General features: G+C 39.2%; 4 protein-coding genes across 14 annotated transcripts; 2 read left to right on the top strand and 2 right to left on the bottom strand.

Annotated features, from left to right (window-relative positions):
* Positions 1-5,558: 5,558 nt before the first annotated feature.
* On the bottom strand, positions 5,559-44,124 carry TFDP1 (transcription factor Dp-1). 4 transcript variants are annotated; one of them, XM_057363643.1, is made up of 12 exons: positions 44,033-44,124; positions 42,517-42,598; positions 29,962-30,028; positions 17,289-17,395; positions 15,374-15,495; positions 13,814-13,979; positions 13,476-13,622; positions 11,911-11,979; positions 10,450-10,601; positions 9,723-9,889; positions 9,085-9,166; positions 5,560-6,907 (listed from the first exon to the last, which is right to left on the bottom strand). In XM_057363643.1, exons 2-12 carry the CDS (start codon positions 42,526-42,528, stop codon positions 6,760-6,762), a joined length of 1,239 nt encoding a protein of 412 aa, XP_057219626.1. In that variant the 5' UTR covers positions 42,529-42,598; positions 44,033-44,124; the 3' UTR covers positions 5,560-6,759. The 4 variants fall into 4 exon arrangements, with proteins under 4 accessions (XP_057219642.1, XP_057219626.1, XP_057219619.1 ...); XM_057363636.1 differs by lacking the exon at positions 44,033-44,124 and adding an exon at positions 43,388-43,535; XM_057363649.1 differs by lacking the exon at positions 44,033-44,124 and adding an exon at positions 43,388-43,535 and having other exon boundaries at positions 13,476-13,619.
* Positions 44,125-48,563: 4,439 nt separating this feature from the next.
* TMCO3 (transmembrane and coiled-coil domains 3) lies at positions 48,564-82,307 on the bottom strand. 5 transcript variants are annotated; one of them, XM_057363568.1, is made up of 13 exons: positions 81,955-82,303; positions 78,864-79,406; positions 74,623-74,802; positions 72,823-73,014; positions 71,868-71,996; positions 68,878-68,970; positions 67,534-67,720; positions 66,499-66,616; positions 65,706-65,901; positions 59,408-59,558; positions 53,246-53,325; positions 52,563-52,712; positions 48,564-50,831 (listed from the first exon to the last, which is right to left on the bottom strand). In XM_057363568.1, exons 2-13 carry the CDS (start codon positions 79,308-79,310, stop codon positions 50,718-50,720), a joined length of 2,037 nt encoding a protein of 678 aa, XP_057219551.1. In that variant the 5' UTR covers positions 79,311-79,406; positions 81,955-82,303; the 3' UTR covers positions 48,564-50,717. The 5 variants fall into 5 exon arrangements, 3 of the variants coding, with proteins under 3 accessions (XP_057219551.1, XP_057219560.1, XP_057219555.1); XR_008965177.1 differs by lacking the exons at positions 48,564-50,831; positions 59,408-59,558 and having other exon boundaries at positions 52,650-52,712; positions 81,955-82,305; XR_008965176.1 differs by lacking the exons at positions 48,564-50,831; positions 52,563-52,712; positions 53,246-53,325 and adding an exon at positions 59,745-59,920 and having other exon boundaries at positions 59,496-59,558; positions 81,955-82,306.
* Positions 82,272-106,572, top strand: DCUN1D2 (defective in cullin neddylation 1 domain containing 2). 4 transcript variants are annotated; one of them, XM_057363624.1, is made up of 8 exons: positions 82,894-83,561; positions 83,928-83,929; positions 84,827-85,043; positions 88,211-88,379; positions 90,287-90,417; positions 101,264-101,346; positions 102,496-102,592; positions 103,223-106,572. In XM_057363624.1, the coding sequence occupies exons 1-8, from the start codon at positions 83,462-83,464 to the stop codon at positions 103,300-103,302; spliced, it is 879 nt and encodes a 292-aa protein (XP_057219607.1). In that variant the 5' UTR covers positions 82,894-83,461; the 3' UTR covers positions 103,303-106,572. The 4 variants fall into 4 exon arrangements, with proteins under 4 accessions (XP_057219582.1, XP_057219591.1, XP_057219599.1 ...); XM_057363599.1 differs by lacking the exons at positions 82,894-83,561; positions 83,928-83,929 and adding an exon at positions 82,272-82,425 and having other exon boundaries at positions 103,223-106,566; XM_057363608.1 differs by lacking the exons at positions 82,894-83,561; positions 83,928-83,929 and adding an exon at positions 82,276-82,425 and having other exon boundaries at positions 84,472-85,043; positions 103,223-106,566.
* Positions 106,573-110,371: 3,799 nt separating this feature from the next.
* ADPRHL1 (ADP-ribosylhydrolase like 1) lies at positions 110,372-129,476 on the top strand. The gene is made up of 7 exons (XM_057386847.1): positions 110,372-110,661; positions 114,523-114,687; positions 119,622-119,747; positions 121,483-121,623; positions 123,830-123,957; positions 127,406-127,538; positions 128,604-129,476. The coding sequence occupies exons 1-7, from the start codon at positions 110,448-110,450 to the stop codon at positions 128,759-128,761; spliced, it is 1,065 nt and encodes a 354-aa protein (XP_057242830.1). The 5' UTR covers positions 110,372-110,447; the 3' UTR covers positions 128,762-129,476.
* Positions 129,477-144,179: the final 14,703 nt, after the last annotated feature.

Raw genomic sequence — 144,179 nt, 5'->3', positions numbered from 1 at the left:
CTTCAATTTGATTTGAAAACCTCTTCTCACTGGGGATGAAGACTGTTCACCTTTCTTCAATTTTTTTTTTTTTTACCAGAGTGGTAGCATCCAACGCGTTGAACTTCTTACTATTTTAAGAGCAGAAATAGGGCTGAAAATTCCCTTTTTAGGATCCTGCTACACCTCTGAGGAAGAACTGTATTCTGGAGGCACTTGGGATAACACCCTTCATTCGTTAATGTGTGTGYTTACATGTAGCCCTACTATTACCACAGTTATTTCTAATTTACTATTACCATAGAGTTTCATCATTCCAATAAAAAGTATGTCCCAGGGTTCATTGCTATMATCAAGTAGGTAACTCATTTTAATTACTCTGATTTCAAGTTCTAGTTATTAAATCTTTTGTCACTTTTCTCCCAGATACTCATGAGCCTATTGAAATGTTTTGTTTTTTTTTTTGTGGCCTGACACAAATCCACTAGTTACTCATTCAATCTTCCATTTTACTAAGCCAAAATAAAAGTTCTGTAAGTCTCATAGTAATAGATCATTATCTTAGGAAGAAAATAATTCAGGGAAGGGTATTTTCTCTGAGTCCTGATTTTTCCAACATCCTCTGGAATGGTGATGCTAACAAGTATGTGCACTAGTTGTCTCACTGAATGTATCTGGATGTAACACCATTTTCCAATCCATCATCAGTTTTACCTATACATTCAAATTCAGATGAGCTAGTAGGAGATATATATGGTTATAGTCCACCTTGACACCCTGGATCATTTTTAGGATCCTACATTTTCAGCGTAGTCTTTCCTCTCATAAATGTACCTTGAATTCTTTGTTCACGATATGTGGAGTTTAAACATAACATTCTTGGACATRACCTGCTTGCCAAATAATCCACATTAATCTCTTCACTGTTTACTTCTTTTCTAACCACTAGTACTTTAACATAGCTTTTTATTTTCTTCTGGGTTATTGAAGGAATTGTTAAACAGAAGTACAATTTAACTTGAAGAAGCTGTTCAGTCAGTCATAATGCCACAAAAACGATTCAGCAGTAGAAACTTCATAACCCTTTAACATACAATCTGTTGGTATTACAAAACCAACATGGTATTTAAAATCAGAATGCATGACATTAAAAAGGTTTAAAAATGCTGAAGCACAGCCACTGTTTCCTTAATCGACTCAAAATTTACAATCTCCTCCCTTATTCAAAGACYTGTTCTGTACTTTGTTATTAACGACCTTCCAAGCTTCCAGTTTTCTTTCAGCTGTTTCCTTCAACAGTTTTTCTAATACGAGGTTCAGGGCTGATCTCAAGCTGTCTAGACCACATTTRGACAGGACTTCCTCCCATCTTTGACACTTTATTTTTTCACACTTTGAAACTGGCACTCTAGCATTATTTTTAAGGTTCATTAAAAACCAGCATCAGAAGCTGCCCAACATAAATTATTGGGGTTGCCTGTTTTAAGAGTATGTACTGATGTTCTGCTTCATTTTTAATAAATTCTCTGAGGTTTACATCAATAAAGGACAGGAATCTCGTCTGAAGTCTACAACTTTGCTGTCTTTTTAACATGTTAYAATACAGATGCTCTGACCAGGTAGGGCTGACAAAACTGCACTCTTTACAGAGACATGTACGCAGCAACATGATAAAAGATCAGAATTTTCAGACTAAGCTTGCATTTCAACCTGTTCAAAACATGCAAAAAATTAACAAAAAGGTCATGGAACAAACAAAAGCACTTGCAACAGTATTACATGGGTGATTTTTGATTAACACCAGCCTCTCTCCTTTATTCCCTTCCACATCAKAACACTCTGCCTTTACGACAGCTAAGCTGTGCATCAGTAACAATCATGATTTCTTTTAATGATTCACRAAGTGCTGAAGTTCACTGAATGTAAGGACACTCTCAACTGAGTGAGAGGCAGATAATGCTAGGTGACAACCATCATCATGCCAGACAGSAATCTCCAGTGTAACCAAATGCTGGAAGACAGAAACACCCATGAATTGCTGGCTGTTGCCCTTCCTCATTCTGCTCTCAGCATCAGCTGTATTTCTTCTTAGAAATCTCATCTTAAAGGAAGACAYTCTTCACTTCTACCTGCTCTTTTAATCAGCTTTTCCATCACAGGAGTTTGGTACCTTTTGACATCTTCTGAAGATGAGCTTCCATTCGTTTTCTGCCAGTCTGGCAAACCAAATGACCCATGTTAGTCTGTTCCCAACACTGGCATTTTCTTATGTTTTTTTTTCTTTTTTTTTCCCTGTCTCTTATGGGATCCATATGGTAATTCAAGCTGGAAGGCACCTCACATTGTCTCCCACYCAATCCCTGCTCAAAGCTGTGAGGTCATACTTTACACTGCTCAGGGCTTTTCTCCTGTCTGATCCTGAAAACACTAAGGATCAAGTCAGCACACCCTCTCTGAGCAGTCTGTTAGACAGGCTGAGCATTCCAAGTTCTTCCTCATATCCAGCTGGAAACTTTCCCATTTCAGCCTGTGAGTGTTGTCTCCAATCCTCTCATCACACACCCCTGTGGASTGGCTCCACCTTTGCAATAACCTTCTTGCAGCATTGGGTGGCTGYCATTAGGTCCCTCGAGGTTGCCTCTTCTCCACGCTGAATGAGTCCCTCTCCCTCAGCATCTCCTCACCCAGGGACTGACCCAGACCACTGAGCATTTTGGCAATCCTCCAGAATCCGTGAAAACTCAAGGGAAAAACAAAGACCGGGAAAAACACTGGAAAAATCTTAAATCCTAAWTTTAGAAAATAATGACACGAAAAGGCTGCTCTCAATGTGCTGGCTCATCTGCCCTTTTCCTGATAAATAAATKACAATTATGGCTTTAACAATAAAGTGTGTTTGACAGTGGCCTCATCTTTCTGGAAGCACACAGGGCTGAGAAGTGGTGAAATGTTGTTAACTCTATGTTGTAGTAAAGACAAACAGCCTACTACACTTCTATACACAGACAAGAGCAAGAAAATCCCTACAGTAAACAATTCTCTATCTGGGAAAAAACATATATGCTGCTCTTTCTACTAGACAATCTTTCCAGTAGGGTAACACCATGTTGGTTTTGCTTTCTTTTAAACTTTCTATATTAAAGCAGCACTCAGTTTTCAGATTTCACATTAATATGAAGATTTTTACAACCTGTATATTCGGTGATTAAGAAATTAGATTTATCTTGTCACAGCACATCCTTTCATTAAAGATTCATCCTTTCATTTCATTAAATAAATGGGCACCCATCAAGCGCCAGTACCCCATCAGCTACATTTACTTTTCCTTCTCTGCAACAGCTGCCACCTTTCTTTGAAGGAAGCTTTAAAAAAAAAACTTATCTGAAGTCATAACTGCTTCTCTTTGGTTAAGACAAATTCCTAGCGGAAGAGCACAACAGATTGTGAAATAGTTCAAAAAATCCTCAACTTGTTACACGTCAGACAGTCTTTCAAAGCTCAGTAGCACTTTAGAAAGCACAAAASATGCACACTGCTCCCAGGACTTATCTACAGGACCATTTCAGAGGCATAAATACACGCTTTGCAACTTTTTATCTTTTCCTCTTCTTCACATCACAAAGAAGTACAGGCAAAATAAAGGAATTACAAGTACATCCCTTTCCTGCCATGTTTTACCCCAAACTGAGCCCTTATTACAATTCTCATTATCATTTTATCTTTCTTAAACAGAATTCTAGTTTCTATCTCTGTACRGTATTTTCTTTCACAGATTTCCTCAACAATTTCCTGTTATGTTCTGTTCCCGCTTTCAATGTTTGTTTTCCATCTGTACATGTGGAACCACTTTTTTCAAATATCAGAACCATACAGTTTAAAGTTATCTTTCATTTTCTAGTTCCTTTCATGCTAATGCCTGGCATTATTATAAATATATTTCTCTACCTTTCTTTTTATTTTGAAAAAGTTTCTACTCCTGGTCTGTTTTGTAGTCTTTGACTACTCTTGTTTTCTCATTAYTTTCCAATTTACACCTTCTCTTATTATGCCCCTCTGTAAAGATCCTGTTACAATCTGTTCTTTCTCTACTGCTTCCCTCCTCYTCCTACTTCAAGTCTCCTTTCCTCATCTCAACCTGGCCCCCTCACCATTGGTCTTTATCGACTTTTTTTTCCTCCTCTTTCTCCTGAACACTATGTCCGAGTGACTGCCCGAAATAAAGCAACTATTTTAAAAAATCTCTAGAATTTCTCTTGCTATTGATTGTTGCCTTTACTAAAAAGCTCTCCTGAAACAAAGATAATACAGAATCAGGGAATCGTTTAGAAGAAAATCTTTAAGATCATCAAGTGCAACCAGAAATCTAACAAAAATTAATTTCCCCCAAAGCATTCTAATGTTTAAATTAACAAATTCCATTTCACAGATTCATCAGCTAGCAAAAGAAAGAAAATAACATTTTAAAAACATTTGTTTTATCAGATTCTCACTCCCACCACAACCTTATTTTATCTGAGGGCTATTTCACCAGTAAGAACTAAAAGAAAACTCAGATGGCTTTCAGCCTTCCTTCCCTAACATTCCTCTACTCACTCTTCCCAGGTAAACCTTGGATCATACACTGAAGAACGGAAGGGAAAATTGGAGTAATTGCCTTGAACTGTCAGTAGTTGATCTGCAGACTGAACTGCCATTCAACGTCAGAGAATCTGAATCAACCAGCTCAGCCACAAGAAGAACCTTGTGTTTAGCATTAGGACTGCAGAGAATGGCATCTTCAGTGAGAAGCAAAGCATTCAACTAGCCTCCTCTCGCACAGATTTTTTCCCCCAGCCCCTTAAAAGTAATTTCCTTGGTTCACTCATGTTACAAAGTCTGATAGAATTCAAAACCCTTCAGTATGTATCAGCTGCTCTTTGTAATCACCCATATCCGCGCCTTCCCACAGAAGATTTGTCCGTGCATAATCCCTTAGAGGAAAAAACCCACATAACAGACTTGACATTTACCACAGGGTTTAAGTGCATCCAGGAGCCCTTACCACAGTCAGCACAGTTATTAATACTTTGAAGGGACTCCCTGGAGTTTGTGGAAGTATCAAATCCTGACTCCAACAATGGCCTGCAGTGACTGAGCCAGTTCAGTATGCTCCTGCAGGTGAGAGCAGAGGATGTGATCTAACAAAAAGCTTTAAGGAGGCAGCAGATGAAAAGTAGATAAAAACCATAAAAACCTGCTTTGAGGACATAGGAATATAGGACAGAAAGCTAGGACTGAAGAATATGGGATGAAAAGCTAGGACACTAGGCATGGGACTTTAAACAGAAGCTAGACTGGAGTACTAGGATTGACCTGTCACACTGAGGAGMAACGTGGATGAAATAAGGTGGTATGAAGGAAGAGAATATACCAGGGTAAGTTATTGTCTTTTGCACCATTAGTTATCAAGAGCTTTAAGGGCAAATCACTGAATCAAAGCAAAAAATCTGGGCCTTCTGTAGCATAAATGCAGTATCCCAAGACAGCTAATTCTAGGTCTTGTGACGAGAAGTGAAATGTTCTAAAATAACCCTAGAATTAGAAAAACCACAGAGCTTGTTAAAAATGCCCATGCGCGTTTTATTAATAAAAACTAACAGTGCCAAGGTTAAACAAGTCAAACAATTATAGTCTCTTTATATTCCATAAAATATTACAGAAAAGTTTATTTGTGTTTCAATAAAAAGACTACTGTCTTAGAATAGGCAGCTGACAGTATTTGTGCAGTTAATTGTTTGTGAATAAATTTAAAAAGACTACCACCTGCCCTGAAATTCCTTTTATAAAAATGAACTATTAAAAATGATTGACAAATTTTGAGTTAAAAAACTTAAAACATTCTCTATATTTAATTTCAACTTTATAATAGATTACAGGAAGATGCTTATGAAACAAATACAAACATTTGTTTCAGTACATGTCTTTATATGATAGACTTATAAGTATGTAAACAACTATATAATAAAAAGTTTCCAAAGACTGCCTGTAAGAAATCAGGCAAATTTTACCATAAGCAATAAATCATTCCAAACCTTCAAGACATTTCATATAGCTGCACCAACTGGCAGTAAACATTTGCCAAAAACTTTGTATTCATATGTTCCAACAAACAGTGAAAAGTATATAAACTTGATGGAATCATAATGATATAATTTAAGGGAAAATAAGTTCACAACAACATTCTTGGAATTTAACATGTAAAAAAGTAGGACGTATATTTCTTGTTTGGTTCTTTGGACACTGCATGATTAACAAAAAATACTACTACATTAGCTCACTATCCCTCAAAGAGTGGCATAATCAAAATACACTCCAAATAAATTGCCATTCAGTGTATTCATTTTCCACAGAAGGATAGTATTTTATTTCTCAACAATGTGTCTACATTTTCTTTAGCAAACTTTGAAAGAACATTTGGGGCAAAATTCTTTTTCCTTCAAGTAAAAAAGAAAACCCAAACAAAAAACAACCAACAAACCAAAAATCCCTAAAACAAGAGTAAATAAAGGCTCTGCATTAACACACTGGTATCAAAAACACACATCCACACCACATTTAAAAATATCCTACATAAAACAATCCTTGTTTGCTTATCAGAGGTGCAATTTCTAAACTCAGAACTGCTTACCAATATTCTCCTTGGGGGATGGGGCAAAGTAACTTGAGACACTTCTCCCTAGAACAATTTATTCCTGAAGCCTGCTGAATTTTAACAAAAAAATAGTCTACAAGCAAAGGACATCAGTCGTCATCATCATTTTCATTAAAATCATCGTCATCATCATCATCATCCCCAACATAAGAAACTGGTGTTTCAACTCTGGAGCCACTGTACTGAGATCCATTGGAACTTGTAGCCAACATTCCATCTCCACCATTGGAAAAGTCACTAAGAAAAAAAAAAAAGAACAAAAAAAAACAGTTGGCATTGCTTAATGATTTCTCCTACATCTAGTCCATTCCTTTAATCAATCTGCCACTGCCACTTTATAAACCGCCTTTAAATATATACCCAAGTTGTCTCCAAAAAGCTGAAACAGTCTCAAGTAATTTTGAAGTGGTCCTTACTATGTTTCTTCCTTTAGGTTTAATGTAAAGTTTAAACCTTTCCACAGGCACTTTATAAACATGTTTTCCACATTTCTTCTAAAGTACATTTAGTGTTAAGGCTACACAGTTATCTAAACTCTTTAGTATCTTTACGTAGCGCTGGATATTCGCAAGTGAATCATGTCTTTCAGAATCACTAATCTTGATTCAAAGACCTGGGAAATTGAGGAATTCATAGCTTTTCCTTAACTACTTGATATTACATGGCCAACTGTCATGTTCTGTACTTTTAATCTGAAAATTTTTAGTTTACTTCTCATGGTGCAGTATTTTATTCTAATAGAGCCTGAAAATTCCTGTCTCCATTAGTACTTGCTATTTTGCCAATCTAATTACTGACTTTCTAAATAGTTTGCCAAACTTTTAAATTTGGCTACAAATACTTGAAAAAGTATTTAAAAAATCACAAAATAGTATCTCCCTTGAAAGACCTCCATATTAAAAAAGTGCTTTCAAAARTATGTTTGCCAGTAATTTTTAAAATGCTAATCCACTTAGTACACATTTTCAATCATGCACACTTGTTCCTGCATGGAGCCAATTCAATGGTCTATCAACACACAATAAAATTGCAGGGGTATATCCTAGAAGCTCACAAGAAAAACATATCCAGTAAGACACTTTCAAGAGTTTCTGCTGCTCTGCTTATTCAGAAGCAAGACTCTTAAGATATCTCCCTAGCTGTAGTCAGATGACTTACAACAGTTCTGCCACAATTATCTGCAAAAGCCGTTTCAAAAGCAAAGAAAACAAAACAGAAAGAGATTATTCTTGTGTTTCTGTAAACCTTGAAAGTACAAACCCAAAATCTGTTCTCCTCTCTTGTTCATAAAAATATAACTGGCTTTCATAATTGGGTATCCTAATAAGTAAGACAAAGAAACTGGATGAAGGTTATTGGTAGCAGCATCTTCAGTTTTCTGCAGACTTTCTTTAGAGACCTTGTTAAATAGATGTACAGCTTTTATTTGCCTTGACAGCACAACTTATATGACCATGAATGTTCATGGCCACTGCCATGAATATTCATATATATGCTATAATTAAACAGGATTTGTCACTCTCCTTTGCCAAACTCCTAAGAAATAGAAATGGTAGAMGTTCTTGTGCTCTCACCATGATAATGAACCCCAGTCAGCCTCTGGTTTACTACTGGCCTCTGGCTAACAGTGGCCTATTCAAATTTCAAAGTCTTTAAAACACATGGTCTCTTTTTCACTACCCCWTGCTCATTACCACAGAAGGAACCTTAGTGAAAACAGTTGATTTTAGGTRCTATTCAGCATCTCTAAAGATATTCTGGCAGAATTCTCAATCAAGCTTCAGTTCCCGTGCACAAAACATGCAAAACTTAATCCAAGCATTTGTTAAAAATGTCAAACGTTTCAATGATCATAGATTCAATTGGGTTAGAAAAGACCTCAGAGATCACAGAATCCAACTRCTGAATATTTGACTCATTTTACAATCTTGTGGAGCTCACAGAAGGACAACTTTTTGATTAATACAGCAATAAGAAACTAGTGAGTAAAAAAGTTAAATACAAGTTATGGCTTATCACACTACCAGCTTCTGATTGCTGTTTAAAAACCCAAACACCAAAATCTTTTTTTAAGTTAGACACTGATTACCAAGGAGRAATCTTTCCCATATTTTATCTTTAGAGAGTTATCTGTTTTCTTGTCACAAACTCTGAACTAGAAAAAACCCACAAGCAAACAACACATTCAAGATTAACATCAGTCTAACACCTTTCCACTATACAGAACACCTTTCCACTATACAGGAAAAGTTTTCTTTAATGACACTGCTAAGAACCACCATAGAAGTGATGTCTGAGAATACACTTATCCACACCACATTTAATCAAATCAGAACTTGTTTCATGGAGCATTCAATATCCAAGTTTCTTTGATGACCACTGATTTTAAAAACTAATAGAAAACTTCATTTCACCTGGCTGAAAATCTTGTGCCGTTTGATGCAGAACCTGATGAAGATGTGACATATACACTGCTGATTGATCCCTGAGCCATTTCTGTAAAACAACAACACACATTTCAGGAGTACTTCCAAACAAACCCATCTAATTCCATGGAAATGYTTAATCCTYTTAAGTCCARAAAAGGAGTCTTGCAGCCCAGACAWCAAAACATAYTGMCATACTATATCCAAAAGAGCATAATTTTAAAATAGGCTGGTGCAACAAKATTTCAAAATACACTTTAAAAATCCATTTATTTTGAAGTAAGCAAGATATCCCTTCGGTATTCATGATATGCTTGCACTTACTACCTTTTGCCTTTGCAAGTGAATCAAGCATAAATACTGTCCTCTTAAAAGAACTACACACTGCAAAGACCTACTTGWGTGGCACAATGTAAAATGTTTTGCAAAGACCAATAGTCCATTCTTTATCAGTCACTGTGTTTTTTGCTCCCTAAAGCACACTAAGAAGCAGATAAATTTGAGAACTTGACAGAAATCTTTACCACAAACCAGTGGAAATTAACAGATCTAAGGTATTTTCATGGTTTTTCTTAGAGTCCTGTATTAAGGAGGAAAACAAAACAACGMTTTTTGGAGTAACCAACCTGTCACATATGGTTCCAGAGCTTTAGGAACCAAACTCCTTGCAATTTTTAGGTCCTCTGCTGAACAGCTTCCAGATTCTAGCCCACAAGCCATTCCCATTCGTTTTAGTACTTCTATATCGTCGTGAATTTCRAAAGTATTGTCAAAATTAAATAGATATTCAAATCTGGAGAGGAAAAAAATGTCTCAATTAGCTTCAATKACTTTAATTACCTTTCCATTTTCAGGAACTGCAGTATTTGAAAAGCTTTGCACCATGTTAAGTGCGTTAGTGACACATCACTTWATGCAATCAAATTTTTCAAGATCTATGTATTTGTTCATGACTGCTTACATTCAGCTTTTATTTAGCTGATAAAAAATACAGCTTTTTGAACCAAAAGTGAAGAACAGCAGTCCTGAAAGTGAAATCCATTTYCAATTCTGCTGATTGCATTTCACAGTGTTAAAGCCAAAGGAGAACACTACTTGACTGAGTGTAACATAAAACACCATCAGAGTTGCCTGATGATCTTTAGCTAGCAAATCTTACATAAGTTATTACATGTGAACCAGTTAGTCTATTTATTAAAAAGGTATGTGAAACAGCTGACTGAAATGAATGTTCTCAATATACAAAAGCCACAAGTATGTTAAGTTTCTATTTAATTTTTAACAAATCCACATGAACACTTATATAAACTCAGAGCTCCACCAAAAGTCAGACAGGAAACTTTTTTAGCTTACTTGTCATTGGAAATACTACAGTCAATCACTGTCTTCTTGCTGGTGTTCACAATGATAAATGGCAAATGGATGACAGAATTGGAAGGTGGAGGTCGGTTTGCCTGCTGTTCTGCTTGACGGTTTCGCTGGACGAGGTTCTTAAAGGCAATTTGCTAGAAAAAGCAACAGCAAWATCAAAATATGAATGAAGCTTTTAGGGTGACATGAACAAAAAATCCCTCAGATGAAGAATTCCAGCAATGGTTGCAGCAAGTATGTGCAGAAAAGGAAAGAGCGTTTACCATATTCCTGCATGTTGAGATGCAAGAAGAGTCACAGATCAGAGTATTGAAAAAGATGAGACAAAAAGATCAGAAAAAAAATGCACATTCTACTAACTACATCAGGACAATTCCTGGACAGATCCTTGACAAAATGGAGAGATACCAATGATTGGAAAAACAAATTTTCATATAGCATCCTATTTACTCTCCATTTACTCTTCCCTACTAAGTACTGCACTCCAAAAAATACACCTGAATGTTAATACTGAAATGAATTACATGCTAAAAAAGTTAATGTTTGGGATTTGAATATCTGGCATTAGGCTTATGAATTACCCCTTTAAGATTAGTGACTTTAACATCTTACTAAAATTGCTTTTTACAATGGAATGTTACCATTTCAAAAATTAGTAATTTAATTAATTAAAAACCAGTAAAACTCAAGTTATAAATAGTACAATAAGCTACTGAACAAAGTATTTTTCTGGTCATGAAATCAAATGAAACAAAYAAGAATTAAGACCAAAATTTAAAGCCAGCTGAGAGACTGATAAAAATCAGGCAGCTGTCCCACAGCTATCTGTATTTTCTTTCTGCATCCCCAAGATTCTCATTCCTACTGTGTAGGTAACACAAGTACCAAGGAATACATGTCAGTGAACCAGCAGCACAGTGACTTGGGAAATAAGACTACTGATTCCCCCAGTGCAGTAGGGAAAACGTGGGAAAGAGTTCAGTCACTGCTTCACAGTGGTTAAGCCACTTACACACCAGTGGCAGTGAGTCTTTAGAGGGGCACAAGGCAGACCTGTATGACAGACAACCTCTACAATCACATAATTTTAGCTATCAATGTTAACACACGAGAAAAATCTAGATACAAGAACTGAATTGGAAAATTCAGAGGATACAGTATGAAATAATGCTCCTAACAGCATAAATCTTGTTCAAACATACTTGAAACTCCAAACAAATTAATCATMATTCATGGAAGGCTGATGGCTTCCCCAACAGTAATGGCCAACAGCATAATCTGAACTACAGATAAACTACAGTGTTAAACAAAAACTGCATACACCTTATCCTGAAATTCACCTCTAGTCTTCCTAGAAGTTTCCCATCCCTTACAGTGGGATAAAAAAAGAAGAATATAGATATAAGTTACCTTGCCCTATAGACAAGAGTACCTTGACTGTACCTGTAGAATGAGTTCTTGTAGTTGAGACTGTTTTTGCTTTATTCTTTCAATTCTTCTCTGTTTCTCCACCTTAAGATAGAAAAAAGGCACTGGTCAGTTTTTTGGTTTTAACTAGCATTTTATGCCAACATTTTCTCCCCCTAAAATCATTTCAATACCAGAGAATTGGAAGGAGGAGATATCATATAAATCAATCATTAATGTTCTACACATAATTTAGACACTTAACTATTAAGGAACATCAGTACTAACAAAAATGCTAGATGGAAACTAACAAAAAGCAGAATTGGAACCCTGGGGAATAAAACACAACAGTCTGTAAGAAGATAAAAACATCTTTGCAAACAGAAGTTATGTCTCAAAGGGTTACTGGAATTCTCTCAAAGGGGCAAAGATAGACAAGAAGGATCCACTTGATGCAGAGTCTATTGATACTGGAGTTATCAGGAAAGATCCATCAAAGATGCTTAAAGACTGTTAAGGAGATGAAGCTGTTAAGGAGACCAAGGTTAAGGCCTCACAGTATTTAATATGTACTAAATAATAACAAAAAAGGTAAGAAACAGAAAGCTAGGAAATACACAGCTTTCCCAGTGGAAGAAGAAGATTCCCACAAGGACTTAACTGACAGACTGTTACTCAAAGTATAGACAGTCAGATTAAAATGACAAGGTGACAGAACCTACTGGCAATGCTGGGTCACSTGGCATAGTTAAAACAGAGTTTGTCATAAAACAAACTGGAAGTGWTTTGTAGCCCTTAGTAATTACATCATCTACTCTGTTTCTGGTATATAGTATGTGTGAAAAACTGGTATACAGAATGTGTGAATATAGTGTGTGTGAAAACAACTTAATCCATACATATTTAAGAAATAAATTACATTCAGCAGAGATCCTAAATTATGGTATCTGCAAAATCCATCACTCAATATACCATGACAGCCAAAGATTTGAATTATTAGGCAAGAAACAGAGGACCACAGACATTATCACTACATCACTCTATGAAGCAGAATGTTTACACCTTGAATTCTGATGGTCCTATTTCAAGACAAGCATACAAAGGAGCAATCAGGATCACAAATAACACAGAACAGACTCCATGCAAGAGAAAATTAATAAATTAGGACTCTACTGAAAGGAGAATGAAATAATGGAGGAGAACATGAGAGACCCCTATAAATACAATGAATAGGATGGGGAAAGTGAAAAACGAATGATTAGGTCACCAAGACTTCCAATTAAAAAATATTCAGAGAATATAAACTAAATACAGTATGTTAAAAACCAAACAAAAGATTTTTCATAAGAAGCTTCTCATGTACCTGAAACTCACTGCCACAAATGAGTCAATATTAAAAGTAAACTTTGAAAAATGAATAAAAACTCCTGTAAGAGTGTGTGTTCAGAACACACAAATTAAAAAAGAGTCAAAGAGAACCATACTMTTTTATGTTGCTATCTCAGAAGATTATGGACAAGATTATTATATTGTTTCAGAACATATTAAAGCTGTAAACATTTACTCAGACAAAACTATTGTGAATTTTCAAATGCAYATACCTCCAAATTCTGACATTCCTGAGCCGAGTTAGTAGGTAGACCAATCCATTTGATTTCCTTCTTCTCCTTAGAGATAATGTTCATGGCCATAAGGACATTTAAGGCATCATAGACACGTCGTCTAATATTCTTCTGGTCATAAGCCTGCTGTAGACATAGTGCATTAATCAAAAATACACCTGTGTCAAAAATATTTGAAAATAAACATATTACAGCAAATGGGTAAACTCAGTTAACATCTGAACTGTTTCATTTAGCTGCAGAAACATAGAAAAATCTCAAAAGAAATTTCTCTTCCCCCATTCAGTTCACATGTAATTGACTTCCCATATACTTACTGATTCATTTGGTGAAATGTGATTATCAGTGGTAGTGAATTCTGCAACCAACTCGTCTGCCACCTCATTGTATGAGGTGGTTCCTTTTCTTTGTACCTTCTCACAAACCTTCATAGAGAAATGACGTAAACCCTTGCCATTCTTCTCGCCTTTTTTGTTCCGCTTCCTAAATATACGTATAATATATATTTTAAGAAGATTTCAACTTTGGAATATTTGATGTCTCTTTTTCAAATACAGGCACACTGCTGTAAAAAACCCAAGCCTTCCCTTTTCTCCTGSTTCTTACCCCTTCCCAACATTCTCTCCTATATTTTTTCCCTATCATTTACAATATTTATAAACAATTCTAGTATCTTGATGCTGAAACACAATACAAATTCATTCTTTTGCCAACTTTGCTAGCTCCAGTAGAATCACAAAATCATGGAATAGTTTGGGCTGGAAGGGATCTTTAAAGGTCATCTAGCCTCCTGCACTGAGCCAGGGTATCTTCAACTCAGTTAGGYTGCCTAAAGCCCTATCCAATCTGGCCTGAAATGTTCCCAGTAGCCGACAATAAATTAACGAAAGGGATATTCCTTAAAGAAGTCAATAAAGAAAACCTTCCAAACTTCAAGACAAGAAGAGATAAGGGGATAAATACTAAAACATGAAAACTGAATCAGAGGAGAGAACTTTTTTGTCCTTTTAAAAAACTTTTATTTTTAATTTTAAGTAGCACATGTAGTATGACCACAAAAAAAATTAGATTGATTGAGCATTTTCTATGCAATTGATACTGGTATTGGTTGAACTCACTAATKACACTATTACTATAACACAGATTTGAAGTTATACAGTATATGAAATTGCTATTGGAACTTCAAAGTTACAAGATACAAGCAGTATTACAAAGTTWTCTGCTTTGCAAAGTTTTTTAAATAAAAAGTTCCTTGTAACTAGAGGAAAAATACAAGTATCAACAAAATTAGTGTCAGCAAGGAGCAATCTCAATTCTTACATCTCATTTCACTGTATAATTCCAAAGCAGCAATCTAATAATGTGTAACAGGCCACTGATAATAAATTTAATCTTACTACATTTAACAAGACACCCTAAAAGCAAGTCTTCATGAAAAAACACATCTAAAGAATGTGTTCCTTTTATTTAATACTTTTTCCCAAAAAGGACTAGGTTCWTCTTTCAAATGATACTTGGGGATACCCTTGTTCCATCACAAATACATTATTTTTCTGAAATACACCAGCATAAGAGAAACCATAGAATCAAGTCCCGTCTCCTTTTAGGAGCTAAAATGTCTAGATCTTAGTAATGTCAGAATATCCACCAGAGTTTACAGAAAATATTCTGCATTCTTTTACAAGAAATGAAGAGGCACTCATTGTTGTGTGACTACTCCTTACTTCAGAACAACAGACTTCAGTGGTGAAGTGCTCTTGATGGAAARGTAAACAGACTTCCCCACACAGCTAGCCTGAGGAGTACATACACTATCACACATTTAAAATCAAAGTTCCAATAGTTTATTAATCCTTTCTAGCTTTCATTTTGCTCACCCAGCAGACCATGGTGAAGAATCTCCAGTCTGGTTCTGTGATGCAAAATGTGTGTTCGGTGTATGCGGACTTCCTACCAGGATAGTATTTTGCGCTGAAGGTCTCTGAGGTGTACCGATAACCTACAGTAAAGACAAAATAATTCAGAAAATGGTAAGAATTCCAAGATMTTCATAAGTGACACAACTGAAGTGATGCATTATACAAACAGTAGTACTATTCTCTACATACTTCTCTTAGATGCATCTAATTTATATACACTAGCATAAAAAACTTCAGACTACGGTTAATATAGTTAGACCACTCCCTAAGTTACCAGCATTTTTATTTTAATCTCCKTAAATAAAGTTTTCATGCTTGCTGGATTTCTTAACACCATTCAACACTAATTTAGACAAGATCAAAACACACRCACACACTCCATCCCTTCAAGGAAAATGGGGGAAAAAAGGAGAAGAAAACCCCCAACCTTATCAAATTATGTATAAGGATGCTGCAGTAAATTACAGTTAAAATATGAACGTAAGAAAATCTGAAAATTAATAAAGCCAGGGAGAAAATGCAGGGTTTTTGTAAGAAACCTCTCTCCTGGTTCTACCTTTGAAACTAGCTGAAAYACCCACTTTTGCAGGGTATGTTTTTTATCTCTGAGTTATTATAACTTTCTAGAAAATAGGGATTTAGGGGAAAAACGGATGCCATACAGACTACTTTTTTGTAGAAAGACATGCCTACTCTTTTGGGGTATGTTTACCCCTCAGTGGAAACAGAAGGTTGCATCCCTGACATCAGGTAAATGAAAAAAATATCCCATACACCACATGCTTTGTAATTATGCCATTGTTATCTCTTGGTTTTGATATTTTTAGGAAAAGATTTTGTAAGCTACCTCAAAGAACAATTCAATTTCAGCATTTAATTCACATATGTACACAGTCACCTAATAATGCCCATTGTGCCAGTATGGCCTATGATCTATTATGAAAACACTTACTCTAATGCTCATTGCTGATTTGAAATGAAAAAGAATGCCTAACTACTCTGAGTTTATTTTTTGGGGAATTTATTGTCACCACACCTCCTACTCAAAGAGCAATTTCATTCATTTAAACTCACTTCCAAGTGGCCACAAGAAGTAGTTRAGTCACCACCACTGCCAGAAATACAGCAGAGTGAACTATCTGCACATCTGTACACGTGAAGGGGTACAGTTTACAGATTCAGGCAACCTTACTTATAAAACACTCCTTAGAGCCAGCTTAAGAGATGGGAAAGGCAGCTAGGAAACTCCTTTCCCATAAAGCAGAAACTCAAGACTCCTGTTCAGATGTTTACACGATACAGCTGCTTTCCAGAAGACTGAGACCAATTCTATTCAGATTAYTAAATTTTAATTGTGATCACTGCAAGAATTACTATGACCTATGTATTAGCTATTGCATTATRAGGTTCTTTGAAACATCTAATTTCACATTATCTCACACAAAGCTCAAAATACATATTTCAGCAAATGAATATCTAAATTAAGCACTAAAACACAGTTCTGTTTTGAATTTCATTCGATCTAACTCTGGTCTCCCAAAAAATGTGTTTATGGACTTCATTTACATTTCCTTAYGCCAGATTTCAAAGCAGAATCTGAAAGAGCCACTGATTTTAAATGGAAAGACTAACAAAAGATAAAGCCACCTGAACAGTGAGGCAACTTCATGTTAATTTGAGAGTCATCTTTGAATTTCTTTAAGCAATGCACATTTTTTAAACATAAATGTATTAAAATTAGAAACAAACYTGGATTATCTGCCCATGGCGAATGATACAAACTACCAGGCTATGTCAGATTTACAGCACATGTACACAATAGTACAAGCAATAAAAAAATAAAAATAAAAAAYAAACCACCAACTCTCCTTACCACTTGTTGTGCAATGTTGACATTAGACTGTCCGAATGTTTTTGGCAGGAGCTGTTTTCCAATCGTATTTACTGTAGAAGGATGAACAGCCAACAGAGAAACAACCCCTAAAACAAATATAAATAGAAAGTTTCAGGTGAGCACACTGATTTATTTTAGCAAATAGTCTCAGCTATACTACTGATGCTTATTAATGGAAACTAGCCCTGAAACACATGGTCTCAATATAAGTGCAGCAGTTGCACATTCGAGGCAAAAAAAAAAAATCAAGATTCACAGTACATTCTCTTAAAACTTTCTTCTATGTAAGCTTACAGGTCAGTGAACCAATATGAAGATACCTTAATTCCTTGTATTTCAATTTTTCTCTTAAAACAGAGTAATAAAGTAATAGAGGCAACCAGCATCTGACAAAAAGCATATCCTCTCTTCTACCCTTGCTTTGTGGCTACTGAAACCTTCTCCAGCACCTCCTGACAACCATGCCTAATGCCACAGTGTACAGCACAGCCTTCTGAAGCACGYTGATCTACAGGAGATAACATTTGGCTGGAACAGGTCTTAACAAGAGAATATTCCCAACTTTCCTCTAAGTATTCCCTCCTAGCTGAAGGCAGGGAATTAAAGAACAAACATCTTCAAGAATCCACTATTTCAGAAAAAATATATGCAACACAGTGGACTGACCCTGMAGGGAAGGTTGTGCTCTTCCTGTTYATAACCCATACACAGTCAGCACTGGTAGGTAAAGCAAATCTTAAGCCATGTAAAAAATAAAYGAACTACAAAAATAACAACTCAGATAGCCACTAGCAGTTTGATGCTCCATGTTATAGTTTAGAGGAAAAAACCCAAACCCACAAATTCAAAACAAACACTCCCCCACAACCAACAACAAAACAGAGCAAAGAAGCAACAAAGGCTGACCACAGAACGAAAATAATAAGAAACCAGTCTTAAAATACTGGAGACATTTATTCTGCCAAAACAACTGACAAGTGGTTGTCAGGTTTAGCAGCTGTTTCTCTAAGATCACTTTTAAAGGGGCCAATGGGGTCAGAAGGATTTGGTACAACTCTCATCCCTCTCTCTTTTTCCCATCATCCAGTACAGATGCAATAAATAAGCATTTTTACARGGGTTGTATCAGAAGGGTCCTAACTGGTCCTTGAAGCCTATTATCCCTCTTTACACTTTCAGGAAGCTTGCAGGAAATTGRGGATAACTCAAATCCTGTTTAAGCCCTTGCTTTCCAGAAGGCTTGTRTTCTTCAGTTGCTATTACTACACCATGTCAAAGTGACACGATGTCACTTTGACATGGTGCAGTAATGGCAGTTGGGGAATTCTTAGCTTTCTCTAAGAATCTACTCTCAGTGATCAATCTATTTCCAAACAGGATGCAGCAGCATGTCCTATTATTAACCAGCTTCCCAGYGCTCTTCCAGAAAGTCAGCAGCTATCCAGTCTGTAACGTAAGTCTGTTATGCCTTCCTGTCCCTTCAAGTACACTCATCACTACCATGACCTGAATTGTGTTTGTTCTTCCTCTCKGCAGAATACAATTAATCAATATAAACTATCCTGGCTAGTAGTGCTTGTATAGGCTCTTCTCAGCTTCCTGGAGATCAATGGGTCTTTTTTTTAACTTCTCATTGCTTTAAAAACAATGCAATCTGAAGACTGCTGTATAAAACAATAGCTGTAACTGCTTTCCAAGGTTAAGACACCTCACCTATTTGATCATCTTCTCAGAATCAGTTGGAAAGGACCCACAATGATCATCAATTCCAGCTCTTGAGTGAATGGCCCTTACAGGGATCAAACCTGCAAYCTTGGCATTATGAGCACCMTGCTTTGCCCAACCTTCCCTTACCTTTGAAGGTCCTTGTTGCCTATTCTTCCTAGTTCTGCCCTTTCTTTTGCAGAGGACGGGCATGAATACAGCATTCATGACCAAGGAATGCCATGTTATTTATAATTCTGTAGCCCATTTTCTATTTTATTACCTGTTTCTTTCCAAGCAGTTTTCAAAATTCAATGTACCCCACTGATACCACATTGTAACTAATATAACCTACGATGACTTCAAGATCTTTCTTGGGTGCTAATAACTCCCTTGGGGTACTCACAGTACCAAGTTCAGTTTTCACAAATTATTAATCCATGGGAGAACYGTCCCATTCTATCACACCTTAGTTGAACAGGCTGATTAAGGATCTTAATTTTTTTTTATTATTTTTAAGAAATCCAAGGACATCGCTCTGATTAGATAATCCTTATCCACATGGCTGTTGACTCTTTCAAAGCATGACTTTGAAAAGACGTAACTGCAGACCCTCCCTTTTCCCTTCCCTCTAGAAAAGCCCTGTTGAAGGTCCATTACCACATCTGTCCACACATGTACTGCTTCTTTAAGTGCTCTACCAAGGTGYCAACAGAAGTCTCACTTCCTCATCTGCATTTACCTGAGCCCTGCAGAAACTGGTGCAGGCTGTGTCCTCTCTTTCCTTCTGGTATTGTATCAATTATAGACATACTGAATTACAAGGACAGAAGTACCATTACTAGCTCCTTTAAGAATTCAAAGGTAGGTAATTTTCTGACAATTACTGSTACACATTCACATTATGAATTTTTTCCTAAGACAACTCCCAAGTATTACTTCAGTAGGACAACTTCATAAAGAACAATACTGCCATGAGATGCCTCTAGTCTTCAGATGAACTCAAGAGACTTCATTATTCTCCTATGTTTAAAAATAAAGCAATTCTTTATGCTATCATGTTTATTAGAAAATTTTATGCAGTCAACAAAGACTAAAATGTTATGACGATGTAACTCGACACAAGTGCAGAGGCCAGGGTYAGTGGTTAGGAAGCAGATCAGGAAGACACCAGTGGGTCTGGGCAGACAATAAGCTCTGTGTGACTCAGAGGTGCTCCCCACTATGCTAACAAAGACTTAACCACATCCTGGGCTGCACTTGGAGGAGTACAGCAGTAAATGATTTTTCCCTTTTCCTTCAGCACTCCTTAWGCTGTCCCTGGATGACTCTTCAGTTTTGGGGCCCATGGTTCAAGAGAGGCATTTGCAAACAGGAGAGAGTGCAGCAGCTGGACACCAGCGTGGCTCAGGTACGGGAAAATATCCTGCACAAGGAGAGGCTYGGCGAGCTGGGTGCCTGCAGCCTGGGGAAGGGAAGGTTAAGGTGTAGCAAGGGGTGTTATTTGCAGGAATCTAATCACTGCCTTCAGCTATTAAATGGAAGTTATAGAGATGGCAGAGGACACAAAAGGAAAAGAGGGAATGGTCACAATTTGTTGCACTGCAAATTCCAACCAGTGAAAAATGACAAAGACAGTGCACAGCAACAATCTGCACAGGAGGTTCCTTGGCAATAAACAGCAAAATTCAAGAACTGAAGGCTCTGTGYGTCAAAGCTGACCCTGGTTTGAAGGTAAGGTTAGATTAGATGGCCTCCTGTTATTATTAATTTAATTTTCTGAACAGAAATAGCTATCTTGCAACTGAAATATTCATGTGAAGAGAACACACACTGTTTCTTTAAATTTTTTAATTATATTAACATTTCCTGTGGTGCTCTGCCAGAGTTAATTCATGCAACTGAATCAACCTGGCTCCATGAAGAAACTACAGGGTTCATCTTCCTGTACAGCACAAACTGATTGGCAAGGAAATAATAAATGTAAGTGACAGAACAGTAACATGAGACTCACAGTTCAAAGCAAAGTCAACTTATAAAAGCTGTCATACAAAATATGAAAGAGTATAACTGCTCAATTATACAGAAAAAAAGTATTTCTTTAACAATTATATTTTCAGTATCGCTGTCCAAGTGCATTTTATTTTCTCATTTGCCTCACATGCAAATATTTTTCTCATATTCATCTGCATTTTCAAAGGCTCATAATATGTGGGGGGTTTTGTTTGTTAAGTACAAGTAGAAGCAGTTTTATCAATTTATATTTGCAAGTGACTGACAGCTCAGTTTCTCAAACAAATTTTACTACTAATTACTTAATTACTTTTACTCTTAATTGCAGTCACTGTGATCTAAATAATCCTTTACTTTGTGGACAACATACAGTGTACATAACAGCATGTAAAAATTAAAACTACAARGCTGCAAACAGTTTTGCTAGCACCMACTCTTCTTCCTTTTCAAAATAAATTATTAATACTGCTAGTTCTGACACATTTTTCCCCCATAAAGACTTTGAGAACCACAGGAAAATGCCACGTACAGCACAAAAAAAATATATACAGAAAGATGTAACTACCACTACTACTTACATCCTAAGTGCCCCAAATGTTTGGAAAACTACTTTCAGTAACTTATAAGCAATTATTATATGTAAAGGAACTTCATCAATATGATGTTCCAGAATACCTGCAATTACAAGGTAACGATGTAGGTGGAAACAAGGAGTAATGGCATAAAAAACTTGCATATCAAAAGCAGCACTTTTTAACAAAACCTGTTATTTATCTGTCTACAAACAAAGAAGTGCTSTCTTTGGTTACTGATTAACTGGATCATTGCCTGCATACAAAAACAAACCAAAGAATGTTACCAAATAGAAAGAATCCCTTGCAGAATTTTGGCAGTTTTAAGGACTGGTGACACATTTAACCAAGAACATTCTAAATAACTGAAGATGACACAGAAAAAAGGACATGGCACATCTAAAATCAGAGAAAGGAGTGCCCTCTGCAGACAATGAGATAAATCTCCTGAAAAGCTGACTGCTCCAGTTCTTGAAATAATAGTGACTTTAAATTTGGTGTTTAGGTTAGAGGATGGCCTGAAGTTACTCCTTGCTTCAGGAGCAGAAATACCATTCATTCTAGATGCTGTACCATTTTCTGAAGTAATCTCCCTTTATGCTTTCTTTACTTATGAAAGAGAGAACAGTTAACAGGAAAGCAACTCAGTACCCTCATAATGCAGTCTCTAACAAACTTCTGTCAGTCTGTTTCTCTAGCAGAGAAGTAACGTTCACATCAGAACTTRACTGGGCAAGAAGGTTACTTCACAAGCATTTTCTGAATTAGTACAACCTCTCMAAAAGAGAACATGCAGAGTWAAAGTGGCTCATCAGAATGCAAAGGAATTCCTACCTCTCCTGCAACAGTCTCAACCAAAATCTGTCCAGCAGACCAATTTGGAAATAAATGCATGATCAGTTAGGAGTTAAACAAAGGGCCATTTTAGGAAAAGTCTAAAGAAAATTAACCTTTCATGTGGCATTTAGGAGTTCAACTGTTTATAACCACTCTAAGAAACTCGATAAGCTTTTGTCTTAAATACATAATGAGCTTTGAAATTGATGGGTTTTAACAGAGCAATTGAAATSCAGCTTAACCACAGCTATACAATTCAAAGGCAGAAACATGATGCCAACCTCAATACAGGTCAAATACAACTTATGATCTCAAAMAGATAATATTACTATCAATAACCTAAAAAACCTAAAAATATCAGTTGAAGAGCCCTACAGGTCTCTTTTAAAAGATAAAAAACCCCTCCAAAACCAGTAAGACTTTTCATGAACAAAACAGAAGGAAATGACAGAGACATGAGATTCCACTGCAATTKTCATGTCTCAGAAGGCCAAGTGCCACCTGAAGCATTACATTCCTTATTTTGGGAATTTGAGAAAAGTTCACAGGAACAGAATTTATATAAAGCCAGTATATCTGTATGATTGATATAAGAGTACTGAAAACCATGACAGTATTTTTGAAAACATTAATAAATTCACTTTTGGTAGTTTTATCTATGTGGATTTTTTTCTTCTTTTCCAGAAGAAGAGGAAGAGAAGAGGGCATTTGAAGTCAACATCACTTAACAAAATTCCCCACTGGAATAATTTTTTTAACCTACCACAGACAAAGCCAATTCCAGCTCCAAACCTGTGCATCAAAACAACCGCTCACAAAAACAGAACCCTACACAACAAACAGCAAACCAACCTTAAGTTCACATTCTGCCCTTCTTCCACTATGCCAATCCCAACGTGGTGTCCAGAAAACTGTGGGAAAAACTTATCAAGCTTGCAAAAAAAAGTGAGCAGTCTCTTTCAGAAGTGCAAAGCAGCTTAAGTAAGGTTCAGTTGCTTTTACTTGCAGTGACAGAAACTTCCACAGCTAACTCAAACTCCAGACCTCCTGCAAAAGACTGCCCAGTGACTAAGCTGTAGGGCATTCAACAAGCAACAGAGCTCAACAAAAATCCCAAGTTTGTTTTGTGGCTTTTGAAGTACAGGAAGCCTCATGAAAACTCRTCATGGAGACTGCAAGACAAGGAAGGCAAATCTTAGGAGAAACTTAAGTTTGTTGCTCAGAGGTAACACCCTAGCATACAGAAATAATAGTAAAGATGTGCTCTGAAGACTCCAAATAATGAAATCCAAAAAGTTAACTAGTGAATGGCAGAATCTCTACAAGGCTCCAAATCTTCACACAGTTCAAACACAGCTTCAGYATCTGTGAAGCTGAGACAGGGATGAAACCTGTTTGGCCTACAATGAAGCAGAGCTCAGAATGCTCAAGATGGAAAAAAAGCACAAGAAAGTGAGAATTTCAGAGTCATGGAAATTTGGTACAGCAGYCAGGTCACAACCTAATAGATTGAGGGAATTCCTCAATTTATCTACACAATTATCACTGAACAAGAGACACAGAAACACCTAACSTGGAACAACAAGGTAACAGGGGGTTTTGTGTGAATTAGTGGTGCAGGCTCGGATCTTTTCTCTACCTCAAAACATGGTGCACTGAACTCGCAGATTCATTAACCTGTCTCAACACACTGACCAACATAACGCTTGACAACAATCTCACTCAACCCCAACACCAGGTCTAGGTGAAATGGAAATCAAATAYTAAGCAGCTCCCTCAAGAACTGTTCACAGTATTTTCTACGCATTTTGCTCTACAAAACCTACCCTAAAAATGCAGCTTTCTTCCAAGTACAAGAGGAGTGTTGAAGACAGAGATAGGCCATAAACGTAAGCGTAATGGTGTCATCTAATGTGCTTTCTATCCAGCCTGGATGWTCTTCAAAGAAAATCATTCCTTAACCAATAAAGTACCAAATTGACTAGTTTTAGATTATTTGATTAATATTTGATTCTAAGATCTGGGAAAGATGAGAGAGGGGATGATTWTATCCTGGGAGCTGATTCCTCAGATGTCATTCCTGTGAAGTCACAGTTCTTAATGTCTCTCTTGTGAACGCTGTAGATATTTTATGTTATTTTATTAGTTAGTTATATGGTAATTTTCAGAAAACACTGAATTCATTTTGAGGGTYATCTGTGTGACAACACAGATGATGATCTCTAGGTGTGTGCCAAGTCAAGTAAAGGCACCCCTACTTACTGAACAAGAAACACCATCACATTAAGACAACGAGCATGATTATACAGCAATTCTGAGCTTTTGTTTAGACATCCATCTCCCTCRGTCTGTAGTACTCCTAAATTGCTTACATCCAGTCAGACTTCTTTGTGATTTTTACCATCCTTAGATATGACTAGCAATAGCTCAGCTACTGCAAACCAGTTTTTCCAAGTCTGGTAAAATAAACTGGGGCCAGCTTTTAGACTTTCCAAAGCAACATTTTTACTTCCAGTAATAGTTTTATTTCCTTAGCTTGACCTTAGACAATAATAATTGGATTTGYCTCAGCTGTAGCAATACATATGCATTTTATAAACAATTTCAAGCATGTGTCTGTTTGCTAAAGTGTAATTCATGGGCTCTAAAATCTCTAGTTCTATCCCAGAGGAGCAATTCCAGTCACTATTAAAAATCAGGGAGTGTGAATTTGCAAGGTACAATTACACTGCAAGTTTCTTGTCATATAAATAAAAGAACAAAACAATCTTACAGTTAGGCAGTCTTGAAATACAAGTCTAAACACATCTTAAAATGTTACATATTTGACTTTGATATTTTCAATCACTGAATCAGAAACGTAAACATAATTAGCCTATAAAATGTTAAACCTTGTTTTAAAGTGTAAGCACTGAAAGGAGCTTGAGACATACTTTACAAAGATTTTCCAGYTACATGCCAATAATGCCACCTACTGGCATAAGTGAAGATCCAAATTTTCTGAGTAGTTTTGAAACTAAGAGCTTTAATTTCAATACAATATCAATACCACTGGTTACCTTTTACCTCGCACCCATCTGAAGAAAATTTCTTTYGCCCAAATTTCTCCACAAGTGAGGGGAAGGATTAGAATTGAATAGTGTTCTATTTAACAATTTAATTAATCAACACTAAACTGAATATAGCAAGGACTAGAATGTGGCAGTTGTTCTTCAAAACRTAACCACCAGGAACAGCAAAATTTCTCAGTTTCTAAAATTCATTGCCAAATATCAATGGAAAACACAAACTCCTGAGTAAGTTACACTAGTTCAGCCCCTATTAAAAATTCTTTCTGTCTTTCCAAACCATATGTATTTGCTAACCCTCAAAATGAATTAGCGAGGTGGAAACCACCTTCCTGGTTACCAAACAAAACAAATTTTTCAGTCATACTGTTTTCTCAGGGCTATATGGGATGTTACACTTCAGTAATGGAAATATACAGGGGTGYATCAGAAAACATGGGCAAAATTTACAGACTACCTCTTCCAGAGGTTGCACAAACAGTGGAGGAAACACAAGCTGCCATCTCATTTCTACCACATATAAATTTATACCTCTTATTTCACACTAAAAATGGTTTTGAAGAGATAAAATTTTCAAGCATTTTCTAGAACAGAATTTTACGTGCATGAGTAATTTAATCAGAATTGCATGCATCATTCATTATAAACAAAACTTTGTCAGGTTATTTGTTTGGATTTTTGAGGTTTGATGTGGGATTTTTTTACATACTATTTTCTCCTCTCAAAACTCAGTCTCTGCTTTAGAACAAAAATCCTGATGTGGAGTTCACGGCTGAGACCAGTCTCTCCAAAATGAGCTACTGAAAGCATGTCTGTATTTGCTGAAGTAAAAAAGTGCCCACACTTGTAACCTGCTTCTGACAGTGGATATTAACAGTCAGGGAATGAATGTATGGATAGGACTTGCACACAGAGTTCTCTAACATACCCTCTGTCTCTGATTCTAAAATTTCAAGACTTTTTATTGAAAAGGTTGTTCAGCATAACTGCTCAGCAAGATGCTCATGTCCCCTCTTTATAATTCATAAAAAAACAATAGCAAAAAATGCTACCACCAAAATTCAAGTCTAAAAMCAGCCTATTATGTTACCGTATTTCTGCCAGTGCAGATTAAAAGTTTACAGAAGTCCATTCACAGCCTATTCTGAAAGCATTGCAACAAAGCTGTGCAGGCTGTGAGATTTTGCATCATAACCTGTTTTGGCCAGAAAAGTCAACCCTTGCTTATCTTTCATAGTTGACTCATTTACCTACCACTTAGTCACATACCTTAYAGACAATGATGTTACAGAACCATTTCATTAACTATATTGTGCTCTTTCTCTTTAACCCTGTTTTTGCAAACATGTCCTTATGACCCAGCATACAAATCATTTTTTGTCCTCTAACACCCCCCTGAAACCTTTATTCCTCTGACAGCTGAACTCCTCCTTTCACATCTGGCTAGCAACAAGTAAAAACTGAATCAAGTAATAGATTTCTTGCTGAATTTTCATTCTTAATTCATTCAGTCTCAAAGTTGGACTYTTCAAAATCTATGATGGAATGCACCCTCTGGTATTACTAATCCAATGACCTTCAGAGCTGTAAGAGCATAAGAAGAATGAACTTCAAAAAGCAGCCAGGCTCCTGCATTCTCCATTAAGAGCCTGCCCAATTACTGTTGTCAAGGGCAGCAGATAGGGCTAAGCAAACCACTCATCTGACASTAGAGAGATCTGATCCCATAATCAATATCAATCATACAATCTACTCTCAATCTCTTCTTGTGATTGACTTGCAACTTCCAGAAAAGACTCCTTTATTTTGAGAAATGCAAATCCAAAGGGGAAGGGGGAGACAAAACAGAACAAAACCCCAACAAACAAAACCACCAAAAAACCYCTTTAATGATGACCACCAGAGAAGWATGCAAAGATACTTTTCTTGACCCCCTTCAATTTCTCCTAAAAAGTACACCAGACACACCTCTGCTACCYTACAGAAAGTTTTCTCGATTATTGCTCTGGACTGAATTCTCTTACTGTGAAATTAGGAGAAATTTTGCACAGATTTAAAAAAAAAAATAGCAGAGAATAGCACTTTGCTGATATAAAGGCAGGCAATGCAGACAGCTACTTTTAGAAGGTGCATAATACTCTCGTGTATAACTGTCAATGTCTACATTTAAAGACTGCACAAAACCCACTAAAAATTATAAGAAGTAGCAAAGGAAAAAGGTACTACTTTAGCCAATAAATTCTGATACATATCTGAGTACTTTAGTGACAAAATATTTGCAACTTTAGGCTCTGATTAAGACTACAAAGCCTGCACATAAAACCCAGACWACCTAAAGAAAACACCCATAAACTGACTGAGCCAAGACAAAGTTGTTTCTTCTCAATATTAAGAACTGCTGCCTACTATTAACTTCACAAAACTCCCTAAACTAATGAGATGCAAAAAATTGACTGAAGATAGTTTAGTTTGCTGTGTTACACATTGAGAGAACAGTTCGACTCTCAAACTGGACAAGCTGCAGGCCTATAATAAACTATTTAATAACTTGAATTTATTTATAAAACTCTCTAAGCAATAAAATGCCCTCCAATTTGACCAATTCTACTTAAAGATCTACGTAATAATGGAAGAGTCATACTTCCAATTCTTTCTGTCTAGCCTGCACTGTTTTGACTAGCTCTCCACTGACTGGAACAGGGTGTAGACAGTCATGATGCTGATGTGGGTGTAAAATGTTCCCTCCTAAAGTATCTGCCCTGACAAAAACATCAGTTTTGCTGCCCACAGGGTTAAGACATATGGTATAGCTGTTAACTATCAAGTACCTACTTGCCCACTTCTTTAGCTCAGGGCTGTGTGACTGTTCACAGATACACACCTGCGCCAGTTAATATGTCTTTACTCAATGCTTAGTGCCCTCTCCACCAAATGCAGAACAGGACAGATTAGTTGGACACCCCCCCCCCTTTTGTAAAGTAATGTATATTTCAGACAAGGAAATGTCCAAGACAGAGTCTAGTAAGATGCCAATAAAATCCTTGCCGTATCTAGTGGTGGGTGACAGAAATTAAAAGGGGGTTCCTGAAATGGCACATAAAATACTAGAGCAGTAATACTAAAGGAGCTCACCTAGACTGGACCACAGGTTAATCTGAGAGTACTAGAGTATTCCAACAATGCTCAAAGTCAGTAGATTAGTCAACAGTAAGGTTTACAGACAGTAAGTAGATGACTGTCCAAATATAAATTTCACCCTACTTCATACAGCCTACCAAAGGACACCATCTGTCACACATAAGAATAAAGCAGACTGTCATTATGTRGAAGCAACAAAAGAGGAAAATGGCCATTTAGCCAAAATTGTGATATGCCTATGAACCAAACATGATGTTGTATAGAAAAATTACAGATCTCTCCACACCAAAATGACTGCCACTTCACTTGGGAGTCACACATATTGTTTTGGTCACTTGTATTCAAGAAAGTTGAAGAAAGCAATCGAACAAGCTCAAAGAATGACAATAAGGAAAACATGAGGAGAAAGAACTCATCTGATGAGCAACCTAGGAAACAGTGGCTASCTGGCCTGCTAAACTAGTAAAGACTCTTAAGATATACAATTGTTATTTATGAAGAGTAGGTAAACATACTCGAGAAAATTATTAACCTGATAAACCACTGTCACCAACAGAATGCATAAACTAACAAGAATATACTTTACTGAAATTAGAGAAGAGTTCTACAGTCTCACTATGGAAACAACCTTCCTGTAAGAATACACAAAATGTAGTGTTCAAATGTAGCATAATCAGTTTACAGAAGAGGTTATATGACACAGCTGTCCAGCACTGCAGGCAGCTGGAACTCAGGACTGCTTTTTTTTTTTCCCCCAATTATGCTAATTGTGAAAGTACAGCTCCTAATTCCCCAGATGTTTAGGTGCCCTCAGTTTTTGAGCTCACGCATCAAATTCAAGTTCAGATTCATATCCTGTGTTTTATTAAACTGCTTCATGACATTACATTATCATACATGCACAGGCATTATCTGCAAGTCCAAAACAGTTCTGTTCACAATGTATTTTGAGATAAACTTGAACTAGCGTGGATGTACTATCACAAAAACTCTCATAACCCATTTTAAACTTCTAGCCTCCTGCATTTTTTCCATTTGCTAAAACATAGTGCCCCAAAGATGTTTCAAAACATCCTGGTCTTTATACTCAAGCACAAGCTACACTAATGAGATCATATATGGGATGACAAACCACCACTGAACTGCACCTGTAGTTTTAAAACAATTATAAACCACAGCAAATTTACAGTTCCCTTACTGATCATATAACTTATGAAAAACTTTACAAAAACTATGCTAAGAAAGCAGTTTAAAGCCAGTAGTACGCTTAACAACTAAAAACCAAGAAATGAAGAACCTTACTAACAATTGTGTTCTTACCTTTTCCAGGACTTAGGTTTTGGTCTATAAACACCTTAAGCTCTCCATTGGCTTCAATTAGTCCAGCCTGTTAAAGAAAGCAATTAAATTGTATTAAATTTACAAACACAGACATCCTTTTATTGTTAAAGGTGAAAGGCATTTTTTAGCATTAGCCTCTACTGCTATCACTCTCATTTTGTCACAAATCTGCAAGGATGTACTGTTTGGGGTATAGTACTTGTCAAATTTTAAAGTCTTGATGTTATAAATACCATATTCTTAAAACGCAAGCAGAAAGAAAATCAGTTTACACCTACTTTGCTATTTGGGCCCTAAGCTCTTACAGTGTGCATGCACCATTTTAACAGACAGCTGAACACCCTTCTAATCTGCACCACTAACACCTGTAACTACACCTTTCTCTCTGTAGCTACTACTTACCTACTACCTAAGGTAAGAATACTACAGGGGTTGGAGAGTGCCTTGGGCCATTTTAACCAGGAAAAATATCATTAATAAGAAATACCTTGAGCTTTTCAATTATTATTTTTTAAAAGATCAGAATATAAACCCCCTAAGGGAAAAAGCTGTATGGTGAYATACAGACTTATAAACTTATATCCATCCTTCCAGAAAGCTCACAGAAGTGGTTACTTTGTAAAACACAACTAATTTTGGATAAAGAACAGGATGCAGCAATTTCTTTGTATCTGCAGACAAAATAGTTCTGAAAACAATTAATGAACACAGGACACGCTATTTCCATTGAGAACAGTAAGAAAGTCAACATCTGTATTCACACAGTGTAGCGTGCGGTGTTCCAGATCCTGCAAAGTCCTCAGCTKCATTTTGATACCAGGTAATGCAGCCTACTGACAACCCTGAACGAGAATCAAGTGCTTTGCTGTCAGTCAGCAGCAAAGCTTCTCCCTYAGAAGTCTACCTGAAGAACCCKATTTGCAATCCGCCAGAAGAACGGGAAAACACGGCAGCCACTAGAGGATGCTGTGGAGCCATYATTATCCAGGTGTATCACACCAAGGATTTCTTGCGCAAGRCAGAGAACTTTTRAGAAAGAGGAAACTTTCTCTGCTCAGTGAAGAGAGGAGAGAGTGGGGAGAGAAGATGATGGAGCAGAAGACAAATTTTGCTACGGGAAGCAGAAAGAGCAGTTGGCCTGCAAYGGCATGGCAGCAATGAGGACCTGGTCACGCAAACAGCACATAAGTGAGCAGATGGTAGAAGTGATGGGTAGAATGAAAAGCCCGTGGCAGCCCCCTAAAAAGCAGCACAATAGCATAGTTGTAGGGAGCTGCCACAACTTTTCAGTTGTTTCAGAACACTGTACTCCTTGCCCACCGCACGGATTTCAAAGGTCCACTTAGCAGTTTTACCACCCTAATGCCAGGCACCAGAACCAGTTTATAAGCCTAACTCTTATCTTTATCACGCTTAACTACATCATTTAGAAGGCCAACAGACTACATCAGGCACTTCCAAAGAATAGAGTCTACTCGCCAATATGAAGCCAGTATATGCAGAAAAATGTTAGAGCTACACTACAGCTCTACAGAACACTGGAACCCCATGGAAAATACCAAGAATTTTGGGGTGWTACCTTATATTCCCATTCTACCTAACTTCCACAACAGACGTGTTCAACCCGGCAGGAAATGRAGTCTCATTGTCCTAATTTATTTAAATGCAGTACTTAAGTTTGTATTCAATGGCAGAAAGAAGAGGCTCATACYCAGGACACCTGCAAACTCTCTTTTCGATGAGAAAACAAAAGGTTAMAAATAAGACTGGAAAAGCATTTCATATATTGTGGTTTTGATCAGAAAACCACCAAGAAAATGGCTGTTTTGATCTGTAATGTCTTTCAAGCACATTAATGAAATAAYTTTGATTTATTAAATCCATTCACTTTTTTTAATATGCAAAAGCAAACCTGCACCAAGTGCTGTCAGTTACAGCGATATTCCAAAACCAAATACTGAAGCTGTCATAYCCAGCAAATTCAAGTATTAATGCAAATCACTATTTCAGTATTAGAAAATCAGGCAATTCAATGCTCTATTACTTTTTAGTCACTTCCGTTTTCTATTTTTTTTTAACTAGAACACCTCCAGTAGAATCTTTCCTATGCAATCATTTGAAGTACTCAACCAACCACGATCATAGTATCAAATAATCTCGTAAGCTTCAAGTTTTCTTCTGCATAATTAAAACATACAGTGAACAAATATGACACGAAACAATATCCAAGTCTATCAAGCATAATCTAATTTAACATTACAAAGGGTCAGGTTAATGCTACATACACTGGACCATGCTTTTGGGTGACTGAAATTATACAAGTCACTAAAAAACTAGAGAACATTTGGGGAAAACATTGCATTTAACCAATAAAACAAACAATTTGGGAAAAATCAGGGAATAGCAATCACCGAATAACAAGAAGAATCCCCTCACACCACAATACTAATGAACAGTAKAGAAGGTACAGTTCCACCACCTTTCTACCAGTGTTTTACTAAAGGTTTAAAATGGCATACAAACATTTGTAAACATATGCCCCAAAATACTCTAAAAAAGGTATTTGGAAAGAATACTGTGAATCCCATAGCAAAATAGGATTCCCAGCTTCTTTTATTCACAGCAAAAACTGACTTCTAGTGAACGTTCCGTTATTCCAGCCCCTGAATACTCTTCACGCTTCTGAATACACTTTTAATTCTAAGGTTAGCAAAACTTATCACTGGTTGAAGAGAGAAGTTTTGATGAGGGAAAACTGAAARGCACGACTTTCACCCCATACAAAATTCTGGTGTCCCTATCCTGAAAGAATGGAAACATTAGAAAAAACATCTCTCAGAGTGYATTTTGAGGATATTATCACTATTTTTCAGGCCACATTATTTTGGAGGAGGCACCAGGATTACTCCTCTAMGACCTATGTAACACAGCACCCAAAAGAAAGAAAATAAAGGAAAACAGTACTACAGCTCTTATTCAGTATATTACAGCAGTAGATTCACAATGAAAAAAAACCCAAACCAAACCTAACTAAACTAAACCAAACCAAACCAAACCAAAAAGACCCCAAAATACCACCCAGGAAAAAGTACTGGATTTTCCCCAATGGAAGATTAACCTTCTATCAGGAAGGGTTTAGACATCAATGAAATTCTATTTTCTGATGAGAACATACACTTAGTTTTTAGGCTTATCAAGCTGCTTAGAACAAGGTATTTGTTTTTTACTAATTTCCTTTGTATTTTTTTTTATTCCACACTTTCTTCTGGTCTTCTCATGATTCTTAATCTCAAGATGTGTTACTTTCTTCCTGGGGCTGCTTGAAATAATGATGCTCCTAATACCTGATTTTGAAAGCGTATTAAGTGTGTGCAACTTCACAATTCAGCAAAGTTTTTCTCTTTGAAGACATATGTTGGCTATGTCTACTTCTCTATGGCTACAGAAGCCCCTGAAATCCTGAACCAGCAGCAGATACARATAGTGTGTACCATTTACACACTACAACAAAGCTAACCATGATTTTAAAAAACAGCTTTTGACAACCAACATAGCATCTAAATGGTAATAACTTATAATCTTCCCACAGATCACAGGAAAGGAAGGTAAACCCCACTGGACAAATTATTAAATCTGGTAATTTGAACTGCAGAAGCTGTGGTGGAGATCACAAGGTTTGGTCTCAGCTCATTGTTCAGAGCTCCTAAGCAAAATAAATTAACTGAAGGGCTAAACATATAAAAAAATCAACTAAAGTTAGCTTTGGCCTGCTATGAGATCATCAGCAGTCCTAGGACTGGGAAGTCTATTTTTGTTCTGTTTACAAGTAAAAACAAAAAAGTACTACAAGTGCCCTCAGCCTGAAAAATCAGTAAATGAGGAATCACCTTTTTGTAACGACTAAAGTTAATCTGAAACAAAATTTTCTGAAGATGCAGAGAATTTCAATTATTAAAAAATTCCTAGAGACAATGAAAGAGTAATTAGCACGTTACTAACAAGCTACTACTTGCAGTCTCTAAAGTTATGCACTAGAAAATCAACATWCTTACAACAAAATTCTAATTTCTTTCACAATTTCCAGCCTTACAATTCAATTTGTTAAAAAAATGGCATTAAATTATTCACTAATAGTTTAATCAGGAAAATACGCAAAGTGAATTTGGACTAAAGGACAAGGAACCTATAAAAGCAAGAAGTTTATCTGACAAAAACAAGACTGAATGAGTACACATGTTATAAGTACCAGATTCAACCCAAGAGAAAGGTTACTCCACACTACTTTAAGTATTGGGAAGAGAAGGGTGCCACAGAAATACCTCTTCTACCTTGCTTCTAAGTAATGAGCCCATTTTAAGAACACTACCTGAAACAGAGCTGAAAGAAGAGCAAAATGGGTAGGGACACCTGGTAACAGAGGTACCTGCTAAAAGGTTCTTTCTCAGAACAGAAATTTTCAGTTGTTAACAGCAKATTAAGCCCACAGAACATGACAAGAGATTCAGGTGCCAAAGATACAAGAATAGTTAAAAAACTGGAGTCTGAAAAAGAGACAATTTTGGGACTRACAGGGAGAGACACAAAAAATRAGSTAGAAAATCATATGGAGGATGGTAGAATTAGGAGCTGAGGTACAGAGAAACTGAGTCACCGAAAAAGTATAGGCAATACAACCGATGAGAACTAAAGAGAGGACTTTAATGGAACAATGAGATCAAATCCTGTGAGAAGGGATGAACACAGGAAGTGGGAAAATGAATACAATCTAAACTACAACTGAAAGGGGAAATAAGCTGGGACTCAGACCAAGAAGTTCAAAATAAATTGAGGAAAGAAGTAGCGACAACRGAATCAGAAAATGGAGAAACTGGGAAAGAAAAGCATTTCCATCCAGAGCTTGTCAGAGGCATTTGGTGGTGATGAATTGACACTGGACTTCATAATGATCTTGGAAATCTTTTCCAACCGTAACAATTCCACAGTRGCATGATCAGGATGATGCCAAAGTCTACCAGCAAACAACAACCCATCTTGCGCAAAACCGTACCTAACTCCATCCATGATGACCCCTGTCATTTTTAAGGCAATGTGTGTAAAGGCCCTATGCCATGCAATTTTACTAAGGGCCACTTTACTGACAATGTAGGGCTCTCTTTTTGTTTGMTTTATTTCAATATCAAGAAGCCACAGAAAATTAGCAGTTACAAAGTGGAACTGGAATAAAGCTTATAATCAGAAATAAACAACCTTATTTTAAAACTGCTTAAACAACCTTTATTCTTTCACCTCTATCCACATGCCCATATTATTTATAACAAGATGACAATGAACAACTTTTCCCATTGGTTTTTCATYTCATGTAGGGACCCGAGCAAGCATGCACTGAGAATGCATTATTATGCAACTGCAAAAGAACAATTTTTATGGGACATTCATTTCATTTTTTTTGCAAAAATTAAAAGGCAATCAAGATTAACTAGAAGAATATTGTAGAAAAGGGAAGAAGTTCTTAAATTTAAAACATTTGGATGTCACTTTAAAATTAAGCCAGTGAGAACTATTCTTTGCTGTATAAAAAACAAAAACCTCTGAAGTTGGGCTACAGGAGTCTGATCCTTCTAAATTCTCAGATGTGTTATTTTACTGTGTTTCAGTAGCCTYTTTCTGAAACAGAGACAATCATATCACATCCTCAGTTCATGGCAGTAGCTACAAGATTAACATGTCTGTCAGCCACACAGCAATGGGCTACACCATAGAAATGAGCTTTCCACCATTTTCCATTTTTAGCACCTTAACTAACAAGGCAGAGTCAAAGCACTGTAGTAAAGATCTGGATACCCCAGAATTGTGAAAGCAAAAAGCTAAATACAYGTGAGTAGTTCACTTAAGCACTGTCAATCTTTGAATACAGGCTCTGATGATACTGCAGGTGAGTMGTACACAAAATGACACCCGAGGTCKCCTCTATTGCAAAATAYGTCAAGACCATTAGCTTCTTGGCTGTTCTTTCTGACAAGAGCAACATACCCAGAATTCAGCAAAATTAAGAACTCACTTTGAAGACAAGTCAAATGGTGGTCCTGTCTAAGCAGTCAACAGATACAAAACCCCTGTAAAGTTAAAAGCCATTCCACGGTGTTGCTTCTTGCAGTAGCTCCATTGCTCAAGTGTTACAGTCTTTGCAAAATTTAAAGYTAACATCCCCAAAACTAACTGTGAAGCTGTAAGAACAAAACAGAATTGAATATGAGACTCCTAGAGAATGYGACATCAAAGCACCCGTTTTCCACTTTTACCACATGAACTAATCAGAAAATAAAATTATCACTTGAGTCCTCCTGGCCTAAATACCCACATGCAGAGCTACCAGCAGCAGCCACTTCCACAACTACCTCCTGCAACCATTCTTGGTTTGATCATAACAGACTGTTGTTTTTGCAGCCAAACCAAGACTTCAGAGCAGCTTGTTCGCCAGCATTTGAACCACAGCCAAAATCAATAATTAACACTGAACAGGACCCCATCCCAACATTTGCCTCACCAACCTTCTTATCAGCGTATTACAAGGCTGGAGTGGCTCACAGTGTAATTTTCAAGCAAGTCTGTGCGACCTATAATGCAATACTGGAACACTTAGTCAATGTATTGTAACACAAGACAAGTAGCCAGAAGCATTTTTAGGGAATATGGACCACTGTCCATCTTTAAAATCAAGTTGTCTGCTATCTGAGAACCATTTCAATATAGACAACATTTAGCAAAGATTGTTCCATTATTCTTCCCACTCCTAATTAGCCATAATAAATCTCCATTAAYAGATACCCAGGCAAACAAATACAAGCACCAAAACAACTGATCCCTAGTATAAATTAATTTCTAAAATCTGCATTTTTGGTAAGCCTGTTGTCATCACAGCATAGTTACTCAGTAAAAYAATACAGTGTACTTACATAAAGCCACTACCATAAACTGCCACACAGAAATAACAAAGTTTAACACTTAAAGGCTACAAGAAAATGCTTTATTTATGCAAATAAATTGGCAAGGTGACAGGCAATTTYTGAGTTGCTATTTCCTGACTTCGTAACACAAACCAACATGGGAAAGAAACAGACTTGGAATGTATAAAAGTTTAAAGATAGATTTCCTTCTGCCTTCTTTGAAAAAGCACATTAAAAAAATTAGCAACATTTAAAACCCCATGCCTTCTTAGATGACCTAATTTCATAATACTATTTGATCATTAGTTTGCAAACTTCTGGACATGTTAGAACTCACTAAAAGCAAACAGAAGCAGATCAAGCTACTGAGAAGCCACTGAAGTAAAATGGTATCAAAAAAGGTGCATGACCACTTGAGATTCCTCAAAGACTTAACTTCTCTAGTCTGCCTCACTGAAATTCCAAGTACATCACCAAAAATAAACATTAAAGGAAAAATGCATGCTGGTATTTTAAGAAAAATCTGAAAAACATTTTGAAGATTTTTCAATACTTTCTAGGGATTGAAAGTAAATCATATAAATAAGGTCCAAAATATGTTATTTTTTCCTACTTCCACTGGGTTCTTGTTTTTAATCCATCCCAAACTTAACCTTKTTAGACTTGCTCAAGATTGATGTAGAAGCACCATCTGAAAGTTGTTAATAAGTACAACTTTTGTGGTGTTCTGGCAAAAATTAATAACACAGAAACTCTAATCTACTACTTTCCACAAACTTACTACTTAGCCCTATTAACCTATCCAGCTGTGTGAAAAAAAAAACAGTTTGCTGGGTTTTTTTAAAAAATATTCTTTCRCAAAGTATTTGCTAATATTGTGAAATAAATCCACTGGATTAAGCTACATACCTGAATGTATCCTGAATACTCAACTAAAATAAACCATCAACATTAATTCCTGCATCTGTACATCTCTTAAACAGTAATGTTAGATCAGGCAATGAACTTTTTACAGGCACAATTTCTCATATGATGTGTCCTCATACTTCATATGTTCATGGGGCTTCCTTTGCAAAATTGAATATATGTGCCATATCTAATACTCAGTAAGATTCATGAAAGTACCATGAAAAGCAAAAGAGATACAGTAATTTTTATGCAAACTAGGGATCAAGAGAAAAATCCCTCATAAAATAACTCAAGTAAAAGAAGACAGTAGAATATAATTTTTAAAAATGAATTTTAAAATCCAATTTCAGAACAAGCAGTTCCAAAGCCAGCACCATCATCAGTTACCTATGAAACAGTAACTCAAGAACAGCTCTCAAGAAAGGTATTTTAATGTGAGAAATTCTGAAGGCTAACACTGATGTGTCAGTTTAAAAAGTTTTTGAAATTATTTTTCAACTTCAAGTTCTCTGCGCACAATTTATTTTTTAAATTACTTGAAGCTGTCTATTCACTAATGATGAACATCTGAAATAATCATAAACAACAGGACTAGATAATAATATTTCATTTCTGTGACTCATCTAGTCTGATAGGTGTAATTTTGGAGATCAGGAGGAGTCTAGCTCCTTTCTCTTCAGCATTCCCTGTAACACCACGCATTAGACTATCCTCAGCAATAGACACAGTTCCTGCAAGTTGTTGCATTARGAGCATAGAAATTCAGCAGAAAATAAACCACTTGCTCCTGCTTCTTCTGTCCTATGTAACACTGAGTCTTGGAGAAAAAATCCWCAAGTTCTCCTTCCTTATGGCTGCTTGAGAGGCCTCAACAATTCCACAGTGACAGAAGCAACTGAGGGGAGAAACATGGTCACCACAAGTTGGATCTTCAGCCATGCTACAGAAGATGCCAATTCAGGACTGGGAGATACATTAACCAATGCTACTAGGAAAAGTATTTATTGTCCCAATATATACAACCGAATATAAAAGTGGCCAGGAAGTAGTGCTCAGTCTTACTCTGAAAGCTAGAAAAAAAATTAATCTATCAAATTTGCTCTCTTGCTACAGTAATTCCTGCTACTTCACTTGATGTTGCATCCTACCCAATTTTAGGCATGCCAAGGGTGGACAGTGACCATTTCACACAGGGAACTGCTCTCCCCCTAAGCTATTATTCCCATGAATCCAGGGAGCAGCACAAGTCAACTGAGGACTTCGGTGTATACGTTTGGCTCGTCCARCTCCTGCCTGGAAGGTGCCACATTTGCAAGCAGTGGAAGAGTTTGCAGTAGACGAAGCAAACTGAGAGCAACACTGATTAACCAGAAAGGGGAATTCTRACTAAGATGAAGTTTCTGGAGACAGCCCCTAGGCAGTGACCAAGAAATTTCCCACGAAGTGCAAATGCAGGTGTTAAACTACCAAAAACTACTGACGCCAGCTTGTCATCCAGACTGACAAGCAATGCAATGATCCCTTCCCCAAGGTAYGCAAGTCCTTGAGATATGGCAATTGGTGTTCTCCCGTTCACGTTGCTTCATTGTTTCTTCAAACTGCACAAAAGGTAAAGGCTTTCTAGGAACTAAGGTGTCCTGAATTGAACATGATATGCCACATCTCCCTGATTCTGTTAGAATTGCTTCTCAGCTTCACACAGTGCTCACCAACTCAAAAATGGCTGTGCTTATTGCTGTTCCCAGATCACACTGGAAAATGAGTGCTCCTTTCTTTCACCCTTTATCCTCACTGCATTCCAGATCCCCTATCCAAAATATAAATTGGTATACCCATTCGTACTTTAATTTTCAGCTAGTATTTCTTTCTACATTACTGTTTTACAAGTTGTCCTGCTGTAGCATTTTGATTATKCTCTTAAACTCCACCTGTAGGCTCTTAACATATGAAGTATCTTTTTCCCCCACCTCACAGCTAGGAAGAAAATCAAAGTATTCTGTTGAGGAAATCAAAGTATTTTGTAAAAACCACCAAAATATAAATTAAAAAYTAATCTAAAAATCAATGCTTTGCTGCTTATTTTCTCTTAATTGTACACTCTGAAAAGCATTAGATGTATACTTTTTAAAGCAATACATAGTATTTAAATTTAGACTTGGGTCAGATGTTCATAAGCATTATTTTGCCAGCTTACCTGATCAGTACTTTTGTACCTCTTTAATACTTAATAAAAACTTTTCACCGTGTTTGCCAGTACTCTCCATCACACTCCCCATTTATTCCATTATCCAGTGAACTCACTCTGCAAACTCTTTGGTAGTATTTGACTTTTCTAACATGTCTTATCAAACCATAGCTTTTATATAAAGAGGCATCAGAAGAACTGGAAGGGAGCAACAGAAGGAAAAGTGCTGTCTTGCAGCAGGCAGGAAGAAGTATAAAGTAGGTGCATGTTCTGCTGTGGTGSACTGTCTCCAAACTTTCCCCTTCTRCGGYGCTCCCTGCTCCACTGTCACCACGGCAGCACAGGACAGCAGAGGGATGCACACCACGCCTGCAGTCCCAGGCTGGAGCACTCTGAACATGCCTGGCCATGGAAATGCCACCTGAAGCCAGACTTAGGATTGTAGAAGCATAGCCCTTCCCAGGGTTTAGCCATCTCAGCTCTGCTGAGAAAAAGGGAAGGAAGAGGCGGGAGCAATCGGCAACTATGCCATCTTCTTCACCAGTACATCTCAGAGACAGTACGAGTACTTGATAGGTGACATGGCAGAACCACAAGCCACTCATTACAGCAACATYTTCACATCAGAATGTTTAAGTTTACAGCAACACAGGTCTTCATAGACTCAGTGCCCAGAAATTTAGTGATACTCTCTCTATTATGCTTAATTCCATTACTGTGCTTGGGAAAGAACTTGTACTACAAACTAAAATACGGAAATAATTCTCTTCCCTTCAAAAAATTAAAAGTGTTATAACAATTAGCATCTCTATTTTATAGCATTAAACCACAATTCATAGGGTCCATATTCTTATCTGGAAATTTAAAATTTCCCAGCATTCACTACACATTTTAGATGTCATGTAATGGTGGGTATAATCTGCAAAAAGGTAAGCAGTTCATATTTCTTCCCTGAGGCAGGTTTGAAGTATATGTAGATGTTCTTAAGAACAGGTTAGACAATATTTAGCTAAGATTTCATACCCTCTCTAGCTACCCTATTCCAGTGCTCAAGTACAGTTAAAATTTTACCTAAAACCTGACCTAGATTTTAATTTTTCCAAATTCAGTTTATTACTTCTTTAATGGAGATACTGAAAGCAATTTCTTTTCCTACCAGTAGCACCTTCTTCCATTTCTTAAGTTTACTATGAAGTAGGTCATTCCTTCCTTTCTTCCTTAACTACTTTTCCTACAATAAATTARATGTTTCAAAAATAAGTTTTGTTCTTAAATGTCTTATTCTCACTTAGATCTAGCAGGATATTCATCTGCATTTCCAGGTGCTACCAACTCTTCTCTTAGCTGGATCTCTCTCCCAAAAGCTAATATTAAACAAATGTACTTTGGTATCTCAATCAYTTTGAACTGTTTCAATTTCATCTCCTAGTCTAACACTCCACTTTCGTTTTCTTCCCGCTTATATGCCATATCATTCCCTGAACTCTGCTATCTGTAACGTACTTGGCCACCCTTATCTCTTCCAGGCAAGCTTTAAGTGACTACGTATGTCTGGCTGCTTCGCCGCACATTAAGATGTTTTTCAGTTGAACTACTAAAATTTCCTACAAGAATAGTTTTTTAAACCAATCACTCTTTCATGAAAATTCTTGCTATTTGAAAGCTGCARCAGTCCACATTAGATTGCAACCTGCTGTTTAACAGTGAGTTGTATCACTTTTTCTTAGCTTGCATGCTGCTGTTTTGGGGGAGTTTTGGGCTTTTTTGAAGGGGAAATATATTCAAATTTGAATACGGACTAGTATATTGTCTTTTCTTCTCAATAAGGAAACATGAAGTGCAATTATATTGAGTATTAACAATGACGGACATCTTAAAGGCAGAATAAATTGAAATTTTTTGTAACTACTCAAAGGGGTAAAGAGCAAACATGCTCCACTAGGCAGGTCACAGAATCAAAGCAGCAGGCCTTAATGCCAGCGGYAATGGGAAGTTGGGATGAAAGTTCCCAAAGCCTGTTTCTACAGACATTAACGAGCATCTTTTGGTAGACAGAGATAAACAATGAACACACAGGGAGAATGAACCATCTTCCTTCAAATGTCTGATGCCTTCTTGAACTCAAGGCAATGTTAGGTGACAGCAGGAGTCAACAACAGCCCCGCCATCTGAACAACACTTGGTGGGTTTCTTTAAATCCAATCCAAACCCAAGCTGTTTTAGTGTTCAATATGAATACACATAATGACAACAACCCAAGTGCTGTTATAAGCATGAGGAATTTGCAAGATTAATCACTCTGAAAAAATGGCGGCAGATCCGAAACTGGTTTATGCCATCTACAGGAAAACAGCCTAGGCTTGATGCAGAGTATAGATGAAGTTCCATATATTCATTAATACCAGCTATTATAAAGCATGACCCCATTTGCTTTTGTTAATAAAAACAATTCCACCAGCTATGATTTCACATTTTATGTGCCACAAATATACTTACATCTTTTGCCATGTTACCAAAGACTAGAAACCAGTCCTCTTAAAATCTTGATGGCTGCAGCACACAGGGACAATGCTATTTTCTAGAAAGCAAGCAAAGACAGCACCAGCTATAAAAAATGAAAGGAGGGAAAGTTTTTGCAATTGATATTGACTACTACCAAGCACAATTTAGGTTTCTTTGAGACAAAAAAGCGTTTTTATAAAGGGAAAAGTTTCCTACAACCACCTTTTCGTCCCTTGAACCCCAYGCTCACGTGTGGGGGGCACTCCTTTCCCGACGGCGGGGGTGAGCTGTGCCCTGGCAGAGCCCTTCCCCCAGCCCGTGCCCGATCCCACGCGGGGCCGGTCCCTGTCCATCTGCGCCCCTTCCAACACCGAGCCCTGGGCGCGGGCAGCGCTCACGGCCTCCTCCTCCCCACCCCCATTTCCAGCAGCAGGCACAAGTAGGCCCCAGGGGCAGCTCCCCCCAGGGCCTTCCAGCCCCGCTTTTCTCCTCCTCCTCGCAGGCGGACGGGCCGCGGCCGCACCGGGCGGCACAGACCGGCGGCCGCCCCCGCGCTTCGGGCACCCCGCGCCCGCCCGCGCCCCCCACCCGGGGCCTCACCGCCCGGGCAGAGCCCTGAGCCCCGCGCCGCCTCCCCCCGGCAGCGAGGGGCCGCGCTAATCGCCTCGGCGGCGGCGGGGGCGCGGGCAAGGGGGGACGCGCCCGGCGGCACCGCCGGCGGACGCGGGGGGAAGGGGCGGCGGGCGGAGTGCGGGTCCGCGTCGTCCCCATCCCCATCGTGCCCGACCCGCCGCTGGCGGCGCCCCCCGCCGCCGTCCCACGCACCCCCCCGGTGCTCCCATCCTCGGGCGCGGGCTGCCCGCACCTGAGCGGCCGAAGGCAGAGAGAGCCGGCTCCATCCCCCGCCGCCGCCCCGAGACAGGGACCCGGAGCGCGGAGCGGGAGCACCCCCCGCCCGCCGCCGCCGCGCTGCTGCCGCCGCTTCTGCTGCTGCCGCTGCGGAGGCGCCCGACTGCACATGTGCGGCGGCTGCGCGGGCCTGGCGGGAGGGGGCAGGGGCGGGGGGAGGCGGCGGGACACCGACATCGGCAGCCCGGGAACAGGGGAGGGAAGCAAAGAGGGAGGAGAGGGCACCGACAGGGACCGCCTCCCCCCCTCACGCTCCGGGGGAAGGGGTGCAGGGGGAAGAGGCGGCGGGGGAMGAGGGTCTTCCCCGGCGGGCTGTCACTTCCCAGCGCGCCTCTGCCCGCGCYGGCCGCCAGCCCGCCGGGCTCCCGGCCGGCCGCCCCCGCACGCCGCGGCCCCGCACACCTGCCCAGCGTCGCTGCCGCCGAGGAGCTGCCGCGGGAGTGGGGGGATGCGGGTAAACGAGCGGGGGCGAGCGAGCGCAGAGATCCCCGCCTTCCACGGACCCCGCGCGCGCGACCCCACCACTCTTCCCCTTGTCTCTTCTTTTTTTTTTATTTTTTTTTTAATAAAATTAAAAAAAAAAAAAAAAATTGAAACTTACACTTTTGTGCGTCCCCCTGACGCTGCGCGCTGACGTCACGGGCGCGGCGCGCCTCGCACGGGCACACGCGGAGCGGCCAAGCCAACCCGCCCGCCCGCCGCTCCAAGGCGCGGAGGGAGCCGCCGACGGAGCATGCGCGGGATTTTCGCGCCTTCTTCCGACTCCCCGCCCGCCCCGCGGTGCCGAGCGGTGCCCGCGGGTGCGGCCGCGCTGCCGGCGCGGAGCGGGAGCTGGCGGGGCAGGGCCGTGCGGTTTCGTTGCCACAACATCCTGCTGCCGGTGCTTCCTCATCGYGTTTTGTCCGGCCGTTACTCGAGCAAAGTTTCGCTTGCAGCGATCGTTGCTAAAATTAGGGATTTTGTGGTAATCCAAGCGAAAGTTTTCCTCTGGGCGGTTGCAGCGCTCAACCTTGCGCCCATAACTAAAGCACCTCGGGGCTGTGCAGCCTCTGTGCGCACTGACAACCGCGGGAACAGAGCRCATTAGCGAGGGTTGTGTGGTGTAATTACATCATTGTCCTGTAAATTTTGTCAAAAAAACCCGAAACAGCAAACATGCAGCGTATCTAGTGTGGGGCTACAAAGGCAGAGGGGTAGTGGTGGAAACGGCAGGAAAGCAAGGAAAGCTCAAGAGCTGAAAAGCTCAAGTTGCTCACAGGGGTGGATGCAAGGCTGTTTGATGGGGAGGAAGCTATACACACTTCTGCACGCAAGAACAAGCCTGTGTGGTACAAGGTTGCTCATAACGCAATGAAGAGGGGAACAGGAAGTAAAAGGCTCCTTATTTCGCTAAAATCATGCTGTTTCCTGGGAAAGAAGACTAGTATGGAATAGCACGACCAGTAGAGCCATTACATTGCAACAGCAGACAAATCCAGCACAGAGAATGCTGGAGAAGATGCATTTCACGAGTCAATGAGATTTGCATTCACTTAGTTTTACACCTTACTCCCTTTTTTTTTTTCTAGACATTGAATAGTTTGCTTTACAATAATAATGAAACACTGCGTTCAYTTTCTTGATAAACAGCAATCTTTGGAGCTTTTAGTTAACAGTATYCCCCCACTTGCTGCTCTAGGATTATGACTCCATTTCTTCATTCCTCTTGATTAGGCTTGACTGCAGTGGACATGGAAAAAAGAACTTGATAACGAAAATGTGTTTATAAGTTTATAACTTTTCAGAAAGCAGCAGAAAYTTTCACAAACAAAACCTATGAAGCAGGACTAGCCAACTGCAGAAAAAAATGCTTCCTGAAAGACATCTCCAGTTGATGGTGCTGCTCTCCCCCCTCCAGGTCATATATACTGTGCCTGAGGGTTCAACTGTCTATGTATCTCACGTACCTACCCACCCACCTCCCGCTCTTTTGTTTCATATTAATTCTTGCAGGAAAAAAAAACTTGCGAGTCAACTGAACAAGCACAAACAAGGAGTGTCTTAGTTTGCTAGAACTTATTTTGATACTTACTGCCCAAGCACGCCTAACTCCTAGGTAGTGTTTTTTTTCTTTAGCCGAGGGTTGTTCACAAACTAATTTGAAGTGTTTGTACCAGTGGAAAAAAACTTTCAGCACTTCTCTAATCTCTGAACACACCTGTTTCAGGTATTTTGGAGCTTTAGGATTTCGTTTGTTTGTAGTGGTGGAAGGCTATTCCACTTCACAACTGTTTTCTGGGGACTCCCTGCCCTTTCTAAGGGCCCTCACAGAGAGAACAGATCATCACTTTAAACAGCATCAGTGTGGCAAGACTATGTGAGAGACGTAAATTGTCTCAAGAGGTCATCTAGGCTATGACAACAGATGCCACAGGACATGCACATGAACTGGGAGCCATGCCATCTGAACACTGTGACCTGTGCAAGCTCATGACTTTATCAAAGACCTAATACCAGCTGACCAGCTTGTCAGCATCTCTCCTCAATGGGACATAGCATCTCCCAATTCTCAAATTTCTGCCCTCTTTGAGGAAATAAAAAAGTACAGCTTGGTACCATAACTGAAAGTTTTGCCACTCCCTGATCTAGGGAGTCCCATATGGCAGGATCAGCTATACCTAAGTCACTCTTGTCACACCATTGTCCACATTTGTTGTCTCCAGCAAGCAGGAGGTTTTCCTAGTCCCACTGTCCTTGAAGTGYCAGTAAATCCAACCTGGCAATGGTAATTACTCAACAGAGGCGGTGTGAGAACCCAAGGAGCAAAACTCCCGGGCTACTGAGTGAAGTTTGTAGAGGCATGCCTTTCCCTTCTGCCTGCAGGGGTTGAGTGGGCTTCACATCTCTGCTGCATCTTCTCCCTTCACTAGTTGTGTTGGCTCCCTCGTTGTCAGGTCATCAACAGTGGATGTCTGGCACTTTGCTGCTCCTTACAAGTTATGGCGTTTCCCACAAAATAGTAATGTTTCCCACAAAATAGTAACGCTGTTAGTGTGGCTTGCTTCTTGTCATTCRGGGATCCCGTTTCCTCCACCTTTGGCACTGCCCACATACTGGAACACTGCCAGGATTGGTTACAGAGCAGAACTATGGATTCCTTGCCTAGACAAACCCCAGGAGTGCTTTTGTGGTTAGATTGTTCCTGGGTTTGTTCCAACAGGCAAGACCACACTAGATTTCTCACCCCTTCCATCAAGCAGCACCATACAGCACTACTGTCATACGAGGCGTCCCCCACCTCTCTGCCTGCAAGGTTGGGGATGTCCAGCCGTAAAACAAGTGAAGTACAAGGCATTGTGAGGATGCTTTTCCTCATATTTGAGAATTATAGGAAATAAGAATTCTTACAACTTTTAAAAGGCTACATAGCCCCATAGACCAGTCCACCACTACCAAATTCTTGAGCCATCCTGGACCTACACCAGTCACAGTGGCAAGAAACCACCTCTGAGTTCCCAGGAGATACCTTCCTAATGACCACCTGAAGACACCTGCTCTATATGGGATAAACCACAAATAGGTGTTTGAAGCTGGTTGTGGGTCCATATATACAAGTCTGAACCCAGGGTCAGGGAAATGGCTCACAAAGGACAAGCACAAGCCCACACTACCAGCTTTTAAACTGCTTTGGTTCCTTTATCTTCACAGAATGATCAAGGGTAGCAATTAAGGGGTAATGTGCAAGCACTCAATTTTTCACAAAGCTATGCAAAACAAGCATTTACACCCACCTACAAAATAAATCAACAACCCCCCCAAAAAAACCAACCAAAAAAAAAAAAACCCACAACCCAAAAAACCTAATCTCAACCCCAAAATAGGTTAGCTGAATGAGTTGCAAGTCAAGCACAGAGYAGACCATCCTTTTCACTCCCCTAAGCTCAGCTTAATCACGGAAATATCTTCTCATCCCTTCGTGAGGTTTCTACTCTGTATCAGCTTTTCTATATTCAAACAAAGTTGGTTATTAATTCATGAATAAGATAGAACCACTGTCCAACAAGCTGAAACAAGAATTTCCAGGAAAGACCTTTTGTTCTTTGAGAAACGYTCAACAAATCAGTAGTTTTTCCTTTCAGGGCTTCTGGAACTCTGCTTTAACTTTATCTGCTTGACACAGAAAGAGAATATTCCATAGTACAAGCATAAGGTTTGCAAAAAGCTGCAATTATATCTAAGTGGGCTGGTTATGCAATATTCTTTCTATTTTTCRTACTCATAGGAATGAGTGATCATTCAGGAATAAGGTCTGTTGTTTCTATCCTAAGATTGTATCATGAGACTACCCTATTCGGACATGGAAGTATGCACGGAGCCATTACTTGCATTTCAGAAAACATTTACAGTATCTCAGTATAAGTCCAGATTTCTGAGACAATTTCAAGTATTTCGTTTGAGTTAAGTGGTCCTGGTTTTGACCAAGACAAATAATTTTTTCAGAATAGCTGTGAGAAGGTAGAGCCTAGAGTGGTGTAGGCAAGTCTGCCTTTGTTACTCCCTATCTTCTTACATTATTGCCAGAGGCAGGGAAAAGGGACTCTCTCCCTCTCTTGCAGGAAGAAAGGTGGCCCCTTCCCCTGGAAAAATAAGTGTGGTGGGGTAGGGAACTGTTCATTGTCTGGGGGTTTGACATGAGCATTTTGCATGTAAATCACCCTCTCTTTGCACACTTTTGTTATTAATATTGTTGCTGTTAGTGTTTGTTTTTTTATCTCATTGCTGTTACCAGTAAATGGTGCTTATCTCAATCCACAATCTTTGCTTTTTGGGCTTTCAACTGGGGGGAGAAGGGAACGACTGACGACTGACAACTGACATCGACTGACAACTGACTTTGTGATTTTGGTGAGAGCACTGAATTGGGGAATACCATACCATGAAGCAAGTTTATTTGGGAAAGAACTAAGAGAGATGAGAAAAGGCACCTAGATGCTTGCTTTCCTTTTTGAACATGGTATCAAAAGGACTTTTCACCCAACTCTTTTAAAAGATAATCAGGAAAATATTTTCTTTCTTTTAAGAGACACAAGTCATCAGTTATTTCCTAGTCTCCTAACTGGAGTTTTCTAGAGAACTTAAACTACCCACAGCAATTTATTTAGATAAAAGGTTTACTCATCACAGGTGTAACATGTCATATAATTGCTTCAAGGGCTAAGTGACAAAATGGAAACCATACAAGGTTTCTACCACGACCTATCATACCTTTTCCTCCCCTGAAACAGGTGGCAAACTACATGCGAAATAAGCATCTTTTGAAGCCCAAATGAAGCATTCAGGAGAGATGCTTGTATTTCACGCAGAACTGTGAACTATGTCAGTGCATAGARTAAGACTTCTCTCCTTAAAAGTGTTAAGAAACATATTATTTCACTGAGGCACCTGGAAAAGAGTAAAAGGTCTGAGCTAGCAGATTGTTAAATGAAACCATACAACTTGAATTGCTCCTCTATTTTCAATAAAAATATTGAAATACACCAACAAATCAGTTTCCGCTTACTTTTCTGTTAAGGTRCATTGTATAAAAATGTTTTATTTATAGGACAGCTTTTTCCTCTGCATGTCTGTTTTGCAACAACTTTTGAAACCATTTGAGGGGAGGTGGAGCTACCATACAATTCTGCAATCTTTACGAAGCATCAGTGCCTGGGAAGGAAGCCCTRAATCCAGTGAGGAAGAACTCAAATATGATGATTTCTACCCTGTCCCACCAGTACATACACACTCCAAGCTGCATTTGGACAAGCTCAGCAGATGTCAGAGAAAATACAGAAGAAACTGAGGCTACTAKGGGGTAGAGGAAAGAGGTATAGAGCACAAAAATCCATCCAAAACTTTGTTTTGCTACTTGGAGGACAATTTCAATTTTAATTGGCAATTTAAACCTATATAACATGCATTTTTCTAACCATTTTGTGGGTATCAAAGTTATTTCAAATGACACTACAACACTGACCTGAAGTGTTAAAGTATCTTAAATAGTTTTGGTTTTAAAAGATAAACCTCAAGAAGATTCTTAAATGCTTTGTCACAGAGCAGACTATAGCATATGAGTAAGCTCTCTCTATGACACTTCAAGAATGGACTTTTACGAGACCTATCTCACTACATATGTTCTAAAGAAAAAACACATTTAACATCACATTCAAAACACTGTTTTCTAAAATACCAGAGTATTTTAAAAAGACTAACARTTTATTCAATGTAAATGTAACTTAAAAGGTCATGGAGTTGCAAATACACATCCAGTCTGCCATTTCTAGTTTTCTGCAAGTTAATTTACTTAAAATAATTTCAAATCTAGAATAGTGTCCATTAAGATCCAACCTCCAAGATTACAGAAGTGCTATTTTTCACATCTAATTGAAATTGGACTTCCCAGTTTTTATTACATTTCTTTTTGATTTAAAACAAAAGAAACACCCCCCTGTAAACCACTACTGTAGCAGCAGTTAGCAACAAGAATGAGTAACAACTGTCAGTCTGCAAACATAAGTTATGCCTTTTCTTACTGTCAATTTTTAGTCAAGTATGTAAATAAATACAAAGAGCTAACACAAAACTTACCACTCTAAGAAAATACATTATATGCTGCAATTTGGAATAAAATACCATGCAGTACTGGCTGCACGATTTGGAGTATGTACTTAACTGCTTGGAATTGATTCTAAACAGTTAAACAACTTCTTTRTGTAGAAGATCACTATTTTATTTAGCATTAGAAATTTGTTTTGCAATTAATTTTGTACTGCTATATTAAAATCCTAAACGYGAAAATGACTCAAGTCATTTAGTGAAAGAAGATACCATAGGCACCATAATATATATATATATATCTTTTTTTCCCTTTTTGAACAAAATCTGGTGATGAACCAGCATTAACAGGATGAAAATTAAAAGGCACATTCAGGCAAAAAAGAAATCAACATAGTTTGCATGACGCTAAATTTTAAAAAAATAATTTATGCTCTGAAAAACAAATTGGATCAGAAACAAATATTCTAGCAGATTCCAATCTGTCAGAGTTAAAGTAAATTTTGTAAAAGCTGTGCAATTCATATGACGCCATTTTTTTTTAGTATTGAATTTTGTTTTGTTTTAAGGTCAGTATAAGGCTTATAACCAAGTGCTTGTTAAGAGGACTGACTACTGAACAGGTCTTGTTTTCTGAGTGCATAGAAATACAATGAGCAATGAAGATGTTTTCCTTGCAAGAGGACATATTCTTCTATTTGTGCAAATCTTGATCAAGTACTTGAGCGTCTTTCAGGTCTTGGAACACATTTCATAATCGCAGCTCTCCACAGGGCAGGGGCAAGTAAAAGGCTTAGAGTTGTCACACTCAGAATAAGAAGATAGACCTGCAAAAGGCAAATAAAAGCCATTACTTCTCTTGGTTACACGGTAGCACAAAGAAGTAACTAGAAGTTTGAGGAGACTAGACACTTCTAGAGTATTTTCAAGRAACTTAATCCATCTTCCTAAGCAAYGCTGCATATTGCTACAAAAGCAAAGAAGTTTTTGCTCAAATCACCTGAATACCTKTTTACCTGGTGTGAAGATACAATTGCAAAAACACCATTATGAGCTTATAGAAGAACAACTGTTTATATGTAAAGTTAAGAGATCGCTTTTGAAAATTCAGTATTTGTTAAAAAGCCAAAGGTCAATCATCGCTTTATTTAAAACAAAACAAAAAACCCCAAACCAACAAACCAAACCAGAAAGACCCCCAACCAATCAAACAAATCTAAAAAATCCCACCGCCACCCTAAATGATTCTAGTTTAGTGATATAATGGCAAAGTTCACTGCTAGTTCACTTATCAACAAAAATAARCAAATARAAATCCCCTTGAGCCATAATGTASATCTTCTGCAAAAAAGGATTCTGYACATCTTCTRCAAAAAAGGATTCTAAACACATRGTCTGAATGAGTCTTAGCAAACAGCAGCAGAAAGTAGTTTTKAGGTTTCAAGCAAAAGAACAAGTTKATGACATTTCAGARCTATATAAACCTATACAGTAGATAATCCAGTGAGAGCAGATGAAAATTAAAGCCTAAAAGCCTCCAAGCTCAGTGGGTGGGCCCCTAAACTGGCTCTGTGATCAAACGTGGATATCTTGAAACTCTATGSAAAGAGTTACAATATTTGTAACTCTTAATTACATGAAGGAGTGARCATGAAAATTAATCACCTTTACCGATAAGTGAACAGCATTGTGTACGTTTTTTGTACAAGTGCTTTTATTTGGAATTGGTTCCAACACTATATAGTCCACTTGCTCATATAATGRAAAGCTCAGAGCACAAGAGAGCATTTCTTGTGAGCAGAAGAACAGAGGACAAAACAGCTAGACAAAGCTTTCTAGTACTAGAAAGTGACTCTAGTTGTATCTCTATAACTATAATTTACTTAATTTCATAAATCAAACTCGTCTTCAAAAACAAGGTAACATTCCCACAGCTTCAATATAAAACTAAGTTTAAGGCTTCTTTCCTGGGGACTTTTTTCGTGACCACCAAAACCCCTGGTTGTTTGTCCTGTGGAGGATTAAAAATGAACAAGCTTTACCTGTTAAAGTGATTACAAATTTATTTGCTTGTTTAAATATTAAGGMAATTTTCACAATATCTGCTCTCTAGTATATTCTAGTACTGGTATTTTCTTCTTCAAATCCTAASTGTCTTTATATTGGTACACTCCTATAATTCTTTCAACAGCTTTATCAAGATTTTAAAGGCAAAGGCTTCTCAGGGTTTGTGACTTGGGTGCTACCTACAACTCAGATAATAAAGAAGTTGCGAGAGAAGTTAAGGTAAAGCATTTATAACTAAGCTAGTTAAACTAGTTAACTATAACTAAGCTAGTTAAAATATTAAAGCATAATATGAAACAGGTCAAAACCAGCACTAAGAACCCTGTCAAGGACACACAAGTATCCATTTGTATGGGTTGATTCTACTTTTTTTACAGTTTAGAGGTGACACAAAACTGGAGTGTATGGGTATTTCAAATACTGGGATTTTGTATTACAGTGTAAGTTWTTCAGGTGCAAAAAATGAAGTTAATAACCACAGAACAGCTTACCTCCCGAGATATGATCCCTGCTCTGCGTGCTCTACTTCCCAGAACAAAAGAGAATTCACTGACTTGTGCCAGTCCTGCTGAGACAATCCACTTGATATACTGGCTGGTCTTTGGAAGAATCAAAGAAAGGACAAGCACTGCCAAGACAAACTTTAAAAMCAAGTTTTTTTGAGTTATTGCAGGTTTGTTTTTTTGTTTAAATAAAATAAGTACAATAAATAAAATATGTAAGATGTATAGCATCAAATAATGATGTAAGATATATAGCATCAAATACAATAATTTTGGACATAACACTAAACAATGGACTTCCAAGTGTGTCTTCTATGTTAATGTCAAAAGAGACAAATGTATGTTGCACAGTAAAAAGTAGTATCTTCTTTACTACAATAAAAACACTTGATAACTGTCACAACTTCCAAGCAAGAGAAATAGATGCTTTGCCTTGTGTAACTTACTTTTAATATGAAATAATATTTTTTTATTTTTTTAAAAATACCTGAAGAATACTGAATCAAGCTGTATTCTAATCAGTAAGAGCCCTCCAAACACAGATTTACAGCAATATTCTCTGTTAAATCAGATGTTCAGTACTTGCACAGAATTTTCTTTAGGGCATGCAGCACAAAGACTACTTAATTATTGAAGATTAAAATATTTTTTWAAAGCATAGAAGAAAATACCTTCATTATGACGACAGACAAGGTAAGGAATAGCAAGACTGTGAGTTCATATATTACAAATGTGGGAAAAACATGAAGTCCTAGAAGGAAAGAAAACAATATTGCAAAGTTTGAGGCCAATATCTTACTATGGTAATTTTCTGGGTTAATAATACATTTAATTGCAAGACTATTCTCAAAACCAATCAAACAAAAAGCCTTAATTTACCTAACAACCATTTGATCACTAAAGCCCTAATTTCCTACTGGATCACAAAAATATTTCCTGCATTAGCCAGCCCTTTTTCCCTTTGGGGAAATTTAACACAAGCAGTATTTGCAAATGAATTAAGTTGGATATGACTGATACACGAGCACTTTAATTTCTAAGCCTTTCAGTCTTATACAACAGTCAACAATCTTAACTGAAACACACCGCTAATGAAAGCTATAAAATCCTGCAGGAAAATAATTCCATTGTTCTGCACAGTAATTGTACTATTTTGCTAGTCATTTAACTTTTTTGTTTGATATGGTAATGAACTATCACAGTGGGAAGAACATGATACTCAGTATTTGCATGAACCATAGCTATAACAGAAATCTAAACTATTTTCMTTCTATGACCCTTACTTCCAAAAACTGAAAGTCACTTAAACTTGAAAAGTCACTTAGACTAGAATCAGGCAAAGTAATGAACCCCTGTGCATGGTCTAACAATTAAGGAATTACAGAAAAACCCAATACTATGATGTTGGTGGAGTTTCTTTTGTTGGAATGGATTGTCTTTTTTTGTTTTTTTGCAATATTCAATCAGTTTAATTTAGTAATTATATGAAGCAAGGTAACAAGAACCACAAAGAATGCAGAAATGTAAAACTAAATCCTGATAATATTAAACATAAGAAAAGAAGTATCTGTTGGAGAAGTCCGAGAGTCACTGAGGAATAATCTTACAACTAAGTCCATTTTWATCTCCTGAAGTATGAGGAACTTGTGCAGGGAAACACAACTGTGTATCTTTGGAAACTCATTCCTTTTTCATAAAAGCTTTTAAAGAAGTAAAACCAAAATAGCGGTGGTGTTCACAACAAATTAGCATTTCTCCAACTCAATTATTTCTGGTGAAGGACAAGAATTTAACTTTCTTAAGCATAAAGCATGTAAAGCAATGATTTAAATTATTTTAATGAGGGACAAGTTTTGCTAATTTTCCCTGCCTTATAGTGCTGCAGAGCCAGACAAACTCCAGAGAACCAAGAGTTGTCATCTCTTCCAGATTTACAGTAGCTTCACAATGTTTTGTTGGTATGCACATTCAATTGTCAATGGAAATGTTCTTCAAATACATCAGAGATCTTTATACAAGTACCACCCAGTCAGCACACACACACCCTGTTTTATTTCTTAATTTCCTTCCAACTATTGAAGCACAGATGGAAAAGTATTGAAATATGAGGAGAGATGGCAGAGTAAGAGATGAACACCACACCAAAAAAAGAAATCCACATATATGGACAGATGCATGTGGAAGGGCAAGTAGCTTCTCTGTTTTCACTGTGTATCACATGCACAGTGCTCCTTCACCTTTAGGCTGACCTCAAAAAACACATGAAAAGCAATTAGAGAAATACAGCCCGTAGCAATGGCATGTTTGATAAGAGGGCCAACTCTGCCACATCCAGAACTGAAGGTTTCCGAGGGAGGCTATAAATAAAGCCTAGTGTTCTCTTCACTACTGGTGGAACTACGTGTTCAGTTCTGGAGCACACAGGCAGTCTGAAGTCCATTTGAACCGCTGCCCAATGTGGATATTATTGCCATATTCCAAAGAGCTGAAGCACAAACTATGGAAGATTTCTATCCCAATCCTTTMTGGGCAAGTGTCTGCAAGGTGAAAACAAGCCTAGAGCTATTACRTACACTATTTTGAGCAGACAAATCAACATCCCAGAAACCAGACWTTTTTTTTGAGGAAATAAATTCTGTCATAAGGGGATTTTTATGGTCACTACAGACCTTTGCCCCAGTCCTATATGAAAACCCAGGATAAGGCCAGAAGTCATATCAGACTGCTATACAAGCACATGAAGCTTCCCTTATGACACAAACAGCATTTCACAGGCAGAAGGTCCACAAATATAGCTAAATATTGCAATAGTTTTGATCAGATTTTGATTAAACTCGGGAGTAATTTTAAATCATTCTCTGGAAGAAACACTTCAAATAACTCAAAAACTTCAGCAGTGTCATCAGGTAGCACATGTCACTATTGGCCAGCAGTCAATAGCTAGGATAACACTCAGGTACACTTTTACAGAGCTRACCATAAGCTACCAGACTTCAGCTCTAAGCAGTGCTCAGACAGAGCTGGAACAGAGACCTTGGGGTGTACCAATGTCAAGTCAAAATGCACAGTTCACTCATGTAAGTTGGTCTGTATTCTGTGGATAGTCCCAGGTAGGATTTCCTTCATAAGTACTTTTCTCATAACAAGTAAACTCCCTCTTTCCTCAATTAGACAGATGGCCTCTAAACAGCATGTGAAGATCCAAACGTCTTGACCACATCCTGGTTAGAGTCAACATCAAGAAAAGCAATCTTGGAGATCCTTGAAGGCAACCAAGATTACAAAAACCAGAACTCTGTAGGTCAAATTCTACTTGAGCCAATAGAATTAATTCTGACATCTTCAAGACAGGACATCACACAGAAAAATCACATCAGCTATGCATTGYGATGATGTAACTATTGAAAGTCTTAATGAACCCACAATCACAGCCAGCAAATGCAATAAATGCTGGCAGTAGAGCTAGAYGGATAAAGAGATGGTGATGCATGCTATCTAATGAATTCTAGTTGGGATCTTCCTTGGATTTTTCTTAGATTCAGCAGAAATGTTAAGAGGCTCATTGTGTGGCAATCCTTGTGGGCATGTTTGTTCAGACAGTGGTGGTGCTGGTAGGGTTAGCATCATCCATCTTATGAAGAGAAAGACCAAGCTGTTAAAGGGTTTTCAGCATCTTGTATTTAAGGTCCAACACTGACCACAGGATTTACCCAGAAGGGAAACATGGAACCTGGCAGGTGGGYACCTCTGTACAGCACACTGAGAACACACAGCTTGTCAATCAGTGGAAATAATCTGTCACCTCACCAGTGGCAGAGAGGGTCATGATGCCTGATTTCAAACTCCATACTCCACATGTAGACTAAAAAAAAATTGGATCTTTTTTAAAACAGTCAAACAGWCTACACATGCCACCCATCTTTCCAAAGAGCAATCAAAACAAAATCAAATTATGTCTGGGTAAAGATCTGTGTACTAGGTACAAAAACAGAAACGAGAAAGGAAGTTCCCAAAATGTGGCTCTAAGGGATTGGTCAAGATGCTCTCTCAAAACTACTAGTGAGGACACAGACTAACAGGAACATTCAAACCTCAGCAGGCAGCAAAAGAGCACCAGGAACCTTGAAGAACACCCAGAAGCCTGAATGAATGTACAGATAGAGTGTCAAAGTGTAGCTGTTAATGCCTAACTGCAAAGGTGCATTATTCCCACGAATGCACCCAAGCGCAAATTTGAAAGCAGTACCATTACACAGGTCAAGCTAAGGGCAGGGCCACTGCTATGGATATTACATGAACAAGTACTATTCAGCTCAACTTTTAGGCACTAGAAGGATTTCTGTATAGTAAGAACAGAAAAGCAGCCATTCAAGACAAGCAAAATAGGAATGAACTTTTCCAAATGACATATTTACAGTCACTCTGCAATTAAGATAAATTATTCTATTTGTGCTTTTATTCTAAAAGGACTAGAAATGTTACTACTGCAGGGGTGTTCCACCCCACTTCAGGATCTTAAGTGTTCCTGCTCTCTATAATAAGGTGCTTGCTGCACATAGTAACAACTTCTCTTTAGGCAGTGGGAAAGAATCTTTCCCTGTGGCTTTTAAATGATTTCACATAGTAAATTTCTTATATTTATACATACATAGGATTTCCATGTGCACATATGTAAGTAGAGAGCAAGCAACAAGTCTTTAAAAAGAAATCACTCTAGTAAGAAGAAAAATTAAAAAATACTTTTTATTCTACTCAGTTTTTTTTGCAACATCACATCTCTCCTTTTAAAACCTATCTCCTTGCCATCCCACAGAACTTACTGTTATGCACAAAATTTAAAAGTAACTGAAAGTAAAGGAGGGTGGGCTAATATTTATCTGGGAGGAAGGGGATTCTGTTTGAGGGTGGGATTTTCTTACGGTTTTGGGTTTCCTTTATTTGTTAGGTTTGGAGGGTTTTTTTTTTTGTTTTGTTTTGGGATTTTTTTTTTAATATGCAAGCATTGTCACATTTTATCAGAGCCCTATAACAGCTCTTCTGTTTTTCTGGCTAATTTTCTTCTGAGGCAGGAATAACACCTTTTTTTCTGTAAAATCATACCAACTTGTTAGGCATTTTTTTCTTWCCCTTCTTGCAATTATAATAGCAACAACCGTTAAAAAGACTTTTTTTAATTCTGTAACAGTGACTAAAATAATTTCCTTAGAGTACAACGTASGCTGTATGGAGTGCTGCTAGCATGCTAACTGAGGTCTTGCTGTTTTCCTGTACTGTAGCAAAGTCTTATCTCTAGTCTTAATTTATGCAGCCACAAGACTGTATGACAGTATTTTTGTTCAGTCCCTTGTAAAATTAACTTTGGGCTTATAATCACTTGTCACACTTCGTATCCCTGATAACACTATCTACTCCATCACCATCTTCAGTGAAACACATAAACAACTTACATCTGTGAGCACTTAGCAATTACTCATCCAAGCTTGTCAGTTATATGGGCACCAGTTACACCAGAGCTCACCACTTTCCTACTGTTATTAAAAGATAAGTTATTCAAATAAACATATCTATTACTAAGTAATCTGACTCATCACCAGAAGCTATTATCATGGGCTGGATAAAAAAAATTAAAATGAAATTAAGACTGGCAAGTATAGCTATTTCCTCTTTATTTGGACAGCCACCAGTTTTCATTTCTGTTATGAAACAATGAAGATCAAACAGGTATATAAGGAACAACATTAAAATTATGCTGATAATGGGACTTACTGTTATCTGAATAAAAAGATTAATAAAAAACTTAAATAAAACCAGAAGGAAACGAAGGGTAGTGTTGAAAAAACCCAAGCCCTAAGACTTTCTGAATAAATGTGGGTTGAAGGAGGTTGTGTGCACTGGGCCACATCCAAAATCCCTCTTAGACACTGCAATGTCCCCAACATAGGGACGAGCATCTCCTATACAATCCACAGGGAGAGGCAAGTGCTTTCCCAGGGCHTGTCTCCTCATCCACTGTACCAGAACACTTCAGTAACGTGTTCCAGTTTCCTTTACACAAAGCATATTGGGGCATGAACAGACACGTAGAGGATGTAGCAGTTCAAAAGGAAGCTACTGATTTACTGTAAATATTCTGAGTTTACTCCTTTTGGATATCAAGCATAATCAATTACTCCCTTGTCCTATACACCAACGCTGCATTTCAGTTGGCATTCAAGTAGTGTCTGAGATACATCCTGTTCAATTACTTTTTCGCTGCGTTAAAAACACACAGATCACATCCTCCCAACTAACTTTCTAAAGAAACAAGTTACAAAAAATTATGACATTACGTTTCTAGCAAACACCAAGGCACAAGAACCTGAAATCTGCCAATTGACTCAAAATAGTAATACAGTTTTGGTATAAATTACAAATACAGCTGCTGGGAAGAGAGAAGGCCATTCAAAAACACCCAAGAAATCAACACCCCAGCCAGCCCTTTTTCCCTTAAAATTTTTAGTTATATGTTTTAAATAGGATGTTTTCAGAATTAACACTGAAAAACTGACATTAAAACAAGACTTGAGAGCACAATATGGAAATTGCTTCTGAAACTGAATGTTACATTTAAAAGTAGTAGCAAAAGCAAATCAATATTGTGGTCAGTTAGGAGAACAGTATTTTAACAAAATAAAATCTATTTCCTCCCCTCACATTATAGACACCATATTTTTCTCCTCACCCACGTTGTAAGAAATGTTTTTATACATATGTTTTATATAGTATAGATATAACATTATTTAGTATTACATCTAAATACCAAATATTTTAAAGTAAGTTTTCTTGGAAGTTACCTATAGATGCAAAGAAAATGATGGCAAGAAAGTCACGTATTGGTTCAATACAGCACATAATCTCCTCAGTAACCATGTGACCCTGAGAAGAGATCAGAGCTCCAGCTAAGAAGCATCCCAGCTCCATTGAAACATCCAACAGCTCTGTGATCTGTTAAGGAACAAGAAATATCTYTTGCTGAATGACTCTATGTACCATTTCAGTCAAAGTATAAAGAGATTACTATGTCTTCATGCAAGTTCAACAACAAACAGAATTCACTGTATTTATTGCACTGTTCTGCAGTATTGTATTTATACAGAAGACTCACAAAACTAGCTTCTCCCTTTATGTTACCTCCTTTTCCACGAAAATGAAAATAAATTTCTTCATCTACACTGTAACGCTTAGTGTKGCTCTTAAGGACAGCATCTGATTTCGGAGTCGGAGAGAGACTATAACAGCTTAGGAGTCAGGATTATGTAATACATTGAGGCTGTGAAATAAAGCAGTAAGAACAGGATATCTTCCAGCTGTCAAACAGGGAAAAAATGAAAATCAAAGCTTGTATTTGGGAGAAGAGTCTCAATCTAGCAGAAGTCCCAAGCATAAATTACGTTTTATTATTGTAAATTTGGCTCAAATGTGCCCGTGTGCTTTACTGAGTAAGATTTCATTTAAGTGTGCAAAGTAAACTGCTGAAATGAAACACAATGTCTGTTTGAAWGAATTCAGACTGCTTTATTGCTTTTTAATATTTTAATGCACTGCTAGAAGAAGAGATGAAACACATGTAAAGAGACTAAACAAAACACAAAGGAACTACTTAAGGCAATGCTTGGAACATTAAAAAAATAATCAAGCAGCACTTCCAATATATGGTATGGTATAAAGTATGTTTTAAAATAATTACTTCAAATTCATGCAGCTGCAGATGGTCATTTTGCTAAAAAAGAACAGTGCTTTTAATATTAATAGAACGTTTAAAACCAAAGACTTATTTGCATTCTAATTTAGATTAAGCAAGAATACTCTGTAGTACATTTATGGACACTATTCATCATGAACTGTGTTATACTGTAAGATATGAAACAAAAAAATCAGGCAATCTGAAACTAATGGAGGAGTGTGAAAGACACAACAAACAAGTCTTCAAGCTACACATAAAATAGCAACTAAAAATAATCCCAAGACTTTTGTGTGCTGAAGTATTAATGTCTGAATGCTCATCACATAACTGAATTTGTGGCAGGGATCTGTAATTTATTGCAAGATATTTAAGGTAACTAGTTGGTTTTGTCAGCTAGTATAAACAGCTGCTCAGGCAACAAAACAATCAAAATAATGTTATTCTCATTTTTAAACAAAAGGAATTTTAGTGCTTTTCACAACAACTTGAATTTGTAAGAGGGAAGAAGGCAATGTATACATGAAGACCTTTAAAATCACCAAGAGATGAATAAAATAAAGGAAACAGTTATGAATAGGAAACATTCAAGTTCTTCTAAATCATACATTAGTTGTTCTAAAAATCACAGCCTTTAGAAGATGATTAAGATCCAATATAGCTTATTAAAATAAAGTTGGAATTATTTTTACTACTCAGCTATAATCCTCCCACATTAASTGTTATTAGCTGTAACAGAGCTCCACATCAAAACTTTTACAGCTAATATTTTAAACATACCATTGGACATGATTAGGCAAGCACATATGAAGAGATGTATCTTGTACCAGAATTGCATGATAYTGCAATGTTGTGAGAATCACTCTTCAAGCAACGAGCAATTTGAATGTGCAAGAAACACRTTTGCTCAGAAAGCATCAGACATAACTGGAGCAAACTGCATGTCTAACTGGGAATTTGGTCCCACAGCATAAAAACTGTATTACATTCTTTCAGCAAGCTAAGTATGAKCTCAAGGGCCTGTTACAAAAATAGGCAAATTTTGGTGTTTCTTGTCTAGTCTCTGCATACTACACAACTTCATGTCTACAAAATCTATAGGCCATACAGAAAAGTGTAGTGTATCAGAGAGAATGAAAAGAATCAAAAATCACATAATTTTCTTAACATTCTCTCCACTCCTCAAATTTGTTCTTCAGATTTACAGAATTAGCTAGGTTGGAAAAGGCCATTGAGATCATCAAGTCCAACCTTTCATATGTAGCTTTGTACAGAGATTCCTTTTACAAGTCCCATCTTGGTCTCTGGTTGYTCTGTAGTATTACCTGTAAGTGGACACATTTCCTCTGCTAAAACTGTAGCATCAGGGCTTGTTATATAAAATGCATACATATRCATTATATATAACGAGTGTGCACATGAGCACACACATACTGGGGAGGACATGTCTTAGTGGCAGGAAGGCATTCTCTTCAGAATTCCTTACATAAGCAAAACTTGGAAAGTATTACGCATTTAGTATTCCCTCTCTGCTTGCATCACTTCTAATGTTCTGTCCTTACCAAACAGGGCTTTAGAGATTACTAATCTCTGGGCTTTGCACTGTCCTCTTCTCAACTCTTACCTTACAGAAAGCTTTTTCAGTTAAAATTACACAAAAAAATGTTATCAATTCACATGTTTTTCCCAGTGCAACTTAATTTTCAGTTGTATTCACGAGTCCCATTTTACTCTAATTCAGAAAGGATTGCATTGCTTTCACTAGAATACTGGATTTGTATGTTCAAATGTTCTACCACAGCAATAAATAAAGAAATAAACATTACTGCTACAACATGTTCTGGTTGAATCTCAACCATCTGTTAAGCAGYTGTTTTGCTTATATTCTTCAATAGTGTCTATCTTATTGCTACTCTTTAATCATCACAGAAGCTTAATGAATATGGTAGGACAGTAAAATGAAATAAAATTTTGGTGGAAATAAAGGTATTAGAATTTCAGGCTTKAGTAACTTAAATCTGCTCAAGAATAAAGAGGTGAGTTTTAAGCTTGCATTTCAAGAAAGTAAAGCTGTAATGGAAATGGAACCAATTTTTAGTAAAGCTTSTAAAAACTCTATCTCAACAGTATTTTATTAAATAATTAACTAGAATATTTAAGACTGCAATTCTTCCTTAATCTTCTTTTAATTRATAGAAAAGAGTTCATAAGCAGGTTATAAGGCACTAAGAAGTACTTTAGGCAAGCAAAGAATCATAGTCCCATACTAGTGATGACATTCATAAGACACTGTAGAAAAAACTCTATACGTTTTCATATGTAAAGTACTGCAGTAACAAAACTGTATTTTCTTTTTGGTGTCTAAAGCAAACTGGCAACTTCCCTACACTTGCTGCCACTATCCCAGTTAAGCCATAAAGCAGTGAAACTAGAAGCCATTTTCCCCCCATGTGTATGCACAGTCCTATAAAYATGTAAATGTAACTGCTGTCCTTGTCAGGTCAGGTTTTATATTTTTCCATTTCCCTAATAACACTCAGCAACCTCAGTTTTAAATCACAATAAAACTGACACCTGTTGTTTTGCAGGTATCCAACACAGCAGTCCATTATAAGGGCAGTGTTCAGAGCAATTTTCCTTGCAATGTTTCTGTACATAYAGAACATTAGAAAGCAACACTACACCAGTGAGTGCTCAGGCTGACATATTTTTCAGCTCACCCTGGTAAATACCTTGACTTAAAAATACCAGTTTGGCCATTGATCCTGAATGGTCATGCTTAAAACCATAAACTAGATTTCTTCCTTATGCTGCAATTCAGGAGTACGGTTCACCAATTAAAATAAACAAAGAAAGGGACCATTATCTGCATACCTCAAAGCTTGAAAAGGAGCTGGTGAAAGTGCAATAATGATCTACTCAACCTTTGTTACCTTGAAGACAAGACGCATGATTCAAAGACGCACAACTTTATTTCTATGTTGTCTATACTATTACAGGATTGGCACTTGACACAATCTCCACCTCCCAGCCTCTATCTGCCTAACTATCTGAAGGATAAAAGGGAGGGGAAGTTGAATGATTTCTGAGAATACTGGGAAGGAAAGGGTATCTTAGGTTCCAAGTCTTACTAGAATATCTGCTTCAGGTGTAACAAATTGCAGTGTTACCCAAGTGAGCCAAACAGCTCAGAAATGCTCAAAACTCACTACCATACAGGAAGCTCCTCTACTGACAGGATAATCCTTACACGAAAACTGCTTGCTCAGACTGCAATATAGGAACCTCTTTTGTCTCATCTTCCCTCTTGTTCTCCCATACAGAATTTGCACTCATCAGCTGGGAAATGGCAATTCTTGTTTAATTAATCATCTGAGAYTTTTTAAATACAAGAACCAAGTAAAATTATTTAAGTTTATATATAATAAGCATTACATGTGCTGGAGTTACACATTAATCCAAATACAGAAAAAGCTTAGCTGGACCCCAGAAACCCAGCCAACACTGATGCACATAGTAAGTAACTATGCATGAGACAGGAACACCACATAATTCCTACTGTCTTTGYTGTGTACTGAAAAGGATGTATCCTGTAGAGTAACTCACAATGGTAGTGAGTTAAAATATTCTATTTTAAAATGTATCTCAAATTTTCTAAATGRAGCCACAGAGTTGTCTTTGGTCAAGGGCACTAAAATAGGCACTCTCTTATTGTTCCTCCACAAATTCCAGTTTTTTTAGAATTACACCAGTATAAAAAAAATCGGTGTTTCAGATTAATTACACCATCTTCTTCAAATTAGGCTTGGCTTTCCAAGGAGAAAGATCTTTGCACAATCCATGACAGTTTAATAGTTCTCCTACCTGGCACCCAAAAATCTTAATTTAACCTTTCCAAAGAAATGCAACATTTTTTTCAGATCAGACTACCATCACCCATCCTATGTTAGTATTTCTGACATAGTACACTATCTATACCAATTAAGATTGGTTTTCCAGAAGATTTGTTGTTCACCTATTCAACTCAACAAGCAAATACTTTTTTACTTTTCTTACTGTTTTTTTTAAGTGTGTGTTGAAACTACAATTTGTACCATAACTATAATGAATCTATCAGTGTCAGTGAATATCAAGCATCTCAACTGGTTGACTGAAGTTACCTGCAGTATCCTATGTTCCATTTCCTTTGCTAAATTATTTATCAACTTTAAAAAGAAAGGATTTTGAAAATGCTGAAGAAGCCTTCTGATTTTGCGGTATAAATCCAACAAACTCAAACATACTCTCCTCCCTTCCCCCACCCCCATGTTTGTGTACACACACGTATTGTGTACAGTCATGTAGACAAACTCCTTGTACATTTGAAATACAATTTGGGTACAATAAATTCACTTTAATTAAAACCATGGCCTACATACAAGTAAGACTGCTCCTAGATACCACCATATTTTACACACCTTCTGCGGCTTGTTTGCTGTTTTTTCTTAAAGTTGCTCTACAAGCGTAATGTTTGCTTGTTAGAAAGTAAAAAGGAGAAACTAGTTTTGTTCCTTCTCTTATTAGATGACTCATTTGGATTATGAATAGATGTTTAGAGCAATGTCATTTCTAACTTATACGATAGAAGTCTAACTTGTAAAGCAATGGTCTCATTAACATTTTTTTTGACCTTCTTCCTAAAGATCAGYTTTCCCTACTGGACTAACTAAGCAAAAGCCCCTAGAAAACAGGCATAGGAACTTTTTGGCTTAATTAGTCTCTAGGGACGTAACAATCTGCACTATGARGCTAATGAAGTGTCAAACCCACAACATTATCAAACAACTGTCACATTCTACTCTCCAGGGGTATAGTTTTTCAGAGGGCTGAAACGTGAGAAGAGACAAGAAAGGAAAATTCAGAGGAAAATGAAACGCACCCAATAGGGTTAACCAAAATCTATGAACTTAAGGAATTTCCCTGCTTTCTTAACTTCATCCCAAACTGTGTCTCCCAGACAAAAAGAAAATTATTTTATAATAAAAATCATGTCGAAACTTTGCTATTGAGAAGAAACTTAAGCAACTTGCAAGCAAATGTCACAAGCAGACATCATTAGTATCTCAAAACTCATCCTAAATTATTTTCAAATGCATGAAGTAGCCTACAATTGAAACTCAGATCATGATTCTTAAACTGGCTKTATTAAAAGCTAACAGCGGAATTTTAGCTGATTGACAATCAAATTGTATCTCTTCTTACTCATCTGTGTTAAAATGCAGGAATTATCTGCACATTTGGGGGGTTGTTTTAAAACCAAGTAATTATGGAGCCATGCATGTATGCAATAACAGTAAGTGTGATGGCTTTTGTGATACTGATGCTGTAAACTATCGCATGTATAAAAATRTTCTATTAATTTAAAAGATTACCGTTAACATAAGGAAGGTGAATGCAGTTATTCCTAGAATGAGGATTTCTTTATTCCCTTTGCTTTCCGTGTGCAACTTGCGGTAGTATGGTCCTATAAGGTAYGTCTTTATAACAAGACACAGAAGAAAAACAGCAGCCAGAGAAAACAGAATTTGGCCAATCAGTATCAGTATTCTCAGTACTTCCTTGAAAATGCTGGAAGAGAAGAACAAACAMAAAGTTTCTATCAAGTGTTCTTGTACTTCCCAACCAGTTCCCCATAAATGAAAAGATCTAATTCCAYAAATGCTCAAAACTGAGTAGCTACAGGAAGGCATTCAGGTAYGTTGGTAAACAAGATTCTGACTAAATCTGCAGAGTGCCCAGCGTGCTCTTTTACAGCCTAGAATTTACTTCCATGTTGACTCAAAAAGAATTTTGTTGACTGATCTCCARGGTAAGCCATCAGGCACAATAATATCTCCTAGTCTTTGACAAAAACATGCTCCAAGGGAATAAAGTAAATTAAGAAATTCAYTTACCTTTTTACAATAACAGCTTTGCACTAGAAATTTTAATTACCACACAGAACCAAAGCAGCTAGAGCAAAAAAGATTTTCATACAACTACCTTCATATGACTATTACAAGTTTCTACTTCGTGACAAATAGGAACAGTAAAGGAAACCTCACAGAACAGAGTGCCTATTTTCCATGGAACTGGCATTAGCTGTAGTACTCTCACATTCATATTCACAATTTACATACTAATTGCAAGGGGTAGGGGGAAGATCCATATAATTWTTTTTTTTACCTGGAATATGTGCTCACTCCTGCTTGTATAAGTGTAGGCATGACAGCTATAAATAAACCAAGCTGCACATCCTGCATCACCAACATGCCGAGCAGCACACTGCTGTAGTCAATATCCCCTGTACACCAGAAAAGTGGTCGTGGAAACAGCCATCAGAAACTATGAATGCTTGMAAATGCTCAGAAATCTAGAAAAGGCTTAATCCAATGGAAGTTCTGTATAGCTCTTAATTGKGTGAAGGTTATTCAAAGCCTTCTAGGGTTTTTTTTCCCACTACTAGGTAAATTAAAATATATCTATAAAGACATTAAAATACAAACAAAATATTCATATGAAACTTCTGTTACAYAATAAAAACACAGACTTAGCTTAGCAGTTTAGCACCAGTTATTCATTTAATTAAACTCCTCCACTGACAGTATTACAGGCTTTATTCTGAAGAAAAATGTACAAGCCACCATGTGTAAAATATAAACCTTGAATTCTGGCATTAGAATGAATATTCTAGAGGGTGAGGAATGCTTTAACACAACTTGTATGAAGGAGATTTAAGTGGAAGAAAGCAGGATGTAAAAACTTTCAAAAGGAAACATTTAGAAGTATTTAAGAAGCTAGAAATATGGCCCTTGAAGGTACTTATTTGAAGAGCTGTTAGCTAGGAAAGACCATCTAAACTGGTTTGTGTTTCCTTAAGAAGCACGTGAATTATTTAAATTAGCCTTTCTGCCCTGAAGACAGGTAGCAGTGGACTAATCTGGTAACTTCTTTAAAAGCTCAAGAATTCCAGATCCTCAGCAAAGTCGGTTCTAATGGAGAGCACTGGTTGGACTACACTGTCTCTCCTCAGACAGGACTGGCTATGTACAAATCAAGTACACTTCCTAGCAATAAGAATAAACACAACATTGGCCACTGTAAACCAGGCTTAACAGTGGGTTTTGGTTTGTTTTTCTTTTTTTAACTAGCTCCTAATATTACAAAGTCAACTCCTTCAAATTAGATACTGCARTAGTCCATATTTAAAGTCATATTTACCTTCTTTATCTCCTCGAACACTACCCGCAAGAAACCTGGACACCAGTGGAGTGCTTGATAAAGACAAACAAGTGGAAATGAAGACACTCTGTGTTGGTCTAATTTGGAGCAAGTGCCCCCACAGCAAACCAAAGGCAATCATCAGAACCGTCATGTAGCAGGGTCCTTGTAAAGATATTTTCCATACCTTGGGAACAAAACAACTTCTTATGATAAAGTCTRACATTTTTCTCACTGCTAAGTTTTMTCATTGCAAATAAGCAGTTAAAGMTGTGTGATTTGGGGCTGTAGTACTGGGCCACAAAGTGGCTGCCACCCTATACCACCTAAACTCCCAAGTTATTAAAACTGGTAGATATTCTATGCCAAAAGACTCCCTACCAGAAATGAGGTAAATTTCCCAAGGCTCATGGACAAATTAAGGGCCAAAGGTCCAGTAGGAKCTGAAATGCATTAAAATCATCAAATAGAGGACCAGTTACTTGAAGTTACTCTAAGATGAGTAAAAATTGGGTGTGGCAAAGGCAGACATTAATACCAGCAACCTGCTGCAACTAGTGCACACAYAATTCTGAAGCAGCAATTTACCTATTACAGTTTAGGAACCCTTGAATTACTAATTTTTATCTTGGACTTTASGTGGGCAAGAAAGAGCAGATTAATCTGAATGGTATAAATTGTAACATATTTCAATTACAGCTTTTATAGTATCATAAAGTCACAACTATCAGTTTAGGAATATATCACACAGTGCAATTCTTTACACACATACAGTCTTCACATATTTTGTAGCCATATTTTACACTACTAAAATTCTAGCTGGTTTATAACTTTTCTTTTTAAATTAAGACCAAAAAGAAACTTGTAGTTTTTGCTGAATTCTGATGGCAACATCATTTCATATTCCAGATTGTGTTAACATACTTTCTTAATSAGTTTATTAGCCAGTAGAGTATGTATTATCAATTCAGTATGTAGTACTTAAACCTTCTGATTTTGTTATAATAAGAATGGCAAACATCACTTACACTCCRTAACAGCAACATTACTGCATGTTAAAATAAAGCTGAAATGGATTGTCAAACTGTGAGATATTTTTCTAGTAATCAAACTGCTTTACTAAAATCAAGACTAAATGTAGGGTTTTTTGACACACTGAATAAATAATGCATTCTGTTCTTTCTAAAGTGCAGAAGCTAATGTCACATTTSTCTTTTCAAAAATGTACAAAGTCATACCAGGGTATTATAGGGAGTGTGTATAAAATCTAAAATAAAACTGAAACGTGCAGTTTCAGGAATTAGCAATTAAATACTTTAATGTAGAGATTTTATACAAAAATACCTTTCTTAATCTTTCAGGAGAAAATTCCAGACCAACAAGAAAGAGAGTGAAGAATACACCAAACTCTCCTAATGTCTCCACCTGTACAATAGACTTAGAGGAAAAAAAAAAAATCAGTGCACAGCAGTCTTACTTATAATATAAAATTCTAAGCACACAATAAAACAAAGTGATTCTAATTACGTTTCCACTGGAAGTTCACTTGCTGCTCATATGACATCAGAAGTTCCCACAGCAGCTTTAGGGTGCAATTATTCTAGAAGAATACTAGGAAATTTGGTTGGATAGTGCTGGTCACCCAGTATGCACATGTGCACTGATCTAGGTAAGTGCTGAGGCATATTTCTGATCCAGGTTGCTTGGCTGGCAAGCTGCACATTGAGATAGAGATTGCACTCTTAGTGGGAACCTGCAACAAGTGTCAGTGAACTGCCAACTTCTGGGATAGCAAAGGSCACGAAGGTGAATGGACCCTGAAAGGCTAAAGTCTCATCAATTATCAGACTGGGAAACATCCTTAACAGCAAGCTTACTTGSTGGTTAAAAAAAAAATAGGTTGTTTTATACATGCACTATTAAATCCCTAAGGCTTGCATTCTAGAAGCTACTTCTTGCTAGTTATTTTATTGGTCTGTTGGTATAATCTTCGTGCTTTAGAGAGAAGGGTCCAACAGCAAGAAAAGTTGTTGYCTTCCTCACCACAACAAAAAAACCGGGATACTTGTGGCTGGCAGTTGATGTACCCTCAKGGCTCAGCTCTAGGGCCAGTTCTGTTCAATATCTATGTACATGTATCAATGATCTGGAGTAGAATGCTCCACTAGAAAGTTTGTTGGTGATATCAGACTGGGAGGTGCAGGTGACTCTTTCGAGGGACAAGATGCCTTGCASAGGGATGTAGATATACTGAWGCATTAGGCAATGATTAATGGGAAGAAATTATTCAACAGTTTAAAATGCTGGGTTCTGATCCATCTAAACTGGGGTAATGCCAGGCGCAACAATGGATTAGGAGATGACTGGCTGAAGAGCAGCCCTGCAGAAAGGGATCCAGGGGTGCTGGAGGACAGCAGGCTCAGTGGGAGSCAGCAGAGGGCTCTGGCAGCCCAGAAGGCAAACCCTGTCCTGGGGTGCATCAAACAGAGCATCACCAGTCACTCAGTATTATCCCCCTGTGTTCAGTGTGGCCTCACCTGGAGCACTGTGTGCAGTTCTGGGCCCCACCATGTAAGGAGGATGTGAAGGTCCTTGAATTAATCCAGAAAAGGACAGGGCTGGAAGSAATGTCCTGTGAGGAACAGCTAAAGACTCTGGGTTTGCCTAGCTTGGAGAAAAGCAGGATGAGGGACAACTCTCCACAGCTTCCTGAGGAGGGGAAGTGGAGAGGGAGGTGCTGAGCTCTTCTCACTGGTATCCACTGACAGGACACATGGGAATGGTCCAAAGCTACCCCAAGAGAGGTTCAGACTGGACATTAGGAACCACTAGTAAACCAAGAGGGTGGTCAAACCCTGGAACAGGCTTCCTAAAGAGTTGATTGATGCCCCAAGCCTGTCAGTGTTTAAGAGSCATTTGGACAACACCATTAACAACATGCTTTTACTTTTAGTCAGCCCTGAAGTGTCTATCCTATTTCAAAAGCTTAGTATTTATTTTCTATGTATTTATGGGCTAGAGTAGAAGAAAACAAGGTTTATCATCAATTACAGCAGAGGGGATGGAAACTCGTTTCTGCCAGATTAGAATCWGCCTACCTTCTCAGTTCCTTGGACATTTAACTTTTTTAGGAAATACAGAAAAGACCACACACAAGAGATCCAGTCAGCATGACTAYTATCCAGATGAAAAACGTTTAATCACAGCTCCACAAGAAACATGCAAGTCACATAAACTGTCCTAAAGAAACCTCTCTCATATCTGTTCTGAGCAGATCATCTTCTTCAAGGTAAGTCTCTGAAAATTCATTGCTGGATCTCTTTCTAATGACAAGCTAACAAACTCATTTTTCAGTCTAAGTGGTCAAACTTTCCAAACATTCTCAACCCAGAAATCATGTACARAACATACAACAAGAGGTTGAAATTCTTTTGCCTCAATTTTAGAAATGAAATTTTGAAAGTGTARTATTTGCATCCTTCTCTTCCAATACAAGACTGACAAAATCCTACAATTTCTACCAATCTCTACTTACTTTTGAGCCCAACAGTCATTTTCAGCAGAAGCCCACCTGAGAGCAGATGTTGCAAAGACAGTAAAAGTTCTATGCGGTTTCAGGGATATCAATGCAGTAGAYATATGCAACTTACAAGCAGACATTACTGTGCAGCCCTAACATGCATTCTGTTTTGCCTGCTGGCTAAACAATCTGTTAATGCACACCAGAGAACTAATCAAAACATGTCCAGCCAATCACAGCTCACGGATTCACAGGAGCCAGTAATCAGGCTACACGTGATAGAGCTAAAAAGGTTCAAAAGACTTCAGGAATGTGGGCAGGGTACAGGGAAAGGAATAGAGTGACTAGGATGAATGAAAGAACTACAGAGGTGCAAAACAACTCTCTAGAAAGCCAAGCTATGTTCCTTGGGGGAAACTATTTGTTTTAAATGCTTTCTCCACTGTCAACACTGACTTTTTTCAAATTTCTSCATATTTTATGTCATTTAAACAATTTGGCTCTCAATTGTGATGCTTTGTGATTAAAGACAAAAAGAGTGAAAAAAAAAAACCCTGTTTTAAAAGGCCCACAACACTCAACCTTCAGTTTTCACTTTCAACAGTTGCTTGTGTCATAATTTTATAGGAGGAAAAAATATTGAAAACAAAATGTCTCAAAGACATAGAATTCTAAGGCCTCCTCTTGCAAAGGTTCAGGTGTGGGCAYTTCTTTTTCTTATACACATTTGTGGTTGACAATACCATATTCTTTTAAAACTACTTAAAAAATTTTCAACAAATTAAAACAGCCAAGAAGTAACTTCCATGCTTACCTTGATACTATTTAGTCCTGAAGGTCCTAAGAGTACTCCACAGATTATATACCCAAACATGGTTGGCAATCCTATTGTTGTGCACAGCCAGCCACATGGCAGAGACAACATTCCTATTGTCACAATATCCTAAACATGTAAGATTAACAAATGCATTAATATAAAGGACACACAAATTTGGAATGAAATGGAAGACTATTATCTTTCAAAAGATAAACAGCACTGTAAAATTAAATGCAGACTACTTGCTGTGAAAAGMAAACATAGCTTCAGTATATTAACTTCAATGCTATTGCAGGTATAGGCACAGCAGTTTTTCAGATGAAGCTGATGAGGTACTGACCTTAAGTAATTGGGGGACCTTTCATCAATTTATAAATATTTTAAATACATTATAGAAAGCAGGCAATTTCCTGGGGAATTTCCTGGGTGGAGTGACATTTTGCATTAAAACAAGATGGTGAAACAGAACAGTCTTGGGGTTTTATAATTAAAATTAAATAAAATAATTAAAAAAAAAAATCCAAATCCAGTTATTCTTTACGAAGCACATATACAATATRAACTCTACCATGTATTTTTCGCTATTCCTTTTTTCATCACAAGGCACAACCAGATAAATCATCTCTATTGACAACATGCAAGTGGCTTGTCAACCATAGCAGTAGCTTTAACACTTTACAGTCCAAGAAAAGGGATGCACTCAAAGGTGCAGCAAGATAAACCAATAAAAACAGAAAAGATTCACATGGCATCATGATCAGTCTTGTGAAGACTATCCTAAGAGCACAGATCATATGGCCAAAACCCCATAGATATGGGAGCCATGAATGCTGGGGTAACTTCAGAGGGACAAATGGTGAAACTATATTCATTCCAACCAAGTAATACTGACATGCAAACTAGTGGGACTAAATCCAAAACTGAATGACAATAATGTCTCCAAARCTATTACCTTTATGAAATGATGATCAGCCCGGGGAATGGTTGAATCTCTGGGTTTAGTAAGGATATACTGATTGTTCTGAGAATCAATTAGCATACTAAGACCTAAATCATCTTCTACTTCTCTTTTTGAAGCATTTCTTTTGGAGTTGGCTTCATCTTCTTCCACCCTTAAAACAGCTTCAAAGTTTACACCTCTGACCTTTTAGAAAAAGAAAACAAATAAACAAACAAGCAAAAAAAGGGGAGTCAAGCATATCATAAAAAGGGAAAGACAATTAGCTGTGCTTGAAGCTTCTACAGAAGTTGATAACACCAACTAAAAATACTGCAAATTTCTTCTCTAGGAGTCTTTCAATCTCTTTATCAAAACTTGACGTCTTTAAAAATAACATTTTATTGCCTAGAACAAAACCAAATGGAGATTACAAAGTGATACTCAGTTCACGAAAATCTGAACTAAAGACTGCATTCCAAGTYAAGAAAAGGTCACTATCCCCTAAATTTGAAGGCGAGATTATAGGAAATGTTTCTACCGAGTTATTGTCAGCATTTTATTTCTCAAAATAGCATTTCTTGTAAGCATTCTGTAGTGCAGAWTTTTTTTTTAATTTTTATCTGCTACACTTCTCTATTTGACTATATTTTAACAGAACCTTGTGTAACTTTATCAGAATATTGATTACTGTATTAAAGCTTCTCTATTCTAAAATTCCACWGTTTTAGTTTAAAAGAATATTCCTTGCAATGGATGGAGATGTAAACAGTCCTYCAGGCTGCATTTCACGATTCTTTTTCTTTCATGGATGGAGCTTCAAGCAGAAAAGCAGTGAGCTGCGCTGGAGAACAAGGCTCGGCGGCATTGTGCCCGCCCCCAGGTGCCGCAGCAGAAAGCCCGGCTCGGCCTCCCGACAGGGCTGCKCTACCCCGGCGGGACAGGAGAGGGCGCTCCCCCGGCCCGGCGCTGCCAGGTGCGGCTCCCACGGGACACAACCGCTCTCATCTGCCGCACCCGAAATCAAAAAGCTGCTTTCACTTTCGGTTCGAGGACAACTACGGAAAAAACCAAAACAATACACGGCTTGGCTCTTTGCTACAGAGAAACTGGTTTTGCCTCCTCAGGAGAAATCAAGAGCCATGCTCACCTCAGGACTCGACCTGGAAAGTAACAAAAATCTCCCAAGAGCAGAAGCCAAATAAACTGTGACCCATATTTATAAAAGCAGGGCCAATTTAGGAAGTCAACCTGAGGTTGGCAAAATGGGGCACTAGAATAAACCGACATACTCCCAGCTCCAGAAACACACAGCCTTACCTGAAGGACACTGTCCCATCATTTAACAGAAAAACAAGGTACAAAAAGTAGACAAAGCCACGTGTGGAAGCAAGCAACATCACAAACACATTTCAGGTCTTTGCTTTGAACAATATATTTTTTCCCAAACTGAAAACCAACTGCAAGGATTCTTGTTCTCCCATAACTTTCTCAAGAAAATGAAAAAGTGGAGACAATACTTAACATGGTAACTCCATATGCTGCCAAGTCCAACCGTCACAGTCCCCAGCACTACAGAGATGCTGYATCTCTCATGGCCTGTGTCAGTGAGATGGACTACACTTGTCAAAGAGGCAGTTGCAGGGAGGACTTTCAAATCAAAACCACAGAAATCGCTACCAAAAAAGGAGCAGTTACTCAACCTTTAACAGTCATTAAAATCCCAATAACTAACACAAGAGAAAAACAGAGTGCAAACACCAACTATAAATAAATGCACTCAAATTAAATGATTGAGTCTAAAGCATCACTTACAGATTTGTTGTCATCAAAGGCGTGTTCTTCTATTTCCTCTTCCAATCTATCAGCTGCCTTCCTGACATCTTCCAGAATTTCATCAAGCATCGACAGACTTTTGTTTTGGTGTTGCATGTTTTTAAGGGCCTCAACCTGGTGTTTTTCTGCTGCTAAGAGTTCAACATATTCCATTTCTTCCTGTTGAATTTTACAACAGACATAAAGTGTTGGCCAAGCTTCTGAGCAGAAAAAACATTTGACATAAATGTCGAATTTTTGCGTCTTTTGACACAAGACATTTTATCAGAGCAATTGCAAAAGCAATACAGACTTTATGAAGATATTTWARGATTGTGTWCTCTTTTGCCAATTTTCATTGRTGTAAYTGGGCAAAAARAAMCAACAACCAAACAAAATATCCACCAATTGCYTTTTATAATCMATTAGAGTTGGMCCAAGGTTATGATCCAGAAAATACAAGAAAGGATTTACTYTGAGAAACTCTAGGAAMCATTTCAGAGCCAAATAAAGTTTAGAACTTAGTGCTTTATAAAGGAAGCATAATACTTTGAAAGCATAGCTATAATACCTACAACAAACAAACAAATTARRWKKMAWKSWSMWTKMMWYYTAACTTTATAAGCCCKTTTATAAACATAGGAAGAGGTCTGTTTACAGTTTTCAAAAATTACAATAACTGTGGAAAGAGAGAAAAAAATGGGAGAGAGTAGAGCAGCCAATCACTCTAAAAAAGCTTCCTGTTTATGTTTCCAAAAAAGCACTTCTATCAGAATCAAAATACGGGACTTTTCCCCCCCATTTCAGTTCAGGCATCTTAYAAACTTGCACTAAGAACTTCTGAAATTTCTAGGCTTCAGAAGTAAGAAAATATGGTAATATGGCTTGATATGGTGGGAAAATATTTCAGTAGGTTCCCTGATAAAGTTATGATATTTCATTTCTCTTTGGATGTTTCTGGTTCAAAAAGAGAATAAAAAAGCTTAATGTACTGATCACGACTGGACCTAACACTGCACCTACTACACAGTTACCATGACAATAACCAAACAGAATACTTCGTGTATTGACAGAGAACAACTTGAGGTTTTGGGGGAAAGAAGGTTCTTTCCCTTAGCTGCCTCCACTCTTTTAAAGATTGTTGAGAGAACAGCTATGAGTAAGGAAACACAAGGGCAGCACTCCTTTTTATCAGGTAGATTCAGAACACTGACAGGCCTTAGATGAGAGGGACCCTACTTCTGTTCTTTTAGAGAGCCAATATTATTAAAAAGAAAAAAAAAAAAACCCAGGCAAAAAATGTATGCAATCTCTAGGCCTGACTCAATTCTTAGAAAACACAAGTTTCTGGCTCCACTTCACCCAGTTAGGAATCAGAGAACATAAGTCTCGCATTTTATCTGCCCACCCTCCACAGTTATCTTCAAAAACCTGAGCTTATAAAACGGTCCTAAACACCTATRCTTAACTAACTGAGCCTCTCCTCCTCCACACATTTGCAGAAGGATATTTTTCCCCTTGAACCTCCAAGAACACACACATAATTTAATTAATTCCTTGATACCAAGACAATARTATGTTCAGTACARCCAGTAACTATAGCTGAACCCTTTTAAAATCCTGACAGTCAGATGAATGCCTCTGATTGTGATGAAACCACAGCATTGGTGTCTATTGGTGTTTAGAATTTCACCATTATGGTGAAAGTTACCCAGATCCCAAAATAACTGGAGCTGGGAAGAATGTAACTATTAATGTGTTTGGCCCAATGTCAGTAATTAATTCTTATGCAACACCTAAGTAGGATACACAGTCACTCTCATACAGCCTTAAGGAAAAACATTTCCTATCTGTTGCTCTCTGCTAGCAGGCATTGCTCGAAAGATGTAAGAAACAATCCCTGTATCAGCGGCAGATTCTCTGCTCATTCAGCAAAAGTTTAAAAYACAAGATGAGATTCATAATGGTTAGATTCTTTCCCCTCAAAAACGGAAGGGTTTTGGGTGCAAGGAGCCCATCTCAGTCCTTTCATTGGACAAAACACAGGCAGAACAGAGCTAGAGGCAAACTACATAAAAAATAATTCTCTAATTTCAAAGAAGTTAACTTTCCCTGAATAGCAAGGTAGAAAAGCTTTGAAAAAATCAGTTTAGCTGCAATTAATGGAGACAAAGGTCTGTTTCCACTGACAAACTAGTGTGACAGCAGTAGCCTGGGACAATCACAGGGAATGTGGTTGCTTCTTTCTTACTTCCCCCCCTGTCCTGCATAGTGAATGATTCCATTACAACTTTTCACTTTTCTTTGCAACAGAACCAGCAAGAAATGAATCAGACATACACACATATCCCACCACTAAAGACTTCCAAGCACTTCAACTCAACAAAAATAAATGAAGGGAAGAGTCCTGCACCCTCTATAGTTATTTGTATTTTCCAGTCACTCCCTGTTTAAAAACTAGATATTCCATGAGCAYACCAACAAAATAATCATTGCAATAAAAATGAAACTAGGACAAAATTGGACCTAATGTGTGTATTATGAAGTAAGAACAAGTCCAAAACAAATGGATCCCATGCAATTTTCATCTTTTTGGCATGTATTTTTCCATATATTTTGSTTCCTTTATGCAACAATTATAAGGTTAGAACAACAAATATTCTGTTTAAATAACCACATGCATGGTGTAACAAGGAAGGTGCAAAAGACTGCTCAATCAAGTAAATATTTTGRTAACATAAAAAAAAGCCTCCACAATCCACCTGCACAAGTAAAGTTTTGACAGGACACACCTCTAAAACATCATACACACAGGCCTTTGTCTATGATAAGCATCATTCTCAAGTTCTGGGATAAATTCTTTCATTATTTTACAGTAAAGTTACTAAGAATTAGGTAAACAGGGAAGAAGGTTCTGGACAGCCTCATTGCTGCTATTTTATGAGCTCAGAGAAAGAAAAATRGTGGAAAATCAAGTAAAGCTCACGACAATTTCTGTGCAAGAGAGACTGCCACTACCATAAAGTATCAATATACAARTCATATAAAGCAGTTCATTGGAATAGACCTAGATGCAAGTTACTCTCTATTCAAATTTGTTGTAATTCAGTCTTCATTTCCACTGCACAGAACCACTCCAGTCTTCCAAGTCTGCATACTAATTTCTACTTCCACCAGCCTTTCTTGGCACAATTCACTGCACACCTTTCCTGCACATAAATTTTTCTCATCTTCATCTGTCAAGATCTGCACATCTCTTAGCACTAATGCCCTTCAGAGACTCTCACAACTCAGATATTAAAATGCCAATTACTTTTTTGTTCCTTGTCTCACCCCCTYGTGCAAGGGCAACCTCTTCTTTTGRAAGACAGAAAACAGACAAATTATTAATATATTTCCCCAATGGTTAAGGGGTAGAGCAAGGAAAAGAGCAATTTAATTAATTTAAAAAGCAATTTAAATACCAAATAAATTAAACTATATTTTCTCTCAATGGGAGACTTTCAGTGCTCAATCTGAGCACTATCAAGTCCAGAATATAGTGGCAGATTGTACACAACCTAATGGATCTACATTGACATGAGAACTCAAATTTTATATGAAGTACTTACATTCAGCTGTTACTCATCTGTTTTTTTTTTCTTGGCAATGTTGTCTCAGCTGGCTCTTAATTGAGAGCACTRCTTTTCAGACCTGCACTTCTCAGGCTAGGAGCACAATACTGAGTTTAAAAATCTAGTCACCTACTATTTTGCATGTCCATTTTTCCCTTATCTATACAAACATGGAAATGAAAAGCAGTAAGTCATTCTGTTTTAAYTTTAGACTTTGGCTGAGCAATTCTCATTTCAAATGGAAAAAATAGTATTTCACCATTTGATGGCATTATTTCCACTCTGATAGTCCCACTGCCTTGTCCAGTGCAACAGTGCTCTGTGCACTGACTCACTGCTTGTATTCCTCTCCCTTTAACAYAATATTTGCCATAGGTCTTATGATTACACTTGGCTTTGTTTTGAGATAAGAACTATTGACTGCTAATAAGTTTTAAGCTCCACATTAGAATTATTTGTAAATTTACTGAGAACAAATACTTCATTCAAAATCCATTTTAAACASTAAACATTGCAAGTTTTATGTAGATACCCTCTTTTATTAAAACAGACTGAAACTGCGCCATAATAAAATTAAAATCACAAGTAGAATACGAATACTCCAGTAACAAACATTGGGAAACCAACCTTAATTGCAGCTTCTCTCAAGGCCTCCAGTCTCTGTCTACTGCTTTCTTTCATATTTACAACATCTTTGTAATCACCCTGTAGAGCCCTCTGAAGGCCATGGATTGCCTGAAAGACCGAGTTTTCACTTTCATTTAGCTCCTTTTGGAAAATTTCAAAGGTGTGGACCTGAAAAAGTTTCTCTTCATCAGACAGTCCTGCATCCTTCTCAACTGCTCTTATGGCATTTTTTAGTTTGTTGAGAACAACATTCTTTTGGCGAAGAAGACCAGACAGTTTTCTGCAGCTCTCCAACACCCACTGCTTCCTTTGAGTGATAACAGCTCCTTTCCCACGGTGCAGCTTTATTGCATGCTTCACTACATCTTCATGCTCTGCAGGGTTTGCAAACTGGCCACAAGGCAGTGAAACCAACATCCACAGGGAAATAAATCCAGTTGCCTTCATTCTTCACTTTATATTGCTCTTGGGAGAAACTGGTAATCCACAGGTACTCAGAGCTTTCTGCTACATGGTTTCTGCATCTCCAGWATGCACACCAGGCTGCAAGACGGTACAATCAGTTATCAAAYRTGKTRATGTTGARCCATTAGATCAAAMAAATGTAGCAAATAAACCCAAGACWRCATCCTGYACCATGATCTCTAACAGAACACATACAGTTGTCTTGATGCAACATTTATGTCCAGATTATTGACAGATTTTTGGTTTTGCCTTCACAATTTCCTAGATAACATCTTGTTTTAAAAACAGTGACCAGAAAACTTAAGTCACTTCACGTGGTACCCATCTGCACTTCTCATATGAAAAAAAGACTTTAAAAATATCAGGCCATGATGTTAAAGGCTACATTTCAACCTAGTACTTGAGCCCATTTTTCTTAGCTATCAGTAAACCTCCTATTTCTTCTCAAACCTATCCTAAAACAATTATATCATAATCATTTGTTATTTACAAAGTGCCAGAAGCATTAACAAAGTCAACAACACATTGAACAAAACATAATTTTAAAAACGGGCTTAACTTATTCAGATCACATTATAAATCGCCAACTGCAAAAGAGAGAACAGCAAAATTTCCCAGACTTCCAGGTGCTACCAGTTTGGATAAAAGACCTTCTTCACCTGAAAGCTGCAGGACCTTGAGGTACTTTACTTCAAGGCCTATAATTGATCTTCAAGATTTTAAASTAAATTATAAAAACACCAAATCCATTCATTCATAAGTTCATTTCYCAGCAGCTACTTGAAGATCTATATTTAAACTGCTGTATTTAATTTTAACACCAAGCAGGAGAGAATTTAAAAACTAATTTCCTTCCCTCAGACCCTAGGAAAAATACTGACATTATTATAAAATAACCAAGTTACATTTTCTTTTTTAAAAATCTAAACAAACATAAAAACCCTCAAAAAATTCTCATACACAAAGCTATACATAAACAATACATAAAGCTTTATACATGGCATWCTAAAAATGCACAACACAAAAAACAAGCTAGTAGATTATCAATACAGCAGGTTATTTCCCTAAAACTTCATTGGGCCAGCAGCCTATATCTGGAACCAACACACTGACATGGTCATCTGGAAGCAGTTTGCCTAAGAGAGAATCTTCTTTTCCTACAATGCAGTAGCAGTCACAATCCCAAGTATCAAGCCAGCCATCATCAATAAATAGAATGAACTCTGAGCWACCTGGTGTAGTGGGAGATGTYCGTGCCCACGACAGAGGAGCTGGAGCCAGAGGGTCTTTAAAGCCCCTTCCAGCCCAGGCCATTCTATGATTCCATGGGAAGGGAACATGGCAAGAACAGTCATGCACTACCTTTCTTTTTTTAAACATCCTCCCATCTCTGTTTCAGAGAGAAATGAGAAATCTGTCTATGGGTTGGTTTATTTCTTTTTCAAAGCATGAAATGCAGGCTAAAGAATTTAATTACTAATAGTTGACTACGGCTAGTAGGTGACACCACGGAGAGCTAAAACATTCAAACTTAAGAACTGAAAGTGCAATCAAAGTAGCAAAAGCATGAATCTAAYATCAATAAAATAATAAAGGAGAATAATTTCAGAATTTTGATAAAGCTGTGAGTTTACTATTTTTAAGGAACCGGGAAAATAACAATCCCCATCACCTGGCCATGTTCTAGAGTGAAATTTAAGGGAATACTTCTTCATATATACAAACTAACCCTTTCCTGTTTACTAGGTTTGGCGCGGAGATTTTGCTAAGTATATATTACAACCTATTCCTGCAAGAAGGAAGGAGAAGAAAACACTCAGTGTATATCCAAGTTTCTGTTTGCAGAGAGGTGAGTAAAAGACTCTACTGCATGTCTTACRTGGTAAATCAAACCACATAACTAAATTTTGAGCAGAGATTTATACCAGCAAAGTTCACTCACTGTTGTGCTGTGCAAACTTAGCACTCTGATTCAGACATGGGACAATTTTGTTTCAGTGCTTTTTACTTGGCTGGTAACAAGTTTAGAGGAGCGACACCCAGGGCAGTGCTCAAAAGCGCTTAAGGAAATAAAGACCTCACGTACCAAAATAAATGATGTGATGCTGAGTGGAAAAAAAAAAAAAAAAAAAAAGGTAAAAAACCTAACACTCTTCTCCATTTACCACCAGTAAGTGGTGATTGGTATCAAATCAGAAGGAACTACCGTCGTTTGGAGTCCTTATTTAAGCAGTTTTTGCTTCCTGCTGTATTGCAGCTCATCTTCCCCCTTTTTCCTTCCTGAACACAACACTGTAGTATTAGATTTCAYCAAGCTGATAATACTGGACCGTGCCTCCAGACCCCTCTAGCGGGTCCTTCCGCACCTGGTGGTTCGCTTCCACTCGCCCCTTTTCCCAAGCCCACCCCCTCCCGGGAGCCCCGGCGCGGTCCCACCTGGGCRCGATGGCAGCTCCCGGCGCCACTCCCTGCGGAAGGCCGGGAGGACGGCGGGGCTCAAGGGGAGAACAGAAGGAGATGAGCGAAGCGCGGGGGCGACCGGCCCGGCTCCCTCTCCCTCATGGCGGCGGAGGGACGGGGGGAAGAGGCGGCCGCGCCGCCCGGCGCTCTCGGCAGCGACGCTCACCTGAGGGACGGAGAAAGGCCGGCAGCGGCCGGGCGGGAAGGGCGGGATCGCAGGGCGGCGAGCACAGGCGGCGAGGGGGCGGCGGCGGCTGCCAGAGGGCACCGAGCAGCCCCGTCCTTGCGGCCGCCCCTCGCCCCGCGCCGGTGCCCGAGCGCCGGGGCGGCGCCTTGGAGCGCAGCCGGGCGGGACCCGCGCTCCGAGCGCCGCCTCGCGGCGGGAAACGTCACGGCGGCTTCTCGCCGCACGCCGGGAGTTGTAGTCGGAACCGCGGTCCCGGAGCTGCCCCAGCGCCCCGGACGCCGCCGCTCCCCCCGGCAGCGCTGCGGGCTCCGCACCGCGACCCCGCGCCCCGCCTCTGCGGCCCGTGCCCGGAGCGCTCCCCGGCGGGAGGCGGTGCGGGCGGGCCGGTGCGCGCCTGCGCGGGAGGCGGCGCCGGGCGGTGAAGTTGGTGGGAGCGCCGGTGATAAAATGGTAGGTTGTGCGAGCCGGGGGGGAGGGGAGGCGGCGAAACCGGGAAGGGGGAGCCTCAACAACCCCCGGCCTGGCGAACCGAGCGCCCCCGCACCTTCCGCCTCTCCCCTCCCGCAGAGCCGGGTCCCGTTGCCCTGCCCGGGGAGGGAGGGACGGCGCCAGGCGGGGGGAACGCGCGGCGCGGGGACACGGGGACGCGCACCCCCCGTGTGGAGTCGCTCTCCCGCCGCCTCCTCCGCCGGGCCGGCAGCGGGGAAGGTCACCGGGGGCGGCGGGGGAAGGGAAGGGGCCGGGCACCGCCGCGGGTATTTCGAGCGCAGGCAGCCGGCGCAGCGCGTACCTTTCCCTTTTTTGGGATTCGGGCTGGCGGGGCAGGTCGCCGGAGCTGCGAGTCCCCCGCTCCCACCGGCCTCTTSCCGCCGCGGGACGCGGCAGGTGCAGCCTCAGGAGGTGGGAAAGGTGCGCTACAAATTCCCTTGCCGGGTCGGAGTGGCGGGGTCGGCCGGGGCTATTTTGGGAAGGAAGGGTTCTCCCAGTGCCTCTGCAGCAGCCTCAGCGCTTCCCTGGGGTGTGCGGTGCGGTGACATTAGCGCTGGGAGAGTGCTCAGGAACGGCTGAGCTGTGCCTGGGTGCGAGGTGCGCATCCTTGTTCGGGGGCCATCAGCGAGGAGCCGTGCTGGCCGCAGGAGGTGCAGCCTTGYCCCGGCCCCCAGGGAAGGTGCGCGGGTGCCGCTGCCCGCTGCGCTGGCACTGCCCGCGGGTGAGCGCTAGGAACCGTGCTACGTGGCAGGGGAGCGGGCTGGAGAGTCGAGCGTGTCTCTTATCGCTTCAAATAATTCGGTGTTTCGTTCCGCTAGAAATAGCTAGAAAATATCCCTAAATGCCTGGCGTTTACTAGGCTTGAAAGAGGACATGGGTTTTACTTTGGTGTTGTTGGCAGAGTCCTCTGTTTTGAAGTGATTATCGCTAAGTTTGTTGCCCAAAAGAAGTTTATATAACTGAGGAAGATCTAGGTGCAGAGACTAGCTAAACCTTCATGGAAATTTGGAGGCAGGGTGGAGCTTGCAGCCAAAGGATGATTGGTTATTTACTTACCAAAGTATGCTGTAGTTATTTTTTGCACCTTTTCCCTTCTAGTCTACACATTCGTTGTATTTAAAAAAACCTGCATGTTTCTTCTTCTATTAAATTGAAAAATCTTGTAGGAAAGACCAAAATCCTTATCTTGTTTACATGATGTGGTTCTTGTCTTAGGATTATCTATAGTCGAGGTGTCAGTGTCCATATGGGTACAAGAGATAAACAGTGAACCCAAAGATGGTCCCATGTTTGCTGCTCACTGAGTGAAGATTCAGTTCTCTTTTAAGAGACCAGKACCTTTTCCATTATACCTGATGATCTAAACTGTAGCGGGGAATTTCTCTCTTAATTGTTGACCCAGAGCAGGTGTTAAGTATGGTTTAACAAAATTGGAATATAATAAAAATGGAGTTTGAGTTAAGCTGTCTCCCTCTTCCATCTTCATGTAAAGAATAATGTTGAAATATGTTACTAGCAAATTTTCTCCCTATCAAATGCCCATTGCTACCTCTTGGGTGTTCCAGAAGATTAAGGATATTGTGCCAATATGGTTACTGCAATAGAGAGAATCCTATCACTTCCTATATACTACTGTAACAGGTTTTTATGTTGTTTAATGTATTAACAGTATAAACATTTTTCAGAGATTAATTAAAGTTTTAGATCATATTTACAGCAATCTTGTAGTCCCATTGTAACATTCAGCAGTCTCTGATATGTCCACTTCATCTATTTTGTTTTTGTCTTACATCTTCTCTTGGCCATGTTTTATAACATAATTGTGTGAGAAATTATTCTGCCTTTTTCAGCTGATGACTTAAAATAATTAAACTTTGCATTGTTAATTGTTGCTAAGAAAATATTAGGAAAACTTGAGTATTTTTTTCTCCGTGTATGAAGAACTTATACAGAATTTGAGAATCTATAAGTTGCACCTTTTTAATTTTTGTTTTTTATAATCACTAGGCATATCTTTCAGAAGATAACCATATTGTAATATGATGAAACTTGTGTTTACTGCTGTTACAGAACAGAAAAAACGTCAGCATATGTGAGCAATAAAGCAGAAATACAAGTTTGTTACTGACAGAATATGTGCTGCTAAAAATGTACATATAGATGCTGTCATTTCAATTTTCAGAAGAAAATGCTGTCTATTTAACTGCAGAAGAACAAGGCTTTGTCTTCCTGTAATTCTGAAGTGAAAGTTGTCATCAACAAGAAAACTAAAACCTTTAAAAGATAGGCATTAGTAGTAGAATGCTGAAACAAACTTCTGGATTAGCTTCATTGGCTTTCCTGCTTCTTTTGCATCCCAAAGCATAAGCTTAAATCGTCCCAGAAGGACAAGGTCCGCCAGTTTATGGCATTTACCCAGGCTGGTGAAAGGACTGCTATATACTGCTTAACACAGAATGAATGGAAACTAGAAGTGGCAACAGACAACTACTTCCAGAATCCAGACTTGTACTGCAAAGAATCCATGAAAAATTCAGTAGACAAGAAGAAATTAGAACAATTGTATAATCGATACAAAGGTAAGGTCTGGTTTTTTGGGTTTTGTTGGTTGGTTGGCTTGTTTTTTTTGTTTTTTGGGGTTTTTTCTTTGTTTTTGTGTATTTTATTTCTTTTAAAAATTACATTGTTTGGGGGTTTTCTACTTTTCTCTCTACCATTTTTAAGAAGTTTTAAATAAAGCTCGCTAGCTTTTGCTTCTCATTATCTGTTTGCAGTAATAAGGTGAGAATGAAAAAAGATTTTAAATGCTCTTAATGATCTGTACACAACTTCTGTAGAGATTTCTGTAGACTTTAAAAGTAGGATATTAAACCCATAGTGAGGAAAAAGTGTCATCTGTCAAACAGGGCAGTAAAGTTTATTATTCAACTTCTGTGATTTATTGCCAATGGCTGCTATTAAATATGTGTATGATATTCCATGGCAAAAAAATACTGTTATTATGCTAACATTTGTGGGAATTAATTCTGTTCAGACAGTAGTGTTTCTATATATTTCAAAAACTTTTCAGATAACATTACATCTAGGAGTGTGACAAAACAGCCAAATAAGAAAACTCAAAACTACATCCTTATTTCATTCCTTCATGCTGGCATATTACAGCAAAGGTGATGTGCCTGTTCAGAGAGGCTTGGAGGAGCAACCACAGGAAAGTGGATTAAAGGCAGTTACATATTTTCCAAATTTCATTTTACAGCATTTTTACAAAGAGCAGGAAAAAAAGAAAAAATATAGGCATGTAAGAATARGAATGTACATGATCCAGGTGATAGTGTTTGCTGGACTGCGGCCATCTGACATGAGTGTGTGCATTGTTCATTACATGCTGAAGCAGTGCAGGCTGGAATCATTGCTAGCTCCTGTTGAAATCCATACATCATGTTTTAAAACATGAACTCTTAACCACTACTCAGCTATGATTTTATGCACTTTTCTACTAGAAATATATGGCATGCATTGTATACACTTTATCCTGTTTTTATGATGATGTTTCCACCATTTTTGTTCCTCTTTATGTAATCTGTTCTATTTTAGTATAGKGGCTCTTTAATACTTTGTTATTATGTGGTAATGAATTGTGTAGGGACAAAGAGATAGCAATGCTATAGCATTTTCTTCAGGAAAACAAAAACAGACAAAACTCAAGAGAACCATGTTTTGGTTTGTGTATGCATATGTGTATGTTTACATATATGCATATGTGAGTGTGTACATATATATGTATATATAGCATATACATGTAACTGAATCTTTTGTCTGCTCCTTAAATGTCAGTCTTGGAGATTACTGGGTCAAAAATACACATTCAAATTTATRAATGCTGTTAAGAATATCTAAAATGGAAAAAAATTGTCACAAATGTTATTTGTGATTCATAATTTCTAGCACCATCTGACTTTTGTGAAAGGAAGTCTAGCCAGATTATGTCTGTTTTAGTTACCACCACATCTTTGCAGTTCTAGCACTTAAACACTGAAGTAATRTTGTAAACTTCAAAGACTTCCACAAGATTTGACAAAGAGCATAAAAGTTTTTGTTAAGTACCTTTCCTTTTTTCCTATCTGGCTTAAACCTGGGTCATGGGCCCCACAACAGTAAGGAATTCCTTTGTTCTACAAGGCCTATGGAATATTGCACTATACTTGAAATCTGAGATGAAATGTCTTTTTCTGGCTGTGTTTYTGTTAGTTTTTCTACCTGTTTATCCAGATACTCTGTCTAAACAATAATTGCATTTTTGTTCCCAGTTGCCTAGATGGTGTGAAATACGATAGGGATGAAAAGTCCTTGTTGAAATCCATTAGAATTTTTCCACTGGTTTCAAGCCAGTGCACATCTTGCCTTTAGTTTTTCAATTATTCTCCAAATGCACAGGGACTGTTTTTTTACATATCTTAGAACTAGTTGAATAGATATGTTTACTTGTTATTTGGGATCAAAGGTCCCTGAATTATACAGTGGGTGTAATTCTTTGTTTAATGGATATGAGTCCATTTGCCAAATGAACTTCCTCTCTGGAATTTACCACTTCTTTCACTGTAGTATTGGCTGGAAAAGTAGAAGAGATTTTAGCTTAAGAATTAAAATAAAAACGTTTTATCTAGGCTTGATGGCTTTTTTGTTGGTTTTTTTTTTTTTTTTTTTTTTTTTTTTTTTTTTTTTTTTTTTTTTTTTTTAGTAAACTCATTTGATCAGGACTTAAAAATAGCATGGTTGAAAATGATAGCAATTTAAGAGGTTAGTCTTAAATCTACTCAAGGGACGTTTTTCTACATAGCCCAACTTGTGATACTGAAATGTCTTCCTATCAAAAGCTGGGGCAGACAGTTTTCTGATTTGTAAAGTCTCATACTTTGAAAGATAAAGGTGTGGGTTTTATTTTCTTTTGTTGTCATTTGTTTTTTTTTTCTTCTCCAGTAATTTAAGTTTATGTGCCGGGGGTTGKTTGTTTGGGTCTTTTTTTGAGAGAGAATTTTGTTACAGAATGATTATAAAGCATTTACTCTGAGGTTGGTAGTTAGGAAGTGCCCTTCCGACATAGAGAAGGTACTACTTGGGAAATACTATGTTTCACTTGTACTAAAATGTGTTCAATTAGTTTAAGACTCTGTTATTCTAAGGCATTGTTTGAACAATGTTTTGGTGATTTTCYTGACTTTTAATTAAACCCCAAAATGTTTAAATGTGGTCCTTAAATAGGTATAGTATATATCCGTATATCATCATCAGGAAAAAAAAAATCTGTGGTCTTATGTGGTAGGTGTGGTTTTGTTTGGCTTGATTTTGGGTTGCTTGGCTTGATTTTGGGTTGCTTTTCTTCTTTTTAAGTTTTAATACATGGTGACCAATGCAGATATATTGTACATTTCGATGTGTTTACCAACTTTACTGTTTCTAAATGTAGGCAGCATCTCCTGAGTTAATTCAAATATATTGTAGAGGGAGAGCAAAACTATTTTGTTGATATTAGCGATAAGTTCAGGAAAATGTTGCAAGCCAATCTCTATAAAGTTTACAGAATACTTAATCTGTTTACTGATTCTCTTTTAAAATTACGTAGACTTGAAGTGAAGGTTATGAAAAAATGGAAACCTGTGTTACGCAGCACATCAGAGTTGTCAGATGATTATTCATTAATATCTTTTGTAAATAATTGTAATTCTCCTCTTTGTGTTTTGAACTGCAGATCCACAAGATGAAAATAAAATTGGTGTTGATGGGATTCAGCAGTTCTGTGATGATTTAAGCCTGGACCCAGCCAGTATCAGTGTTCTGGTTGTGGCATGGAAATTCAGGGCAGCTACTCAGTGTGAATTCAGTAAAAAGGAGTTTGTTGATGGCATGACAGAGTTGGGGTAAGTATCCACTTCTGCATAATGTAAGGCCTGGACTCTGTTTCTGTTCAAAACACTTTCAGTTAAATTGTGTGAAGCTTTGAAAAGCTGGTGAGGCTGGTGCCAAGCCTAACAGGTGCTAAATGCCTGTAGTGTCTTGTCTTCCTTGAATTGGTGCTTTACTTCAAAGCCTTAATAATGACCATAGTAGGGGGGAAGCCAAACAATTTCCACCTGTACAGTGATGGAGTTGGATGGATACAGATATMTTTTATGTAGTTCATGGTAAACATATGCATGGTTGTGTTAAGGATTTGAGTTGGACCGCCTGCTGTTAAAAACTGAAAGTCATTGGAGGTGTGTGAAAGGAAAAAACTTTCAGTGTTGAAGCAGAAAAGAAATAGGAAAACAAAAAAGACCCTTCAGTTCTTTCCCTTTACCTTGCYACCAGCAAACAGACCCACCTTTCTTTTTGTCCACTTTAGCACCCATACTTTTCTCTCTTTATCCTAGATACTTCATTTCTGCAAAATATCTGTGAGAAATTGAAATAAAAATGAGGATATTGGTAGTAGAGAAGATTAGTTCAGCTGTGATGTAACTGATAAAAAAGACTCCTTCCTGGATGGAGCTGTTTTGGATAATGAACTTTGAATGTTGCTTCTATTAAGCAATAAAGTCAAGCATTTATCATTCTAAAATAATACTTTGTGTAGAACTTTTCCTTGCAAGAGGAGCAGCATTTCTAATATACAGAGATGTCAAAATGATTTATTTTTTAACAGATTGCAATGAATAGGTGTATAATTACAGTTTATTACTTGTAGGTGTATAATTACAGTTTAWTACTTGTTCATGTTTTTTGTAGCTAAACAATTTTATTTGATGTTAGAATGGCACCTTATCAATACATTTTATGACAGAACAACTTCTAGGAAATATGATAGTTGTTTCTTGAGCAGGGATCTTAGCAGTCTGATGTTACTGACCTCATCAGTTACTGATTTCTTTTTAAGCTTTCCTTTTTAGGGAAGGGCATTCATAAATTGTGATTAAATAGCCTCTGATACCATCTGAAGTTCACTGCTTTATTTTGTCCCATTGAGTAGCTTTGGATAGAAATTGCAAGAATAATTATGATTTTCTAACCAAGGACAGAAATCAAGTAATCATGCCATTATATTAAAGGTTGCCCGCATTTTATATTTTTTATCACATAAGTGATTGCAAAGATTTTGCTAAACCACCTAGCTTTTGGCTTGGATTTTGTTTTTTAACTTGATTGTCACATTTATGCTATGTTCTTTTGACTGTCTGTCACATTCCACAGTCTTAGCTTACCTGTGCCAGGCTGTTAAACACTTTGCCAGCCTTTACGCTATCATTCAAGGCTCATTTTTTTCCTAGGTTTTATTCTCAGGTGTTCTAGGATGGGGAGAGAATGACTGCACCTCGTAGTTAATTTAGTTGGAAAGTCCTCTAATGCTAAGATGAACTGTAAAAACACCATGKGAAGCTCTTCGTTGAAAAGAGCAGGGAATAAGCAATGTCTATCTAGATTAAATCAAAGTGCCACACACTTGTGTTACAACATCTGTCTAAAGGGAAGGAATAACAAAGTTCATTGAGGYTTCTGTGTTCAAGAACAGAATAGCATCTGTTCAGAAATTCATAAAGAGACAGAAAAAAATTTAAACCATTGAATCCTGTTTGCATTGTGTACCTAATGGATGCCTGTATACAATGTTCCACTTAAAATTCTTTAGTAAAGGCACGAGTGTTGTATTTGCCAGAATGCTATCCACAAAGATACTTATTTTTATATTAACAACTATTTTGTTTTGCTCTGAAACTAAGCCATAAAAAGGYGGGGGGAAAGTAGAAAGAATTTTTAAATAATTGCGAATAATGTAATCTCTTTTCAACAGGTGTGACACCACAGAAAAACTAAAAGCTCTATTGCCAAGACTGGAACAAGAGCTAAAGGATCCAGTAAAGTTCAAAGATTTTTATCAGTTTACTTTTAACTTTGCTAAAAACCCTGGACAAAAAGGTCTAGGTAAGTAGGAAAAAATTAAGAAAATGTGTTCAGTCAGTGGAATCTTCCRAACACTTCCAGTACTCCAATAGTGTCATTGTGATTGGATAGTAAATTCATTATTGATTTCTTTCACTGACTAATCTTTTCCATCTTTTTCATTTAATMTCTTCCTAATGTCCCCTTGGTACAGGTAATTTAATGGGCTTTCCTGCCAGTATTGATATTCTCTCACCTCTTGTCCAAAGAAGTTCCTGCAGTTCTTAGAGACCTGTCAAATTTTATTTTTTAGTAATACTGAGCTAGTGAGCTATTTGTGTTAGGAGCTACTGAAATAAGATGTCCATATCAGCTCAGGAAGAGGAATAAAACTGGGCAAAAGTTACTGTTTTACCCAGTTTTTGTGTAAAGTTTAGAAGAAGAGTATTATGGACTTGGTGTAAAACTAGTGAATAAAAATAGGCATTGTTTGTAAAGCATGAACTGTTATTTTTCATAAAGCTTGAGATTTTTCCAATCCGTGCCGTGTATTGCTAGAGTAAAAGTGAGACTTGTTTTAAATTCCAGTGGGTTTTCTTTTTCCTTTAAATCAGAAACCTCTAATYTGTGAATAGATGAAAAAAAAAAGTAAGATGAAATCCACTATCTTTTCCAATTTATGTCCACTTTCAGAAGTTACTATGTAGTAAGGAATTAATGCTTTTGCATGTGGAATAGCACTGTACCATCAGCACTGTGCTTTGTGCTGTTGGGTGAGAAGTGGTTTGTTGTTTTTTTAGGGGGTTGGAGTTATTTTCTTCTTTACCATAGCCATTTTAAATCTGTGTTTAAGTCACTAGGAAAGTTGATACATGTTTCTCTAAAGAACTGTTGGGAGAGCAGAATGTTGATTTAAAGCTGAACCATGGGCTTTAAATTTTTCATTTCATGTGTCACTTTCTTGTGGCTCACATGCCACTTTTCCTGACACAAAAGTGAAGTATTCTTGTAGTGACTCTGTGAGGTTGGTTGGAATTCTAGACCCTTAACTAGTCTTCATTAAAAAAGTTTAGTACTTACCTTTTCTGCAAATTGAAAGTCAGTTACAGCTGAGGTTGGAATTTATGGGATACCTAAAGAAATATTACAAATAGCTTCTTGTTTTAATTAGATCAGTTCCAACATGAAACTCATGAACTTGGGCAGTATATTTCAAAAGCTTTTTGCCTAAACCTGTACCAGGAGTGCAGGAGGGAAGACAGCCCAACCCAGATTTGGAACTAAATGTACTGTTTATTTGACAGTGAGGAGGAAACTTACTTTTTTTCCATTACTTCTTTTTTTTTTAGTATTAGGGGCCTTTTTAAAGAAAGGTGTTTTATTGCCAGAAAGTACCAAAGTTCCTTCTTGCACTAGGAGTTGAAGTATTAACAGGAGAAAGTAAGAAGTGCCAAAACTGAAGTAAAACTTATACTGTAGAATTAATTGATTGGAATTGTTGCTGATTTCAGTTTTCAGGAATTTTAGTAATTTCTATAATATTTATAGTCTCTTAATTTCTAGTACTTAGTTCTTACTTGTCAGCATCTTGGTGACATTCTTCATCAGGCTTTTTCTGGTTTTGCTGAGATTATTCTAGATAGTAAAGAAATGTGAACAGATGCCACTGTTCTTACTTCAGTGGAGATATACCATATTTCTTGTATCACCATAGATCGAGTAGAAAGAGATGGCTGAGCAAACCTATGGACTAATGTGACATTTTTGAGTGATTGAGACCAGTGATAGCTTACCCAAATAAAAATTAACACTGTATAGGTTTAGGGCTGGATTCTTTACAGGGAATGCCATCATAGGGGAGCAAAGAGGTGAAGRAAAGAAGTTTACAGGTAGGTATTTGTAATAACCACAGAAAAAAGCAGTATGTTGTAAGCAAGGAAAAATATTCAACCATTTACTTTACTGGAGTGTCTATATGAGCTGAGATTTGGTTGCTTCAGCTACATTTAATACAGATTTAGGTGGTTTTGTTTTTTGGGTTTTTTTTTTTTTAATTTTGCATACTATTCTCTGTATACTTTTACATATTTTCTCCTGGAATGAGAAACTGTCCATCTTTGCTCCCTGTCTCCAGGGGTATTTGGTATTTGTGTCCAGTGTGTGCCCTGTTGTCAAGGAAATGACGGAATTGGTATCAGCCATATACAAAATCTGTTTCTCTCTTGCTCAGTTTGGAGCTTTTACTTTCATTAAGTCCAGATAGTTAAACAGAGTAAATAATTAGATTTGTTACCAGCTGAGCTCTGTCTAGGTCATCTTACAGTGTTGATCTCTCCTTCTTCCCCACATGCACATTAGATCACAGTCAGTCAGTATAGGATGGTGCTTAGCTCCTGCCCAAGCTGCTTGCATTAAAGTCTTTCTGGTGAATTGTAACTTGGAAACTAAGAGGTCAGCAAGTTTATGTCAAATAAAGGATAAAAGTGAATGGTTTTAATTAATGAAGCAGAAATAATCTAGGAATTGTTTGCTAAATTTCAGTTGCAGAATATTTTAATGTAATTTTCATAGGGTCTGAAGTATTTAGTGCTCTTTCTTATTATGTTGGGATCTTAAATCACCAAGTCTGTTAACTGTACTTATTGTTTAGGGGACTGGTCTAAAAGATTATTGTTTGATTCTTGAATATACACATGACCTAYAAATGCATATATTTGAAAACTAAGCAAGTTTGACATAGTGCCAGTGACAAATGAGGAATTTGTATTCTTAGCAGATTGTTAATAGAAACCTTATATAAAAGAAGGTGTAATTAAAATTCCTTCTGTTGGGTTCTTCAGGTTAAGTGCCAGTGCATCTTTTTTTTTCTAATAGAAATAACTCTTGAAAAGAGAGTTTACCAGAAATGTGCCTGTGATAGGCAGACTGTGTTGCACATTATTTTTCATATTTTTTATCTTAGCATATTGAAACCATAGGAAATGAGTGAAATATCTCTGAAATGTTCAAGCAGCAATGCTTTGGTTGAGTCATGTTCATTGCTCCTTAAATACATTAATACATTTCAGATTACTTTTGTTTTAAATCTGTGTCTGCTGCTTTAAGAAGTGATATGCAACAGTTATTGCTTTATTTATTGTCCATTCTCATCTGAAAAACATTAGGAAATAGTGATTCATGGGTTCATTTTTAATATGCCAGGTGTTCTTTAAATTTAAAAACTGAGAAATACTTATGTAATGTATTTCCTTATGCCAGACAGCATCAACATCTACCAAAACCATTCCTTGCAGATTCTTTTCTAATCAAATGCTCAGTGGTATGCTGTAATATATACTAACTTGCCTTTTTAGTTTCAGTAGGTATCAGCAAGATATGAGGTCTGATTTGTRCTGGTCCTCTGGCTGAGTTTTGGAGCCATTGCCTTCACAAAATAGAATCTCAAATTTTTGATGGCAGGTTTCATGCATCTTTGTCCATCTTTGCTTAAACCTATTGTTAGATTTTTTTTTTCTGGCATATAACTTAAATCTCTGTTTCTGAATTTTCCAGTTTAATACTTTAGCCAGCCAAAGTAAATACGCAACATACATTTCGTTAGAGTGAATATCACCTTTTTATATATTTGGTGATTACATATGTATCTTCCCTTAGTCTCTGGACCTGAGTAAAACCAACTACCGTGATAATATTTATCTTCTAGCTCTCTGATATTACAATTTTGTCTTCCAACTCTTTTTTTTCCTTTGCAATCAAATGGATCTAATTTTCCCTTGTTTTGTWGTACTCAAACAAGCCAGGTACTTTCCACGTGTCTTAGATATTTTGCTTATTGTCTTCCACCCTTTCAGGTTTGTTTATGCTTGATATTGTCTGCAGTTTGCAATCTGTTTTACTATTGGGTTTCTGCAGCACTGCAGTGTACCCAGTTAAGTCTGATCTTGTATTTSTGCAGTTGATTACTCCCACTAGCTATATGACCTTGCACTTCTCTTTGAAGAAATCTTTCTTATTTACTTCCCAGTGGTTTTCTAATTTTTTCCAAATAATTTTGAATTCTAATCGTGTTTTCTTTCATGCTAGACATTTTTCAGGTTTTGTATAGGTTGCAAATTTAACACAAGTTTTCTTCATTGTATCATCTGAGTTACATAAGTATTGGGCAGTGTTATATACAGGACTGACCTGCTTGGACGAGTTACTCTCTCCCAGTTTGGCAGAGAATTACTGAGGTTCTTTGAGAATTTCTTWGACCTTTATGAGGTTTCAGATATGGTAGGTAGCAGTTTGAGATTGCTTCATCATACTGAGTTGAACTTCACAGTATCTGGCTTCACTTTGGGCAGCAGTGCTTGAAGACTGAATTTTAAAAGTTATTTCTAAAGTAACTGTCAGTTGTCATTGAATCTTTTTGCTTGGAGCATATCTTTGAAAAACATCCCTGTGTGTCCCAGACTTGTTTTCTTTCCAGAGTTATCAGCAGGACACAGTATCTTTTATCACACCAGCTGCCATTTGTAAGATGGGGAGTGGGGAGGCACAGAAGCCCCTCTTAGAAGTCTTTTTGGTGATAGAAGAATTTTGATGGTATCTGACACAGCTGACTTCATTATTCAGTGGTGATTTTGCTCCAAGAAAGTGATCTTGGAGGGTAGAAGTGTGAGAAGTGTGTGTGGTTGTGTGTTTTATTTATTTTTGGAAAAGCCTATCTTCCCTTGATTTTTAGTTTCTTCTTCTTCTCCAATTCCCCTCAAAACCAATGCAAGAAATCCTGCCCTTATGTGATTAGATGGGAAGAATCCTCTCCAATAAACTAAGTTACATYTGTTCTGTCATTCCCTAAAATAGACACAGAATTCAGTACACCAGTACTCATTCCTAGAAATAGGACTGCCTTTTATAGGAGTCTCTTTTCCACAGTTCATGTGGTGACAGTAGGGAATTTTTCTTTCTCTTTGTATCTGCAGGACTTCTGTCACTATAGTGTCATCCTACTCAAATGTTTACATTTACTTTTATTATCAAATGCAAGTAGAATGCTTCAGTCTGGACACATGCTGTTCAAAGAAGTGAAAATAGTAGCAGTTCCCCAAGGTGATCTCTTGTGTAAGGAGTGAGATGCAGGAGGCAAAAGCAGTGCTTAAGATCTGCCATGATGATCTTTGAGCAGAAAATTATGTGCTGATTAAGGTTACTCAATGCCCACCTATCAAATGCCTTTCAAGTACATCTGAATAGATTTGATCATTATCAAAAAAGACAGTGGATGCTTAAACTGTTAAGACTGTGACTGTCTAAGTGGTAGACAGAATTCAGGAAAAAGCCAGCAAGGTTTCAACACAGCAGTGCCATCTCAACTACTGCATGTTAGATATATCAAACGTGATCTGCATTTTGTTTATATATTTTGAGGGAGTAGTTTATCAAGTTATTTGGTTTGCCAGGAGACTTTAAAAGAATTATTACTGATAACCATAATTCTGTCTTTAATCTGCTTTCTCGTGTTCTTACTACTGCATATAGTACAATAAATCTTTAATTTTTGTGTGGTGCAGGTTTGGAGAGGTTTATCTTGCCTTCTATTTCCAAGGTTTAGCTTTTCTACTGCAGTCTGAGTGAACTTTTGTATCCTAGCTCTTGTTGATAATAAGTGTACTAGAGAATAGGATTATAGGTCTTTTGTCATGTTGTGTACAGAGCAGTTCAAATTTCTAAGGTCACTTTCAAGCTCAAAACATGGCCTTTGCTCTATCTTCTTTTTTTTTCTTTTTTCTATTTTTTGAACTTGATACTTGCTGTGATTCTCTTACTGGGTCTCCCTTTGAGCCCCAAAATACATGCTCTGGAGTTTCTTACAGTTTGTTTCAGCCCCAGGGAGGAGCTTAATGCATTCTTCCATGGTCTTTACCTTCCAACGTGGAAACAAAACAACTGTTTGGTCCTTCATCACTTCTTTGGGATCCCTTCGTCTGCTTGCTGGCTCAAAAGGTTGTGCTTCCTTCTCTCTGCCAGTTTCCTGGGATCAAGCAAGAGATGAAAGATGAGGAGGGCATTCAGACTTGAATCAAATATTACCTCAAGACCAGACGAATGACTATCTTTGCAGCCGGTATGTGGACTTCAAGGAGGTTTCCTCTCCTATAAGCAGATGAGTATAATGTACTCTTTTTAATTGAAGCAACATCAGCTTTGGATTTTATCATAGCAGTATCTCAAGATTCTTTGAAGAGATCCTTAGACATGAGGGAAGGATATTTTTTCTTTCTATTTTGTTTTCTTTTTTTACTCCCCCCCACCTAGTTATCAAGATTTCCTCCCCTTTCAATAAAGAATTAGATGAAGATTTAGATTCACATGCTATTTGTAGGAGTGGAAGAACTTGAGGAAGGTCTGTAAATGAATTTACATTTATTTTGAAAGAGGTCTGTGAATGCTGTATTTTAGGTGTTCCTTGATCTGTGTGTATGGTTCTTGTTTTATTTTTGTTCACATTTTTCATGCCAGTAGTTTAAGAGAAACTTGATGTGAAAGAACTATTTTGATCAGTAAAAGTGTAGCATAATTGCCAGTTCTAGTAATGCCTCATTGATTCTTTTACTCGTGTTTGGACCTTGTTTGGAAAATGTATATTCAGTCAGCTTTAAGTCATCGGTTTGTCTGAATTGTACATGGAGAGATTTTCAGAGGTGAAAGGATTTTGGAACTGGCTACTATCAGGTTCATTAGGCTGCCCTCAAACTTATGTTCAGATGACCATCTCCTAAGTCTAAGTTGCATTCCAAAGCAGTTAATCTGGTTTTGTGCTGTTAATGCTTATGGTGAWAAACGCGAAAGGTTCTGCATGGAATCAGGCTGCTTCAGCATGGCAGATGCTGAGACAAAGCTAATGAGCACAGTCAGACCCTGCTCAATTCCTGCAGTGCTCTTCTGAAATCCTTGTGCTGTGCTTTACCATTCCTCCCTGTCCACCACAGGCACAGGCATAGTCTGACACTGCGTTATCTGTCCCCTAACACAGGGCACYGGGAAGCTCTTTGCTTACGTCTTTGCAGGGATGAGTGGATCCAGCTCAGCTGAATCCTGAGTTTAGCCATGATCTGTATTTGTATCATYCTCCTTACTTGTTTTTTTCACTTCTGTCTATCCTCTCTGGGGGAGCTCCCAGTTGCAACTACAGGCTGTTTTGCTCTAAGCTTTTGGCAATTCAACKAAGTCTTTTTTAGGTTCAATCATGATCATATTTTCTTGCTATTTTGCTGATTAGGAAAGAAGAAACTAATTCTTGTGTCTGTGTTCTTAGCAATTTGGAGGCCAAAGAAGACTCTTAAAAATCATTCAAAAATTAAGAAACAACAAATTTATTAACYCACTGAATGTTGCAAGTATTCATTTGATGCTTATTGGTCAGGCAGTGTGACAGTCCTGTCATTGAGACAGATTGACACCAGTTTCCACTGTTCCTACATCTGCATCAGTTTCAATACAGTGTTGAGAAATTATATCAGTAATTCAGGTGRTAATATTCTGTCAGTTTCAAGCATGAACTGATCTTGTTGGTAGGGCAGACTGAGAGCTGGAAAGCTCTATTTGGCAGAGGATAACGAGTGAGTACTGCAGTCCCAGAGGGCGGTTTTGGCACAGCAGGTCTACATGAACTGCATTTCATATTCCTCAGAAATCTTTCTCTCTAGCCAATTCCTCACAATCTGTTGATTTCTTTTTTTGTTTGCACACTTCCTTAATTTCTAATGTTCAGTGACTTCATTGCCCTTGTCTAAAATCATAGTAAAGGCATGAAGAGCTTAATTTGATTCTTATTTTTTTTCATACAGCAATCTAATAATGGTTTCTTTTTCTTTCATAACAAGATAAGCATTTGATCAAATCTTGAAAGTAGACACAGGCTGTATTTCTCCTTCTGCATTAAYTGTGCTATTTATTATCACTTCAAGTTTTCTGTTCAGTCAGGATAGAAGAGGCTGAGGTTTTTGAAAAACAATCAGAATGAGGTTTTAATGTTTAGGATGGATCATACTGCATGCAATATACTATTTCTGATTGGGAAAAACCTTGTTTAAGGGTCTGCATGACATACAACTCTCACTAGATATTGACATTAAAATATTTCTGGGATGAAAAGAAAGATCAAAGTACTGTRTCATGTACAGTGTATGATGTGGTATTTTTGTGATGTTCTTTAACCATTTAGCAAYTTTGCTTTAGATATGAACATGGATGCTAGCAATGAAGTCTCTTTTAAATTGGTCCTTGTCTATGTGTTTTCAGAGATCCATGCATCTGTCTTTTTCTGTTTATAAAACTTACATTATTCTGTCATGTGGGTAGCATATATTTTGGTACAAAAAACCCAGAATATTCGATAGTTGTAGTTTGATATTTATTGTAATGTTGCCTTTGTATCTATACAGCATTGAAATAGGTATTCCTGAGACTGCCTAAGGAATTCTGGCCTTGCAAAAGCATCTTCCTGTGGGAATGCAGAACTCTTATGGCATAAGGGATTTTCTTTTTTTTTAGTATCTATCAGTGCAGCACTAATTGTAGCAGATACAGTCTCCACAGCTTTAGTGTTTATTGATACTGCTGTCAGCATCCTAATGCAGACTTTTAACTCTGTAACTAGGTCTTCCCTTTAAAGCAGAAAAATCCTCTTTTTTATCCTCTGTGCCAAGTTGTTCAGCCTAGRTAGGGAATTTTCTTCAACGACAGTGTAGCCATATCCCCTGAGATTGTGGCAAACCTCATGTACTTTAAGAGTGGGTAAACTGGCACCATTACCAAAAGTCATAGCCCCACCTTGTCCTTTTGGTCAAATAACACTTGTGCTAGTTGGTGGGTTTGTGGGATTACAGTTAACCAGATAAAGAAGACAGACTTTTTTAGTTTTTACCTTTAGCAAATTTTACCAAGATCAGAACTTTCCTCCTTGTGCCTAATGGGAAGAGCAGTTCCATTGTGGACCTATTTCAACCACTATAGAGCATCGTCCTCAGTGGGATATGCATTTGTCATATATTATAGCAAGTAACTTCTGTGTCTTTGTGCAGGAGAATTCATGGGCAGACACATGTACAGTGTACCTCAAGTATCAACCTAAGATGGTTTCACATGTATTGCGTTRAATAGAATTTTGCAATAATCAAGTTCACCTTAACATAATACTGACTTGCACAAAARCCAAGGAAGTGCTATCTCTTCTTTCCCTTTTACCTCTTCTTTTGTAGCACGTTTAATCATCTTTGTTTCTCTATCTGTACTTTCTTCCTTTTTCCAAGGAATACTTCCATCAGAACTATATACTTTCCAACTACTGAGATATTATTTCTTCAAAGTGCATTTTGCTTAAAGTTGTCATGTGATAGATCTGCCAGATTTGCTTGGAGAGGTTGAGTCTTCATAAAGAAGCCTGAGTGAATGGGATCAAAAACAGTCACTTCACAGTGAAGTGTAGAAACTGTTAAGATTTTTGAYGTTTCTCCTTTTTCATTCTTTTTTGCTTTTCATTTGGGATARGAGATAAGAATAATTAATCTGCATATCTAAGTAGCAAGTAAATGCTATTAATTACTCTACTTATTTTTTTTGTGAAAAGTGAGCATTGTGGMCAAGACAGGAAGAACTGAAGGAGGTTTATTGAATGTAATTCAATTTCTGTAGTGAAGAGTACTGATCCTAATAGGACAAACACGGGCAGCACTGTCCCTGTGTAGATAGGTACAGGCATATTGCATTTCTTTATGTCTTAACTGCTCCACTTCATCTGGGCCCCAGCTCAGTCTGAAACAGGGACTCTAGGGACATGGCTGTGTTAAAATCTGGAACATCTCTTTCAGATGTGAAACTTGRTTTTAGGTGAGAGTGTCCTTTGGTTTGTAGTGTGRCGTGTACAATTTCAAAAACTATTCYTCCTTCCTGTAGGTKCRGGTCAAGTTTCTGTCTTACCTGCTATCACAGTACTTTCTCTTAAGCTTCATGTTCTGTTTATACTTCCTTTACACTGAAAGTTGAAATATTTTTGTGGTTTAAGAAAGGCTGTGCCTTACTTTGTGGTTGTCCAGCAATAATCATGTACTTAGTGCTGTTACCTGCGGGAGCAAGCACCAAAGCCATTAGGTATTGTGAGCTGCTGAGGATGAAAATAGGCCTTCAAKGAAACATCCTTTCTACCCTTAAGCTGCATCTAATGTTGCTCCTGCCTTTCTGCTGGAATATGTGGTGGTGCTGTATCTGCCGTGAACCCTGCTTTCAGATCCCTGGTCATGATGCAGAATAAGGGCTGCTTTCTTGGACTTGTGTTTTCAGTACTAGGTGTAGGTATTTGTCTATTGAATGATTCCAGAAGAAGAGAGTTATTGTTGTAAGAGGGTCTGTAGAATCATAATACCACAGGCAAAGGACTGTTTATCCCCTTTTGTCTTTGAATTCCCTTCAAATCAAGTATGTCCGAAATGTGATAAATTAAGAGGAGTTGACATCTGTGGATTTAAATGTTTATGTTTCTATCTATGCCGTGTTTGTGCATATGTATATATTTTTCTTTTTTGATTTTCAGAGTTATGAGTAACAATTTTGTTCTATTTCTGTTCTGTGAAATTAGCTTTAATTTTGCCCTAGTGGATGGTGACAAAAACRTTTCAGTCTTAATGACTTTGACATTCAATACAAAATTTATACTGTTACTGCTTGTCTTCTACCTTTTGGGTCAGGGAGAGTAGAAAAAAATTCCTTGAACATCTTTTTAGTGATCTAAAAAAAATATTATTCATTTGTATCATAATATACTGGATGTAGCATTAATAGTTTTACCATAAGGAGCTTATTTCTTGTAATGTGCTGTAATATTTACRTGTTGCTTTATCTCTTACAGATCTAGAAATGGCGATTGCATATTGGAATTTAGTCTTGTCAGGAAGGTTTAAATTTTTAGATCTTTGGAATAAATTTTTGTTGGTAAGTAACTGTATCCATACTGCCTATCCTATTCCAATGTGCTTCCAATGTGAAAAAGATAGGATATCTCAATACTTCCTTTAAACATTTTCCTCTTTGAAAACTGATGTAAAATAGTCTCAAATCAAACCAGATTAAATCTTCTCTATAATTTTCTAAATCAGAAGACGAAAAAGGTTGCAGCAAGTGATAGAGTATTCTGCTTGCTTAATTCTGCATGCTCCTACTTAGGAAAGTTCCTGCATGAAAGGAAGCCGTGAGAGTAGCACCACCAATGGAACTGGTGCTGCTGATTCTCGAGACAGCCTTTTGTAGTACTAATGMATACACTCAGTCTTTTTGAATCAGTCGTAACAGAATTCAACTTCAYAGACATACCGTTTTCAGCAAAATTTCTTGCCTGAGTAATTACTTTGATTAATTTTTTAACTAATAGATGTGAATGAATCTTGACAGTTTTCTTATTACTAGTGCAGTTCTGTGGYCAGTGGAGTAAAGATGCATAAATCAAACCTTAGAAATTGAAAAATATAAAGGACCCAATTCACTCATCCTTTTTTCTACATTATATAGATATGCCATTTCAGAATTCAAAGTTACATCATATATAATTTATCTCGATTTTCTTTTTCAGTTTATCCTTTAATTTGTAGTTTAGGGGAAATAAGTCTCTGCATTTTTATCCCCCAGTGCATAATGGGGAAGGTGTACTTTTTTGGAATATTTTTATGAAGTTTTTTTTCTAAATTTTTAGGCAGTATATTGATTTGAATCACTGAATATTGTAGCAGTTTCATCAAGTGGACTTCTGAAAGCATTTCGTGTTTTAACTGCCTTAATACAGTTTAAAACATCCAAATTCAGATCTAYAGATGTAACTGAGGAAAAATCTGCAAATTACAACCTGGAATAAAGTGTSTTACTTTAGAAGAAATATTTAACCTGGATATTTAATTCATAAGAAATATTTAAATTAAAAGATTTCAAACTAAGAAGGAAGCAAGTTGGAACTCTTTCAGATGGTTTTTTGGGTTTTTTTTTTAAGATAAAGAAGATGAAGAAATGTTTGTAAAATATGTATCTGTACATCTCAATATAAAATACTACTGTGGAATTTGGATTGAACAGTAGTGGTTTTCCTCCATACAGGAACATCATAAAAGATCAATTCCAAAAGACACTTGGAATCTTTTGTTAGACTTTGGAAATATGATTGCAGATGATATGTCCAACTATGATGAAGAAGGTAAGCAGTACGTGATTAAAAAATGGTACAGTGGAATTAAAATATTGGCATAAATGTACAAGAGAGCATCTTGGTGCCTCATATCTGGATTTGCTTACTCTTCAAGTGTCATTGCCAAAATAGTAGCARTAAGGTTAACTAGTTTGCTGTAATCTGAAAACAGAAGTAAAGATACAGTCACACCATGATAGAATTTTACATTATTTGAATGTGTTATGATACAGACCTCAGTGAAACAATGTTTTGTACAAAATTTTTGCTCACCTAAATGCAGTTTATTCTCTGTTACTAATTCTGTTTTGGAATGTGTGCTGAAGAAAGTCCTTAGATATGACAGACTATAATTAGAATGCCATGGTTTTGCTATCAACTGATGTTTATATCTGTAGTGTGGAGTTTTATGCTTTAAATRTATTTTGGTTGTCTTAAGAACTATTGCTGCAAGACAAGATTCAAATTGGAATTTATTAGTTAGATGCTCTTTTCAAGAATTTTATCATGTTACACAGACTAAAGCTAGAGTAGGCCAGACATGTCAAGGTGAGCTTCTAATCCTTTGCTTTTATAGACGACACCAATTTATTGCTGATAATGGTAGACTAATTTCTCAACTGCTTGACTTCTCTGTAGGAGCATGGCCTGTTCTAATAGATGATTTTGTGGAATACGCACGACCAGTAGTCACAGGAGGAAAACATAAAACTTCCTAACCCCAGATTGTCAGTACGGACTAAATGAACTGCACTGGGTAATGAAGATTTGTTAGCTGGTAACTGTGCACATTGGTGCTGGCTTCAGTGGTCGCGATGACATTCTGCAGACAAAACTGAAATTCCTCCTYTCTGCCTAAAGGAAATGATGACTGACTTGTGGACACTTCAAGAACCAACTCAGAAGATAGTCCAGACTGTTTGTAGGCTACTGGCTTCAATTATTGTACTGGTTGTATCATATAGGATGTAGATTTTGCATGATTTTATACTTTGGAGAAGTTTAACTAGAGGCCATTTTATTAAAAAGTTTTGACAGCACAGCATGCCATTCAGTTCATAATCCAAAGTGAACACCAGCAGTTACATAAATAAAACTGTATTATATTGTACTTATATTAAAAGCAGTATTTGTGGTATATAAATTAAATCCCTAAATAAAACTTATGCAGTATGTTGTATTTTTATAAAAGTTAGTTCTGTGGATCTGTCCTAATATAGAATTGCAAAAAAAAAAAAGCCCAAACCAACTAATCCTTTTTTTTTTTTTTAACTTGTTGCCAAAATTTTGAATTTGTATTTTGACATCCTAGATGTATACAGTGATTACATCCAGCCTTTTGCTTTCTTCCAATGAGTTCGACTTCCTCATTTTTCTTCTTGAAGTGCTAGGACTTGTAACAATAGTATTGCTGAGAACATTCTCCTGCTCTGTGCTGTGTTGCAACTCCAGCTTTTTTTAGTAACCATTTGAAAGTAGACATTAAACAACCAAAGATGCTTTCATAATTCATGTTTGATTATCATAATTCAGTTAGTCTCCAATTATGTGTTTTATTTATTTTTAATAAAGAACTGATGGAATATGAACTTTATTTGTAGCTTGAAGCATATCATAAATTCTGCCTAAATGTAACATAGTTGTAAATTCAGTTCCTGGCACTTCTCACGGAAAATAGATGTGAATAAGCCCAAAGATTTAACTAATTTGCTTTGATGTTGGAGAAATATTTAAGGGTAAGGAGACTCTTTATATTAATGATTTTAAGTATTCATGCCTGTGGATGTGTTGTGCATTCAGTTGTATGTATTTAAGGGGAGAAGAAAGCAAATTAATGTAGTTTCAGTGATCTCAAGGCTGGTGAAATTGGACGAGTTTTCACCAAATCTGAATTTGTTCAGTCAAATCGTTTCTCTCCTTTTGTCAGCCACTGATTATGAAATGCACAGAGGTGTCAGTCTTCTGTTTCTCATCAGTGTCTTCCACTGTCTAAGCACAAAAAAGTTTTACCAGAAACTATTCAGCATGTCTTCGCACAGGGCTCTTGCAAATGCTACCTCATCAAAATGAGCTTGTCACAGCCACTGTAAAAGTTTGTTAAAATGAAGAGTTGCTAAAGAATGTGTAAAGTTATGATCAATATATTTTCTGTATTTAAGGCTGAATAGATGTGAGAATTTTGGMGAAAATAGTGCACTAAGTATATAAGTTATATGTTTGGATCATTGAAGTGTTGCATGACAGCATACTATTTTATTTTGTAGCTGCCAGAATATAAAAGCTTGTAGTATTTTCTTAAACCCTAATATTTTCCTAAACTCTAATATTTAGAGTTTCTTACAAGCAGTCAGCTTTCATTATGTCACTACAACCTGCAAGGATGAGTGTACATGCTGCATACAGAGACTGCCTTCATTCTCCTGCTTGATAGCGTTTCAGTTGGGCATGATGTTTAAAAAGCAAGATGAGGGAAAATATGAACCAAATTAGTGAATTTTCTCTTAGTAAGAGCCTAGCAAGCAAGTTACAAATGCCCTGTGAGTGATTTGTTGTGAGTATTTGTCTTTTTTTGTGAGCGTCAGCCTTGCCCAAGCAGCCGCCAGGTGTCAGCGTCTGAGTCCGCAGCTCCGCGCACTCCTGTGCAGAGTAACCCACTGAGCTTATGGCAAATTACTGCTTTCTGACTGCATCTTTTTAGAAGGGCAGTTGTGTACATAACTCMAGGTATTCTACAGAAGTCAATGGAGAGCTAAAAGTAGTGTTATACTCTTTTTGCTGCTTTTGATTTATGTGTGCTTCCTCCCCAAAACAAGCCATTTCTATAGTTGTCCCATAGGCTTCTCAGAATGTGTAACATCTTACAGCATCAAGTGCATTTATCTAGCCAGAAGCAGTGGAATGCTTGTTAYTCAAACAATTGCCACTTAAAATATATAGATATAATATAACTGACCAGAAGTAGCTTAATTTATTGGTATGTGATGTACCTGAAGTTTCATAGCACTAGAGCTTGGGAAACATTTTGCTCATGACAAGAGCTCCATCAAATCATTCTGATGAACCTTCTACCTTTCAAAATAAATAGAGCATAAAAAATGCATGTGGGTTGAGAGTTTTTTTCCTCGTTAATCTGAGCAAGAAGGRAAGTGCTTAGCCCAGTATTCAGAGTGTTTATATATATATATATGTACATACACATTTACTTAATTACTCTTAAACCTCATTTCTGTGAGGATCCTTCATGAGCAACACCTTCTAGCAGAGGAAGACTGGGCAAAATATTCCAAAKATAGTAGATGCTCCTTGTCAGCCAGCTTTTGAGGTTTGCTGTACTTTTTCTTTTGTTCATCCTGGTCTTCTATGCATTTTACATCTTATGTGTTTTTTATGTTCCCATACGTAATAGCATGGAGTAACACCTTCCCACTTAAACAGTCATTAAAAATGCAGGTAAACTGCTTTCACCTCACAAGTTCCTTATGTATTTTAATAATTTGCTGCTGTCCACAGTTCCACTTTACAGGGTACTCTGGCTCCCATTTTAAGTAAGCTGATACAGTGGTAACACCTAGGGTGCTCAATTTATAATCCTAAATGGTACAGATGTCTTCAAGTTGTTCGGTGCATACAGTATTACTTCACAGATACGCTGTATGTATTTTTAAACTTGGTGCCAAGTTGTTTGGTTTGAAACTGAGCCATAGGATTTGTACTTGCCAATTCTAAATTTAAATGTAATTTATCATGTGTGTCATGCCAAGGAGAGCAAACCTGCAGGCATCTGCTCATTCAATGCACCTGGGAGATTTGCTGCTGTACGTGCGTGTATATTTTGTGGCAATGGAAAAAGGAATAAATGGACTGTCAACATAAAGGATTGAAGTCAGTCATGTGAGATGTCTGTATAGTTTTTGTCAGCTTTCTGCTTCRGAARTCTTGCTCTTGTGGGGGTTTTTCTTGTTGTTTTCTGGTTCATTTATTAGGTTCTTGTATTATTATGCCATCAACCAGAAGAGGGTAAGGATGTAGCTCTTTAATTTTTAAATGGCCATAATARATGTTTGGTTTGCTCAGCTGTCACCTTTAAGCTTTTAAGAAGCTTACATGTTTAGCTGTAGTACTGTATTCACTGCAAGTATCTGCTGGTGACAAACTCTGCAATTTATGTCATTAGTTTGTACTGGCAATGAGAGGTATAATTGCAGGAAATTGTTGCTTAATCCTGGTTCTGAGCTCTATAGGAGAAGCAGCATGCTCAGAAATCTGTGCAAAGACCTTCATAGAGGTATGCATTCACCTATCATTAATTCTCTTCTGAAAGTTTAAATCAAAATAAGTTGTTCTGTATCCTCACCCAGTTGCCATCCCTCTCCAGTCCTTTCATCAGCCACAGGATGCTTTGGTGTTGCACAAGTCTTGTTTTCCTGTGACAGTGAAACTGCTGGTGCTGATACGTGAACCCTGGCAAGCTCTTTTTCTTTCAGGTGTCAGTACCAGTAACTTCCCTCAGCTGATGCCAACCAAAAGTYACAGCCCTTCTGAAAAAGTGTAATGTTTTAAACAACCATGAACCTGTTCAGCAAAACAAGTTTTCTTCATTATCTACAGCATGCTCAGTAGGACTAGGTGACACGCCTCTAAAATTAACATTTTTTTATTCTAAACTGTTGACAGAAGGATCTGCAGCTGGCTCTACAGCTACATGCAGAAAACACTGTATTTCAGACAAGTAGGTGCAATGTTCCCCTTTTAATGAGAAGGGCTGGGAAAGCTTAGGGGCATTCAAATTTTGATTGAGTATTGGGATACTTCCTCTTGTTGATGCATCTACTTGACCAATTCCCGTGGGTGGTTTTTTGTGCCTCCTTTTCCAAGTGGTGAACTATTGTATTCAGCAAACCCCAGAGGTTTCATGTCATGACCTCAGCTATCTGCTAATAGAGTAAAGAAGTCCATGCTGTGGTGCTAAAKGATTCTTTTTCCTTCAAGGCAGTGGTGTAAAGCTGTATGAAAATAATTCATCTCTGTTGTTAAAGAACTGAGTTTATTTTTTCCTGGGTCTCAATGAATGTATTTTAAGGGAATGATCCTGATGRTTGAATAAAATCCTTCACTTTAAAAGCTGTAAAAATGCAGCTCTGACAGAAGTCTGGCACCCATCTGGTAWCAACACTACGTTTCCACGATCCGGCTCTCTGTCCTTTGGATGGAAAAACTTGCAATCAAGAGCAGTTCTCTGCTTTGAATGCCAAAGGATCACTCACTCATTCATGGGTGAAGCATTTGGGGTGTAGTGTTCTTTTAATTTAAGAAGGGCTGTGCCACGCACGGGTTCTGTCTCTGTCCTGGGCCTGGAGAGCATCCACACACGTCCCTCTGCTGGAGGAGGCAGCAGCAGCCCCTCTGCCAAAGGCTGTTTCATGTTCTCACCTCGGGTTTCTAATGCAGTTGAGCTGAAACAACAGCGTGTTGCCCCCAACACGGACAAGGCTGTTCTCTGTCCTGCCTTCCCATTCCTTTTTCTGGATTCTCCCCATCTGAAAGCAGTTGCCTGGGCACTAATGAAAAGACACCAAAGCTGCATTTTAATATGATTACCCAATAGTTTTGCCAGCACTGCTTGGTTGATTTTTTTTCCCTATTGTGAATACTTACCCATCCTAATGGAATTACTGTCTTTTCTCTGTTTAAGACATATAGGTATGATGTTTTACAAGCAATTGTCTCCTTTGTGGGGAGTAGGGATATTTATCAGTGTGTCTAGCCTACCTCTGCTGAGAAAGCTCACAGTAGCTGGAAGTACCACATGAAAAGGAGATCTTGTGTAATTAACAAATTAAATAAAAATGTCCTCGTTGCATGTTCTGTTTTACAGAGTTGAAAAATAGACCTTCTTTGCAATTTTCTCTGGGTTTTTATTATAGTCTTATTCCTGATTTGGGCTGTGTTCCAAGCAGCCAAGTGTGTGTGCAASAGAGTGAAGTCCACAGGAAGCAAGAGGGCAGTGCAACTGCCAGCCASATTCAGAGGGAAAAGATAAATGGAAAACTAAGAATAGCTTTGCCCATTTTCAGGGAGGAACCTTCCATCTGACGAGGCCCTTACTAGCTCACCGCAGTGCCTCAGCAGGTGATTCCTCCTGTCCTTGCTTTGCAAGTTCAAGTTCCCAAATCGTGATGCTATGCAGGAATAGAGAACAGGTGTGTGCCACAGAGGGGTGGATGGACCTGTAACAGAGATGTCAACGTCAGTGCTTCTGCCTGGTGTGTTTCCATAAGCTGTCCTGGTTTTCCATTTTTAGTGTTTGTTTTCAGGCATGTGGAATGTGAGGTAAGTGCAGGGATGACTCCAAGATTACCTCTAAGTTGCATTTATCCCCTCTAAATGCCCTGGTTATGGGAGATGATGCTTGTAACTCCTGCCCCACCCAGGGCAGCCAGGTTGGCATCCTCTCCTCTTGTGGCAAGCTCTAGAGCCCTATGCCCCACTGATACTTGTCCCTGTATATCATCTGGTCCCTCAAGCACAATTATCCTACTTTTTTTCTTTTTCTGGCTGTTTCAGTGTAGAGCTGTTGATTTCTAGCAATGAAAGCACACTCTCAGTGCCCTTTTCAGCACTTGCGTTAACCAATCTCGGTCTTTAAAACAAGATGCTACTATCAGAGGCTACTTTCACCATTTGTGCACTTTATTTCTTCTAATGTAGAACAGGCATGGCAATGGTGCTCTGTGTCCTGAAATCGCATTAAGTACAGTGATATTTCTACCCAGGTCAGTAACTYAGACCATGATTAACTTACTGTTTATTAACTTGTTGCTTTGGGTGCTAGGATGATGCATCCTTTACACTGCTGGCCTTTTCCATCTGAATAGCAAYCAGTATTGCCCTCTGAAAAAGATCAAAGAAGACAAAGACCTTTCCCCTGGTATCTGTTATCAAAATTACAGTCAAGCCAATCAAAAGTTTCTGTTTATCTACCTAAGTTTATATTTAGATTTCTATTTCTGTCTATAAAGTAGTAGTAATTTGGGAGTCTTTAGGATTTTCTTAGATTTACAGGATGCCGCTTAAATACATCTTTCAAAATAGTTTCCTTCCAGAGTCCAAGTGTGGGCTGACCTCAGCTTTAGGAAAAAGTCACTCTTTGCCAGGGAGTAAGAGGCATGGGATTGAAGTTGGTGTTTTGTTCAGTGTTTATGCAGGGGTGCAGTGTAGCAGAACATTCTTGTACTAGGTGGAACAGAACAAGAAAGCTCTTAACAAAGTATCTCCATGGTGTGTAATTAGAARTGGGAGAGGTCATCTGCATTTCACTAGATTTCTTACTGCTCAATCCCTCCTTCTGGTGTGTACAGAGCCTGGAAAATTGTACGCACAGTACAGTTTATAATAGCCTTTATTTCTGACTGGTCCCTGAGAGGAAGGCTGACTTCAGCATATTAGAAATGGACAGAAAAGAAAATATTAATTTACAAGTTGTTGAATAAATAAGCACCCCTGTGGAGGCATCTGTTTTTCTGGGTGTAGAGTTACTTATGCTGGGTAGGGCTAAGGATCTCCTGGCTTGCTTTAAGCTGGGTTGCAGAAACGAGGCTTTTGCAGGTCTGCTCTTACAGTTGCATTGAACAAAGCCCCTGCAAAATCCCTGGGTTATGAAACATTTCCTCTCTGTCGGGTCCCAGACAAGAGATGGCATCTGCAGAGCCAGAAAAGGAAGTCCTTGCCTTATAGAGAGAGCTCTTGGTGTGACACAATGGCTGATATAAAGTGTCAGGGGAGCTGAGTTGAAGGCAAAGGAACAAAGGAAGATCAAGATTCGGTGCCTGTCTCGGGCAAAAGGAAAGTGGAAAGCGCCTTGGGGATGGATAAATTTAAGGCTGCACTTGTGCTGGCTGGGGTAGGGGATGCTCTTGGTTATCGCAATTTCTCCAGGGAAAACAATGCCTTAGGCGCAAAAATCCAGCAGGAGCTGAAGGAAATTGGAGGGCTGGAGAACCTGGTGCTCTCTCCCGACAAGTGGCCAGTAAGTGACAACACGCTCATGCACATGGCTACAGCTGAGGCTGTCATCACAGGTAGGTACGGTGGGAATAGTGAACGCGGTCTGCAGAGGAGCACAACTGTCGAGCTGCTGCATTTCTTAGAATGAGCCTGACTGCTGGGGAAGTCATGAGAAAGTGTGTCAGAAGTGCTGCCTGTGTGAATGACAATGTGCATTAGTCTKGCTGCTGCATGAGCACAATCCTGTGAGCATCTCACAACTGGGGAATCTTGGTTTCTGGAGTGTGCTGGGGCTCTCCCTAGAGAGATATTCTCTGTATTTTCCCTAGATATATACAGTTAGTGAAAGCTTAAACTCTAAAATACCACACGTCCAGCATAACAAAACTAATTTCCAAGTAGATTATCTATGTGCTGGGATACATCAGGGAATATTATAGCCACCAGAGATTCTTCTGTAAAAGACAAGAACTCTTCTAAGTGCCTTTCTTTCATGTTTGTGTCTAGAACTCCAGGCTGGAGTAGAGTTACCTTAGTACCTCTTTCAGGCTAAAAGCACTAGTGCTGTCTCCTCATTACTGCCCCTCAGACAAAGGGTTGCATCTGCAAAGCCAGAAAAAACCCTATTGTTTTTATAGGGAAATCTCCATGTCTTTAGTCCAAAAAGTATCCTAACATAGTGTGTGTATAATAAAGTCTGTCAGAATAGTTGAAGTTATTAAGATACATCTTCTAAAATCACAGTGCTTTGAGAGAGAACATTTTTTTGTTCTCATGGTGGGGGTAGTGTTTTTAAGATAAGATAGTGTTTGTATCGACACCTTACCCATCAAACTAGAGCTTTCTGAGACTGGCAAGATCACAGAAAGTATACCAGAAGATGGTGACCTCTCAATAGTATTTTGCCTCTTCAGTATGAATCCCTTTTTTTAAATCTCTGTAAAAATATTCCTGATTTTTCTTGAAACTCATAACACTGCATAACTACCAGCAGCAGAAGCTCACAGCGTAGCTAAGTATCCTTTACATCAATGAGATTTCCCTTGTGCTAGTGTTTCACTGCTTTATCTGCCTGCTTGCCATCTGCTCTAAATTTAGTAGGTAGAGATCAGTTGAAGAGTGTGTGGGACACTTCATACTTGGCTATTAGCTAACCAATGGTTTAAGGGGTAGCTAATACACTAAAGATAAGGGCAAGATGTCAGCCTATCAAGAAAAAAGATGACTAGCATATTTCTGAATATAGGCTATGATTAAATACATATCATATGTTTCTTGCTTATTGAGCTCTCTAAAACCATAACTTCTGGGTAATCAAGTCAGTTAGACCAGCATTAAAATAGTATTTTTTTTTCTTAAATATAGCAGCCTATAAATTGCTCTAAAGAAAAAAGTTTAAGTTATCATTTCTATTGGCTGTGTTTATCCTACACTCATTTCTTTGGCCTGATCAGACAAGCATTTTAAAATGTACTTTCATGGGCTGGAGAGAAAACAGCAAGATGGAGTGGGGAGTTTTAGTACAAAATCTTCATTTCACAGCAACATCAGTGAGTGGGAGAAAATAAGTCCTCCTCCTTGCTTCCCACATGGGAAACAAGAACCACTCCTGCCCTCAGCAGTGTCTCCTCCTGACACAGGGAATGCAAAAAACCCCTGGGCTTGCTCATGGCCCAGCCCAGGCGCCAAATCACCCACGTCAAAAGAGTAAAGCTGAAGAAGGTGAATGTGGATCTGTGAGGCTGAAGGTATCTGCCACCAACCCTGGGCACCTGCCCTTGCTGCTGTGTAAACTGATTTTAAAGATTTTAAAGAATATATTGGGTAACTGGTACATTACCAGCCAGGAAAAAGGAAAGAAAAAAAAAGCAAAAATGGGAAAAAAAGAGGGGAAATAAGCAATAGAAGCGTCTCTGTCGCTCATAGCCCTGCTCCCTGCACATCCTGTTTGCCTGGCTGGCTGCCTGCTGGCCACAGCATTCCCTGGATGCTCACCTGCGGGCAATCGCGGGGTGCTTGCAGGCTGGGACAAACATGCCCAGGGCTGAAAGCCATCAAGTCCCATCGGAGCACTGCCCTCGGGGAGCTCCCAGCCGAGGCTGAGGCAGCAGCTAAGCGTGGGGTGCAGATTTGTGTTAAAGACAAAGGCAGTTCTAACCTGGCCAGGGGATTTTGGGCAGCGCTTTGGCGGCTGCATGGAGAATGTCCCAGGAAGGGCAAGACATCCCGGGATGCAAGCGGGRCCATGGACACTGCTGCAGACTGAGCAGGGGCTCCCCAAATCCACCATGTGCACCGACTGAAAKGATGGTCTGACAATGAAAGATAAACAAAATATCTACTTCCAAGAGGAATCTGTTGTATAAGGGAGGAGCAAGAACAGCATCAAGCCCAGGGAAACCATCCCTGTAACAACAAAGCCTTTTCCTCTYTTATTTAAACATGAGTTTAAAAGAGTAAGAGTTCATTTCAGAAGAAAGGACTTGTCCTATTGATGGCTGGGACAGCAGTCTGGCTCCAGGCATGGGAACCATGGTGGGCTTGAACATTCCGGGGGTGCTGGACYACAGGGACTCTGGCTCTGGGGACAAGTTTTCTGCAGGAGTCACCGGGCAGTAAACCCTGCTCCTGGCTCCCATCTGGATCAACTGTGACACCTGACTCCTAAATCTGGAAAGAGCTGGCAGCTTGAAAGTGTCTTGTTTCTTAAGGATTACATGTGGGCCAGTGTAACTGGCAGGGTATTATTTCATATGAAAGAAGAGGAATCCTTGTTCTACCCTTCATCTACTTTATTTGCCTGCCTTCATAACTGGTACTTCAGAGTGTCTCTGGCTTCTGGGACTTCAAACTTTCTCTCAAGTTAAACTTCAGATTTCCAGAGTTCACCATCTCTGACAAAATCAAAATATTTTTAGAAGAAATTACCCTGCTGTGTCATTCAACCTGTACAACAAACCAAGTATTAAATGGAGTTTCTCTAAGTATATAGAAAATATGTAAGAGGAGAAATCTCTTTGGCCTCTGTTCCCACTGATTGCACAGCTGTAATAGATGCCAGTGGAAGGTTTTCCTCGACAAGAGTCAAGGGCAGGACCCTTCAAGACCAATGACAGACAACACACGCCAAGAGAAGGAGCAATGCTGAAGAAACATTATATGTTTTACAAGGGGAAGATTCCTCCTTAGGCAAGACTGTAAGACTTGGTATAAATAATCTATAAACAGAAAATGTTAGCAAAATTATTACAGAGAGAAATTTATGTGCTGGAAACTGCCTACAGGCATTAGGGATTTATTACTCTTACTGATTTTTATAAAAGCTCACTGTTCATGGTATATGATATTTGGATCCCTGCATGAAAGACCTACAAATTTTAGCCAAAAATATGTATGACATACAGATTTAAAAAAGAAGTTCGCTAATTTGCTTTTGTATGTAGTCATACACACATCTTAAAATAACTCTGTAATGTGGTAATTTAAAAAAAAAAAAAAGTCTTTAATTTTAAATTTGGATTCACATCTGTAAAGGCAGGGACTGAGCCAGGAACAGTTGGCTTTACCCAGACCCCACGGCAGCCACAATGTCACCTGACAGTTGAACATCTCTGTAATGACTTCACACCAGAGCTTAAATAAAGGCCCTGAGCAGTTACTGTTGATAAACAGAATGCCTTCATCTTTCCAATGAAGCAATTAAACATGGAGAGGAGTGGAGGGAAAGATGAGAACTGAGAGCTGGGACCATTCTCCCTCCAGCCTGCTCATATTGTGTAAAAATGTGTTGACAGTGGCRCCAGAAGTGTGACTTGGTGTATTGGAAGTGGAAACAGGAATATTTCTCAAATGCATAGTGAGCTTGCGTGCATGTTTTCTGCAATTTTTTGCTCTTCTGCCTTCACATAACAACCTTCTCTTCCTCTCCTGAGCAGATTACTGGTGTTTGGAGGACCTGTACCGGGAGCTGGTGAAGCGCTACGTGGATGCTGTGGACAAGCTCTCGGGCAGGCGGCCGGACCCCGCTACCATCGAAGGCTGTAGGGAGTTAAAACCAGACAACCACCTTCTCGCTTGGCACACGCCCTTCAATGAAAAGGGTACGGTACYGCTTTCCTTCTACAGCTCCTGCGAGAATCATCAATGCTGTCCGTGTTTGTGGCTATGTGGAAATTGTTTCCTTTCCCCCCCRACATCAAAGGCCACTACCCCTGAAACGTTTCCATGTTTGCCTGAGGATGACAAGAGGTCTGCCAAGAATTCCTTCTGTAGGGCACTGTGTCCTCTTGTAAGCAAACCCCTCCCTCTTTAACATCTATTTAAAGAGACTTTGTCCTTGGCTCTGTGCCTTGGGGTCCAGATCTTTGTCCTTGAGTTTAACTGTTATTTTAAGAAATATTTTCTACCATTTTCTATTTGAACATTTGTAGACTTCGATCTTTTCAGTGATATCAGATCTGAAACCAAATGCCAAGCCTGTAAATTGCTCTAAGCACAATACATTCACTGGAGGGAAAGCAGGGACACATCTCCATTTGGATGCCCTGCTAACAACTGTGTTTGTTTTGCTGATAATCCCTAATATTCCTAGCCTGAATTACCTACACCTGGCCCTCTCTTTCTTTCTTTTTATAATAGTTTACTTTTACAGTGAATAAAATTTCCACTTCAAGTTAAATAAGGCACAAGCAGCTGTGTGCACACACATACACATGCAGTGCAATAATTTTGGAAGCCTGTGGAGACACCCTGTTATCAGAGGAGGTAGATCCAGCCAACCATGAAAYGGTGTCAGCTCACACCGATGTTGGCCGTGCCGGTGTCACAGCCACTGCGGGACACGCTGGCTCAACAGAACCGTGTATTGATGCAACGCCGTGGCAAAGACCCGATGGCACAATGCCACAGCTATTTCTGGGTCTCTGCAGCCAGTTTTCTCTGACACAAAAGGCATCTCTGGCTTGTTCCCCGCTCCTCACAACAGCTGCTGGGAGAGAAAAGGGTGTGTTCTTCCCACCCTGCTATCAGCCAGCCAGATCTGAGAAAGCGCCCCTTTGGCAGTTGTCACATGCTTTCTGATTGACAGTGGATAAAATTTGGTGAAAATAATTGTGGGAACTGCTGTTGGCCCCAACCAACACTCAACATTGYTCAGCAAGCAGTTGAGTAGAGCTGTTCCCAGCTCCACTGCAGTGTTGGAGCTACTTCTCCTTTTTCAGCCTTCCTCCTCCCCAGCTTTCCATGATGGGCTGTCTGTTTTGAGCATACCCTCGTCTAGAAGAATCTAAAATTAATTCCAGCCTTGAGATGCAGCAGCTAAAAGCCACCTTCTCTGTCTGGTCTGACAAATAAGCATCCTGAACACCTCAAGAATCCCTTTTTTCACCCTGAGAGCAGAAGAACCAGTGACCTGAAGTGGAGATATTCTGTCTACTATGGGACCCAACTCTGCTATAGACATAATTAACTTTTAATTGAGTTTGCACAAAATTCTTCTTGAGGCAAAAACATGCCACAGGCATTGAATACCCAGCAGTCAGATTACTTTTTGGATGGGCTGGAACCAAAAGGATGATTTGCTGTGGGCATTCTATCCCACCTTGCTTCCAGCAGTAATTCATGTGCCAGCCTTCATGGACTTAGCTTAGGTAATTTTGCATTGCTTGTGTGATGCTCCTCAAACTCTTGTGGGTTTGAGAATCCCTAAGTCAAACTGCCCTGTGTCTCTGCCACCCCATGTCACACTCATTGCCACACTTGTTGCAGAGATACCTGGGTTTTGTTAGAGGCTGGTGAGATTMCTGTGACCACCAGAAAACCTGCCCAAGGTTTTCTAACACCTTCCATTTTAAGAGCTTGTTTACAATTTACAAGATTGATAAGCGCAAGACTAAAATTCTCTCCATTAATTGTTAGCCTGTGTTAGTCTGTCAGATGAATCTGCTGTTTCTGAGACGTGGTAAAAGTGGTTTGATCCATTGCCAAAACTTCAAATTGCTCAGAAGAGAATCATTGATGTTGTAGAACTGGGACCAAAATCTGAGTTAGGTAGTACCTCCTGAGCCAGAGATTGGCTTTTGGAGCCACTGKGAAAGGCCACCCAAATGATGGGTCAAATAGTTGGGCTTTACCTGTATCATGTGTATTTCAGGCCSAGACTGTAGCATCCAAGCAGGTCTTATCTGCAGCTGTGGAAGCAACTTCTGGGCTTCCTAGAAGAACTTGAGAACAGTGCCCTTTTGCTGGGGGCCTTGGCAGAGGAGTATGAGGGAAAAATATGAGTTAAATGCAGAAAGTTGAGGAGAAAACTAAAGAGAAGGTTAAGCTGCAGATGCACAGATAAGATAAAGGTGCTGGGCTCTAAGTTTTTATGCAGAATGATCTGAAGTCACAAAAGGCATGTCCTCTTTAGGTCTTAGCAGCCATTACCCTAATCTTTGTTATTCTGCAGGTGTAGAGTGAAGAAAATCAGAGTGAGGTGTAACAGACTAAAAAAGAATAATGTAGTGCATGAATGAAAATAACTGGGAAATATGGATAGGTACAGCAAAAATTCACTGTCTCCTCCAGGACAGCAAGTAGGAACTTCATATGAAACTAGAAGGTCATGAGCTCAAAGCAAGCAAAGGGACTTCTTCACACAATACCTAATTGAGCTGCCTATTTCCCAGTGCCAATTTGCAGATGCTACAGTTCATATGAATTCAAAAAGGAGCTGGGCAAATTCACCCAAGCGAAATCCTTCAAGGGTTATTAAACAGAAAGACAAATAGCTCGCTGCCTCCTGGATCAGGGAGGCAAATTGTCTCTTTCTTGAGTATCCTCTTCATTGTCAGACATGAAAAGTTGGCTTGACCTTTGGTCTGGTCATGGAGGACAGTCCTTATGTTGTTACACGTGGCACCCCTGTTGCTCGGACTAGTCTCGCTGTCCCTTTTGTCCTTGGTTCAAATGGTAGGCGTGAGACATGGGAGTTAACAGCTCCYTGAAGTTCTGTCTGGGTTTAATGTTACTCCATGTGATGGAATTTTTGCTACCAAGTTTACTTGTCTAATTCTGCAGAAGGTTTTAATGGAACTTCCCAGACTGTAGGAACTGGATGAGGTTGGAAAGACAAGCTCCTCCAGACCAGCAGTCAAATTACTGTGGTACATCTTCCACTCTGGATTTACTGAGAGATGTTATTTAATTAGCAKCTTTGTGCAGTGCAGGAGTCTCCCCTCTTGGATAACCAGCATGGATTGTGTCTTTGCAGAAACCAGTCTTTGCATAGTGAATACTCTCATCTGCTACTCTACAGCAGCAGATGATTTAATGAAGAGTTTGGTCTTGCAAGTAGGAGAAGATATTTTCTCCCAGCTGAATGGTGCCCTGGAAGACTAGATTTCTTTCCTGACTCTTCCTTGTGGTTTCTATGTTATCTGTGGGTTTGGCAGATAGTTTTATTTGCTCCAGGATAGCTGCTCTCAGGGGAGAAAAAGAGCTCTTTTCCTAAGAGGGAAATTCGGATACTGCACCCGGAAATGCCAGTAGATGGCTTATGTTAGTTTGACTCTGGCTTGCAGTAGATCTCCCTGGCACCCCCACTACCACACTTGGATCACGCTCCTAATCTTAGGACATTGGAGCTGGAGCCACTTGGGATGAGACTAAATGGCAAAAAGTGCTCCAAAAGAGCCCGTGGTGCTCTGCTCCCACAGCAGGCAAAGCCCAGTGCAGCAGTGAGGGCCCTTCTCCAGAGAAGTGACTGAGAGCCCTGACCTGGCTCCTTGGCATCTGCTACTCGGATTCACTCTGGCCTCTGAGTTGCTCCTTCTTTGCCATCACACACTAATGGGCACACAGCCTTCTCTGAGCTGCCTGTCTGGGAAAGACAAGGAGATTGTGCTCCTCATGCAGGTTCACATGGGCTAAAAATAGGGGGCATGAACATGCCCCTTATCTTCCAGGAACCAAGTAGAGAAATGCTGATTGCTCTCAGCTATTCCCAAGGTCACTGGGAAGTGTGATTGAGCAAAGACAGTGCTGAAAAATGCCAAGTGCTTTGAAAAATCAAAGCCTGTCCAYCTCAGGGTGGTAGCCTGCAATGAGTTAATGCTCTTTAGGGCATTGGCTCACCAGCTGCAAAGAGGAGATAATCACCTCACTGGTGCCTTGTGAAGATAAGCTCATTAAAACTTCTGTGGGATCCTGATATTACTGTGATAAGTACTGCAGAGAAACTCATTAGTAAGTTTAACTCCATTCAATTAAGTGTTTTAAAAGTTGAACACCTGGGATCATGCACTCAGTGCTGAGGATTAAAAGAAATTCTGAATTAGCTRTTCAATAAATAAATTCTGTGCTGCATGGAGGTGGGTGTTCCCAACACCAAGCTCAGTTAGTGCAGGCTGTAGCACAAAAAGTACTAATTTCAGATTGCATGGGAAACTTCAGTTCTGACACTGCCTAACTGTACAATTTGGCTCTGTAGCCTTTACTTCCTTTTGTACACATTATTTTTGTATAGTAGAAATTGGTGAGGCTAAGATGAAACATGGATTAAAATTGTAGGGTGAATTGTGAAGCTCATCTAAAGTGAACTACAAGCACACATTTAATTGTGTGCTTACAGCTATAAAATGAGGCTGTGGGAAAAATGTATCTCTTTCTCAAACTTCTGTTTCTAGTKCAGGCACTTGGAGCAAGCAAAAACAGTGTCAGGCAAGAATGAGTGAAGGTGGGATGAGAGTTTGGCTCAAACAAGTGCTGTGAACAAGAGAGCACACTGCTTTCTAAACCCACTGTACTCTTCATGGCACTTGATTACATTGGAATATACCTGTAAAACTAGGATGACTATGTGGGAGTGAAATTCCTTACAAGAAACTTTCAAAACTTGTAACTACTTTTRCGTGTTAATTTCCCATTCCCTGAGGAGCTCCCTTCTCACACATGAGCTGAATTAATGAAGTGTGCTTGTCTCACATTTAATCAACATATTTGTATGAGATCAGTCTCCTTTTAAATGCTTGCTGTTATCCTTGTAATTTAGGGTCTGGATTTGGAGCTTCCACAAAAGCCATGTGTTTAGGGATGCGATACTGGAAGCCGGAAAGGTTGGAGTCACTTATAGAAGTGAGCATTGAATGTGGACGAATGACTCACAACCATCCCACAGGTAATACCCGCACTCTGACACCCCTAAGGCAGCTTTGCTCTTCTGCAGGGAATGGCATGGCTCCTGTGAACTCCCCTGGAGAACCCACCTCTGCTTTGCAGGCTCAAAGGCCTCAGTTTGAACTTTGCTTGGTTAATATATGCAAGTGTAYATTACTTTTATAGCTTATATATTTGCTTGTATATTATGCAGACAGCATCCTAAGGCATAGTTGTTTTCTCTCCTAAAATCCCGGTATCTAACCTGCCTTGTTCAAAGCATATTCATGTTAGTTGCCTTGATCAAATTTTAGGATTCATGTATATCTAGGTGACTCACTGTTATCATGCAAATTTATGATTCAGGGGATAACAACATTTTTCTCTTGGCAGGTTTTGTCATATCCAATCACTGTAGGTAAAGGTAGTAAGCCAAAAAAATCTTAACTCYACATATTTTAGGATACTGTCTGGAACACTTTCTAAACAAAACATAAATAATCAGATTTAATGATGGCTTTAATATTCTGGTCTGTCATTTTTGATAATTTCCTGCTATGTAAACATGTATTCATTCTGTCTATTTTAAACAACAATAAATAAAACCATAATGAATGGTGACATGTTCCACAYGCTCAGTGCTACGAAGCAGTCAGAAAAGCCATTAGGATGGCATAAAATTAGGGGAAAAGGGTTCAAAACAAAGCAGAAAATTAGGTTTGTATGTAAAGTCCATGGTGCATTAGCAGCCATAAGACTGCTTGCAGTCTGTGTGCCTCATGCCAGAAAGGGCTTACGAGACCCAGAAAATGGCAGCAAGGAGGATCCAAGCTGTCAGACACCTTCCATACAATGAGAAATTACATCCAGAAAGAGTTTTCAGCTGGGAAAAGAAACAAGTCACACAGAGGGGAGGCAGAGTGGAGAGRGATGGAAGGGCTACAAGCACCTCACTGCCATCCTGAAAGGTGTCAGTGAAATGCCAGCTGTGATCCTTGTAATTCAAAGACTCAGAAAACCCAACCAGCGTGTGCATCAATACTTTGCTCACCTGGGGTTTATTTAAATGACTGACTGGTTTTCTTAAGCTTCTTTTGCACGTTGCACCCAGGTTTTGTTGCCCTTGACAGAATGCCAAGAGCACAAGCAAATGTAAGAACTGAGACCTAAAGTTTCGGGTGTCATGGAAGTGTTGAGTGCCCATCAACAGTTACAATATTGGTACTATCTACAATGTTGAAATATTTGTAACCAAAGTAGAAGACCAGCATGTCTTTCTTGGGCAATTTGCTCTTTCCTCTAAGGGGACATAGGTTTGTCCCCTCAGACTCAAACAAGCCAGAAATAGCGTTAGTGCTAGCAGCCACCCCTCTTGGGCTGGATGAGAGCTTGTAATTGAAGCACTTTGTACAAGTCAATTATTTCATGTGACTTCAATTAGAAGATTTTCAGTATCAGGTTGGTAGATTATGTTTATTTTTGACCCCTACCTCAATTTCTATCACATTACACCACTGAGAACAGAAGCTCCCCTCTGTGAAAGGTAAGTTGCAAACCAAAGGGCACTCCTCATTAGCCAATGATCTCGACGTGCCATGAGTCAGGCTGCAAACAGGCAGAGATGGAGTGTGTACATTTGTTAATACCTGACAGCCATGAGGCATTCCACTCATGATTTTGTGAGGAGCAACAAGGACAGCAAGGATGGTACCAGCACAGACTGCACCCTGGTAATCCCTGTTATTTGTGAATTCCAGGTTTTCTGGGGTCCCTTTGCACAGCTCTTTTTGTGGCGTATGCGATCCAAGGGAAACCCCTTGCACAGTGGGGAAGGGAGATGATGAAGGTTGTGCCGATGGCTGAAGAATACTGTAAGAAGACGATTCGTCACATGGCAGGTACCGAGTCTGAATCAGGAGTTTGTTTTCTTAAAGCTGTGTTTAGCAGGAAAGGCACTGAAGAAATGTCACTCCCTAGTCTTTCCATCCTGCTGCTCTCCCCCCTCTCCTCTCTCCACAGGTTGTCCTCCTGCTTCCTCTGCTCACAGGAGTAAACTCTTTGCAGGTGGTGCCACCTTCTCCTACCACCAGTTAACTGCCTGGTGTATTAGTGGCAAAAATACAAAGCAAAATAGCAATGACCGTGCCCTACTGCACAGTTTTATTTTTAGGAAATCTTCAATGATTGCTGGGTAGGGGGGGGAGGAAGGAAATTCTATTTAGCAGGTTATTAGGCAAACTGACTGCTGAGATATGAATTATTCACCTCCCTTCCATCAATTAGTGCAGTTCAGCATTTTCCATAAGAAAAACCACTGACAGTCCTCGTCCTGCCAGGAAAATTCCACCTGCAGATGCCTCCTGACCTAGAGTTAGCTTTTGACCATAAATTCAAGTTTGACTTGTTGCTTTTCTGAACAAATATTTAGGATACAACCTGTTGTATCCTCAATTTAAAATACCTCATTGTCACASAACTACTGAACTTGATACTACTTCTTTATTATTGCTCTGTGGTCTTTGGGGCAAAGGTACTTTAGTCCCCTCTTGCCAGGGAGCAATGGGTTTGTAACAGTGAGACCTGCCATGGACTGATGAATGTCATTACTTTGAAACATCAAGGAAAGAGATTAAGGGACARCTGTTAAGAGAGATTGAATTCAGTGGAAATCTTTACTCAAGGGCTTTCAGAAATTAACATTTACCCCTGAAGAAAAGCTGCTACTTTAAAGCCTGAAAGGAGCTCTGGGAAGCCTTTCTGAAAGACCCTGYGTTTTTGTCTGCACCTCATTGCACACCAGGATTTTTTTAGCAGGGACCCATGAGGAGCAGGTGCAGGATTAAAGTGATCGAGCGTCTCTCTGAGTGGCTTTGCAGCAGGTCCCTGTCACTCCAGCCGAGCAGGACCCCTCGGTGTGGAGGTATGCATGCTGGACTCCTGAGGCATGCCCTCCAGCTAGTGCCCGTATTGTTGAGCTTCATCCTATTTTGGTAGCGGAAAAGTGTCCTGCATTAAAGTTAAGCTCCTTGGCTGGTGAGATGCGCTGCAAAGAAATCCTGCCAAACAGAGTCCTCCARTTTTAGAAAATCCTATTTTAGCTATATTATCCCCCATGGATAACAAACAGAGAGTTTGTTACCCATGTCACAGAGAGGTCGACTCTACACCCTGCTCTGATATCCAGTTGCCATTACTGGCCAGATAGTTCCATGGACCTGAATGTGACCATCACCTCAGCTCTGGGACATCTCACTCTTCTCTAACTCTCTAACCCTCTCAGGGTTTCCCTCAGGCCTCAGATCTGCAGGCGGGTGCTTGTGTATGTGCTAAACTGTTCAGCAGGACTGACTTAGGGGCTTTTTCGTGCCTTTATAAAAAGGGTGAACCACACCTATTGGTTCAAAACAAACTAAACTTAATAGGTTTATTTACATGTGGAACATTAAGCATGATTAGGAATCGCTTCCCAAAGTGACAGAAATAAAGAAGAAAGACATATGGTTATTAAAAAAGGCTTATTTCTATGGGCACAGATAGCAGATGTGTGTGTTATTTATCCCTTTTACTACATTTGATGAGTATTCTAATATATGCAAATGGGAATTTTGGACTTTCCTATCTGTTTTTTTCTGAATGATCASACAAGAAATACTGTGCAAATACAACAGAAATACTGGAGAATTTGTGTGATTAGAAACTGGTAACTGAGGTAGGTGGCAATTTGTATTTAGGAAGTGGAAGCATTTTTAGATATTCTTTAATCATAATAAAAGAATAAAAAACATTGACAAATAATTATTTTCATTTTGCTGACTTATCTTTTCTTTGGAGTACTCTTCAGTAAATTCTCATAAAATTTCATCTCAATATATCTTAATTACCATTAAAATAGCACAAAATTCTGAAAGCATTTTCTTCATTCACATCCTCTGTTTTCAATTAGCTGTCTCATTCTGTACGTTCTTAGTATATAGGCAGTATATTACTGTAAAATACCTGGGGTTTCGTGTCAGTCAATACTACCATTATCCTGAAAATATGTTAAAGTAGAACTGAAAATGTTGTTGAAATTAAATACTACTCATTAATTTCTGTTGCTTTTAGAATATCAGGAGCACTGGTTTTACTTTGAAGCCAAGTGGCAGTTTTATTTGGAGGAGAGAGAAATCAATGAGGAAAATCAGAATCAGCCTGTCTTCCCAGACAACTATGATGCAGAGGAGAGAGAAAAGGTAACTGCAACTTCCAAAAGTTCTTGGGATGGCTCAGAACCAACAGAGRTATTTTCACACACTACTTTTTTTCAACCGATTCCACCACCAGAGCACTCAGGAAATCTGCAACTTTTTCTGAAATTTAAAAAAGAAGAAAAAAACTCTCATCCTCGGCTCAGGCATGTGTTAACATTAAAAAAAAAAAAAAAAAAAAAAAAAAAAAAAAAAAATCAGTTGTCACCAGTCCTGAGTTTGCTGCAATGGGGAAAAGCAGTGCAGAGAGGTGGACTTGATGGTGTGATACCCAGAGCAGGTACAAAACATAGGCCATGGCTATGAGGGTGGAAAAGGCAAATGTCTTGCCTGGGGCTCTCATTAAAGCCTAATGGAGCTGCAGCCAGAGCCCCACAATAACACCCCCAGGTATGGGAAGCTGGATTTGGTCACATCCAGGGGAAGATGTCCCAGCCCATGGCAGGGCACTGGAGCTCAATGATCTTTAAGGTCCCTTCCAACCCAGTCKACGATCCTTTGGTCCTTCAAGCAGAAGGCAGACATCCCAAGTGATTGATTCTCTGCCAACATAGGCTGTGCCAAGATAGTTTTAAGTGTCTTGAGAGATGGTGTTTCACCACATTCCATGAGATACTATTTTATAGTGCACAGCATCTTTTCTTTGCTGGTTATACCTTCTTAACTCGAGAGAAATAATGTGTCTTCTTCCCCTGTGTTTACAGCTATCTGATATGTGCTGGCACCTTCCAAAGCTCTCCACTTAGCAGCTAAGCAATAAGTATGTGGTTCTTGTCACCTTTTCCCATAAATCAATCCTTTTTTCCCAGACTATTTAAGCATAKTTCTACTCTGTGAAGTCACTGTGTATTTTTAGGTGATTATCTATGCAGTGAAAGGTGCCTATGGAAGTCAAACTGACTGTGGATAATAAGAAATTGCTCACTCTAAATATAAAGGATAGATTCCCTTCCAGATTTGTTTTCTAATTCAGTGYCATGAATTTGTTACTAGTTTTATGTTCTTCCCAGTACTACCRGAGTCTTAGCAAAGCTTTAGGAGAGATTAAACCAAACAGTAATTTCCCATGACCACTTCAAGAAAGAACTGTATGAATCCCTTATTCAGAAGCAAAATTTACCCTTGTTACCCTAGCCCAACTATTTTGGCCTATTGGACTATTTATTTTGATGAACAAGAAAGGAAAAATGATGCTTGACCCTTAACTCACCACCAGCCAGAAATCACAGAAGCTGAGACACTTCATTGGTGTGTTAATAACTAWGGAAAGAGTAAATGAGGAGAGGATAACAATTCTGCCTGTTTTTTCCCAGGAGTGCTCTCCTTTGCCTTCCCTCCAGACTAGCTGTACCCCTGTGTTTAGGAGTACAGCCAGTTGTCTTTCCACATGCACTTAATAAAGCACAAATATATTGCCAGCGGGTCACCATAGGCATGCTCCTGCTTGGCTAGATGCATATTTCTGCAGGCACAATGCCAGCTGTATGTGAAAGTGAAGCCCTCAAATATGGCTTGGATGGGTCTGAGCATGTTTCAAAGGTGGTCTCCCTCCCAAAAAGAAATCACGCCTTSAAATGCTCAGCAGCAAAGATCACATTCTATGTAAGCTGGTGATGTTCATTTGGGAGATGTTAGATACACAGTGAATGAGCAGACAGTGCTCCAAACTTGGGATCAGCCTTGCTTCTGCAAATGAAACACTTGCCCAGTTCACTTTCCTGTGATGGACACCATGTGTAACAAAACGAGGGATGAACCAAGCCAAAGTCATCCAGGACAATTAGACTATGAGGACCTTGCTTCCTTATGATGGAGCTGCTTAAATCAGCAGTGTGAAAGAACCCAGAAAGAAGGAAAAAAAAAAAAAAAAGGAAAAAAAAGAATGGAAAGGGAGTGCTAGCCAGCAACGGGTCAGGTCCTGAAGGGTGAGGAAGTCAGAGGCAGATGTAATTACTGCAGCAGAGGCTGACAGCAAGGAGGGGACATGTGAATTACCTCCTGGGCTTSGCAGAACTCAGTGCCTTCAGCAGGAGAGTGCATGTTGACACCCCTAGTCCAAGACACTAGGTCCTTGCTGGCCCACCCAAGGGAAGCCGGGCTGGTGCCACAGCACAGCAGAGGGCTGCACAAAGTCACTGGAGCTGAATGGAGAAGGAAGACGTTTGGGAAGTGCTGCCTTGGTGCAATTAAGTCCCCCCAGGTTCAGTCCTAGGACAAGTATCCCCAGTGTAAAGCTGTTTGAGCAAGGCTGTTTGAGATGACATCTCACACATCTGGGGTGAGAAGGACTAACCAGAGTGACACTCGAGCCACCTGACTGCACACCCAGAACAGCCCCTCCCTGCTGGGCCTCCTGCCTTTGGGAGCATTGCACAGGTGTCTTTGCTGCTCCACCAGCACCGAAACTGCACCAATAAGGCTGGAAATTTGCATAGGATAGAGGACAGCATAGAGGCATAAATAATCTCTCCACGGTGTGAAAAAAAAAAAAAATAGAAAGCAACAGAGTGAAGCTGTAGTCCAACTCTGCCTTGTTTGATGTATGTGTTGATAAACCTCAACCAAGTATGAAATGGCTGAGGTGAAAGTGAATAGACAGAAATGCAAACCCTTCATACAAGTTGCAGGAGCCAAGAGCCAGCCAACCAGCAACAATTCAGCTTGCCTTGATTTAAACTCATCTTCAGGAAATAAAGCTGCCCATTTCTTAATAGGAAGGTATTTTATAAATTTATTAGTGTTGAGATAATTTGGGGATTTGGGACTGGAGGTGTCTGCTCTAGAGAAAATCCAATTTTCGTTTGCAAACCTCACTTGTCGGTTTGGAGTACTTTTCTTTCCTTCTTCTCCAGGGGAAGAATTGTTTCTTAGATTTGCATATTATTTTCCCTTTTGTTCAACAAGTGCTTGTAGGAGAGGAGAGAAAAAGCTTGGCAAGAAAAAGGGACTTGAATTAACATAGTCTGAAACTAAAGCCCTTAGAAATTACTGAAACGGAACATTTTCACCCCCCCCCCATGAAAGCTTGGCTAATTGAAACATTTGCAAATGTGTGACAAGAGGAGTTGAGATTATTTCCCAGAGGAAGAGGATTGATAAAATATGTACTTACCAACCTTAATTTTTCATACGATAAGGGATTTCTAGGCTGTGAACTTGAAATCGATCTTGATCTACTTTTTGGCATTTCTGAGTTGCTTAAACAAGCCCCTTGGCCTGCCGAGAGCTCGGTGCATGGAGCTGCAGCCCAGGCTGACACCGGCACCTCCGCAGCACCGGGAGTGTGGGAGCTGCCGCTGTGGCTCGTCCCTGGCACAGAGGGAGGCAGAGCACAGCTCCTGTCACTTCCCAGCCACCGAGCGATTCCCACTTGTTAGGGGACACCCCACGCCGGTTTGGTTCCAGSCCGGCCCTGATGTGCTCTCTCCCGCAGACGTACCGGCGCTGGAGCTCCGAAGGCCGGGGCGGCCGGCGAGGCCACGACGCGCCCATGATCGCGTACGATGCCCTGATGGGCTGYGGAGGGGACTGGACCGAGCTCTGCAACCGCTCCATGTTCCACGGAGGTGAGGGTCCCCCGTGCCTCCCACCCCTGCTCCCTGCTCCCTCACCAGGGCCAGGACAGAGCCCTCCTGCCTGGCAGCTGCCTCTGCTGGCCAGTCTGCCATGTTGTCTGTAACATTCTCACCTCCGGTTTTACCCTCTAAACCCCATTCCTCTGGCAGCATCTACCACACCAGCCATTTATGGCRCTTTCCAAACGTTGCTGCAAGTACATCTCATGGTTCTGCCAGAGGTGCATGAGGAGTAGGCCCAGTAGGGCATTCTAAAGGGCTGACAGCTCCTGACAGAGCACAAGCACCTTTGGCAAAACGACCTTTAACTGCATGTAGTGAAACCAAGTAAGAAAGAAAAATAATACAGCACCCAAACAAGTGCCAGGCAAATAAAATCCAGGACTTGGAGGCACACCGTTAAGTACTTCTACAGCTTTGTGAGAGAGAACTTCCTCATCAGCAGACGAATCTTGCTGGGCTTTGGGGAGGGCCAGCATAGCTGGGGGKTAGGACCCCACAATCACCCACTCCCTCCCTATGTGGTGTGGGCCCTTTGCAGGGCTCTGGGTCTCTCACCAGCCCCAAGGCAGTAGTGAGAGCTCACAGCCCCCACTGCAGATCCTGGCAGGCACAAACCCAGAGTCACTGCACGCACAAAGCATCAGTGCTCCTCAGCAAGGCTGCGTGTTTCAGAGCCTGCACAGTGTGGTGCTGTGCTGTGCTGTGAGGAGGGAAGGGACACTCTCCAGTCCAGGACCTTTGTTGTACAGTAGATGCCTCTGCAACTATTACTCCCTCCTTTGTTCTTAGCAAAGGTTAGGTGTCTGTGAGAGCCACTGGGCTGGGATAGATTTTCCTGAAACCAGGTGAGCTCCCAGCCCAGGAGTGCTACCACAGTGGCTTGCCTTGGCATCACTCCCTTACTCAGGCATCCTCAGCCTTTAGGACTGACCCAACACACTCCCACTGCGCTCCATCCTGGTGGGATATTCCCTGCTCTGTGCAGCGCAGTTTTCTGGTTTTGTTCGTGAAGATGACACTAAGAGGCCGCTGCAATTGTGCTTACACYTGCAGGGGAAAGCGCGGCCACTGGSTCCATCGCCGGCTGCCTGTTCGGCCTGGTGTACGGCCTGAGCAAGGTGCCCAAGGGCTTGTACCAGGACCTGGAGCAAAGGGAGAGGCTCGAATTCTTGGGCGAGAATCTTTACCGACTATCCATGGAGGAAAAGTAAAGCAGTTTCTGCCATTTTCTCTTTCCATAAAGACTATATCAAACCCTGTAGATACCTGGCTGACATTCATAGTGAAGGAGATAGCCCTGAGTTAGTCTGGAGAGCTCTATGTATGTGACGTGCAAGTGAAGATAGATGAATTATTAGACTTATTAGAATTATTAGACTCCTTAGATATATGCAATATTTGTGGGTTTTTTACAGATGCAGGGATTTCTGAATATAAGGAGTGCTGCTTAAACGTAAAATGGCAAAAATTAAATAAAACATCTTTTGACTGATTTCAGTCTAACTTGCTATAATACCACTTCCTAAACAGCTGTTTCYAGTAATTATATGTACAAAATTAATTTTCAGAACTAATGCTTTCTTGCAAAACTAATGGTAGTACCCACTTACGGGGATATTCTCTGTATATTTGACAATCCTTTCACCACTGTGTCCCTCCTTGTTCTCAAATCTAATGTGTCTGTGACACTTGTAAACCTAATGTCTYGTGGATTAGCTTTTAATGAATCACTGATCCCTGTATCAGCACTGTGGTGTAAGGTATTGTTACATTAGAAGCTTCCAAAAAAGGAAAAGCCAACACTAAAAATACCTCAAGGGAACAGCAAAGCATCAGTGGGTCTAAAATTTCTGATGAGCATGTCTAAAATTTCTGAATTATGTTTTCATTCTTCTTCAGTCTTCAGAAAAAAAGTTTCAAAATATAACTGGCTGAAATATTTGTAAATAAATTAATCTTGCATTATTTTCTAAGTATCAGTCTTTATTTTTAGATTGAACATATTATATGTTGCTGTATCAGTATCAGAATTTTTGGCTGAGGTCTTCAAGCAGTTGTAATAGGTCAACAGTCAGGCTGTGATACATTTCACAAGTCTGAGTACCACGAAAACCCCAAGAAGAAAAGTTACAACTGCTTTACCTTTTTCTTTTTTCTTCCCTTTATTACCTTTTGTTCTTTTCCTCCCTTCTGTGCCTGGCCTCATCTCACCTCTCCTCTTCAAGTTCTTCTTCAAGTTTTCTTTTTTTTTTTTTTTTTTTTTTTTTTTTTTTTTTTTTTTTTTTTTTTTTTTTTTTTTTTTTTTTTTTTTGCTGTCCTTTATTCTTTTAATTTATTTTTCTTTCCCTTCACCTTTCCCCTTTTTTCTTCTTCTTTTAATTTTTCCTTTTTCTTTTATTTCCTCATTTTTCAAGAAAACCAGCAAACTATGATTGGGTTAAAGTTGCATACCACAAACAAAGCAAACAGTAGGCCTTGATGAAGGRAATCCTGATACCCCCAAGAGCAGCCCAGGTACAAATCTGAAATCCTCAATGAAATAACACAGAAGTGAGCTCAGAATTTGTTCCCGAGTTTAACCTAATTTTTTGCCTTAGAAGTTCAGAAACTGAGGTCTACGTAATACTTTCTAATTTTCACCGTGTGTGATTGCCGACTTGGTGTTGGTTTCTCCTGTCTTTCTCCAGCTGCTGAACTGTGTTTTAAAAAGATAGCTAAAAATACATGAGTACTTTCCTACGCCTTTTTCCGTGTAAGCCTTTGCTGGAATCATCTCTGGGATGTTATGTGGCAAACACAGGAGCAGGTGATGCCTGTCAGTMGGAATAGCAGCCTGCATGACAATGTCCATATGAAAAGGTTTTCCGTACTTGGAGTTACTTCTCGTGCTGTTGTTTTAGCATGTTTTCTCTTGGCAGCTTCGCAAGGTGCTTTCTTGTTTGCTTTGGAGATGTGTTAAACCAAAGGYAGTATTTGTGTCAGTAGCTTTTGATGCCAGAGAACACCCAAGACTTTCTGAAAACATTGCTTCTAGTTTAGGATGCATCTAGCACACCTGTAATAAATTCAGCAGTAGAGAAGAGAGAAGAACATATTCTGCATAAGGTAGGACTTKCTTTAGTACTTTGGCTTTTCTTCTTCCTTTAGAAAAATAATAATCACTGACCAAAATTACGAGCATTCATAATTGTTCCCACTTTACCTTCTATCTAGCCTGGGCAAGGTCAAGTTGTGTTTCAGAGGTCAATAAGAGAATCTCATTTAAAAGGTGAAAAAAAGGACTAAACCTATAAAGCACCATTTCTGCAGCTGTTGGGGTGAGCAGTGCCTTGGCCTTCATCTCAGTGAACACACTCAAAAGGCCTGTGCACAATTTGAGTGGGCAGAGCTTCTCCTGGTTGCCTTCCTTATCTGGGGCAGGTCACTGGACCAAGCACCAYGCAGAGCCACGTAGTGATGGGATGCCCAGCGATGAGGGAGGCTATAGGATGCAGCACTTTGCACATTCCAGCTCATGGCCATTTCCCCAGAGCCTACCAACAGTGAGGCAGACCACTCCATTGATCTCTGACGGCTTTTGCAGGTTGGACAGTGTTTTCCAGTTTGTTTCCTGTTTTCTGATGAAACCTCTATAGTGCTGTCTCCTCCTGCCCATGCYACTGTCCCTTCAACAGGCAATCCTTTGGGCTGTCAGAGTGCCTAAAATAGTGGTGAGATATTTAACATGCAATTCAGGATCAGGAGACAGGATTCCATTTCTTTTCCACGCCAGAGACAGTAAAACAGAAAATCCTACAGATGTAGGCCTTTATCAAATGCCATGGGATGCCACCACCCCCCTGCTACTCAGCAGCCTCTGGACCCCTAACAGAATGGAAAGGCTGTAGTGCACAGGTGCAGGATGCAGCAAGCAGGTCTGGGAGAGAGTGCCAGCCCCTCTCCCTTCGCCTTGGCACCTCGGCTCTCCTCTGCTCCCAGCACAGTGGTATCCACTGCAGAGGTTTCCTGGGACAGGCCAGCCAGTAGGATAGGGTTGCAGTGCTGCCCGTTAGCATATTAGGCTGTTACCACTTTGATGCTTCCCATGATAAGTGCTCCCAAAGAACCTATAAATAAATATCTAAGCAGCCTGTCTTATGCAATTTAATTATTTGTGGGCCAAGGAGACAGGAAAACTTTAAAGGTGGCCTTGCCTCCTCTGCAGGTCCAAGCAGTCTGTCCTCTAGACGCTGAAAACCATGCAGCAGCCCTTCTATAAACCAGCAGCACACTGAGGCACACCACACATGTTAAAAAGAGTGAAAACCAGCATTTCCAGAGGATGAGAGGGCTGAGGGGGATAAAGTACATGTTGGGTCATTTCACAGCATTCGGAAAGGGCCTGAGTATCTACYGTGTCATATGGCATAGCTCACAATGCTGGGAAGTGAATTCTGCTGGCATGGGGTTCCTGCTGTGCATGGGGACTACCTGTCCGGGTTCCCCAAYAGGACTAGAATTGACTGTCTGTAGTTGATACAGAGGTGACTATAATTCCCTCATAGGTGGCATAGATGAAGAACAGCAGGATGCATCTTGGGAAAAGACAGTAAGAAAATTAGGGATGATGACTTAGGCTGCTGAGAATGGTGGTCACGCTCCCAAATATGAGAAGCCTCTTACCTAGCCCTCCTTCCTTGAGGGGGAAGAATGGTGTTTTCCAAACASTAGGACAAAGCAGACTCATCACTACCTCCATTTTCTGTGGTGGTCTCAGAATGCAGTGTCATTGTCCCACTGTCCTTGCACAGAATGCGTTTCAGATTCACATGGTCACAATGGTCATTTGCAGGTGACGTCATCTTGGAAGAGCTGCAGATGCCCTAAATAGGGACCATAGCTGTTTGTTCATTTTCTGCTGCTGGCTGGGGAATATGGATCAAACACTCAACCCATGCAACATGTCTTGGTACTTAAGGCAATGCAGTATTCCCACAAATGCTACATTTCAGATGGCATCCTGTAATAACACTCTAACACAGAAAAGGAAATCCTTGAACAGAGCTCACTTGCAGTATATTTTAATGAAGCTGTTTGAATTTTATAGCTCGTATGTGATTAATTACTGTGAACATTTCTAGCAGAGAGGGTCTGRTCTTCTTCCCCTCGGAGTCAATAGCAGTTTGACTATGCTGAAAGTAGGACTAGTCTGTATTTTACTGTGGCCATTTATAGCATCCAAAGTAGTCCAGAAGGGAGGGATAAGCAGGGCATCTGGTGTTCCACTGCTGTTCTGAGAGATCAGAGATGAYACTAAAGCACATTGGTTGATGGCCCCACATGTTTTTCTGAATACACCAGACACTAGTTAGGGAGGAGAGGGGTGGTCTTCTGCCATGGCAAGTTTGCAGTTAAAATATCAGCAGACTGGCTAGGAGAGGGAATGAACCAGGATATTTTTTAGCCAATTATACTTTGAATTCTTTTTCTTTATTCTGAAAATTCCCATAGCTGGGACAAATGGGCTTCTTGATGTAAAATAGAAACTTTGCTTCCTTGGCTGTAGTCAATTTGGTAAGGGAAGAGTGGATGATACCACCTGTGCTATGCTGAAATGTGCCTTTTCCCTGTCAAAACCTACRAGGTGTTGTTTGTCATGTTAGACATCGGACAGTTGTCAGGTTTTTTTCTTTTATTGGCCTTTAAAAACACCTACAAAGTCATTATAAATAGACCTTCTTCCATTCAAGATGGCAACTTCATCCCTCTGCTGAGGGATGTCATTTTCAATATGTGCACTTGAAATGCGGCCAAGTGGAATCCAAATGTCAYAACCCAACTGGACAAGGACCAGCCCCTCACTTTGCAAACAGCCTCCATAATATTGCAGTGGGGGGSCAGGTCCAGTTTCTTTCAGAGGCCATGGGGTACCAGCTGCTGGGGCACAGTTGGGCATTCCCCAGCCTTCCAAGGCTKACACTCCCTAAAGGACAAGCCTCTTTGCAGCCTTTCTTCATTTTCTACATGTGGGCTTAATTTAAAGAATCTTTTATTCCACTTCTGCTCATAAAAATTAATCCCCTCTGGGTATGCAGGCTGCATTCTGTGCATGAAGCTATTTCATTGCACAGTGAAGTAACCTTCCAGCTTTTCATGGTGTCAGAAAGCTGACACCTCTTGATTTTTCCCTCCTAGACCCATCTATTGTTATTGACTTCTAGCTCCAGCTTTTGTGCTGAGTTCAGTATTTTATTTAGTAACTGATCCACACCAATTAAAGCATTGCCTAAATCCCCAGCTGTCCGAGGGCCTGATTCTTCAAACAAGCAAAGGTCCATCCTTCTTCCTCCAGATTAAGAGGTTGTAGTCAAGGGACACTGCCAGAGTTGTTGTTGTGGTGATACCCTTCGCAAAGCAGATTTAAGAGCATAGTCCTGATGTGGGATTTGAATACAATCAAAAAGCAAATAACAAAGATCCTGGGTTGGGTTTGGCTTTTTTTTTTTTTTTCATTCTGGGAAGGTATCTACAGACTTCTAACCTGTACCAATAGCAAAAATCACCAGTGGTACATGTGGGCCCCTCAGCCTTGATATTTTGYTTTAATGGTTGCAGTCTGGTTTTACAAACCAGAGATGGAATCATGTTTTCCTGCTAAATGCAGTCTCATCATATTTATCTTTGCTTGCACTTTACCTAGCAGGAAAGGAAAACACATTCAGTGCTGCCCTCACTTTAGGACATGGTAATGCTAAAAGAGGGAGTAGTGGCACAGAGGAGATGCAGGGACCCCAACTAGCATTGTTTGCTTCCCTAAGTGCTTCCACTGCCCACAAAACACAGAAGAAAGAGCTGACAGTTCTGTGTGGGACGATGTAGAGCTTTTACTCTCCTGCTACYATGCCTCATGAAGCTTGTTGAGCACTTTGCATGCTTTTTAACACACCGCTAACAACATCAACTCTCTTGAGAAGTTCTAAATTAAAGTGGTTTTTTCCATTTCATGCGTAGCAGCATGCCATTAAAGCAAAATGAGAAGATAGTGACAATGTTGATGATTTTAAAAGACAATTATGTTTTCTCTTGCACAGCACCAAAAGCACACACTTCTGTGGAGAGGATAAGATGCTTATAGACCCTCTGGTACTGAAGAAGAAGCTCGATAGGATGGCAACAGAGCAAGGAGCCTTTGCTGTTCTCAGCAGCCTGCTGCTATACGTCACTGAGCTYGCAGCAAGCGATCCACACATCAGCAACAAGAGGACAAAATGGGCAGAAGGTAAAGAAAACCAGGTGAGCCATAACCAGCCRTGTCCAGGTCCAGTCAGGGCTCAGTATCCAACCAGATTTCAGCTTTTGCGGTCCAGGTTTCTAAACAACAATCGYGAGCCATACACCAAGAAGAGAAGAGAAGTCGGCAAACTGGTCATTAAAGAGAAGCTGTGGGTGAGCAGGGCTGGTAACAAGCTGGACAGAAGTAGAGACAGGAAGGGAGATGGAAAATCAGAGGAGGATGATGCAGACACAGCACCCRGTGAGAGGGCAAGGTGGAGTGGTGGGACTGGAAAAAACAGAGTGAAAAACATCCTGAAGAAATTTTTAGCCGCTGAAGAAAAAGAAGCCAAGGAGAAGTCTCTCAGCTGGAAAAAGAAGGGAGAAAACATCAGTTTGCCAAAAGTAGTCAACAAGAGTTCAGTCCTGTCCAAACTGAAGGAACAATTTGAACAAAGCACTCTCTGCTCGGCTGCAGAGGTGAAGGCATCGCTCTTGCGCAAAGGTGAGAAAAAAACTAAAAACTTCCCGAGTAGAAAAACTATTCATAAGCCTGAGGTCAGAGTGCTGCGCATGGCAGCAATGACAGCCACAGGTATAAAGGGTCCAGAGTCCCAAAATTTAGTGTGCTCCATGGTCCCAGTGCCCAGACTCAGCATGGCTACCAAAATTAACCATCCTTGGAGCTGGTCGAAAAATAATGCCACAAAGCAGCCTTTTGGTCATGACACACTACTGAAGGAAAAGGAAGGATCCAACAGAGACCACGGAGAGTACAAAACATTTGCAAATGCAGCACAGGACRGAGAGGACAAAGAAGAGTTACTGGTGGCACCAGAGACCATCTCAAATGCAAAGGACTGTGCTGAGGCTAGAATGGATTCCACAAAAGAGGGACCCAACTTTCATCCTACTCTAGATAACCCCTCAATGACTCATAAAAACAAAGATTTTGTAGACTGCATTCCTCCCCTATCTGAATGTGGTCTAGATTGTGACAGGACTAACATGCCAGCTGGGCCTGACATATCTTCACTACTGGGAATTAGCAATGCTCTGTCACATGTTAAGGAAGACAGCCCACCTTCTGACTTGCCTGACTCTAKCACAGATGAAGGATCCCATGAACAAAGTCCTCAGAACACTAAACTAGGAGAGATTCCTAAAATATCTATGTATGTATACAGTTCAGAGGAAGATGACACAGAGCTCATGGAGCCAGGAAATGATCCTTTCATTGCAGGCCAAAAATGTTTTCRAGAGCAGAAAGCACTAGAAAACACCCTGCCGAGATTTCCTGTATCTTGTGAAGCTGATCCTCCAATGGATCGACAGCTAACTCTCCTAATACCAGCTTCTGGCAAAAAGCCACCAATAGTCCAAAAAGAGGCACTGGATTTAAGAGGCAAATGTTCTGAGGAAGCCAAAAAAGAAGCAAAATTTCACAGTGAAGACAGAATGTGTTCTGCTTCTAACAAAACTGATAGCGATGTCCCAAATATAGAGGAGGAGGAGAATAAAACACCCAACAGCCAAATGAAAAATGAATTTAAAACCATGAAGCCACTGCCTCCTCAAATAAATTTGATCTCACAAAATGACTTCAATGTTTYCAATGCGGACATGCCAATTCCAGATGCAAATCAGAACAAACCTACACTCTCCTCATATGAAAGCCAGGAGCCAAAGTCTGGTGCTGTGGAAGAAGAGGACATCTCTTCTCCTTTGGAAAAGGCACAAAGTCCTTTGCCACGTGACCTTGTGAAGCACAGTTCCTCTGTTTCAGAAGAAGATTTTGGGAAGGACATATTGTCTTCATCAAATGAAATGATGAATCACTCAAACAATCGAGCCCTGCACAGGAGTTCCTTAACTGACCTGGAGACCTGTCACAAGCCATCTGAATCTTTCACTGAACATGAAGAGGACACTGCAGATGAGATGCTCTGGCCTGACTCCGAGGCATGGCAGTCACCCTTGTCARCCCCTTTGCCAGTATCAATGAGTGGGGTTGCAGGACAAAGTATCCATCACACTCTTGCCAATCCTCCAGCAATTCCACCTATTGTTCTGGTGGGACAGGGAGCTGGTGGTGTGGAACATGAGCATGACAGCCATGGCTGTGAGAAACATCCACATCCCCCTTCAGATGAACTGACAAATTRTTGGAAGGACACCACGGGGAAGAAGAAAACTATGTGTGATTTTAAGAACCAAACACTATCCCCAAATCATGCAACAGAAAATGAAAACTCCACAGATGAAGAGACAAATACATATCAAAGACTTGAGAACTGTCTTTCACATTCAACCACAAAGCCAGGAAAGCATGAAAATAAAACCACGCTAGCAAGAAAGCCTCTATTACCCTTGGRGAAGAGCCAAACACCATCATTTGACTCATTTGAGTGTCAAACACCATCATCATTTGATGACACCAAAAAGCAAGGATATGATGTACTGGAAGAGAACCCAATTCCTTCATCAACTGAATTGGTCTCAGACCAAAAGAAGGATGCAAAAAGTAGAAAGAAGGTATCTGAACATACAAGGGATAAGCTCTTCTCCTCAGATGATGACATGAAACATGAAAGTGATGGGATGGAATCAGAGGAAAAARAAGAGAGAAATGTCTTACATACATTTGAGCAGGAACAGGTATTCACACTAAATGATATTGTGGATCAAGGTAATAACTCTTCAAAGGAGAATAATGCTCATGGACCTCAAGCACCCCCTTTACCTTCATCAGAGTGTGATATCAGCCCTCAAGGAGTGAAAAATAGTARACAGAGTTTGGAGGATCCAGCACCTTCAAGGGATTTGGTGAATCACAAACATGATATGACAGAAGATGAAAACATCTCTTGCCATAATAGGGAAAACCAGCTGGCCTCATCAGATGAGTCAGTGAAACACACAAATGACAGTGAAGGACTAGAAGACATCAAGTCAGACTTCAACAATTATTCAATGCCACCAAGAAATACAGCAAGGCAGGGCAATAGGACCACTGATGTGAACAATACCGCTCTAGAGACACAGAAACAGATGTCACCAGGTGACCTTTCAAAGCCTGAAATGAAGTCAGACAAAAAAGAGRATAAACATACTTCTGAGAAGTTCCAGTCACCTTCTTCAAATGAAGGGCCAAAGTGTCAAGACAGAAGCTCTTCAGGAGAGAGAGAGCAAAAGACACCAGCAGCGGAACACACTGAATCACCTGAAACAAATGCAGTAAAAGAGGATATTGAGCAACAGTTTTTTGGGAAGCRCCAGCTATCTCCATCAAGAAAACCAGAAACTGATGAAGAAAATATTCCGGGGGACAAGCAGCAAATGAGATTTGAAGATTTTCCAACATGTGATGCAAATACTGCAAAAGAGAAAGACAAACTTCCAGGTTCCRGGAAGTATCAGTCAGTACCATCAGAAACATTGGTTAAGCCTCAAGAAAATATTACTCCAGAAGAAAAGCAAAAAACATCAGGTTCTTCAGGTTTTAAGAAGCCTGTAAAAGAAAAAGATGGAGAACCAAATTCTGAGAAGTTGCCTTCTTCAAACAAAATGCCGAAGCCTCAAGAACAAAGCGCTTCAGGAGAGAGGAAGCAAAAGACACCAGAAGGAGAGGACACCAGGTCACCCCTAAAGGAGAAAGATAAATACCGAGATTCTGGAAAACATCAGTTATCTCCTTCAACTACGATATTGAAGCCTGAGAAAAATATTCCAGGGGGAGAAGAACCACAAACTGTATCTGAAAGTTTTATAAAACCTGATGCAAATGTTCCAAAAGATAAAAGCAAAGATCCGATTTCTGGGATGTGCMAGTCCCCATACTCAAATTTGCAGGTGAAGTCTCAAGAAAATAATGCCAGAGCCAAAAAGGAGCAATTGCCACCACCACATGATGAAAAACCTATATATGAAACTGGCAGTCCAGAAAAGAAGAGTGAACCTGAGAGAAGAGAGAAATCCCAGCTAAGTTCTTCAGTTCAATTGGAGAGGCATGGCAATGATGGCTCAGGAGAGGAGGGCCCTGTGAGTGATTTCAGAAACTACCAAGCTCCATTGCCAAGCAATGGCCAAAGCTGTAAAAGCAGTACTGTCCCAGAAGAGACTAGTTTGTCTAAGAAAGTGAAGTCCCTCAAATCATCCTCATCATTTCATGTCACTTCAAAAGATGAGGAAAATCCTGCTGGAAACAGAGGAAAGCAGCCTGGATTTAAGAAGTACAAAGCACTCTCGTCAAAGAYTTTGGTGCAGCATGAGAAAGATGCTGCTGAAAGGGAGGGGAGTGGGCAGGCAGCTGGCAAAACAAGTGAGCAAAAAGCAGAGCTGGAGGACTGCTCTAAAGCAACGCCWTTCTCAAAATACACAGTGGAAAGCTACAGTGAAGGATCCTTGGATTCAGCTTTCAAACCGTTGATCATTAGAGTAACTGACACATTTAAACATCACAGCTAAAAATTACAGCTACAGCTTAGGCAAGAACTTACAACAGATCATGCTACCGATTCTCTTGATCTTTCTTTTCTCCGTTTTTTCTCCAGGGCATTATATTACCATTTTTTAATCACAAGGACATTGATGTGCATCTATCAGAGCTAGGGTTTTTTTCTTTCTTAAACATTAGCCTGAAGAYATGAACTAAATTAATCACTGCAAGTGAATTAGCTAATCACTGAATTAATCATCAGTTTATAAATTAAATATGAGAAGGGCTTTGAGATCAGCGTGAATTCAGCCCTGCTTCGAACTCTCTTTGCTAACTAATGGGCTTTGTTTGTAACAAAGACAACTGTTCAGGCTGAACTCTATTTTTATTTACTTGTTCTAATGAAACTCTGCAAGTACTTCTTCCAGGAACAGGGATAGGCAGTGTAGGTTTAATTATGTCAAAAAGCACTTGTTCTAAGCTCTGCCTTTTCACAGATTAGCAAGAACTGTTGATCTATTGCTGCACTGAGTGACACTGTTAGCAAAAGTAGTGAGGGAAGGAGAAGAATGCTTCATTTATCTGCAAAAAAATCCTCAAAGGACATTGACACTACAAGGGGATTTACCACAAATGCAAATGTTCAGCCTCATTCATATTAATATTTGAAAAATAGTGATTTAACCTCCTCTGAAGCTATTTGCACTTTGGCCATACACTGTATGCATTATTGTTGTAAAGGTGCACCATTTCAAGGGGTTCTTAATTACTGCAAATGAATATGCAACAAGTCTAAGAGCTCAAAAAAGCTCAATGCTGAAAGGCCATAAGGACAAGGTAAGCCAGAGGGGCTCAACACTTTGCCATGGCAATTCAGCTCTTCCTGGGACATCTGTCCCACTCCAAATCCTGGGGCACACAGACAGGTGTCTGAGGCAGGTGCCTCAGCTCACATTTAAAGTCTTAGGAAGTGTTTATTTTACAATGCAGTGTGAAACAGGACAGTAAAAAGCAGTCAGTCACTGAATCCTACTAGTGGGATATGATTTATTTGTGTTTACAATTACARCATTTTCTGCAAAAAGTTTGTGTGTGATGAATGTTGTTTTGGAGAACTGAGGGCAGAGTTTGCTGCCTTGGGTGTTGTACTAAAGCTGTGACAGACAGACTGTCTTGCAGTGCCAACTATCCCATACACTTGTTTAGCTCAGCATTGTAGCCACACATTCACATTAAAACTTAGTGTGAAGGAGCCCTAAAGGCATGTCCTAAGGATCCAWCTTCAGCAGCAGAGAGGATTTTTGCAAACAAGGTTCTGCTTCCATGTGACATTGAATCCGCTTCCATTTTTATGACACTCTCCATTGGCCACACTCTGCAGCCGAGGTCTGGCTCTTCTTAAGCCCAGGATGGCAGAATGCCCCCACCCAGTGCCATCAAGAGACTGAGRACAAGAACAGGCTGGCAGCAAGCTGAGATCAAACCCATTTGCCAGCACAATGCACACGAGTCACATACGTGACAAYCGGGCTGGCCTGCTCAGGGGCACTGCTGGGAGGAAAGGGGAATGTGAACATCGTGTCTCCTGGCCACTGAAGAGGCTTCAGCTTTGACTTCTATTTCCTTCCCGACGTGCCAAGAATTTGGCTTTCTGGCATCTAGAGAGTCACAAAATGAAAATTCCATTTGTATATCATACCAGTCCTCAAAAACTAAAATAAGTTTTATTGGAGATACAACACTGCCCTCACACACAGGGGTCTACTTCACCCACCAAGCTTTTATAAGCTGGCAACCATAAAGATAACTTTGTACTAAACCTAAAGGATAGTTTGCATTTTATTATTGTCCATTATTTCATTTCCATTTGAGGAAAGTCCTGACAGCACAGAGCATTTGCACCAGACTTGAATAATAAATTCTCTATTAGCTGGCTTCTCGTGCCTGCACARGAGAATCACAGAATCATAGAATTGTAGTGRTTGGGAAAGATTTCTAAGACATTTGTGCTCACCCATTACCCAGCACTGCTAAGTCCCCCACTAAACCGTGTCCCTAAGCATCACATCCACATATTTTTTGAACACTTCYATGGATGGTGCTTCCACCATTTCCCTGGGYAGCCTGTGCCAATACCTGACACCCATTTTGGTGAAGAAATTTTTCCTAATATCCGATCTAAACTTCCCCCAGCACAACTGGAGACCATTTCCTGTTGTCATGTTGCTTGTTACTAGGGAGAAGAGACCAACACACACCTCAGTACAATTTGYCACACCTCAAATCTTGTGCTCAGTTTTGGGCTTCTTGCTGCAAGAAGAACATTGAAGAGCTGCACAATGTCCAGAGAAGGTCAACGGTGCTGGTGGAGGGTCTGGAGCACAAGTCTGATGAGAACCTGTTGAGGGTGTTTAGCCTGGAGAAAAGGAAACTGAGGAGGCACCTCACCAGTGCCAAGTACAGGGGGACAATCACTGCCCTSMTCCTGCTGGCCATACCATGCTGATACAGGCCAGGATGCCCTTGGCCTTCTTGGCCACCTGGGCACGCTCACTGGCGTGTTCACATGTTCACCCCAATGATGTCTTTTTCTGCTGGGCAGCTTTCCAGCCTCTCTGCCCTGTAGCAATTCCTGGGGTTGTTGTGATCCAAAGGCAGGACCGGGCCCTTTGCCTTTGTGAACCTTATGCAATTGGCTTTGTCCCATCGATCCAGCCTGTCCAGAACCCTCTGCAGAGYTTTCCTGCCTCCAGCAGATYAACAYTCCTGCCCAGCCTGGTGGCGCCTGTGAACTGACTGAGAGTGGGCTCAGTCCCTTGTCCAGATCACTGATAAAAGATATTACACRGGACTGGACCCAGTACTGAGCCCTGRGGGACACCACAAGTGACCACCCACCACATGGATGCAACTCCATTCGCTCTCATCCTCTGGGCGTGGCCATGCATTTGCTTTTTACCCAGCAAACTGTTCATCCTTCCAAGCCATGAACAGCCAGTTCCTCCAGGACAACACTGTGGGAAGGGRTGTCAAAGKCTTTATTAAAGTCTAGTTAGACAACACACACAGCCTTTCCCTTATCCACTAGACAGGTCACYGTCTCACAGAAGGAGTTTTAATTAATCTCATTAGAATTTATTATTCTAATTAGAAGCTATTTTAATTATTCTTTTGATAACCTTTTAAAAGAAATTAGTAGGGGGGGACATGTTTCCCCTTATTCACCTGGAAATATTACTACTCTGTAACAAATTGAAGGAGTTCTGGTCTCTGCCAGAAAGTGAAATATTAAGCAGGTGCCTTCCAGCAGAGCTTGTCCTTGGGAACCAGGAGGCACTTAAATCTTTCAGTTTATACCTTCCCTGTTTGTTTTGCTCAACAGAGATGCAGCACTAGCAGACTAAGATGCAAATCCTGTGTTCAGGGCAAGTCAGGCAGAGTCATCTTGTGGGAGTCAACTTTTAGGTTGCTGCATGCCTTAATCTTTTCTGGTAAGATAAAACATTCTTCCATGTCAACTGACYCACCCCAAAGCACATTTAAAACTTGAAACATATTTGCATTAAATGCCTCTGAGTACCGGGTTTGCAAAGRGACCATCACTTTCTTCAAAAGTTCRTGAAGTGAAAGTGATGCCCCTATTTTTGGGACTTCAGGTGCTAGGAGAGCTCAGACAGCCCATGGGAGAGCTCCCTCTCCCACCAGCTCAGAAAGGGCTGCTCAGCCATGGTGGATGAGTATTGTCTCTGTATAACAAAGAGGTCCTCATTGATTTTTTTTTTTTTTTTTCATATTAAAATGGGTGCATAAAGCATAGTAATTCCCAGCAAAAGAAGTTCAAACCCTGTGAAGGTTTATCCTGTGGAAGAACTCAGGCGAGTGTTGTATCATGAGATACAACTGGTCCACTAGAGTGTCAGAAAATGTGTCACTGCTTTTCCGCAGACATAAAAACCAGGAGGAAAGAATTGTCCTGAAAGTTSTGTCTGATTCCAAATTGTTCAAATGAAATTTAATAAATCAATGAATCCACACTTTTGGCTCTGAACTGTATAACTGAGTAATTGATCAGCATCTTCATCAGTTGGATAACCTTTAACACATCACACGTGACAAAAAAAAGATAGAGACCAAGACCTTAAATTTGACTCAGGTTTCCCCTTTATACTATTTTGGATGTCAATGGAGCTGCTAAAAGAAGAAAGCACTAATGATAACAGAAGAGACCCCGTATCCCAGCACATGGGACTATTCAGCATCTGTCCCAAGCCCAAGATGCTGCAGATGAAATCCGGGCTGCTGACAGTAGAAACACCCCACCTAATGGCTGAATTTGTAAAGCAGGCTGCAGGCGAGCAGCRGTGAAAGCAGAGGAAAAATAGTGCYAGGAATAGTAAGAAARTTWAGGGAATCATTCCCTCTTTTATTYCTGKGCCACTATGGACACCTTCCAAAAGAAGTTTTGTTAATAGAAACCTGACAAGAATAACAGGGATCCTTATGGATTTTGGGGSAGGGGGTTTCTCTGTAACACTAAAGTGAATCTCTGTTATCTGATAAATGAGCATAGGGATATGTATTATGAGAAAAACGGTTTTAACTACTGCACTCACAATGTGGTTTCCAAAATGTATTAGATCCCGTGAGCTTTATTTCTCCTTTTAATTTCCACAGGCATCTTTTTTTATGGAATTGAAATGTTTTTCACTCCTTGATGAGAAATTAAGAAAAATAAGCAAAAAAAAAAATCTTTCTAGGTATCTACTTTCCTGCCAACTAAAAGACTTTTTTTGTAGTGAATAACCAAAGGATCAGCAGGTCAGTATTTTACCTCTTATGACCTGAAGGACCTGWAACAGTTTTGGGATTTGCTACACACCTCTGTTACTGCAGTTGATAGTAACCTCAGTGTGCCTCAGTTGTAGATGAAARAGCTTTGT

The sequence above is a fragment of the Malurus melanocephalus genome, unplaced genomic scaffold, assembly GCF_030028575.1.
Source record: "Malurus melanocephalus ecotype Western Australia unplaced genomic scaffold, MMel_1.1 scaffold_1, whole genome shotgun sequence".
In the NCBI taxonomy this organism is placed as follows: domain Eukaryota; kingdom Metazoa; phylum Chordata; class Aves; order Passeriformes; family Maluridae; genus Malurus; species Malurus melanocephalus.
The sequence above is the reverse complement of the archived record's forward strand: the minus strand, read 5'-3'. Positions and strand labels throughout refer to the sequence as shown.

What these genes read in the sequence shown, in the direction of transcription:
- DCUN1D2 (XM_057363624.1), top strand. Translation starts at nt 83,462, where the DNA reads ATGGAAATTTGGAGGCAGGGTGGAGCTTGCAGCCAAAGGATGATTGGT. An exon ending in TTTGGAATAAATTTTTGTTG is followed by an intron (nt 101,347 to 102,495) that starts GTAAGTAACTGT and finishes TCCTCCATACAG; the next exon opens with GAACATCATAAAAGATCAAT. An exon ending in GTCCAACTATGATGAAGAAG is followed by an intron (nt 102,593 to 103,222) that starts GTAAGCAGTACG and finishes ACTTCTCTGTAG; the next exon opens with GAGCATGGCCTGTTCTAATA.